Source organism: Scyliorhinus torazame, chromosome 16 (assembly GCF_047496885.1).
Source record: "Scyliorhinus torazame isolate Kashiwa2021f chromosome 16, sScyTor2.1, whole genome shotgun sequence".
In the NCBI taxonomy this organism is placed as follows: domain Eukaryota; kingdom Metazoa; phylum Chordata; class Chondrichthyes; order Carcharhiniformes; family Scyliorhinidae; genus Scyliorhinus; species Scyliorhinus torazame.
Window position 1 is genome coordinate 130,250,652 of NC_092722.1, and position 144,179 is coordinate 130,394,830.

The 144,179-nt window shown below is 46.0% G+C and overlaps 3 protein-coding genes, 1 long non-coding RNA gene and 1 pseudogene across 7 annotated transcripts; 2 read left to right on the top strand and 3 right to left on the bottom strand.

Moving 5' to 3' along the window:
* Window positions 1-5,413: 5,413 nt before the first annotated feature.
* pde6c (phosphodiesterase 6C, cGMP-specific, cone, alpha prime) lies at window positions 5,414-81,871 on the bottom strand. The gene is made up of 22 exons (XM_072477694.1): window positions 81,395-81,871; window positions 72,987-73,139; window positions 72,805-72,894; window positions 64,717-64,857; window positions 64,526-64,600; window positions 64,354-64,418; window positions 64,194-64,260; window positions 58,960-59,007; window positions 57,627-57,776; window positions 56,138-56,281; window positions 55,982-56,047; window positions 55,728-55,874; window positions 55,026-55,133; window positions 54,792-54,901; window positions 51,456-51,543; window positions 51,225-51,325; window positions 49,597-49,704; window positions 49,438-49,501; window positions 16,610-16,684; window positions 16,235-16,318; window positions 9,865-10,018; window positions 5,414-6,214 (listed from the first exon to the last, which is right to left on the bottom strand). Exons 1-22 carry the CDS (start codon window positions 81,869-81,871, stop codon window positions 6,132-6,134), a joined length of 2,598 nt encoding a protein of 865 aa, XP_072333795.1. The 3' UTR covers window positions 5,414-6,131.
* LOC140392421 (coiled-coil-helix-coiled-coil-helix domain-containing protein 2 pseudogene) lies at window positions 13,124-13,711 on the bottom strand (annotated as a pseudogene).
* Window positions 81,872-88,769: 6,898 nt separating the features above from the next.
* rbp4 (retinol binding protein 4, plasma) lies at window positions 88,770-112,962 on the top strand. 3 transcript variants are annotated; one of them, XM_072479060.1, is made up of 6 exons: window positions 88,770-88,925; window positions 89,120-89,260; window positions 89,339-89,472; window positions 89,585-89,691; window positions 99,071-99,283; window positions 112,776-112,962. In XM_072479060.1, the coding sequence occupies exons 2-6, from the start codon at window positions 89,138-89,140 to the stop codon at window positions 112,787-112,789; spliced, it is 591 nt and encodes a 196-aa protein (XP_072335161.1). In that variant the 5' UTR covers window positions 88,770-88,925; window positions 89,120-89,137; the 3' UTR covers window positions 112,790-112,962. The 3 variants fall into 3 exon arrangements, with proteins under 3 accessions (XP_072335161.1, XP_072335163.1, XP_072335162.1); XM_072479062.1 differs by having other exon boundaries at window positions 88,791-88,925; window positions 89,125-89,260; XM_072479061.1 differs by lacking the exon at window positions 88,770-88,925 and adding an exon at window positions 88,977-88,992.
* LOC140393071 (free fatty acid receptor 4-like) lies at window positions 110,273-126,225 on the bottom strand. Of its 2 annotated transcripts, XM_072479059.1 has the most exons (4): window positions 125,580-126,225; window positions 118,907-119,035; window positions 113,822-113,955; window positions 110,273-111,543 (listed from the first exon to the last, which is right to left on the bottom strand). In XM_072479059.1, exons 1-4 carry the CDS (start codon window positions 126,117-126,119, stop codon window positions 111,405-111,407), a joined length of 942 nt encoding a protein of 313 aa, XP_072335160.1. In that variant the 5' UTR covers window positions 126,120-126,225; the 3' UTR covers window positions 110,273-111,404. The 2 variants fall into 2 exon arrangements, with proteins under 2 accessions (XP_072335160.1, XP_072335159.1); XM_072479058.1 differs by lacking the exon at window positions 110,273-111,543 and having other exon boundaries at window positions 112,978-113,955.
* Window positions 124,567-127,480, top strand: LOC140393073 (uncharacterized). Its single transcript, XR_011935481.1, has 3 exons — window positions 124,567-124,967; window positions 125,064-125,289; window positions 125,560-127,480. It is a non-coding gene; the product is annotated as an uncharacterized lncRNA (long non-coding RNA).
* The last annotated feature ends 16,699 nt before the right edge of the window (window positions 127,481-144,179 follow it).

A 144,179-nucleotide genomic window follows, 5' to 3' on the forward strand; every position in this document is an offset into this window, starting at 1 on the left:
GGTGCAGATGTGGAAAGAAACATTATTGGTTGATAATGCTCTGATATGTTTAGATAGGTTAGACTGAAACCTAGTGTGCAACCAACTAAACAGACACCTTGCTATGATCAAGATCTGCATGCCTAGGTGCAACAAAGGAGACACCAAGTTAAAACAGATGTATTAATAAGACTGATGTTTTCATAATTATAATATTCATAGTCTTAAACCATCCGCATTTCACATAATGATATATATTTCTGGCACAAATTTGTGCTGTTTAAACTGTTGAGCTGTGGACACTTCTGCATGATGTGCACTTCATCTGTGAAGAAGTGGCGTGTGGTGTATACAATGGTCCTAATATTAGCTTGTGACCAGCTCCTACACCATTATTATATTGTGTAAAGTATTATTCTCTTGCTGCAATATTTTATCAATAATTGTATTCTTGCACCTTCAAAAAGCAGCATATCTGGTAATCAGCAGAATTTCCCTAGAATTCTTGGCATTCTACTTGCAAGTTTCAAGTAAGTACACCTATTGCCCACCTTAAAAGCACATTAATCTGCCCAATAGCATTCTGTGCACGGTTTTTAAAATTGCACATAATTTATGCTCAAGTTGAAACTCCATTTGTTATCTTTTGACGATGTTTTTACTAGCATCTGGTCATCTATGTAAATTAACTTTATTTTGGGAAATCATTTTTGCATTAACACAACACACAAGTCGGTCCCAAAGCTAGTGGTTAATAAAGGTCTTTACCTTGAGCAATTAGTGCATAATACAATTTTTGTAGATAGAAACCAAATCCTGTATAATTATTATAATTTACAGCACTATTTTATTTACATTCACATCCTAGAGTTGTACTTGTATTTCTACAGATGTACCTTCATTTCAGCTGATACAAACGTGCCTATAGTCACAAAATCAGCAGTGCATCTTTGACCATATTATCCTCAGCTGCCCTTCCCCATTGTTTGTAGTAAATAAAAGCACATTATTTACTCAAAAAGGTCAGCTTCTGAGTATGCGTGCAATAAATGCCAACTTGGGAAATTTTGGGTGCGATTCAGCAGCCTCGTTGCGCCTGACTTGGTGTTGGGACGGCGCTATTGAATTTTGCAAGAGGGCCTGCATCGAGATTTGCGACGCTCAAAACGTCACGCAAGGTTCAATGGAATCGCACGGTCCGTGGCGGATCGCTCTCTCTCTCTCTTGCTGGGCAAGATCCAGGCACGCCTATTTAAATGAGCCATTAGGCACATTTTAAATATGCGCTCGTCCAATTCACTCGGTCTAGGATTCACCAGCCTCGCCAGCAAGGCCTCAACAGGGTGCAGTTTGGTACTGGTTCACAAAGTTGTGAACCAGTCGTGATGGCACCTCGGCAGGGGGGTTCTGCTGATGTGTTCAGTCCCCTGGGTGTTTGGTACCCTGACAATCACCCTGGCACTGCCAGGCTTAAAGAGTGATCTCAACGGGGTGTTCCTTACCGTGGCCAAATAAAACATCAAAGTGCCGTTGAATAGTGGCGCCTTTCTTGGTACTGCAGGTGCCAAGAAACACCCTGCTAAACGTCCTGTTCAGCGGACTTTAACGTGTCCACTGAATTACGTCCTTTATCTTTAAAGAAAATGCATCTATTCTTTGGTAAAATGCACAGAATTATTTTGAATGGAGAGTTTACTGTTGATAGCAAATTGGTTCCAACAGCAGAAAACTGGCGTAGTTAAAGAGACAAGTGCCGGCAGAAATCTCCAGAACCAGTGCAGTTTTTTGAAAGACAGTGCCCAACAAATTTATCGGGATTATGTCTGAAGAGGATATTATATCTATACTGTTCAGAAAATGCTAACAAACAGTAAGGGTTCAAAATATTTGCTTTATGATTTTTAAATTTTGCTATGGATTGTTGTTTATGTCTGGAATTAAATGTCTAATGTTGACCATGAAACCATTGTTGATTGTCATTAAAAACTCATCTGGTTCAGGAAATCAGCCGTCCTTACCTGGTCTGGCCTACATGTAACTCCAGATCCACAGCAATATGGTTGACTCTCAATTGGCCTCTGCTATGGCAACTGCTCGGCCCAGGACCGCAAGAAACTTCAGAGAGTTGTGAACACCGCCCAGTCCATCACACGAACCTGCCTCCCATCCATTGACTCCATCTACACCTCCCGCTGCCTGGGGAAAGCGGGCAGTATAATCAAAGATCCCTCCCACCCGGCTTACTCACTCTTCCAACTTCTTTCATCGGGCAGGAGATACAGAAGTCTGAGAACACGCACGAACAGACTCAAAAACAGCTTCTTCCCCGCTGTCACCAGACTCCTAAATGACCCTCTTATGGACTGATTTCATTAACACTACACCCTGTATGCTTCATCCGATGCCAGTGCTTATGTAGTTACATTGTATATGTTGTGTTGCCCTATTATGTATTTTCTTTTATTCCCTTTTCTTCTCATGTACTTAATGATCTGTTGAGCTGCTCGCAGAAAAATACTTTTCACTGTACCTCGGTACACGTGACAATAAACAAATCCAATCCAATCCAATCTGTACTTCAACTCCATTTACCACCCCTTAGATTAGCTAACAAAAATTATGATATGTGAGAATTTAAATTCTCTTATTCTGCAGGTTTTCAGCCGAGAGTGTTCCATATTTTCACCTCCCTTGGTGTGAGAAGTGCTGCCTATTTTCACTCCTAATCGGCCAATCTCGAAATTAAAGGCTATGTCTTCTTGTTCTGGATTCCACTACCAAAGGAAATACAAATCAAGTTTATGGAACATGGCCTCATAATTTAATCCTTTAAGCTCCGGTGATATTCTGACAAATTTGCACTGTACCTACTGCAATTTGTAAAAGTAAATTTGCAGACGACACAAAGGTTGGTGGAATTGTGGATAGCGATGAGGACTGTCAGAGGATACAGCAGGATTTAGATTGTTTGGAGACTTGGGCGGAGAGATGGCAGATGGAGTTTAATCCGGACAAATGTGAGGTAATGCATTTTGGAAGGTCTAATGCAGGTAGGGAATATACAGTGAATGGTAGAACCCTCAAGAGTATTGAAAGTCAGAGAGATCTAGGAGTACAGGTCCACAGGTCACTGAAAGGGGCAACACAGGTGGAGAAGGTAGTCAAGAAGGCATACGGCATGCTTGCCTTCATTGGCCGGGGCATTGAGTATAAGAATTGGCAAGTCATGTTGCAGCTGTATAGAACCTTAGTTAGGCCACACTTGGAGTATAGTGTTTAATTCTGGTCGCCACACTACCAGAAGGATGTGGAGGCTTTAGAGAGGGTGCAGAAGAGATTTACCAGAATGTTGCCTGGTATGGAGGGCATTAGCTATGAGGAGCGGTCGAATAAACTCAGTTTGTTCTCACTGGAACAAAGGAGGTTGAGGGGCGACCTGATAGAGGTCTACAAAATTATGAGGGGCATAGACAGAGTGGATAGTCAGAGGCTTTTCCCCGGGGTAGAGGGGTCAATTACTAGGGGGCATAGGTTTAAGGTGACAGGGGCAAGGTTTAGAGTAGATGTACGAGGCAAGTTTTTTACACAGAGGGTAGTGGGTGCCTGGAACTCGCTACCAGAGGAGGTGGTGGAAGCAGGGACGATAGTGACATTTAAGGGGCATCTTGACAAATACATGAATAGGATGGGAATAGAGGGATACGGACCCAGGAAGTGTAGAAGATTGTAGTTTAGTCAGGCAGCATGATCGGCACGGGCTTGGAGGGCTGAAGGGCCTGTTCCTGTGCTGTACATTTCTTTGTTCTTTGTTCTTGTTCTAAATACTTTCTGTGGTGTGGTGCCCAGAACTGAAGAGTACTCCTGTCTGACCAAGTTTCTATACATCTGAAGCAAAACTTCATCCCCTTTATGTGGAGAAGGTTCGGAGCTGGGTAAGAGGGGTTGATTCCCAGTGGGTCAGAATGGAGGAGAGTTTGTGCAGGGGGTTGGGATTGAAAGCACTGGGCAACAGCGCCGCTCCCGATAGCCCCAGGGAAATACTCAGGTAGTCCAGTAATAATAGCTTCATTGAGAATTTGGAGGCAGTTTCGCCAACACTTCGGGTTGGGGGCAGGGTCAAGGGGAATGCCGATTCGGGGGAACCACAGATTTGAGCCAGGGAGGTGGGATGGAAATTTTCGGAAACGGGAGGAGAAGAGGATTAAGACACTGAAGGATTCGTTTCTTAGGGGTCGATTTGCAGGATTGAAGGAGCTGGAAGCGAAGTATGGGCTGGAGCAGGGGGAAATGTTTAGATACATGCAGGTTCGAGATTTTGCCAGAAAGGAGATACAGAACTTCCCAGAGGAGCCGGCCTTCGGATTGCTGGAGGAGGTGCTGACGACAGGGGGACTGGAGAAGTGGATAGTGTCAGCGGTCTACGGAGCTATTTTGGAGGAGGAGAAGGCACCGCAGGAAGGGACCAGAGCAAAGTGGGAGGAAGAGTTGGGAGAGGATATGGAGGAGGGGTTCTGGTGTGAGGTGCTCCGGAGAGTGAATACCTCTACCTCGTGCGCGAGGTTGGGACTGATACAGCTGAAGGTGGTATACAGAGCACACCTCACGAGGGTGAGGATGAGCTGATTCTTTGAATTAGTAGAAGATGTGTGTGAACGTTGAGGGGGGGGGGGGGGGGGGGGGGGGCGCTAATCACGTTCATATGTTTTGTCCAATGCTGGAGGATTACTGGAAGGAGGTTTTTAGGATAATTTCTAAAGTGGTGCACGTGAAATTGGACCCAGGCTCCCGGGAGGCCATATTCGGGGTGTCGGATCAGCCAGGGTTGGAAACGGGTGCGGAGGCAGATGTTGTAGCCTTTGCCTCGTTGATCGCCCGAAGGCGGATCCTGATGGGTTGGAGGGCAGCCTCTCCACCCTGTGCCCTGGCGTGGCCGGGGGATCTGTTGGAATTCTTGACTCTTGAGAAGGTTAAGTTTGAACTGAAGGGAAGGATGGAGGGGTTCTACAATTCATGGGCGTTATTCATTATGCACTTTCAAGAACTGGATAACATCGAACATCAGTTGGTTGGGGGCGGTGGGTGTTAATGGTGGCCATGGGTGATTCCTGATACCTTTTTGTGAACATGTGGGCGAATGTTTGGGGTTTGGTGGGAGGATGGGATCGTTGTTATCGATATGGGGATTGACATATTTGTTACTGATTATTGTTCATTACTGATTATTGTTTATTGTTGGTGGGTGTAAATTTGGGAGAAAATGCGAAAAGGAGGAGAATAAAGAAATACTAAAAAAAAACCTAAAAAAAACTTCATCTCCTTTATCTAACATAGAAACATAGAAAGTAGGAGCAGGAGTAGGCCATTTGGCCCTGCGAGACTGCTCTGCCATTTAACGTGACCATGGCTGATTCTATATCTCAAAGCCATACTCCAGTGCCCTCCCCATACCCCTTGATGTCTTTAGAGTCTCGTAACACCTTTAGATTTTACTGACCTCCTTGAGAGAAAGGCAATTATTTCATTAGACTAGTTGTACCTGGTTTTTAATAATTTCTGTGCATGGAATCAAGTAGGTTTGTTCTTCCACAGTTCCCAATCTCCCAGCATGAAGAAAACATATCAGTTCAATTTTCCTGGCTCCAAACCGTCACACTTCCCCACACTGAACTTCTTCTGACATTGTATTACAACTTCCTCAATTTATCTGAGTTCCTTTGCAATATTCTGCTTCCTTTCTGCACAATTTACTGCCCCTCTTAATTTAGTTCACAGGCACCGTGGATATACAGATCACAGTGGAACACCATTTATCATACCTCGCCAATCAGATCACCCTGCATTCCTAATCTTTGTCTTCTACCTGCAATTTCCAGATCAATGCACAAAGTCGCCTCTAATTGTGAAGTTCTATTTTTGCTGATAATCTGTATTTTGAACCTTATTATAAGACCTCTGGAAATACATATTGACAGTGTCGGTCGTAGACATAAGTGGTGGCCTTGCCAGCAATGCTCACATCCCAAGAACAAAATATATTACAACATATTGCTTAAACATTTGTTGAACATGTGCTCGCAATCAAATGTATCTTTCTGGGAGTCATTGTTAAGCAGTTTGCAATATGCCTTGAGAGGCATCCATTTAGAAAGTTGCTAAAATATTTCACACGTTCTGGATTTTCCTTCATGTTTCCCTTCATTTCGCTTGTATCCATCTCCTACTTCTTCATTTGCAGCTGCAGGAAGATAAAGCGAGTCAGATCTCAGTTTTCTTTATCTTGACTTGTTACACAAACTAGGTTTAAAAAGCTTAAAGTGAAAACATCCTGCTGCAATATGATTATGAAATATAAACTATGTAATTAAAAATATCTATAAATAATTCTACATTCATTCTGGGAATGTGAGAATCGCTGGAATAAACAATGTATTGCTCATATCTACTTACCCTTGAGAAGCTGGTAGTGAGTTGCTTTGTGAACTATTGAAATCCATGTGCTTTGGGTATACCCACTCCGCCTTCAGGGAGGATTTTCCAGGTTTTTGACACGGTGACAGTGAAGCAATGGGAATGTCATTGCAATTCAGGATAGTATGTGACTTGGAGAGGAGCTTAAAAGGAGTGGTATTCCCACACGTCTGCTAGATGTGAAGGTTGTGCATTTAGAAAATGCTGTCAAAGGATCCTTGGGCGAGTTTCTGGAATGCATCTTATAGAGATGGCGCACACTGCAGCCTTTCAGCATTGGTTATGGAGGGAGTGAGTGTTTAAGGTGGTGGATTAAGTGTCAATCAAGATTTTTTTAAATTCATTTACGGGATGTGGGCATCGCTGGCTGGCCAGCATTTATTGTCCATCCCTAGTTTCCCATCAGAAGGTGGTGGTGAGCTGCCGCTTTAAACGCTGCAGTCCCTGAGGTGTAGATGTACACAAACTGCTGTTAGGGAGGGAGTTCCAGGATTTTGCCCAACGACAGTGAAAGAACAGTAATATATTTCTGTTATATATATAAACTGGGGCTGTTTAGCACAAGGCTAAATCGCTGGCTTTGAAAGTAGATCAAGGCAGGCCAGCAGCACGGTTCAATTCCCGTACCAGCCTCCCCGAACAGGCACCGGAATGTGACGACTAGGGGCTTTTCACAGTAACTTCATTTGAAGCCTACTTGTGACAATAAGCGATTTTCATTTCATTTCATTATTTCCAAGTCAGGATGGTGAATGACTTGGAGGGGAACTTCCAGGTGGTGTTGTTCCCAGGGTACCTGATACTCTTGGCTCTCTAGATAGCAGTGGTCGTGGGTTTGGAAGGTGCTGCCTAAGGAACCTTGGTGGGTTCCTGCAGTGCATTTTGTAGATGGCACACACAGTTGCCACTGTTCGTCAGTGGTGGAGGGATTGAATGTTTGTGGAAGGGGTAGAAATCAAGCAGGCTGCTTTATCTTGGGTGGTCTTGAGTTTCGTGAGTGTTGTTGGAGCTGCACCATCCAGGCAAGTGGAGAGTATTCCATTACACTTCTTAATTGTGCCTTGTAGAGGGTGGACAGGCTTTGGGGGGGCCAGTAGATGAGTTACTTGCCCCAGGATCCTGAGGGTTTTACCTGCCCTGGTACCACAGTATTTATATGATTAGTCCAGTTCAGTTTCTGGTCAATGGTAACTCCCAGAATGTTGAAGGTGGGGGATTCCGCAATGGTAATGCCATTGAATTTCAAAGGGCGATGGTTAGATCCTGTCTTGTTGGAGATGGTAGATATCTGGCACTTGTGTGGCGCGAATGTTATTTGCCACTTGTTAGCTCAAACCTGGATATTGTCCAGGTGTTGCTGCATTTGGACATGGACTCCTTCAGTATCTGAGGATTTGCAAATGTACTGAACATTGTGCAGTCATCTGAGTACAGTTCCACTTTGACCTTATGTTGGAGGGAAGGTCATTGGTGAAGATGGTTGGGCTTAGGACACTACTCTGAGGAACTCCTGCAATGATGTCCTGGAGCTGAGATGATTGACTCCGACCACCACAACCATCCACCTTTGTGCCAGGTATGACTTCAACCAGCAAAGAGTTTCCCCCCTGATTCCCATTGATTCCAGTTTTGCTAGGGTTCCTTGATGCCATACTCGGTCACTTTCACCTCACCTCTGGAGTTCAGCTCTTTCGTACATGTTTGAACCAAGGCTGTAATGAGGTCAGGAGCTGGGTGACCCTGGTGGATCCCAAACTGAGCACAGTGATCAGGTTATTGCTGAGAAAGTGCCGCTTGATAGCACTGTTGGTGACCCCTTCTATCCCTTTGCTGATGATTGAGAGTAGACGGGTTGGTAATTAGCCGGGTTGGATTTGTCCTGTTCTTTTGTACAGGACATATTTGGGCAATTTTCTACATTGTTTTGTCTTGAGAGTTTCTGGAGCTGCACACATGTAGGGAAATTGAGCAAAGACCATGTTTCTGTGTGTTAAACAGTTTGAAAGGATAGAGAACTGAAGACAGGAAGAGCAAGAAATTGTAGATTGCTGCTGTTTCAGTTTTATCTGAGCCAACCATACCATTTAAAGGAGATTGGACAAGGGAGTCTTTAGGGATTCCGTGCCATCAGGACTGTGGTGAACCAAATGAGAGAGGATTCATAGACATGCATCTTGTCGGTGTGTAACGTTTCTGGGGACTTCAGATTGAATACAGCACCTGGAGAATGGAACTCAAGGGCAGGAACAATTGGATGGGTACTGAGTGATCCTATAAAATGAAGGCCAAATTGAAATGACTGTGAGATTTCCCATGGTATCACATTTGAGTGGTTAATAATGCAAGTGCTTGTAACTACATGAGGCTCCATTGTATTGGCTATGAAATTTACCTTTTGATTTGGAATACCAAATTAACATTGTTAATTAATATTAGAATAATATTGATTTCAGTTGGGTTGTTGGAGTAAAAGTTTCAAAACATGACTCTTGACAATCAGTTTTCTTTCCATTGGCATTGTGAGGATTCATTTCTTTTAAAGGATTCTCTGCAAGGATCCTAACATACATAATAAGAATTTTCTAAACAATAATCCAAGTGTTCACATAACACTTCTGACTTATCTGTTTTTGGGGTTATCAGCACTGAACCTGTTTGTGTTTCGTCCACAAAGGAGGAAATATATTTTGATCCTATCTATTTACTCTTAATATATTGGGATTCTCCAGTCTTGTCCGTGGCAGGGCCTGTTGCGAGCGGGAACAAAGTTCCAGCCAAAACTCCATTCACCCTCAGCAATACTGGAAAATCCCAGCTGCGAACAAGGATGGAAGATTTTGGGCCATTGTGCTTGTATTAGAGAAAGATTGTAGCCCATATCCATTGCTCTTTTATTTTCAAGCATCACATAATTAGTTGTACTCTTTCTCTATTTCTCTCTCTCCTACTTAACTCTGAGGTCAAGTGTGGTCAAGAAATTGTCCTTAATTTTTCTCAGTCTATTTAAGGTATTTACTTCCCCTCCTTACTTCACGTCTTCATGCAGCCAGGGAAGAAGGCATCAACTTTGCCATTTTCTGCTGCTCTTTCCCGCACATAAGCAATTGACACTAAAACTGTGCAGTGCACAAGTCTTCCAGGACAAGTCCCAGCAGAATGATAGTAGGAAGTTGTTTTAAAATATTGAGACTGTTGGCTTTGAGAAACAGTAGTTAGCTCAGTAAGTTGACCTTAATGTCAGTCTACTGTAAATAGAACAAAGTATGTCCTCAATTTGATCATTGCTAGCAATGGTTTCCGTTGTTCTGTTTTGAACAAAGTAAAAATGCCAATCTGGGTAAACAAATACAGGATGCACCTAACTAAAGTGAGTCTCACTGGAACTCAGAAAAATGACAAATTGAAGAGTCTCCTAACCCTTTTTGACAGCCTTTTCTTCTTGTTCCTTTCTTTGTTCTTCAATCAGCTTCACCTTTGCATCATACTCATCAGCTCGTAATTTCCATTCAGCTCTGTTGCTTTGGAGTCCCGCATACATTGGTGTTATTTCTTTATGGAATCTTGAAAATTCCTGCAAAAGGCAGCCAGGTATTAAATGTCAGTTTAGTGGTGAAGTAATGGTGTTAAAATGTTCATGGATAAGTATATATTATTGAGGTAAATAAAACAGGTTGAAAACAGAGACCTGGCTCAAAAAGGACAGGATCAGGTACTAAATATTCCTAGATATTAGGTGCTAAGGAATGATAGCAAAGAAAGAAAGGAGAAAAGGGGGCAGTGTTGATCAAGGAGAATATTATCATGTTGGGGAGAGAGGCTGTCCAACTAGTGGGAAAGATGTAGAGGAGCAAATATTCAGAACAATTACACAGAGAGGTGGATAGACTACAGAGTAGTGATGATGTGGGATTTTAATTATCCTAATCTAGACTGAGATGGTAGTAGCAGAAAGGCAACAAAGGGGAAGAAGTTCTGAAGTGTGTTCAGGAGAAGTCTTTTGATCAGTACATTTACAGTCCAATGAGGAAGGAGTCATTGTTGGATTTAATGCCAGAGAATGAGTTTGGTCAAGTGAGTCAAGTGTCATTAGGGAATATTTAGGGAACAGCGGACATTGTATCATAAAGATTTGGTTAGTTTTGGAAACTGACACGATCTTGATTGGAGATGGACAATTTCAGTGGGGTGGGAACAGATCTAAATGTTCGAATTGAAGACTGACAGACTAAATTGTAATGAAACAATGGACTGCCGTTACAGAGGATGTGGTTTGGTACAGTTGAAGTACATTCCCAAGAGAGGGAAAGTTTGGTCAACCAAAGCCAAAGCTCCCTGGATTTTGAAAGAGACAGAAAGAAAGGTGAAGCAGAAAAAGGGTGTGTTTGACAGATGTCACGTTGATCATACAAGTGAGAACCAGGCTCAGTATAGAATGTTCAAAGAAGTAAAAAGAGAAACAAAGAGAGAGTATGAGAAGAGACAGGCAGCTAACATAAAAGGAAATCCAAAGCCTTCTATAGGTATATTAATTGTAAAGGGGGAATAAGAGATGGATGGCAACAATTGGGATCAAAAAGGGTATCTGTGCCCTGAGGCACAGGCATGTTTGAAGTACTAAATTAATGCTTTGCATCCATCTTTACCAAGGGAGAAAATTCAGCCAATGTCACAGTGGAAGAGGAGGAAGTAGACACAGTGGATGGGTTAAAAATTGACCTGGAGGAGGTATTAGAAAGGTTGGCTGTAGTTAAAGATGATAAGTCAGGACTGGGTGGGATGCATCAATGGAGGTAGAGATAGAAGTTGTGGAGCAAATCTTACAAACCCCTTAGACACAGAGGACTGCGAAAACTGTTGCGCTCTTATTCAAAACAAAAAAAAGGGTAAGGATAAGCTTACTACAGACCAGCCAGTTTAAATCAGTGGTGGGAAGCTCTTAGAAATGATAATCTGGGACAAAATTAACAGTCATGAACAAGTGTGGATTAATTGAGAAAAGCCAGCATGGATTTATTAAATGCAAATCTTGTTTAGCTAACTATTTTGAGTTTTTGATGAGGTAACAGAGAAGATTGATGACGGTAATGGGATACCTGTGTTCATGGATTTCCAAAAGGCATTTGATAGAGTGCCACATAATCAGCTTGTCAGCAAAGTTAAAGCACATGGAATGAAGTGGGGAAGCTTGTATTCCGCGAGTCCCAGAGGAGATTGATTAGGGTATCCCTGTGGGCCTCATGAGGATTATTACAGTGACAAAAGGATTTATGAGAATAGTACCAGCGATGAGACGTCAGTTATTTGGATAGGCTGAAGATTTGGGGTTTGCTCTCCTTGGAGAAGAGAAGGTAGAAGAGAGATTTGATTGGGGTGTTTAAACTCATGAGGGTCTAGGCAGAGTAGATGGAGAGAAACTGTTGCATAAAATCATATAATACCTAGAGTGCGGAGGAAGGCCATTTGGCCCATCAGGTCTGGACCGACTCTCTGAAAGAGAACTCCACCCAAGCCAATTTCCCTGCCCTATCCCAATTGTCCCTTAGGCTAATCTATACATCCCTGGACACTAAGGGACAATTTAGCATGTCCAATCCACCTAACCTGCACATCTTTGCACTGTGGGAGGAAACCGGAGCACCCGGAGGAAACCCATGCAAACACGGTGTGAATGTGCAAACTCCACACTGACAGTCACCCAACGACAGAATTTGAACGGGGATCCATGGTGCTGTGAGGCAGCAGTGTTAACCACTGTGCTACCATGTGTTTCCCATTAGTGGAAGGTTGAGAACCAGAGGACTCCAATTGAAGGTGAATGGTTCTTTTGCCAGAGGTAGAATGAAGAAAAGCTTTTCAATGCTTAGTATCTAGATTGCACAGCCCTTGGCCATCCCTCCAATTAAGCTTTTGTCCTTTTCCAGAACTAACCAAAACCTTACGATACACTGGGGTAAATTTTACGATCCAGTCCACCATGGGATTTTCTGTTGGCGGAACGGAAAATTTCCATTGGCCTCGTGCACGGATTTCCAGCCATCTCTCTATCCACTCTGTCCACGTCACTCATAATCTTGTAGACCTCTATCAGGTCGCCTCTCAACCTCCATCATTCCAGTGAGAACAGACTGAGTTTATCTAACCTCTCCTCATAGCTAATGCCCTCCATACCAGGCAACATCCTAGTAAACCGCTTCTATACCCTATCCAAAGCATCCACATCCTTCTGGTAGTGTGGCAACCAGAATTGTACACAATACTCCAAATGAGGCCTAACTAAAGTCCTGTACAACTGCAACATGACTTGCCAATTTTTATATTCAATGCCCCGGCCAATGAAGGCCAGCATGCTATATGCCTTCTTGACCACCTTATCCACATGCGTTGCCACTTTCACTGATGCGTGGGCATGCACACCCAGGTCTCTCTGCCTGTCAATACTCGCAAGAGTTCTACCATTTACTGTGTAATTCCTAATGCATTGGACCTTCCAAAGTGCATTACCTCACACTTGTCTGGATTAAACTCCACCTGCCATTTCTCCGCCTTAGACTCCAACTAGTTTATATCCTGCTGTATCCTCTGACAATCCTCTTCACTATCCGCAACTCCACCAATTTTTGTGTCAGCTGCAAACTTACTAACCAGACCAACTACATTTTCTTCCAAATCATTTATTTATTTATTTTTTTTTTTTTTCCGATCGCAAGAATATTTTATTCACATCGAGTGACTGTGTACAACTGAGATCGCCACAATCTCATCATTATATCACAATGGGTTTTAGAGTCATTCAGTCCAGCTTTCCCTTCTCATATCCTCCAGACTCCCAACCAGCAGCTCCCACTTTAGGATAGATCATGTGGAAATTTACATTGTTTCAGCACTCATTGAAGCCACCACAAAGGGTCAAGTCATGCTGGTCCTGGGCACACTCCAGGAATTGCTTCATTTCAAACTGGCACGGCATATTCTGCTGGGTCTGTGGCTGTGCCGGAGCATCTGCTAGTGGAGGCTCCTGATAGGTAACGTCTGCCTTGGCTGGCTCTGAGCTGCTTCCTCCACTGAAGGCCCCAGTTAGCGCACACCCCATCACATGGCCAACCGCTGATCCCACCGCCACTCCAGCTGCTGTGGTAGCCATCTGTGCCATCAGGCCTGGCTGCCAGGGCTGCATTGGGGCAGCAGCAACTGCTGTTGGTAGAGGGCGAGTAGGGGCAGGGACACGAGCAGGGCAGCTCGCTCGGCCCCGGCTTCCTCGCGGCATGGAGAGTGTCAAACCGGCTTGAACGCTTGAGGAGATCGAGAGGCCTGCAGAGGCTGAGCGTCAGAGACACATGATCATCGCGTGCGTCCTTCCAAATCATTTATAGACACTACGAACAACAAAGGTCCCAGAACTGATCCCTGTGGAATGCCGCTTGTCACAGCCTTCTATTTAGAAAAGCACCCTTCTACTGCTACCCTCTGTCTTCTGTGCCCAAGTTAGTTCTGTATCCAACTTGCTAGCTCTCCTCTGATCCCATGTGGCATCACCTTTTGTACCAGTCTACCATGACATACCTTGTCAAAGGCTTTACTGAAGTCCATGTATACAACATCTACTGCCTTTCCCTCATCTACCATCTTTGTCACTTCCTCGAAAAACTCAATCAAATTAGTGAGGCACGACCTCCCCTTCACAAAACCATGCTGTCCGTCACTAATAAGTCCATTTGTTTCCAAATGTGAGTAAATCCTGTCTCTAAGAATCTTTTCCAATAATTTCCCTACCACTGACGCAAGGCTCACTGGCCTATAATTATCCCTCCTGCCCTTCTTAAACAATGGAACAACATTGGCTGCTCTCCAGTCTTCTGGAACTTCATCTGAGTCAATGAGGATACAAAGATTACTGTCAAGACACCAGCAATTTCCTCCCTTGCCTCCATTCTGGGGTAGATCCCATCAGGCCCTGGGGGCTTACCTACTTTAATGCTTTTTAAGATGCCCAACACCTCCTCTTTATTAATATCAACATGACTCAGAATCTCTACACACTGTTCCCTATACTCCTCATCCACCAAGTCCTTCTCTTTGGTGAATACTGAGGCAAAGTATTCATCTAGTATCCTACCCATTTCCTCTGGTTCCATACGTAGATTCCCTCCAATATCCTTGAATGGATCAACCCATTCTCTGGCTATCCTCTTGCTCTTTACATATGTATAAAACACCTTAGGATTTTCCTTAATCCTGTTTGCCAATGACATTTCATGACCCCTTTTAGCCTTCCTAACTCCTACCTTAAGTTCCTTCCTACTTTCTTTATATTCTTCAGGGCTTCATCTATCCTAAGCCTTTTAGACCTTACAAATGCTTCCTTTTTCTTTTTGACAAGGTTCATAATATCCCTCCTTATCCAGGGTTCCCTATACTTGCTACCCTTATCTTTCATCCTCACAGGTACATGCCAGTCCTGAATTCTAATCAACTGACATTTGAAAGCCTCCCACAGGCCGGATATTGATTTTCCCTCAAACAGCCTCGCCCAATGAACACTTTCCAGATCCTGCCTAATGTTGTTGTAATTAGCCTTCCCCCAGTCTAAAACCTTCACCTGAGGACCATTCTTGTCCTTATTCCATAAGCAGCTTAAAACTTACAGAATTATGATCACTGTTCCCGAAGTGATCTCCTACTGAAACTTCAATCACCTGGCCGGGCTCATTCCCCAGCACCAGATCTAATATGGCCCCTTCCCGAGTTGGGCTATTTACATATTGTTTCATGAAACCCTCCTGGGCACTCCTTATAAATTCTGCTCCATCCATGCCTCCAGCAGTAAGTGTGTCCCAGTCAATATAGGGAAAGTTAAAATCACCAAGATCTGTCTGCATATTTGTTCCTCTATCTCCCATTGGCTGTTAGGAGGTCTGTAGTAAACCCCCAACATTGCGACAGCACCCTTCCTATTCCTGAGCTCTACCCAGATTGTCTCGCTGCCTGCACCCTCCAAGGTGTCCTTCATCAGCACAGCTGTGATATTCTCCTTAACCAATAATGCAACTCCCCCACCCCTTTTGCATCCCTCTCTATCCTGCCTGAAGCATCTAAATCCTGGAAAGTTTAGTTGCCAATCCTGTCCCTCTTTCAACCAAGTTCCTGTAACAGCAACAACATCATAATTCCATGTACTAATCCAAGCTCTAATTTAATCTGAAATACTTCTCGTATTGAAACTAACACACTTCAGCCCACCAGCCCCGCTGCGTTGAACAACCATTCCCTGCCTGCTCTTCCTCTTAATCTTATTGGTTTTAGTCTGTAGCTCTCCCTCAGTTATTTCTCCCGCTGACCTACTGCTCTGGTTCCAACCCCCCTGCCATATTGGGCAGTTCAGTCTGTTCCTCTGCCTTCCACTTTTCTCCTTACTAGCTTTTGTTTCTATCCCCTCTTTACTATCCTCTGATTTCCAGCATCGGTTCCCACCCCCCGTGCCACATTAGTTTAAACGCTCCCCAACAGCGCTAGCAAACATTGGTTCCAGTCCTCCTTCATTGCGCCAGGCTTAATTAAGAAAAGCCAGCACCTAGATTTAATTGTGGCTTTCAAAGGGGAATTAGATAATCAACTGAAGAGAGTAAATTTTCAGAGCTCAAGGGAAAGGGCTGAGGAGTAGGATAAGAGTTGCATTGTTCTTGCAGAGAGCTGACAAAGGTATAATGGGCTGAATGGCCTCCTCCTGCTTGTAACAATTGCACGATTCTGATTCAGACCAGATAGGGAATAAAACAGCCATTATACTTACTTTATACACAAATGTACACACAAAGTCGATGAAACCAACTTGTAGTTTGGGGAGTTCACCCCCTTTGTTTCTGTCCATCATGGGCTGTTTAAAGAATAAGTAGCCAAGATTTTTAATTTGATAATGTATTTCATTAGTGAATCTTTATTGATTGATATGAAATCTAATTCTACATTATGCATCCTCAAAGTTATATATGCTGTGTTGCTATATTAGTGCAGTGTTCTAAAGGTTCAATTCAGAGATGTGTAAGTTGTGTTTTATTGTGCTTTCCTCAGCTAACTCTTTTTGTATAACATGTATCGCTAATTATCCAAGAAATCTAGCTGTCAATTTGAAACAATGTTAAGTTGGCATTAAATATTGAGATCTTACGATCGGCTGTTGCTGTAAAACTGTTCGTTCCAGATCACCCTGTTCCCAGAATTCATTAGCCACCATGAGGGCAACCTGGAATGAAAACACTGTATGAAAAACAAGCAAAAAAAATATTAAAATGTCAATTTGATGGTAGAATACGAATAGTGCTCGTGTAATATATGGTTTTAATAAGGTTTTAAAATATCACATAGCAAATAAAGGACACATTGACGACATCTATGCAGTAATGAGGCACAAATTAAATTCTAGGTCATTTAAATATACATAAAATTCTACATCTCCACACATCCAAACTTCAGTGGTAATGTTGAGAATAGCAGTAGACAAGAAGTCAGAGATGCATGTAATAAAGAAACATCTGTGATTATGGGTGACTTTAATCTGCATATAGATTGGGTAGTCAAATTAGTCACAACACAATAGAGGAGGAATGTCTGGAGTGTATATGGGATGGTCTTCTGGACCAATACATTGATGAACCCCAACAAGGGACAGGCCATCTTGAACTGAGTGTTGTGCAATGAGAAAGGATTAGTTGGCATTCTAGTTGTGAGAGAACCCTTGGGGATGAGTGACCATAATATAATGGAATTCTTTATCAAGGTAGATAGTGAGGTATTTGATTCTGAGACCAGGGTCCTGAATCTCAATAAAAGTAACAATGATGGTCTCAGCAAGAATTGGTTATGATGGACTGGGAAACGTTACTGAAAGGAAGGACAGGCAGTGGAAGGCATTTAAAGAACGAATAGATGAGCTCCAAAAGTTGTTTATTCCTATTTGGTGCAAGAGTAGAAAGGGAACTATGGTATAACCATGTCTTACAAGGGAAATTAGAGATAGTATTAGATTAAAAGAAGAGGCATACAAATTAGCAAGAAAAAGCAATAGACCTGAGGATTGGAAGCAGTTTATAATTCAGCAAAGACGGACCAAGGAATTGATCAAGAAGGTGCAAATACAATATGAAAGTAAGCTAGCAGGGAATATAAAAACTGACTGGAAAAGTTTCTTATAGGAATGTAAAGAGAAAAAGATTAATAAGAAGGAATGGTGGCCCCTCACAGTCAGAAACACGCAAATTCATAACAGGGAACAAAGAAATGGCTGAGGAACAAAATTCGTACTTTGCTTCTGTCTTCACAAAGGAAGACATGAATAATGTACCAGAAGTTCTGAGAAGTTTTAGTGAGGAGATGAAGAAAATTAATATTAGTAGAGCAATAGTTTTGGGGAAATTAATGGGATGGGATTGAAGGTGGATACATCTCCAGAGCCTATTGATCTTCATCCCAGAGTTCTTAAGGAAGTGGCTTTAGAAATCGTAGATCCATTGGTGGTCATTTTCAAAAATTCTTTGGACCCTGGAATGATTCCTGTAGCTCGAGGGTAGCTAATATAACCCCACTATTCAAAAAGGGAGGTAGAGGGGAAACAAGGAATTATAAACCAGTGAGCCTAACATCGGCAGTAGGGACGTTGCGAGAGTTCATTATCAAGGATTTCATAGCACAGCATTTGGAAAGCAGTGGTATAATCAGACAAAATCAGCATGGATTTACGAAAGGGAAATCGTGCTTGACAAATCCACTAGAATTCTTTGAAGATGTAACTCGTAGAGTTGACCAGGGAGAACCGGTGGGATGTGGTTTATTTAGACTTTCAGAAGGTTTTCGACAAGGTCTCACATAGCAGATTGCTGTGTAAAGTTAAAGTGCATGGGATTCATAGAATTTACAGTGCAGAAGGAGGCCATTCGGCCCATCGAGTCTGCACTGGCCGTTGGAAAGAGCACCCTACTTAAGGCTACGCCTCCACCTTATCCCCGTAACCCAGTAACCCCACCTAACCTTTTGGCCACTAAGGGGCAAATTAGCATGGCCAATCCACCTAACCCACACATCTTTGGACTGTGGGAGGAAACCAGAGCACCCGGAGGAAACCCACGCAGATACGGGGAGAAAGTGCAAATTCCACACAGTCACCCGAGGCCAGAATTGAACCCGGGAGCTGTGAGAAAGCAGTGCTAACCACTGTGCCACCGTGCCGATGTGGCTAGTGTCTTGAGATGGACAGAAATCTGGTTAGTAGGTAGGAAGCAAAAAGTTGGAACAAATGGGTCTTTTTCCGATTGGCAGGCAGTGACTAGTGGGGTACCGCAGGAATCTGTCCTGGGACAACTGTTAACATTATACATTAATGATTTAGATGGGGGAACTAAATAGATTATCTCCAAATCTGCAGATGATACAACGTTGGGTGAGAGGGTGAACTGTGAGGAGAATATGGATATGCTTCAGTGGGATTTGGACAGGTTGAGTGAGTGGGCACATGCATGGCAGATGCAGTATAATGTGGATAAATGTACGGTTATCCTCTTCGGTAGCAAAAATAGGAAGGCAGAATGGGTGTAAATTGAGAGAGGTGGATACTCAGCAAGACCTTGGTGTCCTCATGCATCAGTCTATGCGCATGCGCACCGATGATCGGGCACGCATGCGCAGTGCGGCTGCATTTTTTTAAACGGTCGCAGCTTTTTGTTTTACACGTTCGGGGGGTTTTATTCATTTTATTCATTTTTTTATTTTTTTTTTACAGGTTTGGGGGGGGGTTTATTTGATAAAATTTTACAGGAAAAACTGCAGAACTTTGGACAGATGGAGACTCCATACTTTCCGACACCAGAAGGCTTCACCTTCATCCAACAGGTTCCATTGGAGGAGCGTGTACGAGGGCCAAAGGGACCCAAAACCATTTCCTCCATTTATGTCAGCAGCAAACAAGGTAAGAGAAAATGGTGGGTCGCTCAGGTCGGCCGGAGTGGGTCGCGAAGGTCGGCCGGGTTGGGTCCCGAAGGTTGGCCGGTTGTAAAAATGGATCCTAAGAAAAAAAGTTTGAAGAACACTGCTCTAGCCACCACAGCACTGAGGCTGTACAAGCAGGAGCTGCTTCGGGAGAACCCTGCAGCAGCGGAGTCTTCCCCAGAGGAACTGGAGCACTGAGGATGGAGAGCTTGTTACCTAACAGACCGAGGAGGAGGTGGAAAAGAGGTGCCACATCAGGCCTCGTGTGTACCAGCAGCGCCAGTCATTCGAGGACGTGTCAGACTGGGCATGCCGGCGAAGACTCCGGCTGAGCAGGGGGACCATGCAACATATCTGCAGGATCTTGGTGCACCTGGCACCACAAGGTTATGGAGGAGGACACCTGCTCCCGGTGGCCGTCAAGGTAAAGGTCACCCTGAAGCTTTACGCCACTGGGTCGTTCCACGCACCGAGAGGGGACCTATTTGGGATCTCGCATACCTCGGTGCACAGGGACATCTGCACCATCTCAGAGGCACTTTATGCCCACTTGGTACAATAGATCAAATTTAATGTTGACTGAGCCCACCAAGGTGCCTGGGCAATGGGTTTCGCAGCCATCACCGGGATGCCCCAGGTCCAGGGGGTGATTGACGGATGCATGTCCCCCTACGAGCACCAGCCCATGATAAGCCGGTCTTCACAAAACAGAAAGGGTTCCACTTGATGAACGTGCAGCAGGTGTGTAACCATGAGCTGCACATCATGCACATCTGTGCACAATATCTAGGCAGAGTGCACAACGCCTTCACCTGACAACCTTGAGGTGCATCCCCAGGTGAGGGGTTGGCTTCTGGGCGATAGAGGTTATCCGCTGCAATCGTGGCTGATGACGCCTATCCGGAGGCCACAGACCGACGCTACAACAACGCCAATGCAGCGGGCTTTTCCATGGGCTGGACGTGGGACCGGAGCGAACTCCTGAGGCTTTCCCGCCACCTGGCGCTGCCAGTCCTGGAGGCCTGCTCTTGTCTCGACCAGAGTCTCAATGCTCACGGCCATAGAGCACAGGACTGGGCCACCTCCCTCTGGGACAGTGCCACATCACTCAGTGACTGTGGCACATTCCCCCGGGGATTGGCTCGGGTCAGCCAGCATCGTGCAATGGCGTCGATGCCCTCAGCCATAGCCCGTTGTGACTGCGCCAAGCTCTGGAACTCCTCTGCAATGCACAGTTGGCCCTAGTACATATCTGCCTGTGTCAGGACAGCCCTGTCCTGTGTCTCGGCCACTGCCTGCACAGAGTGCCCCAGGCCTTGGACATCCTGACCCATGGTCAATACCTTCACCCCCAAGGCCTCCACTGCAGATGCCACCCGTGCGGTGTTGGCCTGGGTAGCACAGATGGTCGGCACAGCCTCCTGTCCCTGCGGGTGGTTGGACTCCTTCAACTGCACATGCAGGCTCAAGATGGTTGCTGATAATCCCTCATGTAGTCCCTGGCTGTGTGTCTGCATCTTCATTATCGATGGGACCGCCCTATCGAGAAGCCCAAGACCTGGCTGGACGGCAGATAATCCCTGGGGTCGGGCTGCCCTCCTACTGTCCGCTCCCTCGGGGTTCCTACTTCCACCTGATGTACTGCTGCACGTGTGAGGTGTGTACAGTGCCCAGGAGCCTTTTGACTAGCATGCCTAACCAAGGGTGTCGAAGACAGTTGTGACTGGAAGTCGTTGTCATCCCCGGACTAGTGCTCCGGGTGTCTCGGGCTGGCCTTTGGGGGCGCCGTTCGCTATCCGTTGCCACCTTGTCGCTGGAATCTGCTTGGGGTTGGGGTCAAGGTGGGGGACACCAGAAGGGCCCGCCTTGTCGCCAGGTGATCCCGCAAGGCACAAGACATGACCCCTGATTGGAGCGCGGGTTGGGATGGTGGATGATGTGGGGTAGTGTGGGTGTGATGAGAGGGTGGTGAGGGGCTGGTGTGGATGTGGTAAGGGGGTGGTGTGTGGGTGGATTGGGGTTGGTATGGGGAGGTGAGGGGGGGGTGTGCCACCGTACCATAGGGACACCGGACCTCAATGGGGGGCTCACTTCATTGACCAATGCTGACCTCCGCCCAGTACCCGCTGCTCCACGACGGTGAGGGGCCCCAGATTCAGTTGTATCCCTCCTGTCTTCTGTCTCTCACTCTTCGGTTATGCGCTGCCTTCTCCTTCAGGGTGGGGAGGTGGAGACAGAAAGCACACTGTGTTAGGCAGTCGGACACGTGCAGCGCAGGAGGTGGTCAGCTGGTGGCATTTGTGAACAGGGCACCTGACCATGGTGGGCGGTCCGAGAGCTGGCATGTGGTGCTGGGTAGGGTGCGAACAGACTGCCGGCGGGTGGGGTTCGGTCACCCTCCAGGTGGGGGGGGGGGGGGGGGGGGGTGACAGGTGTGTGGGCCGGGTGTTTGTGCCAGGAGATGGTGCTGCCCACTCACCCTGGCCGCCCTGAGGAGGTCATGCAACCTCTTCCGGCACTGCTGTCTGGTCCTGGTGGCGGGGCCCATGGCGCTCACGGCTTCTGCCACCTGTGCCCAGGCCGGGGGTAAGGCGGTGGGTGGCAGCCTCATTCCCACCCTGGGAAACAAGGTGGACTGCGTTCTCATCCATGGCGTCCAACAGGGTCTCGAGCTCTGTGTCCGCAAACTGGGGTGCTGCTCTTCTTGCTGCCATCTTGTTGGCTGGGGTGAGTGTGTGTGGGGAGTGGCTATGCGGCTGCAGCTTGTCAGCCTCTCGAGTGCCAATCCCGACTCCGTTGAATGGGACTCCGTTTTTCATTGGAGTCGATCATGTTCCACCTGGCACCGGTGGCTAGCCCATTAACAGATCATGAATTGTTCCAAGACCGGCGCCGATTTTGTTGTCATAGAAGTCCACCGATTTAGTCCCGGCATCAATACTTTCGTTTCTGGAAAGGAGAATCCCACCCAATATTTTTGGAAATTTTCTTTTCCTGTGAATTTCTATTGAAAAAAACTGACATCCATCGAATCAAATATGGACATTTAACTATGTTAAATATTTGAAGGAAGAGTAAGGGCGGGATCCTCCACTCAGCCGACAGCGCACCCACGTGGCCACAATGGGAAATCCCATTGGACGACTGCTGGAATGGAGAATCCTGCTGCCGGCGAGGACGCGCCGTGTAGGAAAACGCTACTGGCGGACCGGAGAATCCCACAGTGAATCTTTAAGATGACTGGGGAATTTCAAAATAAAATAAATATAAATGCCCTCCAAGTACTTTTATTTTTCATGTTATCACGCTCACGCAATACTATTTTAAGAACTAGAAATATGAACTTATGAAGTCGTCGGGTGGTAGTACAGAACTTGAGTAGTGCTGAAAAAATAAATTTTGTTGAAGCTTTTTGGCTTGACCAATCAGGGTCAACTCATCAGGGCAATCGCTAGATTACTAATGTCAGGAGAAACAACAACTTTATACTGTATGAAACGAGAGTGCTAATTGGCTGACAAGTGGACTCTGATAGATAGATGCATTGCCATGGAGAATGCACTAGTTGATGAAGACTGACAGTTAACTGCCAAGCATTGTTTGAAATTTAAACCAGGCAGTTGACCCTGATTGGTCAAAGCATTGCCCTGTGTTGAAACCAGCAAAAGGCTGTATCTTATTTTGTTTAGCTGAAACAGGCGCAATGTGTGTTTATGTTCTTTCTGTCTGCAAAGTACATGGCCGAGTGTATTAATAGATGTGCCTTCCAGTACACACAAATGTGCCAAACTGAGCCCGACTGACAATCTTAAATCGGTTGTCAATGTAATTTTTTTTCTTCATACAAACATTTTATTGAGGTATTTATGAATAAACAGAAGAAACAATGTACATACAAATATAAACAGAGTGCAAAAACCGTCTTCCCACTTTTTCTAACACCCTGCTCTAAACTAAACTGTACCCCAGCACCCCCCCCCCCCCGCATCCCCCCCCCCCCCCCCCCCCCCCCGCCCTTCTGCTGACGGTTAATTTTCCCCACAGAAGTCGACGAACGGCTGCCACCTCCGGACGAACCCTAACATTGACCCTCTCAAGGCGAACTTGATTTTCTCCAGACAGAGAAAGCTAGCCATGTCAGTTAGCCAGGCCTCCGACTTCAGGGGCTTTGAATCCCTCCAAGCTAATAATATCCATCTCCGGGCTACCAGAGAGGCAAAGGCCAGAACATCTGCTTCTTTGTCCTCCTGGATTCCCGGGTCTTCTGACACTCCGAAAATCGTCACCTCTGGACTCAGTGCCACCCTTGTTTTCAACACCTTGGACATGACCTCCGCAAACCCCTTACCAGAATCCCCTGAGCTTCGGGCATGCCCAGAACATATGGACATGGTTCGCTGGTCCTCCCACACACCTTGCGCACCTGTCTTCTATCCCAAAGTACCAGCTCATCCGGGCCACTGTCATGTGAGCCCGGTGGACGACCTTGAACTGTATTAGGCTGAGCCTGGCACATGAAGCGGACGCGTTAACTATGCTCAATGCGTCCACCCAGAGACTGTCCTCTATCTCTCCTCCTAACTCCTCTTCCCATTTGTGTTTCAGCTCCTCGATCTGCGTTTCCTCTGACACCATCTGACCCCCCTTATAAATGTCCGAAACCCTCCCTTCTCCCACCCACATTCTGTAAACTTCCCTGTCCTGTATCCCCCTTGGTGGTAGGAGCGGGAAGGTTGAGACCTGCCTGCGTCAGAAGTCCTGCACCTACAGGTACCTAAACTCATTCCCTCCCGTCAATTCAAATTTCTCCTCCAACTCCCTCAGGCTAGGAAAGCTCCCCCCTATAAACATATCTCCCATCCTCTCGATCCCTGCTCTCTACCATCTCCAGAACCCTCCATCTAACCTCCCCGGGGCAAACCGGTGATTATTACAGACTGGAGACCAGACCGATGCTCCCTCTGCTCCCACATGTTTCCTCCATTGCCCCAGACTCTCAGGGCCGATACCACCACGGGGCTGGTGGAGTACCGTACCGGTGGGAATGCCCCCAAACTAGTGCCCTTGCATGATGCCGCCTCTACCCGCTCCCACACCGACCTCCCCCCACCCACTTCCTGATCATGGCTATATTTGCCACCCAATAATAATTGCTAAAGTTTGGCAGCGCCAGCCCGCCCTCCTGCGCTCCAGCATCCCCTTTTTTACTCACAGGGTCTTATCCGCCCATACAAAGCCAGAGATCACCTTATTGACCCGGTTAAAGAAGGACCGAGGAATACGGATGGGGAGGCACTGAAACACAAACAGGAATCTCGGGAGGACCGTCATTTTCACTGTCTGTACCCTCCCAGCCAGTGACAACGGGCGCACGTCCCACCTTCGGAAATCTTCCTTCATTTGGTCTACCAGTTGGGTTAGATTTAACTTGTGTAGCCGTTCCCATTCCTGCGCCACCTGGATGCCTAGATACCGAAAGCTTCCCGCTACCGTTCTAAACGGCACCTCTCCTGCCTCCTTGCCTGGGTCACAAATATCTCACTTTTCCCCATGTTCAGTTTATAACCTGAAAACCAGCCAAATTCCCCCAGATTCCACATAATTTCTTCCATCCCTTCTAGTGGGTCCGAAACATATAGGAGCAGGTCGTCTGCATATCCTGATACTCTGCATTCCACCCCCCCCCGTCCCGAACCAGCCCCTTCCAGCCCATTGAGGCTATCAACGCAATTGCCAGCGGTTCTATGGCCAACACAAACAGCAGTGGGGAGAGGGGGCATCCCAGCCTCGTCCCCTGGTGCAGCCTAAAATAGTCCAATGTCAACTTATTCGTCCGTACACTCACCACGGGTGCCTGATACAGCAGTCTAACCCAGTCGATGAAGCCCCGTGCAAACCCAAAGCGCCCCAGTACCTGCCACAGATAACATTTTATAAAACTCCACTGGGTACCCGTTCCGTCCCGGGGCTTTACCCGACTGCACGGCCTTCAGCCCTTCTGCTATTTCTTCCAACCCGATCGGGGCCCCCAGCCCTTCTACCAACCCTTCGTCCACCTTCGGGAACTTCAGCCCCCCTAAGAATTGCCTCATCCCCTCTGGCCCAGTTGGGGGTTCCGACTCATACAGCCTGCTGTAAAACTCCTTGAACCCCATATTAACCCCTGCTGAATCTCTGATCAGGTTCCCATCTCTGTCCCTTACTTTCCCAATCTCCCTGGCTGCATCCCTCTTTCGAAGTCACTATGTAAGCATTCTGCCGGCCTTCTCCCCATATTCATTAATCGCCCCCCTCGCCTTCCTCAGCTGCTCCACAGCCTTCCCCACAAGCCAAACTCCGCCTGTAGCCTCTGTTGTTCCCTTAGAAGCCCTGCCTCTGGGGCCTCCGCATAACTCCTGTCGACCTGAAGTATTTGTCTTATCAGTCGGTCCGTTTCTGCTCTGTCTACCTTCTCTCTGTGGGCCTGTATCGAGATCAGCTCCCCTCTAACATCCGCCTTCAGCGCCTCCCAGACCATTGCAACCGAGACTTCCCCGTGTCGTTGACTTCCAGTTAGTTTTGGATACATTTCCTCAGCCGCAGCACACACCTCCTCATCAGCTAAAAGTCCCACGTCCCACGGGCGCTGGCCACCCTCCTTGCTCACCTGCAGGTCAACCCAGTGCGGGGCATGATCCGAGATCATGATCGCTGAATACTCAGTGTCCACTACCCCGTCAGTAAAGCCCTGTTTCGGCCAAAAAAGTCAATCCGGGCGTACACTTTATGCACGTGCAAATAGAAGGAAAACTCTTTCACTCTCGGCCGCCCAAATCTCCATGGGTCCACCCCCCACCCCCCATCTGCTCCATAAACCCCTTTAGCTCCTTTGCCATTGCCGTCACCCTGCCTGTCCTTGAGCTAGACCGGTCTAGCCCTGGGTCAATGACTGTGTTGAAGTACCCCCCATGACCAACTTTTGCGAATCCAGGTCCGGGATCTTCCCTAACATCCTCCTTACCTCCCCGAACAGGCGCCGGAATGTGGCAACTAGGGGCTTTTCACTGTAACTTAATTTGAAGCCTACTTGTGACAATAAGCGATTTTAATTTCATTTCATTATAAACTCCACATCATCCCAGTTTGGCGCGTACACATTCACGAGGACCACCGGCAGTCCTTCCAGCTTCCCACTAACCATGATGTACCGAGCCCCCCACATCCACAACTATTCTTCCCGCCTCGAATGACACTCGCTTGTTGATGAGAAATACGACCCCTCTAGTCTGAGAGTCCAGCCCCGAGTGGAAAACCTGTCCGACCCATCCCTTCCTTAATCTGACCTGATCAGTTACTCTAAGGTGCGTCTCCTGCAACATTGCCACGTCCACCTTCAGTCCTCTCAAATGCGCGAACACGCGTGCCCTCTTAACCGGCCCATTTAGCCCTCTTACATTCCATGTGATGAGCCTGTTTGGAGGGCTTCATGCCCCCCCCCCCTTTCCACCGATCAGCCATCACCTTTCTTGGGCCAGTCCCCAGCTCCTGGCCCATGCATCCGCAGGCTCGCCCCCAGGCAGCCTCCGTCCCCGACCTCCCTGTTGTCCCACAGCGAAAGTCCCCCATCAGCAGAACATTTCCCCCCCACCCTCCCAGTAACAGCACTATGCAAACCACCCCCTTCACCAAGCATAACATCTGCTCACCCCCCACTGCGCTTCCGTGAGCTAGCCCGCCCAGCTAGCTTGGTGACCCGCCTCATGGCACCAGACATTTTCCCACCTATTATTCCCTCCTCCCCCCCATCCCCCGCTCAGACACACATATGCAAACAAAAGCAATCCCAACCCAATTGCCCAACAAAAACACAAAGAAAATCAAAAAGAAGATCCAACATCTAAAAATTCACACCTCCATCCCCATCAGTGCAAATGCAAACTTTAACTCACACAGCTCAGCCGCAGGCCCCAAATCAATACAGAAGGCATTACAGATAATGTCCAAACACAAAAACTTTTAAAACATGGATGCTGCAGCAAAGTTCAGTTCAAACACCACAGTCTGCTACCAGCCCTTTCCTTCCAGCGAAGTCCATCGCTTCCTCGGGCGACTCGAAGTAGAAATGTTGCTCCTCATGAGTGACCCAAAGACGGGCCGGATACAGCAGCCCAAACTTGACCTTCTTCTTGAAAAGGGTCGACTTTATTTGGTTGACCTGCTCTTCTCCTGGGCCACGTCCGCGCCCAAATCATGGTATATACGCAGGATGCTGTTCTCTCATTTACAACTCTGTGTCTGCCTGGCCCACCGTGAGATACACTCCTTGTCCAGGTACCTGTGGAATCTCACTGCCATCGCCCTCGGGGGGGTCCTCCACATGCGGCTTCCTCGCTCTGTGCACCCTGTCCACCTCCAAGCGTCGTTTGAACGTCCCCTCCCCTAGTAGCTTCTCGAACAAACCCGCTATGTATGCCCCTGCGTCCGTTCCTTCGGATCCCTCCGGGAGACCCACGATTCTCAAGTTCTGCCGGCAGGACCTGTTCTCTAGAACCTACACCTACACCTGGAGCCTTTTCTGTTGGTCTCTCAGCATCCCCACCTCCAACTCCACTGCAGCTTGATGTTCCTCCTGGTCAGCCAGCGCCTTCTCCACTTTCTGGATCGCCCGATCTTGAGCATCCAGTCTGAGTTCCAGCAGCGCAAACAATTCCTAATCGGGTCCAAGCATTCCTGTTTCTGCTTGGGGAAGCCCTCCTGTATGAACTGCATCAGCTGCTCCGTCGACCGCTGGGTCGTCGAGCCAGGACTCCGGTCGTCTGCCATGCTTTCTCCCTCTGCAGCTTCAGCCCAAGCCTTCTCTGTTGCCTATTTCTTCCTTTGCGAGCACTCCTGGTCCGCCTCTCCATGCACTGATGTAGGATTCCTCTTCACAATTGCATCCAACATCAATTTTCCGAATCAGATCCGACAAAAAATCAGGGAAAAAGGTCCAAAGGTCCGACCCGAGCGGGAGCCAACAAATGTGTAACCTACTCCTTCATAGCCGCGACCGGAAGTCCAGCGTCAATGTAATTTATAGCACACTGAGGATCATTTAGCAAATGTTGTCCAATCGCAGAATCTAACTAAGGTCGGACATTGTGTTTTGTAAGCACAGGATGGTTGGGTACGATCTGTACTTTGCCTGGTGTGTGGAAAGGACATGATGTTTGATATGATTCGCCAGTCTTTAGGACATATAGCCTACATCAGAGAAATACAGAATTGTTACAATGCAGAAGGAGGCCATTTGGCCCACAGGCTCTCCAAACGAGCATCATAACTTAATACCATTCCTCTGCCTTTCCCCCATACCCCTGCACATTGTTCCTATTCAAACAATCATCTAATACTCTCTTGAATGCCTCAATTGGACTTGCAACACACCATTAACAGTCACAATCAACTGGTGAATTCTCCATAGTAATGCCTCCACCAATCCACTTGCCCACCAATTAACACTCTCATCTCATACAGTATAAATTATTGTTTTCCCATTACACTGTATTCTTGCGTTTGTCCTGATGGGTGCAAGACAAAAAACTTTGACATGCCTCCTTTTTCAACAACACTCAAGTTCTGCACTACCAAACAACTTTCAGCAATTGAATAATAAATTAAAATGTAATATTTTGTTTTTATTGGGCCAAGTTTTCCAGTCGCCATATTTCTGGAAATCGGACATACAACTGAAGATGAGTGCCAGGACCTAGAAGAAGTCCTCATGTGTGGATCTATGTGCAAATTGTCCGGGAAGTGCCGGCCTCCCCATTGCTGGAGGAGGTGCTGACGACAGGGGGACTGGAGAAGGGGGTAGTGTCAGCGGTTTACGGAGCTATTTTGGAAGAGGAGAAGGCATCACTGGAAGGGATCAAAGCAAAGTGGGAGGAAGAGTTGGGAGAAGATATGGAGGAGGGGTTCTGGTGTGAGGTGCTCCGGAGAGTGAATGCCTCCACCTCGTCCGTGAGGTTGGGGCTGCTACAGCTGAAGGTGGTATACAGAGCACACCTCACGAGGGCAAGGATGAGCCGATTCTTTGAAGGAGTAGAAGATGTGTGTGAACGTTGCGGAGGGGGCCCCGCTAATCACGTTCATATGTTTTGTCCAATGCTGGAGGATTACTGGACAGAGGTTTTTAGGGTAATTTCTAAAGTGGTGCACGTGAAACTGGTCCCGGGCCCCCGGGAGCCCATATTCGGGGTGTCGGACCAGCCAGGGTTGGAAACGGGTGCGGAGGCAGATGCTGTCGCCTTCGCCTCGTTGATCGCCCGAAGGCGGATCCTGTTGGGATGGAGGGCAGCCTCTCCACCCTGTGCCCTGGCGTGGCCGGGGGATCTGTTGGAATTCCTGACTCTTGAGAAGGTTAAGTTTGAACTGAGGAGATGGATGGTTGGGGTTCTACAATTCATGGGCATTATTCATTATGCACTTTCAGGAACTGGATAACATCGAACATTAGTTGGGGCGTGTGGGTGGGAGGGTTGGGGGGAGGGGGGCTGTGTGTGTTAATGGCGACTATGAGTGATCCCTAATTCCTTTTTGTCATTTGTTTGTGTTAACATGCGGGCTAATGTTTGGGGTTTGGTTGGAGGATGGGATCGTTGTTATTGATATGGGGATTGACATATTTGTCTCTGATTATTGTTTATTGTGGGTGGGTGTAAATTTGGGAGAAAATGTGAAAAAGGAGAATAAAAATTTTTTTTTTTTTTTAACTGTCCGGGAAGTTTAAACTTCCAATCAGCAATTCTCCTGCCCCTTGGGACCACGAATGTCTCCAACTCTGAGCTAGAGTGGGAGATTTTAGACAGTAGTTGGATAGTTATCTCGGATATTTTAGACAAATTAAAAGCTGGTCTAACACACGGGTAACTACACAACTGCCCCCCCCATCATCGCCTTAATCACCAACCTCCACTACACTCCCAGCCAATCAGTTCCCCCCCTCGGCCATTTTTTTATTTAGAACACTATGTTCAGTTTTTTTCACGATCCCTCCCCACAGCAACAAACAATAGAATTAGCGTAGAAAGATGCAATGAGACTGATCCTAAGTTTGAGGGGATGAAATATGAGAAAAGAGGGGAAAAGCACGAATGAAGAAAAAAGATGTGAAGGTGGATTTCACAGAACATCCCCTCCTGGCCGGACCCAGCTACTCGCTGACCAATGGAGTAGTGACCTGACCCAACTGCCTACAGACCACCCACCTCATCCACTTACCCATCTACCAACTGTCATGTGAGAGTACCTTAAGATATGGGAGTTTATAAAATAGCTGTAGTGGATGTACCTTTAAGAAATGGGTGTTTATCAGTGATGTCAGAGTGTGGGTGGAGCTAGGCTGTCTGTCTGCTGTTACTTTCACATTGTGCTTGCAGCTACAGGGTGTGTTTAGTTTAGTTTTATATTTGGAGAAGCTGCGGTCACAGCAAGATCTGTATGGATCTCTGCAAGCTTATGAATGTTCATTTGGTGATATCAAAGTGGTAACTGTTCTCAGTAGTGAAGTTAAACCTGATGTCTTTCTGTAAAAAGGGTTATTTTTGTCTTATGGATGTTGCAAGGAAAGATTAAGAGTTACTTAGAGAGTACTGTATTCTTTTTGGGATTTATTGGTGTTGATAGTTGTTAAGATGTTTACTGTGGGTTTATAAAGTGTTAACTGGTTTCATAAATAAACATTGTTTTAATTCAAAAGTACTGTAGGTTTCTGTTGCATCACACCTATAAAGTAGGCCCAAGTGCTCCCCATAACCACAATCTATTAAAAGTTCTGGGTCAGGTGAACTGCATGATACGCTTTGGGATTCTCTAAACCCTGGCTCATAACAAATTGGGGGCTCGAGGGGAATAAATGTCTATCTATTGGATTGGCTTAGTGAACTTTAAGACAGTGAGGGGTGAGCATATTGTGTTTGCTTTTCAGGTGTAGTATTCCAGTTTAAGTAGGGAGTGTGTTGTGGACAATGGCTCTTTCAGAGGCTCTGAAGTTTTGGGGGGTGGAGACAGTCACACGCAGTACCTTATGGACAGAGACTAAAAACAGGCTTTTCGATTTGGCAAAAACATTGCAGTTAACTTTACCTGACAAAATGTGAAAAGATGAGATAATTATGGCGGTGGCTAAGCATTTAAAATTGACTGAGATACAGTCTTACTCATTGGAAATGGCAAAAAATTCAGTTACAAATTAAACAAATGGAACATGAGAAAGAATTAAAGCAGCTTGAATACGAAAGAGATAGAGAGGAAAAAGAAAAAGAGAGAGAAGAACGGAAAACAGAAAGAATTGCCCGAGCAGAACAAAAAGAAAGAGAAAGAGAGATACAGTTCAGGGAAAAAGAAAGAAAGAGGAAAAAGAAAGAGGGAGAGAAAGAGAGAGAGAAGAAAAAGAAAGAGCGAGAGAGTTTGAACTTTGGAAAATGGACATGAAACATGACAGTCAGTTAAAAATGGTGTAAAGGGAAACGTACAGTTTGAGGATAGTGATGAGGTTAAAGAGAAAGAGCGTCAAAGTCAAAGGCTTGGTGGGGATTTATTTAAATATGTCCAAGCATTGCCAAGGTTTGATGAGAAGGAGGTGGAAGCCTTTTTAATTTCATTTGAGAAGGTAGCTAAACAAATGAAATGGCCACAGGAGATGTGGGTATTACTGATTCAATCAAAGTTGGTAGGTAGAGCTAGTGAAGTGTTTGCATCACTATCAGAGGAGGTATCTGAGTCGTATGAGGAGGTGAAAAAATCCACCTTAGGTGCATATGAACTAGTGCCTGAAGCCTACAGACAAAAGTTTAGAAATTTAAGGAAAGAATTTGGTCAAACATACATGGAGTTTGAAAGGATCAAACAGAGTAATTTTGATAGGTGGGTAAGGGCTTTGAAAATAGACCAAATGTATGAAGCTCTCAGAGAAATTATACTTTTGGAGGAGTTTAAAAATTCAATTCCTGATGTACTGAGAACTCACGTGGCAGAGCAGAGGGTTAAAACTGCGAGATTTGCAGCAGAAATGGCAGATGATTATGAATTAGTTCATAAATCAAAGCTTGGTTTCCGACATCAGTTTCAGCCTGTGAGGGATTGAAACTGGGGAAAAGAGAAATACTCAAGTGGTAAATGTGATCTGATGGGAGATAATAAGGAGAGTGCACCTCAGCTTAAAAAAGAAATCTAGGAAGGTGGAAAAGAAATGAAAGTTTCAAATATTTTCACTGTAATAAATTAAGCCATGTAAAGTCACAGTGTTGGTGGTTGAAGAAAAGCACTGGGAAGGCTGATGTGGTGAAACAGGATAAGACAGTGGGGTGTGTTAAAGGGGTAAATGAAAACCCAAGTGAAGCGAAGGAGGTGCAAAAGATTGTGCAGCCTGATCAAGAGGTGATTGATAAGAAGGTGCCAGATCGCTTTAAAGAATTTACTTGTGTGGGTAAAGTTTACTCATGTGTACCAGAAGGGACTTCCGGTTGCGGAGATGTACTGCTAAGCCGCACGTTTCGGCAGCTCCCGTTCTAACGGACGTTTCGGCTCTTTTTGGGAGCCCCAACGGAAATTTTTTCGGACCAAACCCACTGTGGGGTGACGAAGTAAGGAGTCCCCCCAAGTGTGTATGGAAAAGATTGGTGGTAGTGGCCAGATTGCGAAGGATCCTTTGGAGCAGCGGCAGAGAAGAGAAGGAATAAGCAAGATGGCGACGGATGGAGCCCAGACGACATGGGGCCTGGCCCAGCAGGAATTCCTTCGACGGTGTGTGGAGGAATTAAAGAAGGAGGTGCTGGCGCCGATGTTGTTGGCAATCGAAGGGCTAAAAGAAACGCAAAAGGCCCAGGTGATAGAGCTCCGTGGGGTGAAGTCGAAGGCAGCTGAGAACGAGGATGAGATTCTGGACCTAGCGGTAAAAATGGAGATGCACGAGGCGCTACATAAGAGGTGTATCGAAAGGCTCGAAGCCCTGGAGAACAGCTCGAGGAGAAAGAACCTCCGGATTCTGGGTCTCCCTGAGGGAGTGGAGTGAGCTGACGTTGGGGCTTATGTGAACACGATGCTCCATTCGCTAATGGGAGCTGAGGCCCCCTCGGGCCCCCTGGAGGTGGAAGGGGCTCACCGGGTCCTTGCGAGGAGACCAAAGGCTGGAGAACCACCAAGGGCGATAGTGGTGGGATTTCACCGCTTCACCGACAGAGAGGCGGTTTTGAGCTGGGCCAAGAAGGTACGGAGTAGCAGGTGGGAGAATGCGGTGATACGAGTGCATCAGGACTGGAGCGCGGAGGTGGCGAGAAGGAGAGCGAGTTTCAACCGGGCCAAGGCGGCGCTACACAAGAAGAAAGTAAAGTTTGGGATGCTGCAGCCGGCGCGATTGTGGGTCACGTACCATGATAGGCACTATTACTTTGAAAAGTCGGACGAGGCATGGACCTTCATCCAAAAAGAGAAATTGCACCAGAACTGAGGGACTGATGCTGTGGGGGAGACGACGATGTTGATGTACAGAAATGTAAATTGGGGAATGGGAGGTTCAAAGTATCGGGACGATAGATGTGGGTTTTCTTTTTCTCTTCTTGACGGGGGGACACTGAGAAATGTGGGCGCCGGTGGAAAAAGGGACAGAGGTGGGGGATGGGGAATGGGGGAGCTGTGCCATTGGGGACGGGGCTGATCCAGGAAAGCACGGGTTTTTTCCCGCGCTAGGAAGATGATGGCGGGAAGATAGGCGCAAGGAGGACGAGAGTTCCACACACGGGGGTGGTCAAGGAGAGAGCGGGGGAAGCCGGAGTCAGCTGACTTTCGGAAGCATTATGGGGGGAGTAACCATGCTAGATGGGGATCTAGCGGGGGTGGGAGGGGGGGTCAACTGGGTTGCTGCTGCTGGGAGCGAGAGGGAGCTGGCAAGGGAAGAGGTGGTCAGGACGGGAGTGCGCCGCCTGGGGGACCGTCGGGTGCGCGGGACCTGGACGTGGGACTGGCCTAGAGTAGGGGATGGCTAGTTGGCGGGGGGGGAGGGGAGGAGGGGGGCGGGCAGCCCCCCAAATCCGGCTGATCACGTGGAATGTGAGAGGCCTAAATGGGCCGATTAAGAGGGCCTGAGTGTTCGCGCACTTAAAAGGACTGAAGGCAGACGTGGTCATGCTTCAGGAGACGCATCTGAAGGTGGCAGATCAGGTTAGGTTAAGGAAAGGATGGGTGGGACAGGTGTTCCACTCAGGGTTGGACGGGAAAAATAGAGGGGTGGCGATAATTGTGGGGAAACGGGTGTCGTTCGAGGCTAGGAACACAGTAGTGGACAACGGTGGTAGATATGTGATGGTGAGTGGTAGATTGCAGGGAAGGGAGGTCGTGCTGGTAAATGTATATGCCCCAAACTGGGATGACGCGGGATTTATGAAGCGGATGCTGGGACGTATCCCGGACCTGGAGGTAGGAAGCCTGGTAATGGAGGGGGATTTCAATACTGTGCTGGATCCAGGGTTAGATCGGTCTAGATCCAGGACCGGAAGAAGGCCAGCAGCAGCCAAGGTGCTCAGGGGGTTTATGGAGCAAATGGGGGGAGTGGATCCGTGGAGATTTGCTAGGCCGTTGGCCAAAGAGTTTTCCTTTTTCTCCCATGTTCATAAAGTATACTCCCAGATAGATTTCTTGTTTTGAGCAGGGCACTGATTTCGAGGGTGGCAGGAACGGAGTATTCGGCCATAGCCGTTTCAGACCACGCCCCGCACTGGGTGGATCTGGAACTAGGAGAGGAGAGGGAACAGCGCCCACTCTGGCGACTGGATGTGGGACTATTGGCGGATGAGGGGGTCTGTGGAAGGGTGCGGGGATGTATTGAGAGGTACCTGGATGCCAATGATGATGGTGAGGTCCAGGTGGAGGTAGTATGGGAAGCGCTGAAGGCAGTGGTTAGAGGAGAGCTGATCTCCATTAGGGCTTAAAAGGAGAAAAAAGAGGGCAAAGAAAGGGAGAGATTAGTGGGGGAGATTTTGAGTGTGGATAAAAGATATGCGCAGGCCCCGGACGAAGGACTATATAGAGAGAGGCGAAGACTTCAGATGGAGTTTGACCTGCACCACAGGGAAGGCAGAGGCACAGTGGAGGAAGGCACAGGGGATGAGATACGAATATGGGGAAAAGGCGAGCCGGCTGCTGGCCCACCAGCTTCGTAGGAGGATAGCGGTGAGGGAAATAGGGGGAGTTAGGGATGAAACGGGAACTACGGTGCGGAGTGCAGGGAAGGTAAATGAGGTGTTTAAGACCTTTTATGAGAGGTTATATAGGTCCCAACCCCCGGAGAGAAAAGAGGGGATGCAACAGTTCTTGGACCAACTAAGGTTCCCGAGGGTGGAGGAGCAGCAAGTGGCAGGTCTGGGGGCGCCAATTGGGGTGGACGAGGTGACTAAAGGGCTGGGGAACATGCAGGCAGGGAAGGCCCCGGGACCAGACGGGTTCCCGGTGGAATTTTATAGGAAATATGTGGACCTGCTGGCCACGCTGCTGGTAAGAACCTTTAACGAGGCCAGAGAAGGGGGGACTCTACCCCCGACAATTTTGGAGACGACGATATCATTAATTCTGAAGCGAGATAAAGACCCGCTGCAATGCGGGTCATATAGGCCTATCTCGCTCCTAAATGTAGACGCCAAGTTGCTGGCAAAAGTGCTAGCGACGAGGATCGAGGATTGTGTCCCGGGGGTGGTGCATGAAGACCAGACAGGGTTTGTAAAGGGGAGACAATTGAATGTCAACGTGCGACGGCTGTTGGGGGTGATAATGATGCCCCCAGCGGAGGGGGAGGCAGAGATAGTGGCAGCGATGGATGCAGAGAAGGCATTTGATAGGGTAGAGTGGGAGTATTATGGGAGGTGTTGAGGAGGTTTGGGTTCGGGGCGAGGTTTGTCAGTTGGGTCAAACTCCTCTATGGGGCCCCAGTGGCAAGTGTAGTCACAAATCGGCAGAGATCTGAGTATTTTCGGTTACATAGGGGAACAAGGCAGGGGTGCCCCCTGTCCCCATTACTGTTCGTGCTGGCAATTGAACCACTGGCCATAGCGTTGAGAGACTCTAGGAAATGGAGGGGGGTGGTTAGAGGGGGAGAGGAACACCGAGTGTCACTCTACGCAGATGACCTACTGCTGTATGTGGCGGATCCTGTGGAGGGGATGACAGAGGTTATGCAGATATTGAGGGAGTTTGGAGATTTTTCAGGATATAGGCTTAGTATGGGGAAGAGTGAGCTTTTTGTAGTACACCCCAGGGACCAGGGAAGAGGGATAGACGGCCTGCCGTTAAGGAGAGCGGAAAGGAGCTTCCGATATTTGGGGATTCAGGTAGCCAGGAGCTGGGGAACTTTACACAAACTCAATCTGACGCGGCTGGTGGAGCAGATGGTGGAGGATTTCAAGAGGTGGGATATGCTGCCGCGCTCACTGGCGGGCAGAGTGCAGGCGGTCAAGATGATGGTCCTCCCAAGGTTTCTTTTTGTGTTTCAATGTCTCCCCATTTTGATCACTAAGGCCTTTTTAAAGAAAATAGATAGGAGTGTTATGAGTTTCATGTGGGCAGGAAAGACCCCGAGGGTAAGGAGGGGGTTCCTGCAGCGCAGCAGGGACAGAGGGGGACTGGCGTTGCCGAATCTGGACGATTATTACTGGGCCGCCAATGTGGCGATGGTTCGCAAGTGGATGAGTGAGGGAGAGGGGGCGGCGTGGAAGAGGCTGGAGATGGTGTCCTGTAAAGGAACGAGCCTAAAGGCGCTGGTGACGGCGCCGCTACCGCTCTCCCCGAAAAGGTATACCACAAACCCAGTGGTGGTGGCAACCTTAAGGATCTGGGGGCAATGGAGGCGACATAGGGGTGTGACGGGTGCCTCGGTGTGGTCCCCTATCAGGAACAACCATAGGTTTGTCCCAGGAAGGATGGACGGAGGATTCCAGAGCTGGCATCGGGCAGGGATTAGGAGAGTGAGAGATTTGTTTATTGACGGGACGTTCGCGAGCCTGGGAGCGCTGGAGGAAAAGTATGGGTTGCTCCCGGGGAATATCTTTAGATACATGCAAGTGAGGGCGTTTACGAGGCAACAGGTGAGGGAATTTCCGCTGCTCCCAACACAGGGGATCCAGGATAGAGTGATTTCGGGGGTATGGGTCGGGGAGGACAAAGTGTCCGAAATATATCAGGAGATGAGAGACGAGGGGGAGGCGCTGGTAGAGGAGCTGAAGGGAAAATGGGAAGAAGAGCTGGGGGAGGAGATTGAGGAGGCTCTGTGGGCTGATGCCCTAAGTAGTGTAAATTCCTCTTCCTCGTGTGCCAGGCTTAGCCTGATACAATTCAAGGTTCTATACAGAGCACACGTGACGGGAGCAATGCTGAGCAGGTTCTTCGGAGTGGAGGACAGGTGTGGGAGATGCTTGGGAAGCCCAGCGAATCAGATACATATGTTTTGGTCGTGTCCGGCACTGGATGAGTACTGGAGGGGAGTGGCAAGAGTGATTTCAAAGGTGGTGAAGGTTCGGGTCAAGCCAGGCTGGGGGTTAACTATATTTGGGGTCGCAGAGGAGCCGGGAGTGCAGGAGGCGAAAGAGGCCGATATTCTGGCCTTTGCGTCCCTGGTAGCCCGGCGAAGGATCTTACTCATGTGGAAGGAAGCGAAACCCCCCGGCGTGGAGGCCTGGATAAACGATATGGCAGGGTTCATAAAACTGGAACGGATGAAGTTTGCGTTGAGAGGATCGGTTCAGCGGTTCTCCAGGCGGTGGCAACTGTTCCTTGACTATCTCGCGGAACGTTAAGGGAAAATAGAACGTCAGCAGCAGCAGCTCGGGGAGGGGTGGTGGGGGAGCACTATTTTTTGTGACTTTGTTAGTTCACTATTTTATTTAAATAATGTTACTTATTAGTTATCGTGTTATCTTTTATGGTGATTTGTAAGGTGGAAAAATTGTGTTTGAAAACTTTAATAAAAAAATTTTTTTTAAAATAAATTAATAAATTTTAAAAATGTGCACCAGAGGGAGCAGGTAAAGAAGTCACAATTTTAAGAGATACGGGAGCTAGTCAATCTTTAATGGTAAGAGATGAGGAGTTATGTAGTTTGGAAAAATGGTGCCAGATAGCTGGTAATATGTGGACTTCAAGGTGAGAAGAGTAGCGTTCCATTATATAAGGTAAGGTTGGAAAGTCCAGTGAAGAGTGGTGAAGTGGTAGTAGGAGAAATAGAGAAACTATCTTGTCCAGGAATACAGTTTATTTTGGGTAATGATATAGTAGGTGGGAGAGGTGTGGTTGATAAGCCAGTGAAAAATCAGACAACTGAAGTGTTGAAGGACGAATATCCTGGGATTTTTCCAGATTGTGTAGTAACAAGGTCGCAAAATCACAGGTTAAGGCAAGAGGAGAAATCAAAGAGTGAAGATAAAGTTGAAGTTCAATTATCAGAAACGATTTTTGATCAGATGGTTGGAAAAGAACAAGAACAGGTGGAGGATGAGGCGGATATTTTTAGTTCAGGAGAATTGGCAGAGTTACAACAGAAAGATATAGAAATAAAATGGATGTATCAGAAAGCATACACGGAAGAGGAATCTGAGTGTATACCAGAGTGTTAATACCGTAAAAATGATGTCTTGATGAGAAAATGGAGACCTTTACATATGCAGGATGAAAAGTGGGCAGGAGTTCATCAAGTGGTATTGCCGGTAGGGTATAGAAAGGAGGTGTTGCGATTTGCACATGAGGTACCAGTGGGAGGTCATTTGGAAGTCAGGAAAACTCAAGCTAAAATACAAAAACATTTTTATTGCCATAAAGATGTAGTTAAATTTTGTCGATCATGTCACACATGTCAAGTGATAGGGAAACCTCAAGCAGTGATAAAACCAGCGCCCTTAATACCCATTCCAGCATTTGAGGAACATTTTACAAGGGTCATAATTGATTGTGTAGGACCGCTTCCTAAAACAAAAAGTGGGAATCAATATCTTTTGACTATAATGGATGTGTCTACTAGGTTTCCAGAGGCCATTCCAATACACAATATTACAGCTAAAAAGATTGTGGAAGAGTTACTTAAATTCTTTACTAGATATGGACTACCCACAGAAATACAATCGGATCAAGGATCAAATTTTACCTCCAGGTTATACAAAGAAGTTATGGATAGCTTAGGAATAAAACAATTCAAACCAACTGTGCACCATTCGGAATCGCAGGGAGCATTAGAAAGGTGGCATCAGACATTAAAGACAGTGTTGAGGGCTTAGTGTCACAATTATCCAGAGGATTGGGATAAAAGAATTCCATTTGCACTGTTTGCAATTAGGGATGCACCTAATGAGTCAACCAAATTCAGTCTTTTTGAACTAATTTTTGATCATGAGGTAAGAGGACACTTGAATTGATTAAGGAAAAAGTGGTGAGTGAGATATCGAAACTTACATTATTGGATTATGTGTCAATTTTTAGGGAATGATTAAACAGAGCAGGTGAATTGGCTGGACAGCATTTAAAAGTTGCACAAAATGTGATGAAACGGGTAGCGGACAAGAAATCCAAAGTTTGTAGTTTTGCCAGTGGAGATAAAGTTTTAGTATTGTTACCAGTGGTAGGTGAACCTTGAAAAGCAAGGTTTTGTGGACCTTATCAGGTTGAAAGGAAATTAAGTGAGGTGAATTATATGCTAAGAACGCTAGATAGAAGGAAAACTCACCGAGTGTGTCATGTGAATATGCTTAAAAGGTACTTTGAAAGGGAAGGAGAGCAAAAGGAGGAGGTTTTAATGATTCTAACTCAAAGTGATGAACCAAATTCAGATGACTTTGAATTTGACATACCTCAAATTAAATTGGAAAATGAGGATGTTCTTAAATATTGGGATAATTACCTTCCAGAGGAAAAACGGACTGACCTGAAAGAGTTATTGATATCACATGGGCAAGTTTGTGGAGACAAGTTGGGAAGCACTAAAATGGCTATACATGATGTAGATGTGGGAAATGCTGTTCCAATTAAACAACATCCATATAGACTTAACCCTTTAAAATTGGCACAGGTTAACAAAGAAATTGAGAGTATGCTTATAACAGGCATAATTGAAGTGGGTTGCAGCCAATCGAGCTCACCCATAGTGATGGTACCAAATCCAGATGGTACCCAACGGTTGTGTGTGGACTATAGAAAGGCTAATGCAGTTACAAGAACGGACTCTTATCCTATCCCACATTTGGAAGATTGCATTGAGAAAGTGGGACAAATGACTTCCGGGTGCGGCGATGACCAGCTGAGTCGCACGTTTCGGCAGCTCCCTGTGAAACGGACTTTTGGGCTCTTGATAGGAGCCCCAACGGCAATTTTAACGGCTGAAAACACCATGCGGTAAACCAGAAGGGTGTTCCCCCTGGACACGGATGGAAAAAGGAGAGGAAAGTGGCCGGATTGCAGCGGATCCTTTGGAACAACGGCAAGGAAGGCAAGCAGAAACCAAGATGGCGTCGGAAGGTGGCAGTTTCATATGGGGCCCTGAACAACAAGAGTTTTTGAAACGCTGCGTGGAGGAGATAAAAAAGGAAATGAAGAAAGAGTTGTTGGCCCCGATATTACAGGCGATTGAAGGGCTGAAAGAGGAACAAAAGACCCAGGAGCAGGAGCTTCGGGTCATGAAGGCGAAAGCAGCAGAGAATGAAAACGATATACAGGGCCTGGTGGTGAAGTCGGAGATACAGGAGGCACACCAGAAACGATCTGTGGAGAGGTTGGAGGCACTGGAAAATAACGCAAGGAGGAACAACTTGAGGATTCTTGGCCTTCCTGAAGGTGTGGAGGGGGCGGACATCGGGGCATATGTGAGCACGATGCTGCACTCGTTAATGGGAGTGGAGGCCCCGACGGGTCCGTTGGAGGTGGAGGGAGCATACCGAGTTATGGTGCGAGGATCGAGAGCAGGAGAAGCTCCCAGAGCCATAGTGGTGAGATTTCTCCGTTTTAAGGATAGAGAAATGGTCCTTAGATGGGCGAAGAAAACTCGGTGTAGTAAATGGGAGAATGCGGTGATCCGCGTCCATCAAGATTGGAGTGCGGAGGTGGCGAGAAGGAGGGCGAGCTTTAATCGGGCCAAAGCGGTACTTCACAAAAAAAAGATAAAGTTTGGAATGCTGCAACCGGCAAGACTGTGGGTCACATATCAAGGGAGGCACCACTACTTTGAGACGGCGGATGAAGCGTGGACTTTTATTGTAGAAGAAAAATTGGAATGATTGGACTACGAAAATGAACGTTTGGACAAAGTGGTGGGACGAGTGGGGGGGGGGCGAAGAGGGATTGTATGATTAATCCTGCGGTATGGTAACTTTTCTTTCTCCCACAGGTGGTGATGGGGGGAGGTGGGGAGGGAGAGGAGATGGGGCGTTGGCCATGGGAGGCGGGGCCGAGGGAGAGGCGCGGGCTTGGTTCCCGCGCTATGATAATCATGGCGGGAATAGAGAAGCAGGAAGGAGGGGGCGCCGCACGGGGCGAGCCGTGATCACGGGGGGAAGCCGAGGTCAGCCAGAGTTTGCTGACTTCTGGGAGCAACATGGGGGGAGTAATTACGCTAGCGGGGGGTCTAGCGGGGGGGTGGGGGGGAGGGGGGAATTACTGGGTTGCTGCTGCTGGGGAAAGGGGGGAGTGGGTACGGGAAAGGATGGGCGGGGGGGCACCGTCTGGGAGAAATACAGCGGCGTGGGAACTGGGCGAGAAGCTGGAAAAAGATGATGGCTAACCGGCAAGGGGGGGGGGTGGGAAGCCCCCCAACTCGGCTGATCACGTGGAACGTGAGGGGGCTTAACGGGCCGATAAAGAGGGCACGAGTACTCGCACACCTTAAGAAACTTAAAGCAGATGTGGCCATGTTACAGGAAACGCACCTGAAACTGATAGATCAGGTTAGGTTGCGCAAAGGATGGGTAGGGCAGGTGTTCCATTCGGGGCTGGATGCGAAAAACAGGGGGGTGGCTATATTAGTGGGGAAGCGGGTAATGTTCGAGGCAAAGACTATAGTGGCGGATAACGGGGGCAGATACGTGATGGTGAGTGGCAAATTACAGGGAGAGATGGTGGTGTTGGTAAACGTGTATGCCCCGAATTGGGACGATGCCAATTTTATGAGGCGAATGCTAGGACGCATCCCAGACCTAGAGACCGGAAAGCTGATAATGGGGGGAGACTTTAACACGGTGTTGGAACCAAGGCTGGATAGGTCGAAGTCCAGGACTGGTAGGAGGCCGGCAGCAGCCAAGGTGCTTAAGGATTTTATGGAGCAGATGGGAGGGGTGGACCCGTGGAGATTCAGTAGACCTAGGAGTAAGGAGTTCTCGTTTTTCTCCTATGTCCATAAAGTCTATTCACGCATAGACTTTTTTGTGTTGGGTAGGGCATTGATCCCGAGGGTGAGGGGAACGGAATATACGGCTATAGCCATTTCGGATCATGCCCCACACTGGGTAGACTTGGAGATAGGGGAGGAAACAAGAGGGCGCCCACCCTGGAGAATGGACATGGGACTAATGGCGGATGAGGGGGTGTGCTTAAGGGTGAGGGGATGCATTGAAAAGTACTTGGAACTCAATGACAATAGGGAGGTTCAGGTGGGAGTGGTCTGGGAGGCGTTGAAGGCGGTGGTTAGGGGGGAGCTGATATCAATAAGGACACATAAAGGGAAGCAGGAGAGTAAGGAACGGGAGCGGTTGTTGCAAGAACTTTTGAGGGTGGACAGACAGTATGCGGAAGCACCGGAGGAGGGACTGTATAGGGAAAGGCAAAGGCTGCATGTGGAATTTGACTTGCTGACCACAGGCACTGCAGAGGCACAATGGAGGAAGGCGCAGGGTGTACAGTATGAATATGGAGAGAAGGCGAGCAGATTGCTGGCACACCAATTGAGGAAAAGGGGAGCAGCGAGGGAAATAGGGGGGGTGAGAGACGAAGATGGAGAGACGGAGCGGGGAGCGGAGAGAGTGAATGAAGTGTTTAAGACATTTTATAAAAAATTGTATGAAGCTCAACCCCGGATGGGAGGGAGAGAATGATGGAGTTTTTGGATCGGCTGGAAATTCCCAAGGTGGAAGAGCAGGAAAGGATGGGATTGGGAGCACAGATCACGATAGAAGAAGTGGTGAAAGGAATTAGGAACATGCAGACGGGAAAGGCCCCGGGACCGGACGGATTCCCAGTTGAATTTTACAGAAAATATTTGGACTTGCTCGCCCCGCTACTGACGAGGACCTTTAACGAGGCAAAGGAAAGGGGACAACTGCCCCCGACTATGTCAGAAGCAACGATATCGCTTCTTTTAAAGAAGGAAAAGGATCCGCTACAATGCGGGTCCTACAGACCAATCTCCCTCCTCAATGTAGATGCCAAGGTCTTGGCCAAGGTAATGGCAATGAGAATAGAGGAATGTGTCCCGGGGGTGGTTCATGAGGACCAAACTGGGTTTGTGAAGGGGAGACAGCTGAACACGAACATACGGAGGTTGTTAGGGGTAAGATGATGGCCCCACCAGAGGGTGAAACGGAGATAGTAATGGCGATGGATGCCGAGAAAGCATTTGATAGAGTGGAGTGGGATTATCTGTGGGAGGTGTTGAGGAGATTTGGGTTCGGAGAGGGGTATGTTAGATGGGTGCAGCTGTTGTATAGGGCCCCAGTGGCGAGTGTGGTCACGAATGGACGGGGATCGGCATATTTTCGGCTCCATAGAGGGACAAGGCAGGGATGTCCTCTGTCCCCATTACTGTTTGCACTGGCGATTGAGCCCCTGGCGATAGCGCTGAGAGGTTCCAAGGGATGGAGGGGAATACTTAGGGGAGGAGAAGAACACCGGGTATCTTTATATGCGGATGATCTGCTACTATATGTGGCGGATCCAGCGGAGGGGATGCCAGAAATAATGCGGATACTTGGGGAGTTTGGGGATTTTTCAGGGTATAAATTGAACATGGGGAAGAGTGAGCTGTTTGTGGTGCATCCAGGGGAGCAGAGTAGAGAAATAGAAGACCTACCGTTGAGGAAGGTAACAAGAGACTTTCGTTACCTGGGGATCCAGATAGCTAAGAATTGGGGCACATTGCACAGGCTAAATTTGACGCGGTTGGTGGAACAGATGGAGGAAGATTTCAAGAGATGGGATATGGTAGCATTGTCAATGGCAGGGAGGGTGCAGGCGGTTAAGATGGTGGTCCTCCCGAGATTCCTCTTTGTGTTTCAGTGTCTCCCGGTGGTGATCACGAAGGCTTTTTTCAAAAGGATAGAAAAGAGTATCATGGGTTTTGTTTGGGCCGGGAAGACTCCGAGAGTGAGGAAGGGATTCGTACAGCGTAGTAGGGATATAGGGGGGCTGGCACTACCGAGCCTAAGTGAGTATTATTGGGCCGCTAATATTTCAATGGTGAGTAAGTGGATGGGAGAGGAGGAAGGAGCGGCGTGGAAGAGATTAGAGAGGGCGTCCTGTAGGGGGACCAGCCTGCAGGCTATGGTGACAGCCCCATTGCCGTTCTCACCAAGGAACTATACCACGAGTCCGGTGGTGGTAGCTACACTGAAGATTTGGGGACAGTGGAGACAACATAGGGGAAAGACCGGAGCACTGGGGGGGTCCCCGATAAGAAACAACCATAGGTTTGCCCCGGGGGGAATGGATGGGGGATATGGAATGTGGCAAAGAGCAGGTAGAACGCAATTGAAAGATCTATTTGTGGATGGGAAGTTTGCGAGTCTGGGAGCGCTGACCGAGAAATATGGGTTGCCCCAAGGGAATGCATTCAGGTACATGCAATTGAGGGCTTTTGCGAGGCAACAGGTGAGGGAATTCCCGCAGCTCCCGACACAAGAGGTGCAGGACAGAGTCATCTCAAAGAAATGGGTGGGGGACGGTAAGGTGTCGGATATATATAGGGAAATGAGAGACGAAGGGGAGACTATGATGGACGAACTAAAAGGGAAATGGGAAGAAGAGCTAGGGGAGGAGATTGAGGAGGGGATGTGGGCAGATGCCCTAAACAGGGTAAACTCGTCGTCCTCGTGCGCCAGGCTAAGCCTGATTCAGTTTAAGGTATTACACAGGGCACATATGACTGGAACACGGCTCAGTAAATTTTTTGGGGTGGAGGATAGGTGTGCGAGGTGCTCGAGAAGCCCAGCGAATCATACCCATATGTTTTGGTCATGCCCGGCACTACAGGGGTTTTGGATGGGGGTGACAAAGGTGCTTTCGAAAGTAGTAGGAGTCCGGGTCGAACCAAGCTGGGGGTTGGCTATATTTGGGGTTGCACAAGAGCCGGGAGTGCAGGAGGCGAAAGAGGTCGATGTTTTGGCCTTTGCGTCCCGAGTAGCCCGGCGCAGAATATTGCTAATGTGGAAAGAAGCCAAGCCCCCGGGGGTGGAGACCTGGATAAATGATATGAACATAGAACATAGAACATAGAAAATACAGCACAGAACAGGCCCTTCGGCCCACGATGTTGTGCCGAACCTTTGTCCTAGATTAATCATAGATTATCATTGAATTTACAGTGCAGAAGGAGGCCAGTCGGCCCCCCGAGTCTGCACCAGCTCTTGGAAAGAGCACCCTACCCAAACTCAACACCTCCACCCAACACCAAGGGCAATTTGGACATTAAGGGCAATTTACCATTGGCCAATTCACCTAACCCGCACATCTTTGGACTGTGGGAGGAAACCGGAGCACCCGGAGGAAACCCACGCAGACACGGGGAGGACATGCAGACTCCGCACAGACAATGACCCAAGCCGGAATCGAACCTGGGACCATGGATCTGTGAAGCAATTGTGCTATCCACAATGCTACCGTGCTGCCCTTAAGAACAAATAAATCTACACTATATCATTTTCCCCTAATCCATGTACCTATCCAACAGCTGCTTGAAGGCCCCTAATGTTTCCGACTCAACTACTTCCACAGGCAGTGCATTCCATGCCCCCACTACTCTCTGGGTAAAGAACCTACCTCTGATATCCATCCTATATCTTCCACCTTTCACCTTAAATTTATGTCCCCTTGTAATGGTGTGTTCCACCTGGGGAAAAAGTCTCTGACTGTCTACTCTATCTATTCCCCTGATCATCTTATAAACCTCTATCAAGTCGCCCCTCATCCTTCTCCGCTCTAATGAGAAAAGGCCTAGCACCCTCAACCTTTCCTCGTAAGACCTACTCTCCATTCCAGGCAACATCCTGGTAAATCTTCTTTGCACCTTTTCCAGAGCTTCCACATCCTTCCTAAAATGAGGCGACCAGAACTATACACAGTACTCCAAATGTGGCCTTACCAAAGTTTTGTACAGCTGCATCATCACCTCACGGCTCTTAAATTCAATCCCTCTGTTAATGAACGCGAGCACACCATAGGCCTTCTTCACAGCTCTATCCACTTGAGTGGCAACTTTCAAAGATGTATGAACATAGACCCCAAGGTCTCTCTGCTCCTCCACAATGCCAAGAACTCTACCGTTAACCCTGTATTCCGCATTCATATTTGTCCTTCCAAAATGGACAACCTCACACTTTTCAGGGTTAAACTCCATCTGCCACTTCTCAGCCCAGCTCTGCATCCAGAGCTGGGCTGAGAATATGGCGGGGTTCATAAAGTTAGAGCGGATTAAGTTCGTCCTAAGGGGGTCGGCTCAAGGGTTTACTAGGCGGTGGCAACCGTTCGTCGAATATCTTGCGGAAAGATAGATAGGGGAGAACAAAGAAGGCAGCAGCAGCGGCCCAGGACTTTGGGGGGGGGGAGGGATGGGGGGGATGGGGGGGGGGGTGTGGCCTGAGACAAGGCAGTTGCTAATTAGGGCTAGTTTTTATTTTTTGTTATTTAATATTTATTTATTTGTTGTTGTTTTTGTTTAAATTTAAAAAGGTCATTATTATCTGTATTGTTACAATGTTGTGTAAAGGATGCACAATGTACTGTGTTGGTTGACCAAAAATTTTCAATAAAATATTATTTTTAAAAAAAAAGAGAAAGTGGGACAATCAGCTATTATTTCCAAACTGGATTTACTTAAAGGTTACTGGCAGGTTCCTTTATCCGAAAGAGCGAAGGAGATTTCAGCTTTTGTGATTCCAGATGGTATATACCAATTCAAAGTTATGCCATTTGGCATGAAAAACGCCCCAGCCACATTTCAATGGTTAACTAACAGATTTGTTTCAGGATTACCCAATTGTGCGGTATACATCGACGGTCTGGTAATTTTCAGCCAGACATGGAAAAAACATTTAAAACATCTGATGGAGTTATTCAATCGACTTCAGGAGGCGGGTTTGGTGGTAACCCTAGCCGAAGGTGAATTTGGAAAAGCCCAAGACACTTTCCTTGGCCATACAATCAGACAGGGTTGAATGGTCACACGGGATGTGAAAACAAAAGTTATTGAGGAGTTTCCAATACCCTCGACACACAGGGAAATAATGCGATTTTGTGGCATGAGTGGATTCTACCGGAGATTTGTGACAAACGTTAGCAGTGTGGTTGCTCCACTGATGGACTTGCTCAAGAAACGTCAAAAATTTCAATGGACAGCGGAGTTTCAACAGGCAGTTGACTGCCTGAAAGCTGTGATAATCAATGCTCCTGTGTTGGAGAATTACAAGGGACTCTGTGATCAGATTGAACTAAAGATCTGACTTTAAAGAGAAATGCCGAGGCGTAGAGAAATGGATGGATCATGCAGAGACCTTCTTGTCCAAAGAGACTGTCAATTGAGAAGGATTCCAGTTGGAGGAAGAAGAACAAAAATGGACTATGTTATTATTAAATGTTTGCGTGTTTTGTTTTGTTGTAAAATAAACGTATAATCATTGTCCATATTTCTTAAAGGAAAGTGAAAAGGTGAAAAATGAAACCATCTTGAAGTCAATGGTTTATTTTTTTTCTTGGGGAGAGGTGTCATGTGAGAGTACATTTAAGAAATGGGGGTTTATAAAATAGCTGTAGTGGATGTACCTTTAAGAAGTGGGTGTTTATCAATGATGTCAGAGTGTGGGTGGAGCTGGGTTGTCTGTCTGCTTTTACTTTCACTTTGGGCTTGCAGCTACAGGGTGTGTTTAGTTTCATTTTATATTTGGAGAAGCTGCAGTCACAGCAAGATATGTATGAATCTCTGCAAGCTTATGAATGTTCATTTGGTGATTTCAAAGTGGTAACTGTTCTCAGTGGTGAAGTTAAACGTGATGTCTTTCTGTAAAAAGGGTAGATTTTGTCTTATGGATGTTGCAAGGAAAGATTAAGAGTTACTTAGAGAGTACTGTATTCTTTGGGGGATTTATTGGTGTTGATAGTTGTTAAGATGTTTACTGTGGGTTTATAAAGTGTTAACTGGTTTCATAAATAAACATTGTTTTAATTTAAAAGTACTGTAGATTTCTGTTGCATCACACCTATAAAGTAGGCCCAAGTGCACCCCATACCACATTCTGTTAAAAGTTGTGGGTCAGGTAAACTCCATGATACACTTTGGGGTTCTCTAAACCCTGGTGCATAACACAAACCACCTCCCCACTTTACCTACGTCACTCACCTACCACACCACCCATTCACCCATCTACCTACCCACCTCACCCACCTACCTACTTACCCACCTACCTACTTAGCTCACCTACCTTCCACCTCACCCACCTACAATTCACCGACTCATCCATTCACTAACATTCAGATCTTTAAACTTACCATATGGCAGCCAAAACCATAAAAAGAAGACATGTTCTGTGTTCCCTGAACTCTACTCCCTTACAACGGAGTTACCAAAGGGATGCTGCGCTGCACATTTCTTTGATGGCTGGGATTAGAGGATCAGCATTGAGTTGGAAGAATTTGCGAGTGCAGCAGCAATCTGCCCATCATTGCCGCATCTCAGAAGATTCATGCAATTGTCTTTTCAGACTTGTCAATGTAGTTGTTTGGAAATTCAGATTTGTGCATTATACGAACTGCATTAATGTTAAGATTGGCATGTTAGCATACCTTGCTTTGCACTTCCCACGGCTTGGTAATGGCAGACAAGTCACATCCCGTCATCATCATTGCCCTGCAATGGTATGAGGAGATATTGGACCAATAAAGCCAGTTAAAAGAAATTCTTAGCAAAATTTTTTAAAAATGTACAAAGAGCAAAATACGTACATAACAATTTCTTTCTTGGTTGGGTCAGAAGAAATATACTTTATGGCCTCTTGTTCATTCTCTGTTTTTTCGACGTGGTCAACAATCTTTTGAAACATTGTCCTTTTCCTACAAAACATGTTTAAAAGTATATTGTTAAAGCAGTCTATTTTTCAATTTGACTCCATGTAATGTGTGTCCATTGAGAGAATGCCACAGTGTATAGACATCTGGAAGTCATAAATGATTCCATATTCCAGCCGTTTTTTGTCAATAAGGTGGTTTTCTTAGTATCTTCTAAATGTATTCCCACTTGTGTCCTATAGTCCTCTTTTGTTGGTTTATTTTGAAGGAATAATTAATTTATCCAAACTGTTTAATATTGTTTATACTTCTGTGAACTCCACCTTCACAACATTTTCTTTCAAGGTTTGTGCTTCTCTTCCCACAGTTCATTGCCTCAGACATCAGTCTTGTTGCTTTTTTCTACATACATTCTATTTCTAACCTTTTTTTTCTGTGGGGGGAATAGTGAATAAAACTGAACATAAGTTAAATATAAAAAAGTGAAGTTTTGGAAATAATAGCGGGTAAGTCAGTAAAGGTGTGGAGGTTTTGTGGCGCAATGGGTAGCATCCCTGCTCTGAGCTAGAAGCTCCGGGTTAGATCCCCACCCCAGGACTTGATGGCCAAGAAAGGTGCGTTCATAACGCGGTCAAATAGGTCGAGTGGCAACCTGCAAAATCCTTCCAAACACGCCAATGGCTGGTGATAAGAACAGGAGAGACTCCTGGTCAGCCACGTTTGGTGTGGAATGGGGCCCCTCAAGCTATAAGTCCCTGGTGACAGACTAGAGACCTGTTCTGGGAATTACCAGCTATGGAAACAGATGAAAGTCTGCCTTACTGACCACTTGGTATGGAAAGATAATTGGAATGGGGAAGTCAGTAAAGAAATGATGACCAATTATGACATTGGCATATGAAAACCAACATCAGAAAAGTGTAACTAGCTATTGCAATACAATACCCTAGTATAATGTTTGGAGAGGTTATTTTTATGTTCTAAAATACATATTCCTAGAATTCCATTTGTCCTTATAAAAATTGTTTCACTTCATTGTTTAAATATTGATCATGAGATGACTATTAATATTGGTTTGTTTTTCAATTTTTCTTGTTCTAATTCAAAGCCTTAAATAAATTTGCGTTGTCCATTTTTTTCATTTATCATCAAAATAAATTCTGTTTGCCAATTATTCAACCATTGAAAATTCTTTTGCGAATCCCTTCCCAGATTTGCGAGCTACGTTTTGAATTCTACATCCTATCCATCACGTAAAGCTCTTATTTGCAGCTCAGTAATATTGTACACTTTCACTCCACCTTGGCTTCTCCATCACCAAAACATTTCCAAATTGGACTCTTCAAATGTTTTGGGGTCAGGTCGTTATTTACCTGTCCGCCCATTCCGCTCTGCGCTTCTTCAGAAGGTTTTGTTTTCCTCATAGATGATTCATTAGAATATAATTATTTAGATGAAAGGAAATGTTTTATCCCCTATCCAATCATCTAAAATGTGGCTCTTGTAATACTCCAGCTATCTAATTGTTATTCAGTAAAGAAACGTTAATGAAAATGAACACTTACTTGAAGTACAAGGCCAAGTCAGTGGCAATTATAGCAACTTCCATTAAATGAATTACTGTTTCATGTTGACGTTGGTTCAAGTTCTGGAAAATGTTTAAGCTCTGCCCGTTGAGAAAATGAAGGGCAAACATTAAAATGAAGATGTAAATTCAGTGAAAATTTAAAGTGAAAGCTTCACCTTTTGTTGTAAAATGTCCCGCTAATATATTCAGAAATATTTGGTTTACTGACCTTATCCTGAAGCAGCGCTTTACTGTATTCAAGGTGATGTCTTTCCAAAATAGAAGACCCATGTAATCTTGCTAAAGGTGCTTGTGATCTGTGGTTGAGCATCATTTGAACATATGATTCAGAATTTATAATATGCTTCATATATCTCAGTATTGTTAATCAGTAATTGGTTCTGTATTTAAGATGTTAGGGGTTGTTTGGGGTTGGTAGGATAAAGTGGCTGTTGGTCGGGGGATTGTCATTGTATTTGTTATTGTTGGTTATTTGTTGTTGGGTGCATATTTGATGAAAACGTGAAAAAGGAAGAGAATAAAAATATTTTTTTTAAATCAGTAATTGGTTAGAATATCCATGGCAAACATTATTTGTTTGTGTTTTGGAGAAAATAAAAATAATTTAGAAGCTATTGGCCTGGATTTTATGATAAGAAAAATAGTGAGCTATCGGCATTATTGAGCAATAAGTCCTAAAGTCATTTTTTTCTACTCTTTCTTGCTGTCTCTTCTATATTTCTCCCTTATTCATATCTTTCTTTGCCCCTCTTTATTTTTCTTTCTACATATGATTTTACATTGAACTGAATTTTCTAACTTAGACTTCTTGGTTTAGACTCTACCTGCATCAGTACGGATTATTCAATGTGGTTAGTGAATAAATTTGATAAAGGATAGTTATTATTTCCTTCATCATTACTGTCATATTTATTTGTATTTACAATAAAGGCTCTGTGTAGATTTTGCGTAGACACTAAGGGGTGGATTCTCTGCTGTCCGGCAGAGAATTAAGCACTGGGCTAAACATTGTTGGAACTCTCCGGTCCCCCGCCAATGGCAGCAGTGAGTTACATGTCCTGCGCCAGTGGGAGGATGCAAATGGGTCATTTGAACCCATTTGTATCCAAGTAACGGGCTGGAACCCCTGTCCTCCATGGCCCCGTGATGCTCTGGCCCTCTCACCTGGGATTCACACAGGCGCGGAGTGGGTAAGTATTTTCAAGCATGGCCCTGATGCAGTGGCTGCCACGATGGGTCAAGGGGGTAATAATGTAACATAGGTGCCCCTCAGGTCCATCAGAGGGGTCCTCTCCTCCCACAATGCTAATCCTGCCCAGCCTACCCCCAGCACCACCAATAGACCCCCATAACAGAGACCCCCCATATCAAAGACCTCCCCCCCCACTCAGTCATCGGTCACCCCTGCCTGTAAGCTAAGAGCAGTTCAGGGAGAAACAGTGAAAAATCACTTTAAACCTGGCTGTAGCGAGGCATTCAAGCATGAAGGGAAATTAAAATAAAAAATCCGGAAACATGGCATTCTGGAAGCTATCACCCTATTAGTTACAGCTACAAGCTATTTCTCTTTGAAAGTGAATAGAAGCCTCACAGATCAAAGTGTATGAGGGGGTTTAAAGCCGTGTGATGTGTTTTGGCTTTCTATGAAGTAACAGCTGCTGCTTTCAACACTTCTGTCTGAGACAGCAGGTGTAAGGGACAGGTGAGTGCAAATGCGGTACTTTTTCACTGTTTCTGCCTAGACTTCTTTAGCTACCAGGAGGGGGTGACTGATGGGGGGTGTTCTGTTATAAGGATCTCCAATGGGGGGTCTCCGATGGCGATCTCTAATATTAGGGTTTCTGATATGGTGCATGCTGTGGGGGGGGGGGTGCTCATAATTTCATAATTCCCATTGTGGTGAGGGGAGGATACCCCTACTTGACAGCTTGTCATGGGGAAGGGGGGGGGGGGAGGTGGTGAGGGCAGGATTTCTTGCTCAAAATGGTGACCGGATCCCAGGATTTTAAACAAATCCTGCGAGCTCCCCTACCATACTTACATTTGCATGGTAAGGGAGAGGAAATCCCTTATGGATGACGGTCCTAGCACCAGCACAGACCAGGAGCAATTCTACTCTGGCGGGAGAACTTAGTCTCCAAAACAGAAAATCCAGCCCCTAATCAGCCATGTACACCCCAGTCCCAGGCTCAACTATCTTTAGCTGATTCATCATACCTTTCTTTCAGCATATTATTCAAAGTTTGCTGATGAATGCACTGTGTTCTGCTCCATTCGTAATTGACAGAAACTTTGAAACATAGAAAGCAGGAGTAGGCCATTCAACCCTTCGAGCCTGCTCTGCCATTCAATGTGATTTCCTATCTCAATGCCATACTCCCGTGCACTCCCCATGCCCCTTCACACCGTTAGAGTCTAGAAATCTAACTATTTCCCTTGTTAAGTATATTCAGTGATATGGCCACCACAGCCTTCTGTGGTAGAGAATTCCACAGGTTCACTGTCCTCTGGGTGAAGACGTTTTTCCTAATTTCAGTCCTAAATGGCAAACCCCATATCCTGAGACTGAGACCCCTTTGATCTAGACCCCTTCCAGCCAGAGGATACAACATCCCTGCATCCAGTCTGTCCAGCCCTGTCAGAACTTTATACATTTCAATTAGATCCCCCCTCATGTGTCTAAATGAACACAAGCCCAGTCGACCCAATCTTTCCTCAGACGATAATTCCTCAGATAATGAAGCAACAGCAGGTTTGGCTGATAAGTAACAAGAAATATTTATGCTACACAGGTAAGGACCGATTTTAACAAAAGAGAACATAATCACCTTCCTTTGATATTACCATCTTTGAATTGTCTGCCATCAACATCCTGGAGATCACCATTGACCAGAAACAACCGGACCAATTACATAAAAGTCCGTGGTTACAACAGCAGGTCAGAGGCTGGGGATTTTGTGGTTAGTAGCTCACCTCCTTCCCAAAACCTCCCCATCTCACTCTTGACATGCCTTATAAGTGGGAAAGTAATTTCTATTGTCTGGATGGGTTTGGTTCCAAGAGCACCCAAGAAGGACAAACAAAGCAATCCATTTGATTGACTCCCTATTCACTAGCCACTCCCTCCACTATTTGTGTACTGTGGCTGCAGTATTCATCAAGTTGACAAGGCTTATCTGGCCCATGTCTCAAACCCAAGGTTGAAGTTGACTTCAAAGTCAAAGCTGACTTCAAAGTCAAAGCTGACTTCAAAACTGAAGTCAAAACCCTAGAGGGGCAAAGGCTGAAGGTTTATGGGAATGTCACCACTTCCAAGTTCCCTTTCAATTTATATACCATCTTGACTTTGAAAGATCGGTGATATATTCATCTGTTGCCTGGATACAATCCTGAAACTGCCTACTTGAAGCACATTGCAACCACAGAAGTTCCCACCTCTCAATCTCATGGAATATTGCGGCTATGCAGTAGATACCAGTCTTATCAGTGACTCTCACACCCCAAACATTAAAAGCTACTAGAAATTAACCTCAGTTCCACTTACTTCAACTGGTACAAATTATTGGTGCCTCGGTGATCAATATCGTGGCAAAATGCTGCTGCAACCATAGCGAAAGCTTCTAGATCTGAGTAGTACTTCTTTATATTACCTGTCTGCAGAGCAGATTTGAAAGTTTTAAAAATACATAATGAACACAAAATAAAACTAACACCCTTTCTTCGGGATAATGTGTTGCAAATTGCCAACCCCAGATCTATTTGAAGCTTTTTATCTTACCATGAGAAGTGTAAACATAGTTTGTCCCACGTTGAATCCATGGCGCCAGTTATGGTAAGTGATGTCACGGTAACCTTTCTTAACGGTGTACATCCATCGAGTCAATACCTGATGCAAAACATAAAGCATTTCTAATGAAGGTGTCAAGTGATATGAAAGGACAGCATCTGGGAAATTCAGGTTCACCCATCTTTGGCCATGTAGGGAGACAAACAGATTAATCCCTATGCCCGAATGGTGAGGCCCAAAGCCAGTATTCAACTTCAGCCTCATTTGCATTGAGATGGGAGCTGGGGAGAGCAACAGGCTGTAATTACTGTCCTCTTGTTTCCTTTAAGGAATCTGCAGAAATGCAGAATCTAAGGATCAGTAGCAATCCTAATTGTCCTTTTCTCAATGGCATCTTAATGTACACATGAGAAAACCCAAATCCCCATTCATAATAGTCTCTTAATCCAGATTCCTAGAGTCTTATCTATTTGAGCCAATTCCTGGTGTTAAATCTGTATTCTGTAACAAACACAGTGACCCAGCTTTAGCTGAATCTAAGAGTCTGCCGCTGGGCTGCAACGCAGAATAGGGAACTCTGACCCCAGAGGCTGAGGCCTCAGGATCCAAATTAGAAGGCGAAAGTAAGAAGCAGATTAGATGTGGCTTTCCAGAGCAACTAGTTGCAACAAAAACTGAACTGAAAAGACTCACATCTGCCGGTATTTTGAACTTTACGACTGCATTTATTTCGAAGAAGCACTGAATTCCACACTTGATCAGGTCAAACTCTGAAACATCCAAGTCACTGAAGTGGAATTCATAGAGCTCAGCATTACTTGGATCAGGCAGTTCTTCCTTCTGTGAGTAAAATTCAAGGTGAGATGTTTGAAGAAGATTAATGTCCTGCTGTTCTTTTATGCTACTTGGCAGCTGGCTTTATACAAGAGATTACAAACAAAACTTACCAAGATCCTAATCATGTCCTTCTGTTCACAATCTACAGCATCCTTGTCCAACTTCTCTTCTGTTTTCTGAGGAAAGGTAGGACACAACGTTGCTGCAAAGATTTCAATTTGTTCCTTCAAGCTGATTAATGCAAAAAGGGCCATAGCTCCACTCACCAAAATGGTCTGAAGTTCTTTGTCGGTGCACTTTGAGTGATACGTTAGCATTTCCGAAGCAATATCTTTCCTGCTCTCCAATTTATTAATTTTATCGTAAGTGTCTGTGTTCAGGAGTGACCATCCCAGGAACTGTGTCAGGGTCTGAAGCAAGCAAACATTCTCAAAAAAATAACGCCCTAGAATTTCTTGTGGCGAGGTAATCAGCAAATTATGCCAAAATTTGAACGTAACATTCACACCCAATTTACCACCAGCAATTGACAGCAGAATTATCCCCATACTCCTAAATCGCATGCCTTCAACTATAAAACTGGCAGAAATCGGCATGATACAGCAGGTCCTGAGAACGTGGTCGTACAAATGTGTATATCTACTGTTTATTTCCTTTTAATGTTTGAAGCCATCAAAACATTTATTCACATTGGGCAAACATATTGAAGAAATATTCATTTTGACGGTGTTTTAGTTTTTAATGTGATACAGTCTGATGCCATTAAAAAGATTCAGAATGTAGGTTTGTGCGAGAAGGAAAAGAAAAATACATTTTTGAAGAAAAATCACTAATCATTAGAAATATGATTGTGCATCCTGATACATTTAAAATGTTGGTTGTAATTTTACATGCATTCTGACCCATGTTACATGCAGGAAATTCCCATATTTCACCAGTCAGAAGCCCTCAAGGTGCACTTTTAAGCAGAGGCCAAAGTTGTTTGCACTTTTACTCAAATTATTTCCTTATATTCAGCCTTGGATATCAATGAACAATGAGCCAAAATAAAAATGTAACAAAATCTGCTTTTCTTTTCAATAGTGCTACATTATTGTCCCGAGTATTTCCTCTGCAATTTAACAAAACAACTGAAAAACATTTTTGAAGTCCATAGCTTCTGAAAGGTGGAATGGCCCGGGGCATAGTGAAATTGATCACTGCCACTTTATTGTTGGCCCAGAACTTCTGAGGCTCTTTGGGATGGGCTGGTTTGATGCCCCTGCAAGTCTGGGAGCCCAGGCAAAGAGTGCTGAGAGGGTGAGGGCCTGTGTCCGGTGCCCAAGCCGCCACTGACCAAAGGACTGTGGGAGTCCCAGAGCGACAGATTGCAAGATGCGAGAATGATTTTTAAAGTTTCACACCCCCTACCTTGTTCAAATGCCAGAAACCACCCCCTCCAGGATCAGGATTACAAAACGCAACAGGCGGGGATTCTCTGGTCCCCCAGCCATGTGTTTTTTGTTGGCACGCTAGTTGCTGGGATTTCCTATTGAAGCCACTCCACACCATCAGGAAACCCACGGACGGGGGGTGCACTACCAACGGGAAATGTGAATCCCAGTAGCTGGAGAATTCCGGCCAACATTTGTAGACACAGACATGAGTTGACCTGGACATTTCTAACCAGAGCAAAATGGTCCTTCTGAACTCTGAAACAATAAAAATGCATCATGCTTTGAAAAACCATGTTAAAATGTATTCAGTGGTACCTACTTCAGTGATTTGTTCATCATACTCATCAAATGGTTTTCCATCTTTCCTGTTGTAAAATGTGGCTATTCCCACTATCTCTTCCTTCTTATTCACAATTGGCAATGATAAGACATTTTTTACAACCCAGCCTGTTTCATCTACTGGTTCTTTCTATCAAAGAAAGCCAGGAGAGAATTAGAAAGTGATTATAGAGCAATGAGTTCAATCGATGAAATTTGAGAAATAAGTACAGTGAAAGCCTATATAGTCAACCAAAACATTACTATAAGGACTTTAATATAATAAATCATGACCAAAATGATTATATGCACCATTATTTTCATCGGTTATGATCAACTGGCAGTCCGTGAAAGTTAGTAACTTGTGTGACAGTAAATAATTTTAATTTACACTTATTTCAAATTGGGAAAATGCTGTTACAATATAAGCAGAACAACAAATATTGAAATGTTTGCCACAATTTCAATTTCATTATTTTAATTATGCCAATGACAAGTTCAGCACTGGAATAGAATCGTAACCAAATACGCACAATACATCTGTTTAATGTACTGTTTAATTTGGATATATGTTGCCTTTTCCAAGTTAATGCATCATAAACCATATATGCCTGCCTCTAATTTTAAACCATACATTACTTCACAACTGGAATATTTTACAGTCCTTCATGACACATCAGAAATAAGTAGAACATGAGGTTTGAGAGTAACAGAAACATTTGCCCACTTCTTTCAACACACTGTGTATGGATCTGCACAAAATGGAATCAGATCTCAGGAATTGAGGACCCAGAGATCAAAATCTCTCTCTGGTCTGCAAAATATTATCAAACAAAAATGCTGCCTCTGGCTACAAGCTTCAATATTCAACCATAAGTGAATGTATTGGTTACATGATATTCCCAAGTCCTTAACAGGATTGCATCCATTGTCATAAAACAAATATTCATGCAACTCCTTGTTAAATGAACAATTGACATAGCACTAATCATTAATGAGAGGAAAATATTGTGTGTAGAAGGACATGTATTTAATATTTATTAAATTGGAACTTTTATGTTTTAATCAACAGGCTCGCTTATGTGCTGTGTTTTTTTCTGGAATTTTTGGCATAATGGCTATTTGAATTTCTCTGCATGACAAATCCCATTGCATCTCAAAAGTAATTTACCATATATGAAATTCCTTGGACTCATTACTGAGGCATAACAAGGTTTATGTCAACAGAAAAAAAATTCTGATTGGTTCAAATTTTTGAAATAAAACTGCACTAATTTTAATGACATACAGAAATCTGGTGGAAGTACATAAAGCAAATGTATTCCTGAACTTACTTGAAAAGTAAAGTACTCATCAGCTGGGGTATTCATCATGTTACAGATCTGCCAAAGTTCAGATTAATGACAATTAGATAGGAGCTCCATACAATGCTGTTGCATTTTTATTGCAAAATTAGTTTCTTGAATTAGCATTTGCAAAGGCACAGTAAATTTGATAAATTTATCAGTCTTTTTTGAGAAGTTCTATGGGGAAAGAAAGTTGTATCATAGAACGGATTGGGGAGGAGTGGGGGGGGGGGGGGTTGAATGTGACAATCCTTCCCTTTCTTGCCTCAAAAGTAAAAGGAGCCTTGGATAAATCAGGAAATTACAGTCAGATCGACCTCATTTAATTTGCTTAAACTACCAGAGTCATTAATACAGCATTTGGAAAAGCAAGACTAGGAGTTCAAGTTTCCAAAAGATGTTGGCCAAATGTGTGAACTAGCTGATGAAATAACAGAGAGGATAGAGAAAGGAAATACAGTAATGTGGTTTGTTTGGATTTTTAGCAAATATTTAAGTCACCTGATAAACCACTGACAAAGATAATGGTGCATGAATATAAAAAACAGCTGCTACGTGGCTGGAGAGAGTTGGAGGAAAGTAAACAAAGGGTAAGGATAATGAGAAGTTTCTTTGAACTGGACATATATAGTCAGGGAAGCTGCATGGTACAATGTGGAGATCAATCTTACACACAAACCAAATCTGGATGTAGGAATTGAGGGAACGTCTGTGCTATAATAATCTCTTCTCTTCTCCTTTGGATGAAGGTAAAAAATTGAACATTATGGGACCCCATTAATAGTATCAAGTACTCTTTTATATATAAAGCATTTGCCAGAAACTAGATGAGCTCCCTCTACTCTGAGTAGCAACATGCCTCAGAAAAGCACAACCTACTCCATCTGATTGTTACTTTTGTTCTCCCACCAGCTTTACGTACAGGCAGCTGGATTCTCCATTCTAAGTGTTGACACCAGGGCTGGATTCGTGGAGTTCTGCAACTGCAAAACTGCCACCGTACCTGGACCGATTCAGTGATCGTTAAGGGGCTAGCACCGGCGCCACGTAGAACACAATTGTTTCCAATGGGAAACGGTGCTGGATTTGCCGGGTCCAGATTGGCACTCAGGTTACAGCCACATAAACACACTTCACTCCCCCCACAAACCATCACAGCCAACAAGATGGCAGCAAGGTGCACGGCCCCGAGATTCACCGACGCGGAACTGGAGACCCTGCTGGATGCCATGGAGGAGAGGCGGACGACCTTGTACCCTGGGATGGGAAGGAGGCTGCCAGCCACCGCCATTTGCCGGGCCTGGGCCAGGTGGTAGAGGTGGTCAACGCCATGGGCAATACCGTCCGAACCACCCACAGTGCCGGAACAAAACTGCACAATCTCCTCAGGGCGGCCAGGGTGAGTAGGCAGCACTGTGTCCCTGTCACACACACACGTAACCCTACCCCCCCACCCGGAGGGCAGCCGAACCCCCACCCTGCACTGCATGCCGGCACCCATACCGGCCGTCATGGCTGGGTGTCCTGGCTACTGAGGCTATCACCTACCCACCTTCTGGGCTGCATGCGTCAGACTGTCTAATACGGTGCATTTTCTGTTTCCCGGCTACTCTCCCAGGAGAAGGCCGCACACAAACGCTGGGAACGGGAGAAGACTGGAGGGGACTGCCGGACCTGCAACCCCTCACTGTAGCAGAGCAGAGGGCACTGGACGAGGTCGGTGGGCCCGAAGAAAGTGCAATCACCAGAGTGGAGGTCAGCATTGGGCGAGGAAGTGAGACCCCACGGTGTTGTGGTTTCCATGGCGCATGTGTCACCTCCCACCCACATCACTCTCACACCCACCACCATCCCCACATCAACCCCACCCCCACATCACTCCCACACCAATCCTCCCCCCACACACCCCCACCACCTCCCACTCCCCCAGGCCGCGATGCAATCATGTGTCATGTCTTGGGTCATGCAGGAGCAGCTGGTGATGGGACGGGCCCTTCTGATCCCAGCCACAGTCAGAACCCCAGCTGTTGACCAGCGATGAGGACGGCACGTAAGGGAGCCATCGACCCACATCCTGGGACATGCCAGAGCTCGAGTCACGGACTTCCTGTCACAGCTGTCCCCAACACCCTCCACCATCCCAGAAACACTCACCTCGACTGGGCACTTCAGTGAAGAGACTTCGGAGGCACTATCTGGTGCACAACACACACACATGCTCTGGTACAGCAGGTGGAGATTGGAACTCCCGAGGGTGCGGACGATCGGAGGGCAGGCCGAGCCCAAGGACTATCTGTCACCCATACGAGTTCCGAGCTTCTGGAACGGACGGTCCCATTGATTGTGGAGATGCAGTCACAGTCCAAGGAACTACATGAGGGGATGCCGGCAAGGATCCAGCTGGAGGAGTCCAACCGTTTGGAGGAAGGAGTCCAACCATGTGCAACAGCAGGAGGTGGTACCGACCATGCATACCATGCAGGCCAACACTGCACATGTGGCATCTGCCGTGGAGAGCTTGGGGGCAAAGGTTTCGGACATGGGTCAACACGTCCAAGGCCTGGGGCAATCTGTTCAGGTGGAGGATGATGCCCAGAAAAAGGCTGCCCTCTCATAGGCAGCCATGTGCCCAGCCACCTGGACATCGCAGTGGCGCTCCTGAGCATGGCCCAGTCACAGTGGGCCATGACTGAGAGCATTGGCGGCATTGCCCTTGCTCTGGCCAATGTGGCATACATCCAAAATGTGGTGGCACAGTCACAGCGTGATGTGGCGCAGTCCCAGACGGAGGTGGTCCACTCTCTGTGCTCCATGTCCACAAGCATGCAAACCCTGGTCGAGATGACAGCGGGCCTCCAAGACTGGCAGCGCCAGGTGGCGGGAGCGCCTCCATTGTCAGCACCGCTTGCACCCCTGTCGCATAGAGTAGCCCGGGAGCCACCAGGCAACCCGAGGGAGGAGGAGGTGTCGGGGCCCGTGCCGGTGACTCCCGCACGGGAGGTGCCAGAACACCGCAGCATCTCGGCCACCAGGGACACCTGAGCAGCAGCCGGGCCCACCCAGGCCCCATCGCCCCAGAAGATGGATCCAGGTCACAGTGTGGGAGTCGCAGCAGGCTGCTTCCACTCCTAATGTACTGCCTGGGGATCCACTTAAATGTAACATTTGAGCCTGTGAAGCCAGAAAGCCACTGGTTGCTATTGACCATTAGGGGGAAGGAGGGAGGGTGCGGGGTGCTGGGTTTACCGTTTTATTGTTACGTTTTACCTGGAATGCACAAATGGATGTACTGGATTTAATATTGAGGGGGTTGTTGTTTCTGGGGGATTGTTATCGTGTTTGTTGTTCTTTTTCTTTTGTTGTTTATTTGATGAAGATGTTGAAAATGTGGAGTGTAAAAAGATTTTTTTTTTAAAAGCAGAGACTCAAGTTCATAGTTCAAAGGCACCAATTTATTTTTAAATCTGTGGCAATAGGCTAACAAGTGCAAAAATCAGCATGGATTCCTAATCTTAATTCGTATCCAATAATTCCTGCTATGGGCATGTGCTTTGTAGAATAGGCTATGGACATTCATTAAGCAGATACAAACATGAAAAGTGTTACTTGGATTTCATGGAATAGAATTTAGAGTGCAGAAGGAGACCATTCGGCCCATCGAGTCTGCACTGGCCCTTGGAAAGAGCATCCCATCCAAGCCACATCTCCACTCTATCCCCATAACCCAGTAACCCCACCTAACCTTTTTGGACACTAAGGGCAATTTAGCATGGCCAATCCACCTAACCTGCAGATCTTTGGACTGTGGGAGGAAGCCAGAGCACTTGGAGGAAACCTACGCAGACATGGGGAGAACGTGCAGACTCTGCACAGACAGTGACCCAAGTTGGGAATCAAACATGGGACCCGAAAGCTGTGAAGGAACTGTGCTTACCACTATGCTGCCAGTCCGCCCCATCAGGGGTTGGCTGGTGCTCTTAGAACTATAACTCAGCAACCAATAGGAAAAGCAAAGAGAGTGGAAAATTGACAATGAATAACATTTCAAAACTTTTGATTTAGAAAAAGAAGTGGCATATTTCCGTACCCAAGATAGGATTGGCTGGAAATAAAGAGTAATTTTAACCTACTTAGATCATGTCAAACAACAGTTTTAGACCCCACCTGATCTTGTTCTCCATTAACGTCAATCAAAAGTAAAATTGCACAGGACGAAAACCGGCTTTGAACCAAATCCATTCAGTTGGGGCCGATGAGGTTATGATTGTCCTCATTAGTCTCTGCTGTGGAATGGTAATGTTATAGGGCAAAGCCCTAGCAAAAGCGAAATAGAAATAATGAATGAGAAAACCTTTTTCAAACTTATGGGAAATGTACTTACTGACTCACTGACAGTTAATCTTTCTATAAGCAATTGGAGCTGTCAATCAAACTGTGAACTTACAGGACCCCCCACTGTGCTAGTGATAGGTTGTAGAGCAATCATGCAGCCCAAATCCTATAATGATTGATGTCAGGATTTTGTCAACAGACAACTAGTGAAACTTCAAACAGAGTCACAGAAAGTTTTTCCTCAAAATATTTAAAGGACATGGGGATTAAATGACTTGACAACTTAACTGTTCCACTGAGCTTATCCACTTGTTATGCACATTCATGTCTTATCTTAATAATGTCAAAAAGCACCTTATCTCCCCAAAAGGGTACCTTCATCTCCAAAAGGGTACCTTACCTCTCAAAGTAACTCTGGTAGCTTTAGACGTTTTCCTCTAAGGTCCATGAGTTGTGTTTTGGACATCCCAGTAACAGAAAATGCATCAGTTTGAAGGCAGCTGCAAACCATGAATCCCATTGATATGCAAACAAAAACCCAAACTGCAGCACTACCACCATCCCCCCCCCCCCCCCCCCCTCCAACCCCTGGAAGAAATGGTGGATGCCAAGTTCAAAGGAGGGACTTTTGGAATTGGGGCTCTGGCACCACTGTTACTATGGGGAAAGCCTTTCGACTTTGCAAACATTCAAGCCTTAGCTTTTTTTATCATACTACACTGATTAAAGTTATCTTAACGAACACTGGAAACCTCTTTCACATTATGAGCTGAATATTGATTGTGAATACCAATGACTACTATGCTTAGTATTAACCCATGGAGTAGTAATAGAAAAGGAAAACAATTAATATCAACCAAGTTAATTATTGCCATTAAAAATCGACTTACAAAGCCATTTTCTGCCACATAGGTTGGGAGCCCACTCACAAGGGACCAATGATCCGCAGGAGGTGACCTTCAAGTACAAAATGAATTAAAGTTATGATTTGTTGACGTCCTGCATAATAAAATATGCTTTACCAGATTGTAAAAAGCTGGGAGTACTTACGGGATTACTTTGATTTCCTCTTTCCCAACCAACAAATAGTCAATGATCTTATAAAAGTTGATTTCCTGCTCAGTTTGAAAGATAATTGTTTGTTAGTGGTTAAAAAAAAATGCACACAATGTGTTTTAGAGATTGAATGTGAACTGATGTTGAAATTTGTTTATAGACTTACTCTGTCGTCTGGGGTCTTTGGGCCTTTGTAAGCAGGGATTTCACCCATCTGGATTGGCCATTCGTCAAAGAACTCCTGTGGTAGCATTCCGTTAGATTTTATTCATGTAATCAAACATTTTAATTGTGGATGACAGTTTTCAAAACAAATTGAAAGAGAGAAGCGGCATTGTAACTGACAGGTTTATCTACCTTCTGCTTGGTCATGTCCAGGAGAGCAATTGAATATCTTTCGACGTTCAAATAAGTTCGAACTGTGTACAGAGCTTTGTGAAACTGCCGTTCGATGTCTGTAAGCTCTTCAAATACCTTGTTGGCAGACCACAACAGGATCTGTAAGCAAAGATAAATTTACAGAAACCAGGGAAAAGTGCATGTTTTAATGTTCTTTGAATTCTTTCATGGGCAAGACCAGCATTTGTTGCCCATCCCATATTGATGGTTGAGAAGGTGGTGGTGAGCTGCAGTGGGTACGTGCCCTCACAGTGATGCAAGGATGGGTTCAAGCCATATAAACAGACTGATGTATCAGTATACAAACCTGGACAACTCTTTACATTGAGATTGTCTTCTGGGAATAAAGTATAATCATATGGATATTGAAGGAAGCAAGATGTGGAAACATGGGGACAGGAGTGGACCATTCAGACCCACAACGCTCTTCTGTCATTCAATTGGTTGGCGGCTTATCTGCACTTCAACTCCATTTATCTGCCTTTGATCCATAACCTTTAAACCTTACCCAACAAAAGTCTATCAAACTTAGTTTTGTAAATGTCAATTGGTCCAATATAAAAGGAACAATCTTATCTTCTAGTGTAGCCACCTGGGTTGGCCACTTCCCGATTTAAAATGGAGAACCGCAAAGACTACAGGGAAATTCAGCCAACACAGGCAAAAACTAGCAAGTGCAGAAATCCTGTGTATTAGAACTTGCAAAAGCCCAGACAGCACTGAAACTCGCAGCCATCTGCATACGAATGAGCGATCCCCGGGAACAATTGAAACATTTAAGGTGAATCAGGCCAAGCCAGACTCCTCGGCGCCAGCAGGAGACAAGACAAAGGAAGGCCAACGGACACTTAGGGACCGCCCAGCGATCAGGGAACAACTCCAGTATTGGAGAAATCGATCCAAGTGATCGGAACGTAGTCCAATCACTTGGAACCAGATACGGGGTCCACCCCGAACGGTGGGAAGCCCCTGGGGACTATAAAGTAGAGTCCCCAGGTTCAAATCGTCCTTCTTGGCAGGGTCACTCAGCAACTCGAACCAACCCTTGACAGTGACCTGCCTAAGCTGCCGCATCAACCAAGTAAGTCTCCAGTCAACGCACGCTACGAGATAGGCACTCCTACTACCAGTCCATAGCAGCTTTTGAATCCTGCAGACTCAGATCAAACAAAAGGCCATTTGTTCCCCTGACCTGGTGGGCCAGTTCCGAAGCTACGTATAGGCCTTTTAGTGATAGAGAATAGTCTAGAAAGTAGAGTTTATGCATGAGTAGTGATTTACTGTGTATAATAAATGTGTTTTGATTTGAATCTTACTAATTGGTGTGTTGAGTTATTGATCAGTACTTGAACTTGAACCTCGTGGCGGTATCATAAAGATACCTGGCGACTCTAGAGCAAAGGTTATAGAAACAGAGCAAATTCAGTAAAGACCCAACGGGCAACAAATTAAGAGCCAACCAAAGTTAGCAACACTAGTGAACGATTCTGGTCTGGTTGTATATTCTCCATGAAATTTGGTGAGTTTTAGGATGGTTTATTTTTTTACCATATTCTCCATGTATCTAAGTAGTCAGCCTTTACATCACTCAGAGAGTATGCTGTGATAGAAAGAGTCTAATCCGATGAGCCTAGACAGGGAACTCACAATCACCTGATATTTCTCCATTTCTGGATGTAGCCTATTCATGATGATATGTATCAAAAATGTAATCTACATGATTATTCTGGAGATATCCTGTATTCTGTCATATCTCCAATTTTATGATGAACAATGGGCTAGCTTGTTGCATTTGGTATTTGGTGCAACAAGTGAGGTATTAACATTTTGCATGGTGCAAGAGGTGATCTTGAATCTATTCAGTTGAAGGTATAAGAAGCATCCATCCCAAATATTCATTCATAATGACAGCTGGATGCTACTGTGGATGCAAACTCTAGCCTGGATGCATTTCTTTGAGACTGCCCTAAGATGCAGGCCCTTCCCATCTTTCTTCAATGGTAAAGTCTAAATGCAGGCTAAGTTAAAATGTGTATAAGTGTGGCGATTGACCCTTTTCTACTGTGTTGCCATTAAAGGGACAATCACCACAATAAGCTAGGCGTTTGAATAGTTTTCCTGTATAGTTCATAACTTCATTAGATCAAGAGCAAAACTTCCTTCAGGCTATTTAAAAATAAGAAACCATGATGTCGAGTGGAAAGGTGAAAACATTCATTTAGAGAAAGGGTTTCATTCTACACTGACCTGTCACTGAACATCTGCAGGTTGAGTTAACGTCACGACAAGCAAGTCTCTTTCCGAAGCCTCTGAATGACCTGAATTAAGCAGATGTTTAAACCTAATGCAATGTGACTCTTGGATATTTGGATTATCAAAGTGACCAGTATCTCGAGCTGTCCTGTGTGATTCTTTCCAAGGTAGACTTGTCAACAGCCGATGAGGAAACTCTGAGATTTGAGGTAAAGACATTGGGCTGGATTCTCTGATTCTGAGACTAAGTGCTGACGCCGGCATGGGAATGGTGGCCTTTGACGACCGGAAAAATGGAGCAAAATGGCCACCGATCCCCCGTCTGGTGGGGGGCTAGCAGGCACACAGCGTAGAGCACCCAGCTCTAGCTGCCGATACGGCCAGAGAATTGGCAGGTGCATGGCTGCGCAAGCATGCCAGGGGGTCCGAGCCTGCCAAATAAGCCCCCCTTGGCCAGGCTCGGACCCCCTCGGACGACCATCCACCAGTGCCCCCTGCCAAAGCCCCCCCCCGCCTGTGGATCGCCTCCCCCCCTCTCTCCCCCCCCCCCCCCCCCCCCCCCCCCCCCCCCGCGACTGTGGCGATGCTGGACTCAGTCCGCAGCCGGCATGCCGAGTTCCCGACAAAGAAATATCATGAGAGACCCACGCATCAGGAACTCGGCCCATCAGGGGTGGAGAATTGGGTGGGGGGGGCGGGCCTCGGGTAATGTCCTGAGGCCGTCCATTCGGTGTGCGGCGTACTCCTAGAGTACGCCGTTTGGGAGGGAGCAGACAGTCGTCGTCCCCCATACACACACACACACACAATGGTGTGTATTTATGCTGTGGAGAGGTGAATGGTGACAAACAGTCATACATTTTTTGCTGAGCTGTGCTGTCCACCATGTCACTTACAAGGAGCTCTTGGTACCCACTAATCCCGCTCGGGCTTATTAATTGTGTAAAGAATGGTGACTAATTTCCTTGGGATGGATGAGTAGATGACATAGCTGCCAACATACGATCTAACCACATCCACCCACTTTGGCAGATATGGTAACCTGATGCCCAAACTGGGAATTCTGCAGGGGGGTGAAGCACTGTGAATGACTGACCGACCTGTTTGAGGAATAAACCCAACATTGAGAATTTGGCACTCCTGTCACTCAATGCCAAACAACCTTGCAAGATGGCACCCTTGGATAACGTGGTCTTAGTTGAACATCTTACCTGTGCTCTATGCTGAACTTGAATTTTAGCAGTCCCTTCATACAAATAATGGTCCCTAAAACTGGCTTTGCAAAGCTGCATTAAACTCTAGGCTTACTTAAAAGGGGTGTATCCCTGCAGTCTGCACTCCATATTAAATATAATTCTGTGCTGATTTCTTAGTTGCTAGATTTTTTTCATAGAATTTACAGTGCAGAGGGAGGCCATTCGGCCCATCGAGTCTGCACCGGCTCTTGGAAAGAGCACCCTACTCAAGGTCAACACCTCCACCCTATCCCCATAACCCAGTAACCCCACCCAACACTAAGGGCAATTTTGGACACTAAGGGCAATTTATCATGGCCAATCCACCTAACCTGCACATCTTTGGACTGTGGGAGGAAACCGGAGCACCCGGAGGAAACCCACGCACACACGGGGAGGATGTGCAGACTCCACACCGACAGTGACCCAAGCCAGAATCGAACCTGGGACCCTGGAACTGTGAAGCAATTGTGCTATCCACAATGCTACCGTGCTGCCCCATATTTGACACTTGCAAATACAGAAGATTTTCCTGTCTATCTAACAAGCTTCACCGAAATAAAAATTGCACCATAGGATTGCTTCCTATTCTTGCTATTAAGGCTAGTTGTGCTGACATCTACATACATTTGTGGAGGTGTCTAACCATTGGATTAAGCAGATGTGGCACTGGATCTGAGGGACTTTGAGGCCAGTGATAGTTTTATCGTTTCCAAGGCTGTGTTCACACGACAATGTTTTTTAAATTTAGAGTACCCAATTAATTTTTTCCAATTAAGGGGCAATTTAGCGTGGCCAATTCACCTACCCTGCACATCTTTTTAAGGTTGTGGGGATGAGACCCATGCAGACATGGAGAGAATGTGCAAACTCCACATGGACAGTGACCAAGGGCCGGGATTGAACCCGGGCCCTCGGCGCCGTGAGGCAGCAGAGCTAACCACTGCGCCACCGTGCCACCTGTGTTTACACTACAGTAACATTAACATGAAATGGAACGAGCACTCAGCCTAACTCTTCCTTTGTTCCCGAGTCAGGTCGGACTCATATTCTAGGTTTGTACTATAATTTTATCATCGCAGTGTAAATGTTGCTTTTGTCTGATGTCCAGAAAGCTAGATCCAAGCGCTGAGTCAGTAAATGTGGAATGATGTTCATGTCTGACTATAACACTCCAACACTTGTCTGTCAGTGAAAGGTGGAATTTATGCAGCTGATCTGGGATAGAGGATCTTTCATGTCTGATTCCGAGTTGGTTGCTCCCTGCACAGTAATAAGGGTAAGGCTCACACTGCATAGCACCAAACAACTCCAGTTCCAGTTGTGGCGGGAGCAGACTTGTTTGTGAAGAGTTTTACTTTTGACAAAAAAAACAAAATAGAGCATGTTCTACAACACGTAGCAAGCAAATGGTTTATGCCTGTACTCCTCCTGGCCCCACACAAACAAAAGATAAAAGGATTTGGGGAATTTTTTTCAAAGCGGACACCAGCAGTGCCTTTAAGGACCATTGTTTAGGCTGCTCACCACAGGGAACAAATGAGCAAAGAGGCCACTGAACATTGAAAGTGATCATGCTTATTAGTATGTTCAGTGATTTGATAGGGGACAGTTTTGTAAACTTGTATTGAAACTCAAGTGAGGAACCCTCATGTAATTCTTGACCAATATTTTTTTTTTTTTTAAATATTTTTATTCTCTTCCTTTTTCACATTTTCTCCCGCATTTACACCCATCAACAATAAACAATAATCAGCAAGATATGTCAATCCCCATAATAACAACGATCCCATCCGCCCACCAACCCCCAAACATCAGCCCACATGTTTCCATAAACAAATGACAAAAAGGAATCATGGATTACCCACAGTCACCCTTAATCTACACAGCACCCCACCCCCCCCCCACCCCCCCAACTAATGTTCGATGTTATCCAGTTCTTGAAAGTGCATAATAAATAGTGCCCATGACTTGTAGAACCCCTCCGAGCTTCCCCTCAGTTCGAACTTAACCTTCTCATGGGTCAAGTATTCCAACAGGTCCCCCCGCCACGCCAGGGCACTGGGTGGAGAAGCTGCTCTCCATCCCAGCAGCACCCGTTTCCAACCTTGTCTGGTCCGACACCCCGAATATGGCCTCCTGGGGACCCGGGTCCAGTTTCACACGCACCACCTTGGAAATTACCCTAAACACCTCCTTCCAGTACTCCCCTAGCTTTGGACAGGACCAAAACATATGAACGTGATTCGCAGCTCTTCCTCACACTTTGCTTTGATCCCTTCCAGTGGTGCCTTATCCTCTTCCAAAATAACTCCGTACACCGCTGACACTGCCCCCTTCTCCAGTTCCCTTGTTGTCAACACCTCCTCCAGCAATGTGGAGGCCGGTTACTCTGGGAAGCTCTGTATCTCCTTCCTGGCAAAATCCCAAACCTGCATGCACCTAAACACTTCTCCCTGCTCTAGCCCATACTTTGCTTCCAGCTCCCTCAATCCTGCAAACCGACCCCGAAGAAACAAATCTTTTAGCGTCTTAATCCCCTTCTCGTCCCATTTCCGAAAACTTCCATCCCACCACCCTGGCTCAAATCTGTGGTTCCCCCGAATCGGCATTTCCCTTGACCTTAAACCCAACCTGAAGTGTTGGCGAAACTGCCTCCAGATTTTCAATGAAGCTATTATTACCGGATTCCCTGAATATTTCCCCGGAGCTATCGGGAGCTGCGCTGTTGCTATTGCCTTCAGCCCCGACCCCCTGCACAAACTCTCCTCCATTCTGACCCACTGAGAATCCACCCCTCTGACCCAGCTCTGCACTTTCTCCACATTCGCCGCCCAGTAGTAGTACAACAGGTTCGGGAGACCTAAACCCCCTGCCCTGCCTTCCCCTCTGTAGCAGCACCTTTCTCACTCTGGCCACCTTCCCTCCCCATATGAATGAGATAATCCTTCCCTCAATCTCCCTGAAAAAAGACTTTGGCAGGAAAATCGGTAGGCATTGAAAAATAAACAGGAATCGCGGCAACACATTCATTTTAATCGCCTGTACCCGACCTGCCAGTGACAGAGGAAGACCGTCCCACCTTGCCAGATAGGCTTTCTCGCTCCCCACCAAACTAGTGATGTTGTACCTGCTTCCTCCCCCACTCCCGGGCAACCTGCACTCCCAGATACCTAAAATGAGTCCCTGCTCTACGGAATGGAACCCCACCCCCGGCTGAGACACCACAATGTACTCACTCTTGTCCAGGTTCAACTTGTACCCTGAGAAAGACCCAAATACCCACAGTAGCTCCAATATTCCTCTTATCGAAGCACTCGGTTCCGACACATACAGCAGCAAGTCGTCGGCATATAAGGACACCCTATGCTCTATCTCCCCCCACACTATTCCTTTCCATGCTCCCGAACTTCTCAATGCGATGGCCAACGGCTCAATCGCGAGTGCAAACAGCAGGGGGGACATGGGACATCCCTGCCTAGTCCCATGGTGGAGAGAAAAGTATCTCGAACTGATATTATTTGTGCGGACACTCGCCTTCGGCTCCTTATATAATAGCTTTACCCAGTTCACAAACCTTGGTCCAATCCCAAACCACTCCAGCACTGCCATCAGGTACCCCCATTCTACCCGATCAAACGCCTTCTCGGCGTCAAATGCCACAACCACCTCTGTTTTCTTCCCTTCCGCCGGTGCCATAACAACGTTCAAAACCCTCCTAATGTTCGAAAACAGCTGCCTCCCTTTCACGAACCCCGTCTGATCCTCCCCTATTACCTTCGGGAGGCACTCCTCCAGCTTACCCGCTAGTACCTTCGCCAACACTTTTGCGTCCACATTCAGAAGTGATATGGGCCGATACGACCCACACTCCGTCGGATCCTTATCTTTTTTTAGCAACAGGGAAATCGATGCCTGCCCTAAGGTTTGCGGCAACACCCCCTTCCCTATCGCCTCCTCAAACATCCCCACCATCAGGGGTGCCAACCTATCCTTGCATTTTTTATAATATTCCACCAGAAATCCATCTGGCCCTGCCACCTTCCCCGACTGCATCCGCCCAATCGCATCCTTTACCTCCTGCTCCACTATTGCTCCTTCTAATATAGCCCTGTCCCCCTCCCCTAGCCTCGGGTACTCCAACCCACCTAGAAATTCCTGTATCTCATGGTCTCCCCTGAATCTTGACCAATATTAATGGAGAACAGTTGATCCCTGAGAATGATTACATAATCAGTTTAAAATGAAAATGAAATGAAAATCACTTATTGTCACAAGTAGGCTTCAAATGAAGTTACTGTGAAAAGCCCCTAGTCGCCACATTCCGGCACCTGTTCGGGGAGGCCGGTACGGGAATTGAACCCGCGCTGCTGACCTGCCTTGGTCTGCTTTAAAAGCCAGCTATTTAGCCCACTGTGCTAAACCAGCCCCAGTTTACATTACCATCTGCAAGAGCAGTGTTTTGGTCTACTCTGACCTGGACCAATAACCCCACCACTGGGTGTAGAGAAAGAGTCAAGTCTTAAAATAATTTATTTGAACCCAACACCAATATTACCTGGGACCGTCGGAATTCCACATTGTAGAGGTAATTGATATGAGAGTATTTCAGGGATAAAGATCCAAAATTAAGATATTTTGTAAAAATCTAGAAATATAAAATAAATAAATAGATTATCACTCAATAGATTTGATTTTCTTTAAACTTCACAAAAATTTCAGACAGTTATCTTTAGTTACCTCTTGGTCTTCTTTTGTGAAGTTTGGTGCGCCAATTTTGTTAATCGCCATCAAGACTGCTAATACCTCCTTCCCCTGCAGCACTGGGGCAGTGAGCATGTTCAAAGTCGTGTAGCCAGTCTGTTTATCGACAAATTCAGAAAAATGGGCATCCTGGGACAGAACCACAGAGTCACATTTCTGTTTGTCTCCAACACAAGCTATAGGCCATTTTTATTTTTGAAAATCGTTTTATTGGCTTTTCTCATATTTATAAACAGTTTTTGCTGATATACATTACGGGGGTGATTCTCTGAGCCCCGAGTCGGGTCGGAGATTCGAAGCAACTGCGCCATGATGCCCCGATGCCGGCGCGCGATTCTCCGCGGTGCGGAGAATCGGTGCCATTTGCGCCAGCGCGTTTGGCCCGGCGCCAGCCACGGGCCACTGGAATTGGCAGGGCCGCCGATTCTCCGGCCCGTATGGGCCGAGCGGCCGCTCCGACACAACAGAGTCCAGCCAGCGCCGTTCACCCCTGGTCGCTGCCGGCGGGAACTCTGCGGGAACGCTTGGGGGGCAGCCTGTGGGGGGGCGGGAGAGGGGGGCTCCTTCACCGCGGGGGGCCCTGAAGGGTTCTGGCCCGCGATCGTGGCCGACCGATCGGCGGGCCGGCCTCTCTGTCGGCGGGCCTCCTTTCCTCCACCGGGGCGGCCTGGGGGAGGACGGCCACTGCGCATGCGCTAGTTGGAGCCTGCCCAATTGCGCATGCGCGGGACCCAAGTCGCCGCATCCTTTACGCACCGCCGGGTCGCCAACGCCGCGCCGAGACCCCGCCCCTGCAAATCGTGCCCCGCCCCTGCCAGCCCCACAGAGGCCCCAGAATAGGGGCCTGGGAACGGGTGCCGACGCCCGAGTAAAACACTCCGGTTTTTACTCCGGCGTGTCGGCACTTAGACTCCCGTTGGGAGAATCCCGCCATACATTTTTCTTGCCGACGCTAATTTGCTTTACTTTACAGAGAGGTTTGTTTTGTCCTTCATTTAACTAACTGTATGTACATTTTGGTGCCCTCTGGTTCCCCCCCTCCCCCCCCCCCCCCCCCCCCCCCCCCCCCCCGGATGGCGTACTTAATCTTCTCCAGGTGGAGAAATTCCGAGAGGTCAGCGAGCCAGTCTGCAGCTGTGGGTGGTGCTGCCGATCGCCAACCGAACAGGATTCTCCGGCGTGCGATGAGGGAAGCAAAGGCAAGGGCGTCCCCATGTGTAGCTCTGGCTGTTCCGATACCCCGAAGATTGCAACTATTGGGCATGGCTTCACCCTCACCCCCACAACCTTGGACATTGCCTCGGAGAAGACTGTCCAGAACTCAGCAAGTTTGGAACAAGCCCAGAACATGTGGGTGTGGTTGGCCAGGCCTCTCTGGCACTATTCACACTTGACCTCCACCTCCGGGAAGAACCTGCTCATTCGGGTTCTGGTCAGGTGCGCTCTGTGCACCACTTTGAGCTGCATTAGGCTTAGCCTTGCGCAGGAGGAGGTGGAGTTCACCCTGCTCAGTGCTTCGCTCCAGAGTCCCCATCCTACCTCTGTCCCCAGTTCGTCCTCCCATTTTTGTCTGGTCCCGTCCACTGGTGTTCTCTGTCCAGTAGCTGTCCGTATATTTTCTCAAATGGCGCCCCCTTCTCGCTGCTTGTGCCTATCAGGTCCTCTAGTAGTGTGCTTTCTGGGACCTCAGGGTACCACACTGTCCCTTTGCGGAGGAAGTGCTTTATTTGAAGATGTCTCAATTCCTGTCTTTTTGCTGGTTTCCACTTTCTTGTCAGTTCGTCCAGTGTTGCCAGTCTGTGCTCTACGTAGAAGTCCCCGACCGTCAGTGTGCCCCGTCCCGCTTCCACCTTTTGAAGGTGGTATCTAGCATGGCTGGGGGGAATCTGTGATTGCCACAGATGGGAGCCATGGGGAACATTTTGGTTATCCCGAAGTGCTGGCTCAACTGGGTCCATGTTCTCAGTGTGGCCGCTACCACTGGGCTCGTTGTGTACCTTGTTGAGGAGGATGGGAGTGCTGCTGTGGCCAGGGCCCGGAGGGTTGTTCCTTTACAGGATGCCTCCTCCATTTGTACCCAATCTGTGTCGGGTTCTTGTACCCATCCCCTCACTTTTTCTACCATTGCTGCCCAGTGGAGGTTCGGTAGAGCCAGGCCCCCTCTGACTTTTCCTCTTTGCAGTGTCGGTTTGGGAATTCTCGGGTTCTTACCCCCCCCCCCCCCCCCCCCCCCCCCACACACACACACACACAAACGCCATGATTAGACTGTCTACGTTTTGGAAAAAGGCCTTGGGGATGAAGATTGGGATGGATCTAAACAGGAAGAGGAACCTTGGCAGTAGGTTCATCCTGATCGTCTGCACTTCCTGCCAGGGAGAGTGGGAGTGAGCCCCACCGTTGAAGGTCTTTTCTTACTTCCTCCGCCAGGCTGGTCAGGTTCCACTTGTGGATCTGTGTCCAGTCTCTGGCCATTTTATCAATTGTGGTGTCCTCATAATTTGATGTCCAAATAAATGGATTTGTAGATGTTTACAGCACAGAATGAGGCCATTTGGACTATCATGTCCATGCCGGTCAACAAAGATCTGACTACGCTAATCCCATTTTCCAGCACTTGGCCCATAGCCCTGTTATGTCAGAACAAGGGAATATCTAAATATCTAAACAGTTCTTAAATGTTACGAGATTTTTTGACTCCACCATCCTTTCAGGCAGTGAGTTACTGACTCCCACCAACCCAGTCCCTCTTAACCTTTTACCTTAAATTTCTGCCCCCTGGTTGTTGACCCCTCTGTTAATGTAAAAGGTGCCTTCCCATCCATCTTATCTATGCCCTTCATAATCTTACACACCTCTATCAGGTTCTCTCTCAATCTTGCTGATCCAAGGAAAACAGCCCCAGCTTATCCAATCTTTTCTCATAGCTCAAACCTTCCAAATCAGGCAGCATCCTGGTAAACCTCCTCTGCACCTTCTTCAGTGTAATCATATCCCTCCTATAATGTGGAGACCAGAACTGTACACAATGTACATGTACTTAATTTAATTTTGATGCTAAATGTTGGGAAAAGATTACGTAAAAGATTTTTTGAAAATAAATTTAGAGTACCCAATTCATTTTTTTTTCCAATTAAGAGGCAATTTAGCGTGGCCAATCCACCTAATCTGCACATCCTTGGGTTGTGGAGGCAAAACCCACGCAAACAAGGGGAGAATGTGCAAACTCCACACCGACAGTGACCCAGGGCCGGGATCGAACCTGGGACCACTGTGCCACCGTGCTGCCCAGATGAGGTAAAAGATGAGGAACATATCAGCCATGATAGAATGGTGGTGCCGACTCAATGGGCCGAATGGCCCAATTCTGCCCATATCTTCTGAACTTATGAAAACCGAGATGTTCTCTCCATTCATGATGTTTGAATACACAGCCTTTATTTTTTCAAATTTTAGGAGGAAAATTGGGTATGTACTAAATATAACAGTAATTTGTTTTTTTTTAAACTGATACATTAATTGTTGAACCGCACACTGCAAAATCTCTATTAAAAGCTAGCAGTCATCCACTTGCCAGTTAAATATGGGACAGGTCAGTCTATCAAAACCCGGAAGCGACCTGCTTTCCTAATAGGAATGGGTCAGAGAATCTGACAAAGCTGCACCATCCTGCATCCTAGAACATAGAACATAAAACATTACAGCGCAGTACAGGCCCTTTGGCCCTCGATGTTGCGCCGACCTATGAAACCACTCTCAAGCCCATCTACATTATTCCCTTATCGTCCATATGTCTATCCAATGACCATTTGAATGCCCTTGGTGTTGGCGAGTCCACTACTGTTGCAGGCAGGGCATTCCACGGCCTTACTACTCTTTGAGTAAGGAACCTACCTCTGACATCTGTCTTATATCTATCTCCCCTCAATTTAAAGCTATGTCCCCTCGTGCTAGACATCACCATCTGAGGAAAAAGGCTCTCACTGTCCACCCTATCCAATCCTCTGATCATCTTGTATGCCTCAATTAAGTCACCTCTTAACCTTCTTCTCTCTAACGAAAACAGCCTCAAGTCCCTCAGCCTTTCCTCATAAAGAATTTCCTGGATGTGACACATAGAAATTTCATTAAAACAGTTGCTGTTGATTGAAAAAAACATCTGGATCATCTCAAATAGGATTTCAATGCCAAAATTTTATTTGATCCTCTTTATACGCATCAATAAAAATTCATCACATTTCCAGTCGGGGCAGCACAGTGGCACAGTGGTTAGAACTGCTACCTCACAGCTCCAGGGATCCGGGTTCAATTCCGGCCTCGGGTAAGTGTGTGGAGTTTGTACATTCTCCCCATGTCTGCGAGGGTTTCCTCCGAGTGCTCCAGTTTCCTCCCACAGTTCAAAGATGTGCAGGTGAGGTGGATTGGCCATGCTAGAATTGCCCCTTAGTGTCCAAAAGTTTAGTTGGTGTTACTGAGTTACAGGATATTGTATCTATGATTACAGAGCTCTGTAGCCGAAAGTCCAAAGATATTCAAGGCCACAGTAACAGATTTGGAATTTACTGGCCAGTTATTAGTGTGACGGCATTCAACAGCTAAACTTAAAGAAAAGCTTCTATTGTCTACTAAAGCTCAACTTGATACAAAGTAGTCATTTGCAGATAATTGAGAGTTTCCCATCGTAATTTTAACTTTTATCAATATTCTAAAGTGGATGATAGTCAATGGGCCATGCATTATACACCAAGATCAATTTTGCTTTCTACTGAAGTCAAATGAAAACACAATCAGGACATGGTATATTACTATTCAATACTGTTTGTTTCGCAACATTTCCAAGTGTTAAAATAACCACTTTTCTTCTAAGATATAACAATCCACGAAGCATAGGAATAAAGACAGGCGCAAAAGAATTAACAGAAGAAAGATTGTGGGGGGGGAAAGGAGTCCTCCACCCCGCCTGCCAGCCAATGGGGTTTCCCATTGTAGGCATCTCCACGTGGTCGGGATATCCGCGGGCGTGAGTGCGCTGCCGGCGAACGGGACAATCCCGCTGACATAGAATCCAGCCCTACGTTTGTGAAAGGCAGATTCCCGCAAAAATTCTGCTCGATGCCAGAAGGGTAGATAATTGGAAAATAGGTAATTCCCTTGCATTAGTAAACACCAAATTCAGTGATTGAATGCTTCAGGTACTAGTATGTTCTACTTGTGACAATTAGCGATTTTCATTCATTTTCATTCATTCCAATCTGAGATGTTACTTTGTATATTCTGACCATGTGAGAAATGATAAATTGCAAGGGCAAGGCAAGTCCTGAGAAATGCATAACTTTCTGATCCTTCTTGATCTTTCCCACATAACCTTATGAGTCGAGAAGGATTACTCATCATTGTCTTGATTTAGCAATAAGTGCAATTATATACCATGTTCTGATGGTGTTTTCATTTGACTTCAGTGGAAATCAGAATTGAGCTTGGTGTGTAATGCATGGCCCATTTAGACTCATGGTGAAAGCTAAAATTACTATGGGAATTATGTACAAGGTGGAACTATTGTTCCTGATGTAAAATTAAAAAGACCTGCATGGTCCATACGTATAACAAATACTCCAATTATATCCTGTTTGATTATTTATCTAGTCTTGCACATTTACACTAAAAATAAACCTACAATAAACATGCTTACATGATTATGTACATATACATAAAATCCTGAACATATGCTATTTATGTACATACACTACGCATGCAGGTACACAACCTATTTGTGCATTCACCTATGTACATATATTACCAATGCAAACATATTATCCACAAAAATATACTACCCATATACACAGCTGCTCATGCATATACCTACACACATACCCTACTTTGTTAAGGTGCAGCAGCTCTAATGCACTTTTTAAGCTGGGCTTGACATAGAATTGGAGTCAAATTCTACTATTGCAGACAAAATGTGCACCCAAAATGTACCACCTAAAAGAAATGCAGACAGCAGTATAATTCCATTAGATAAATGCATTCCAATAGAACTGAAAAATGTTTGTTTTGTTATATCCTGTAGGGATGATTCACTACCCTGTAGAGCTTGCAGAATACAAGTTCCTCCGATAAGGGGGCCGGGGACCCTTAACAAGGTTCATGTGTCTTCGTATAGATACAGTCGGCCAGTCAGACACCAACTAGAGAGACCCCGTAGGAGCTGTATATATTAGTTAATGTGTTAAATAAAGTAAGTTTTGATTTTCTCCACAACTCACTGTGGACTCTGTTGCCCCTCACAAAATCTCCCGAATGATATTTTGGTTTTAACAATATGGGACAAACATTGACTGAATCACAACACAAAAGGCTCTGGTGCTGTGCATATTTTCAAGAATAGTGAAGGCTCAAATCTGAATTGTTGATTTACTGAAGGAAGCCTAGGATTAACAATAACATCAGTATTAAATCACAGTAGAACGGTACACTGATGCATATTATCAGCACATCAAATGAAACAAAAAGTGTCCAGAATATTATTATTTCTATGACTGGTAATCCACCTTCCACTCTCCATGAACCTCAGCTGTATAAATTCCGCTGTCCGGATCCTAACTTGCATCAAGTCCTATTCACTCATCACCACCTTGCTCACTGACTTCTGTTGGCTCCCAGTCCAACAATACCTCAGATTTAAAATTCTGAACATTATGTTGAAATCCCTCCATTGTTTTGCCCCTCCCGATGTATATTACCGCCTCCAGCATGAGAGCCCACCTAGGTCATTGTATTGCTCTAATTCTGGTCTCCTGGCATCCCCAATTTTCAGAGAACCACCATTGACATCTATGGCTTCAGCTATCTCTACCTCTCTCTCTCCTCCTATAAGACGCTCCTTAAAACCTACTTCTTTGGCCAAGCTATTGCTTATCTGACTTATTATCTCTTTATGTGGCTCAGTGTCAAATTGTGTTTGATAATGCCCCTTTGAAGTGCTTTGTAGTTCTATTGCATGAACAGTGCTGTATTAATGCAAGTTGTTGTATTTTCAACTACAGGGTAAATCAACAGAACAGACAGAGAAGTATCATGTTACAGAAATGTTACAATATGTGAGCACTGACAGTGTCCTCCCGCCCGTTTTCTCACTGCTGCCACAACCTCTCTATCCTTGCTGGTGCAGAATTCTGCCCGCTTCCTGTTCAACAAGTCAACACCTTTAAGAACCACAAACAGCCAATTTTGCAACTCATTGCTAAGAAATTAGCAACCTGAAGATCTGGGGAGCGGGGTATTGCCGTTAGGGAGCAGACAATTCTGCAATAGATCAAAGTGACATTGGTATATGGATAGGAAGGGTGAATGGGAATGATAGGAGGGCAAGGTAGGGCCTTGCCTGAGGGGACAGGAAGCTTACGGATGATGCAAAGAGGCAATGGGGATGAAGAGAGGAAGCATGGAAGAGTTGAAGGGAGGAAGATTTGAAAAATGCAAGAGTTGGGAAGGAGAAAGGAATGAAAGAGAAGTGGAGAGCAAGACAGGAGATGGGAGGTGTGCAAATGGAGAAAGGGGAAAGAAATTGGGGAAAGGAGGGAATTGTGAAGAAGGCAGAGGAGGTTAAGAGCAACGGGATCAAAGAAGGGATGTGGTCAGAAGACATGGTCAGGTCATTGGGTATGATGACAGTGAGATGTTGCCAACCTAAGATGGACATATGAGACAAAAATGTTGAGAGAATGGGAACTGGGAATCTGATGTGAAATTAAGTGGTTATATACAAACTTTTTCACATTGCTTTCCACTCCCACTCTACACCTTAGACAAATCACCAACCCTCACCTAAACATTACCCCCAAGCCCTCTGCAACTCTAGCCAAATCCTTTCCCTCAACATCAACTCTAACCACCAAAAGAAAAGAGATTGAGAAGCCAAATGACTACAGACACAGACAAAGCACAAAGAAAGAAGAAACAGAAATCAGTGCAAGAAAACACCACACAAAAAGGCAGACACAAAAGTAAAAAGCACAAGGAAATAATTAAATAAGGAAAAAGGGACACAGTTAATTAAAACATGAGTGGGAGGCACACAATACCCAACATGATGAGACACAGATGGATGAGCAACACAGCAAACTACAAATTCTCGAGCAATGCCACAAGAGATGCATTAGATTGCTTTTTTATTTGTATTGTGCACTATCACACACTATGTGGCATTAGTGTGTGGATATAAATATAGGAAAGTTCAAACTTCCTCAACAATAATTCTTCGTTAATTGTTTCAAGAAAGCTATCATGTATAAATCATAATGATCAGACAACACTTTGAATTGCATTAAAATGTAGCTACTAAATATTATAGAATGCATGCCAATAGTTCAATAGCATTGTACCTTTTTAGCATTAGGAACATTCTGCATCTTTTTTGTACGCGCTGTCCATCCCACTACCCCCATATCCAATGGGAAAACTATCTCACCCTGTGGAGGCACAAGATTATTCTCGAAACTGGAGTCTCTGGTCACATTAAAAAGTCTTGTGGCCAGCTCTGCAGTGCCATTCCTCGACCTGAATGTGAACATGCTGCCTCTATCTGCATTGACCAGGGTGACAATCTTCTGCAGTACATTGTGCATCTGCTTCTCCACATTAGAGTCATCCTGCATCCCTTTGACCAGTTCAAACACAATGTCAGACTCCTCCAGCTTGCACAGGTCTTTGAATGAGATCCCATCCTTTAACTCTGCCTTGGAGCCACTGAAGAATGCGCCAATTGTCTCTGGCCTGAGCCTCCTGTCAAAATACTCCTTGGCAAATTGTGGATTGTTCTCCAAATATTGCTCAACAGCTTCTCTGCTGATGTCTCCCATATTTGCTGCTGTTTATCTTTTTAAATTTGCATCACGGAAGGTTGGGAAAGAAAGGGCGAAATCAGCAGTGCCCCTTTGGCTGCTGCAAGACAAGGTTAGCGCAAGGCTCCAGGCATCCCAGTTGTCATGGCAGTTCGGACCAGTTGCTTCCAAGGTTGGCAGCAGGCAATGATTAATGATTGCGAAAACTTCCAGACTGCTCGGAGCAATGACGTCAGGACTTTAAATCCTGATCAATGCATCAGGTGGTGAATCCTTATCTTCAATCCCGTTACTGAACCCGATTAATACTTCCAAGATCACTGCTCCACGTGAGACTAGCATAATAAATTTAGGCTTCTTTTCTCTTGGAAAGCGTATTATGTGTGCAGTGTGTAACTTGAGCTGTGCCGATGGGGAACCATGGCTGTTTACATGCACACAATATTGTGTTTTAAGGAGTTTCAATTTAAAATAAAACAATGTAAATATAAATGGTTACATTCTGTGTGGAATCCCTTGCTCCTATGGTGCAGAAGTGTGTCGTCGCAGTCTGCCCGGACAATGCAGCACTATACAAGCTCAATTTCATCAAAAGGTTCAGCTTTGCAATTTTAAATATCATTTTTGCAAATCCTTATCGACTGATCTGTTCACAGAATATTCAAAGTGCAGCTTTCAGGAATAAATACAACACAAAATAATCTGGTTGCATATTTCACATTAGGCCCGCGATTATTTGTGTGACCATCCGATAAATTTTACCGTAAAGGTTGCAGATGATTTTTTTTTTAGAAAATATTTTCTTGAGGCATTTATAATTTTAACACTTTTCAACAATAACATCCAACAGAACACACAACGAAATAACCATCATTCCCCCCAAACACAAATCCCAACCCACATGGCTTATAGAAACACACCGCCAAACCTTCCCGGCCCTTCCGCCATTAGTTTCCTACCTTTATTCATCACTTCCATGCCTCCCCTTTCCCCCCCATTCTCCCCTCCCCCTGCTGACAGTCTAATTTTTCTCGAAGGAGTTGATGAACGGCTTCCACCTCCGAGCGAACCCCTGTAACGAACCCCTCAAGGCGAATTTAATTTTCTCCAGCCTGAGAAAGCCCGCCATGTCGCTAACCCAAACCCCCGACATCGGGGGCTCCGAGTCACACCACCAAGGGGTACGAAGGAGCCGATGCTGGCACGTACATGGGGAAGATGCTCGAGAAGCTGCTTGGTTTAACCAGCCGTTGGAGGTGGACTGAGCGCACAGGGCGAACGGGCTGCCGAGGGCGATGGTGGTGCGGCTGCACCGGTTCCTTGAGGCGCTGCGCCTGGGAAGGCATGATATTAGTGTGTACCAGGACCTGAGTGCAGAGCTGGCCAAGAATAGGGCAAGTTTTAATAAGGTCAAGGCGGCCCTCTACAAGAAAGGGGCAAAGTTTGGACTACTGTAGTACTGCTGACAGGGTTGCGGCCTTTAAAATGGAGGAGGAGGAGGGTTGATGGCAGTGGCCGCCTGAGGGCGGGCCAAGGGTGATGTGTTGGGTAGGCTGGGTCGAGGTGAACTGCACTTGATGCAATGTAGCGAGAGACAGACCTCCAACACTTGATAAAATGCAACACCATTTTGTTCAACATCCAAACTATTATACATGTTCAACTGTGGATTGACACTATGCTGACTTGACTGGAGACCTGACACTAGCCTGACCAGACTAACCTAACTACCACATAGTGTAGGCACTGGCTAGCTCACGAGCTCTGACTGCCTTGGATGCTGGATCCTGAGAGCGAGCGTGAAAACTGGTGCCCTCTGGCTTTATAGTGGTCGTGTCCTGTCTGGTGATTGGCTGCTCTGTTCTGTGTGCTTACTGGTCTGCTTACTGTGCGTCAATCACTGCCTGTCTGCACTCCATTGTATACATTGATGTATATTATGACAAAGGGAGGTGCGGGACACGAGCCGGAGGCTGGCCCAAGAGGACCTATGGCTGATCGGCTGGTGGGGAGGGGGGGCGGGGAGGGGGGGTTGCTTCCGACCAGGCTGGTCATGTGGAACTTTCAGAGTTTGAATGTGCCTGTCAAGAGAGCCCGTGTGTTTGCACATTTGAGGCGACTGAAGGCGGATGTGACCATGCTGCAAGAGACACACCTGAAAGTGGGGGGCCAGATCAGGTTGAGGAAGGGATGGGTTGGGCAAGTATTCCATTCAGGGTTGGACTTTAAAATGAAGGGGGTGGCGATTTTGGTCAATAAGCAGGTGGCATTCGAGGTGGGGAATATAGAGGCTGATCTGGGAGGGAGATATGTCATGGTTAGTGGGAAACTGGAGGGGATGCCGGTAGTATTGGTGAATATTTATGCCCTGAACTGGGGCTGATTATGTGGGGAGACTCCAACATGGTCGAGCCCTAGGTTGGGGAAGGTATCTGCTATAGCAAAGGAACTCCAAGGATTCATAGAGCACATGGGGGAGGGGTCGATCCGTGGAGATTTGGGAGGCCGAGGTGGAAAGAATTTTTGTTCTACTCCCATGTGCACAAGGTGTATTCCCGAATAGATTTCTTTGTGCTGGATGAAACGCTGCTGGCAGAGGTGATAGATGCTAAATATTCAGCAATAACGGTGGCGGACCACCCCCCCGCACTGGCTGGACCTGCGAGTGAGCAAAGGAAGGGCCCAGCGCCCACAATTGAGGTTGGATGTGGGGCTGTTAGTGGAGGAGGAGGTGTGTGAGCGGGTGAGGGAAGCCATCCAAGAGTATATAAAGATCAACGATGTGGGGGAGGTGTCGGCGTGTACGGTCTGAGAGGCACTGAAGGCAGTTATCAGGCGGGAATTTATTTCTATTCTTACGCATAAGGAGAAGGTGGAGCGGGTGGAGATAGAGAGTCTGGTGGGAGAAGTCCTACAGGACCCCAGAGGAAAGACTTTTGAAGGAACGCCAGAGGCTACAATTGGAATTTCTTCTCCTATCCATGGGCAAGGCGATGGGACAGCTGAGGAGGGTGAGAGGGACGGTGTATGAGTACAGGGAAAAAGCGAGCAGGATGCTAGCGCACCAGTTGAGGAAGCAAGGTGCGGCGAGAGAGATCGGAAAAGTGAGAGATACTGGAGGGGAAGATGGTCTTGGATCCGTATGGGGTGAATGCAGTGTTTCGAGATTTCTATCGCAAGCTGTATAAATCGAAAACCCCAGCCGGAGAGGGGATGAGGCAATGTTTGGGAGGGCTGGAGTTTCCGAAAGTGGATGTGGAGCTGGTAGAGGGCCTGGGGGCCCCAATTGGGCTTGGCGAGGTAATAGAGGGGCTGGAGGCGTTGCAATCAGGTAAGGCCCCGGGACCGGACAGATATCCGGTGGAATTTTACAAGAAGTTTTCGGGGGTGCTGGGACCGCTGTTGGTAAGGGCCTCAATGAAGCAAAGGAGTTGGGAGTGCTCCCCCAATGTTGAAGCAGGACAAATACCTGGAAAACTGCGGGTTATATAGACCAATCTCTTTATTGATTGTGAATGCCAAACTGTTGGCAAAGATCCTGGCCACACGGATCGAAGATTGTGTCCCAGGGGTAATAGGGGAAGATCAGATGGAATATATTAAGGGGCGGCACCTGGCGACCAATATTAGGAGGCTCTTCAACGTTATCATGATGCCGACAAAGGGGTGCAAGGTTGAGGTGGTGGTGGCTATGGACGCAGAGAAGGCCTTCGATCGGGTGGAATGGGAGTACTTACGGATTCAGGTTTGGACATAGATTTGTAGACTGGGTCCAGTTGCTTTATCAGGCACCGCTGGCAAACGTGCACAGGAATTGGGTGAGGTCAGAGTATGTTAGGCTGTACCGGGGGACGAGGCAGGGATGTCCACTCTCACCAGTGCTGTTTGCCCTGGCCATAGAGCCTTTGGGAATGGCGCTGCGAGCTTCGAAGGTCTGGCAGGAGATAATACGAGGGGGGTGGAGCATAGGGTCTCGCTCTATGCTGACGATTTGCTCTTATATATATATATATATATCAGACCCGCTGTGGGGGGGATTGGAGGGATTATGGGGATACTAGAGGAATTTGGCCGGTTCTTGGGGTTTAAATTGAATAAGGGCAAAAGTGAGGTTTTTGTGGTCCAGGCAAGGGGTGCAGGAGAGGAAATTTGGGGAGATGCCATTCAAGGTGGTGGGAGGGAGCTTTAGGTTCTTAGGTATCCAGGTGGCACGGGAATGAGGACAGCTCCACAAATTGAATCTGGGTAGGCGAGTAGAGCAGATGGAGGGGATTTCCGGAGATGGGACGTGCTCCCGCTGTCTCTGGCGGGGAGGGTACAGACTTTGAAAATGACAGTCCTCCTGAGGTTGCTGTTTGTTTTTCAGTGTCTCCCAATTTTTATCCCCAAGGCGTTTTTTTAGGAAGGTAAATGCGGTAATCTCAGGATTTATTTGGGCCGGTAAAATCCCGCGGGTGAGGAAGATGCTGCTGGAGCGGGGACGTGGGGACGGGGGACTGGCTCTTCCGAACTTTATTAACTATTACTGGGCAGCGAATATATCGATGGTCAGGATGTGGGAAATGGGGGAGGGGTCAGTGCGCAAAAGGAGTGGAGGATGTTCCCCAAGCTACCGGAGTACACGCTGTTGGAACAACTGCTGCTTCCTGACGAGATTGGGGGAGGGCAGGATTGGAGATATATATGGGTGGTTGTGGGGAGTAGGGTGGGGCACAGGTGGTGAGTATAAATAGTAAATGGGAGGAAGAGCTGAGGAGGGAATTGATTGAGGGCTGTGGTATGAGGCGTAAGCCAGAAAACATATCATTGTGCTCCAGATAAAGAAACAAGAATAAAGTTATATTTCTCGAGAGCCTTTCAAATCTCAGGACAAATACCCTGCAAATGTATGCAGCTGCTGTTAAAATGGTCCTAGCTGTATGGACTATTTGATTAAATTCCTGCAGGAACGGTGTGCATATATTGAGATGCGCAATAAAATTAACATCACTAGAGTAGCTTGTATTTAAATGCAGCATTCCTAGGGACCATAATCATTCTTACTTGGCTCTAGTTAACCCTCAAGCCAATGCTCCAACAGGTAAGGGTGGCACTAGGTGCAAAAGCAACAGCATTATGGAAATAATGCACAGCATTTCCTGCTTCGCTTCTAAATAGAGAAATGGATTCCCCAATTGTCAGGAACCCTTAATGGGTTATGTTTAAAATGCATTATACTTTACTGATTTGTTTTTATTCTTGCAACTGTAACACACAGTCATCCTTCCATCATTTGTAGTTTGCAGTGTGATGCATGCTACTCTTTGTTTCATCTTTTGCACAGTCTCCAGCCAATGGATCCCATACTACTCCAACATCCACACATTAAATTCATCTGGTTAATTAAGACTGGCAACTTGACCCCAACCTCTTTTGAGTCAGCCTTTCCACTAAACAAGAGCAGCCTGTGTTTATGTAGAGCCTTTAACAAGAAAATTACCAAAGGACTTCACAGACAAAACCCACCACAAATTGACACTAGGCCAGGACAGTTGATAATAGTGCAGATGACCCAAAGGCTGGTCAAAGTGGTCGGTTCCAAAGGGGGTCTTAATGGAGGAATGAGATTTGGAGAGGTGGAGATGTTTCGGGAGGAGATTCCAGAGCTTAGTGTCTGCTCAGCTGGAACTACTGCCACCAAAGGTGGGGCAAAGAGAGTGGGGGACAGGCAAGAGGTCAGAGTTGGAGGAAGGCAAAGTTATCAGAGGGTTGTAGGGCTGGAGGAGGTAACAGAGATAAGGAGGAACAAGTCCATGCAAGGTTAGTGCTGAGAGACAGCACGATCCTTGACAAGGCATCACAACATCAGTTTAGATTATATACTGGGATCCATATGGAGGCCAGACATCGTGTTAGAATGTAGGTCATGGCACCTTTCGGCCTTACATGAATTTGCATAATATCTACATATTACTGATTGGAAAATCTGTGCTTCACCATCCAAACTAGGAAGTGAAGAACAGCGACCTGGCCAAGGTTCTGGAGGACTGCTGGAACTTGTAATCAAAGTTACCTCCTTCTTAACAGGAAGGAAGAGAAAGTACAGCTGGAGGAAAGTATGATCCATGCTGGGAATCATTGTTTGCTCAGGTACAAAGCAAAAACAAATTCTTCAGAATGCTCTTGTGAGCTCTGGATCCCAGCATGTTAAGGGATTATTGATATTTATTCCAGAGAAGCCGCCTCTGCCTACTGAAATATAACAAAGGCCCAGTTCTCCAAATGCGCAACCTGTAAGTCTGATGTGATATAATGTTGTGTTGGGGCTCCAATTTAATTAACCAACTAAAAAAAAATGTTTACAAATAAACTCGGCGACACATTGAACTTGATAAACCTTTTGTTCCAGAGTACGGTTTGTTTGCACAAATTAAAGTCAGCATACAGATAACATCACTTTAACAAATATATCCCTGGTACAAAGTGCAATAACATTTCAGTATATGGCACTGACCCAGTTTCCATCAAGTCTCACAAACATTTGTGACCGTTGCACGGCCAAGAGGTGTCAGCGGTTGGTGCCAATTATTTGTGGAATAGGGGGATTGTGCAAGGGAAAGGCAAGGAAAATAGTTATGAAAGCAACTCTTAAAACCGTCCCAAACATTTTGGAGAGCGATCTGCGCTCTGTCAAGAAAACAGACGCCCTCCTCATTCCTTTGTTAATGGCTGCCAGATGTGAACTGGACAAAGCTGTGCTGCTTCAGCACAATCTGGAGAAGCAGAACTTCACTAAGCAGCTTCTCTCTGACAATCTCTCATCCAGGGAAATGGATGTGGAAACGAAAATCATCATGCAGTGTGTGTGGAGGATGGGCTGCTTCTGGGTGGACTATCGCCATGCGGTTATGTAACTGGAGAATAGGGTCTCTGTCAATGATTCACATTCCAAAGCTGTTCGAGGGTAGATTACGAAAGACACAGGGTGGTGGGGGGTGGGAGTGACTGGTGTATATATATAAAGGTGTGGGGAAGCTAACCAACTGTTCGGAAGAGCTGCGTTTACAGCGTTTTATTCACAATTGCATTAAAGGTAAACCCCTACTTTGATTGATTGCTGAATCCAAGTGAATTGAGATTTGTGCCACACGCTGTTTACGGTAAGCACAAAGAGGTCAGTGGCAGCAGTTGAACCGGGCTGCCTAAAGTCCAGGAGAGGAGGTAGTGGGTGGGGAGGGGTGGGGAGAGTGTCTTCTTGTATTTAATTGTGTGTCTGTTTTATGGCAGGGAAGCTGAAGGAGGAGGATGGCACAGTGCAAGATGTTTGGGCTCCTGCTGCTGTTCCTCTTTTCCATTTCCCCTTGCTTCGCAAAGTCCGACTGTGTGGTGAGCAATTTCCAAGTGAAAGAAAACTTCAACAAGACCAGGGTAAGTTGTTGGTATTAATAGGGGAAGTCAGGAGGAGGAGATGAGCTCCCCGACAGCTGACCCCTTTTTCTCTTCCAGTATGCGGGGAAATGGCACGCCTTCGCAAAGAAGGACCCAGTGGGCATTTTTCTGGAGAGTAACATTCACGCCGAGTTCAAGATTGAAAACGAGACGATGACCGCCAAAGCGACTGGACTGGTTACCTTACTGCCGTAAGCACTTAGTCCCTGTGCAGGCCAGCCTTCACTGAGAGCCTTGTCTCCATTATTAACCCACCACACACACTCTCTCTCTATTCTAACTGTATTTATTTTATTAATGCAGCGAGTGGATCGTGTGCGCCGAAATGATGGGGACTTTCAACAACACAGAAGACCCCGCCAAGTTCAAACTGAAATATTGGGGAGCAGCCGAGCACCTCCAGAAAGGCAGTGAGTAATCTGGCCCTGGTGCAGGAGCCCAGCAGGCAGATCTATTTCCCAGCATTTCATCTGCTACACATTGGCATCTCAGGGTCACGCCCACCTTTAAACCTTCCAATCCGGTTACTGATCTTAAAGGAACTTGGGCGTTCCGAGAGACAGCACAAAATAATCCCGACAATGCAGAAGGAGGCCATTCGGCCCATCGAGTCAGCACCGCCCCTCCAAAAGAGCGCCCCCCCTACCCCCATAACCCCATCTCACCTGCACATCTTTGGACACTAAAGGTAAATTGAGCATGGCCAATCCAATTAACCTGCACATCTTTGGACTGTGGGAGGAAACTGGAGCACCCGGAGGAAACCCACGCAGACACGGGGAGAACGTGCAGACTCCTCACAGACACCCACGGCTGGCACCGTGAGGCAGCAGTGCTAACCACCTTTTTAAAAAATTGTTCACATTTATCCCATTTTGTTTTAATTAGAATCGCTACCATTAAATCCAAAAGGACAGCCCTTTCCAAAAACTACACCTGCCCCTCAAGCAGGGCAAAGCTGGTGAAGAGGATTATAGGATGGCTCCTGCTCAAAGAGAAGACATTCTGTCTGTCCTTTCTTTGCTGCCCCTCTGTAGGAGCAACTCACCCCGTGCCCCTCCCCCTTTGCCCTTTCCCCATAGCTCTACAATTTTCACCTTTCCAAACAATTATCTAATTCTCTTTCCAAAGTCTCGGTTGCCCCTGTTTCCATTACACTCACAGGCAGTGCATTCCAGACCCTATCCACTCGCTATGTGAAAGAGACTTTCCTCATGTTACCACCGCTTCTCTGGCCAATCACCTTATTCTGGTTCTCGATCCTTTCACCAATGGGAACTGTTTCTCCCTGTCCACGTCATCCAGACTCCTCATGATTTTGGACGCCTCTATAAAATCTCTTCTCAATCTTCTCTACCCAAGGAGGACAGTCCCAACTTCCCCAATCTATCTACCTAACCAGACTTCTTCATCCCTGGAACTACTCGCACAACATTTTCTGCATCTTTCTAAAGTCTTCACATCCTTCCAAAAGTGTGGCGCCCAGAACTGTACGCAATACTTCAGTTGAGGCCAAATTAGTGTTTTATACCGATGTAACATAATGTCCTTGGTTTTGTACTCCATGTCTCTGTTGGTAAACATGATGTGGAGATGCCGGCGTTGGACTGGGGTGGGCACAGTAAGAAGTTTTACAACACCAGGTTAAAGTCCAACAGGTTTGTTTCGAATCAGTAGCTAGTGATTCGAAACAAACCTGTTGGACTTTAACCTGGAGTTGTAAGACTTCTTACTGTCCTATTGGTAAAGCCCAGGATGTTGTTTACTTAACTAACTCTTCTCTCAACCTTTCCCGCTATCTTCAGTGATTTATGCATTTGAAATCTGGTCCCTCTGCTCCTAAGAATTGTACACTTTATTTTTAAAGTATAATTAGCCAGGGGAAAGCCAACTTCAATGGGGTAAGAATGGATCTGACCCAGATAAATTGGAATCAAAGGTTAACAGGCAAAAATGTAACTGATGAACGGGCTATCTTGAAAGAAGAGATAGTTCAGGTGCAGCTAAAGTATGTTCCCATGGTATTTATAAAATATCCAGAGCTCTCAGGATGATGAAAGGGATATAAATTAAGGTGAAGCAAAAAAAATGTACTTTTTTTAATAGAATCTCTACAGTGCAGAATGAGGCCATTTGGCGATTGCATCTGCACCAACCCTCTGAAAGAGTACTCTACCCAGGCCAACTCCCCCACTCTATCCCCTGCAATGCCGTAACCCCATCCCTGGACACTAAGGGGCAATTTAGAACATAGAGAAGTACAGCACAGTACAGGCCCTTTGGCCCACGATATTGTGCTAACCACTTATCCTAATCTAAGATCAACCTAACCTACACCCTTTCAATTTACTGTTGTCCATGTGCGTGTCCAAGATTCGCTTAAATGTCCCTCATGACTCTGACTCCACCACCTCCATGCACCCACCACTCTCTGTGTAAAGAACCTACCTCTGACATCTCCCCTATATCTTCCTCCAATCACCTTAAAATGATGTCCCCTCGTGACAGCCATTTCCGCCCTGGGGAAAAATCTCTGGCTATCCACTCTATCCATGCCTCTCATCACCTCGTACACCTCTATCAAGTCACTACTCTTCCTTCTTCGCTCCAGTGAGAAAAGTCCTAGCTCCCTCAGCCTTTCTTCATAAGACATGCCCTCCAGTCCAGGCAGCATCCTGGCAAATCTCCTCTGCATCCTCTCCAATTCATCCACATCCTTCCTATAATGAGGCGACCAGAACTGGACATAATATTCCAAGTGTGGTCTAACCATGGTTTTATAAAGCTGCAGCAAAACCTCGCGGCTCTTAAACTCAATCCCCCAGTTAATGAAAGCCAACACACCATACGCCTTCTTAACAACCCTATCAACCTGGGTGGCAACTTGGAGGGGTCTATGTAAGTGAACCCCAAGTTCTCTCTGTTCTTCCGCACTTCCAAGAATCCTGCCTTTTACCCTGTATTCAGCATTCAAATTCGACCTTCCAAAATGAATCACTTCACATTTATCTAGGTTGAACTCCATCTGCCACTTCTCAGCCCAGCTGTGCATTCTGTCAATGTTCTGTTGTAACCTGTAACAGCCCTTGACACTATCTACAACTCCACCAATCTTCGTGTCATCGGCAAACTTATTAACCCACCCTTCCACTTTCTCATCCAAGTCATTTATAAAAACCACAAAGAGCAGAGGTCCCAGAGCAATCCCTGCGGGACACCACTGATCACCGACCTCCAGGCGGAATACTTTCCATCCACTACCACTCGCTGTCTTTTGGCCAGCCAATTCTGTATCCAGACAGCTGAATTTCCCTGTACACCATGCCCCGACTTTCTGAATGAGCCTACCATGGGGAACCTTATCAATTGCCTTACTGAAATCTATATAGACCGCATCCACTGCCCCACCTTCATCAATGTGTCTCGTCACATCCTCAAAGAATTCAATGAGGCTTGTGAGGCATGACCTGCCCCTCACAAAGCCATGCTGACTATCTTTAATCAATTATGTTATTCTAAATAATCATCAATCCTATCTCTTAGAATCCTTTCCAGTATTTTGTTCACCACAGACGTAAGACTGACTGGTCTGTAATTCCCAGGGATTTCCCTATTCCCTTTCTTGAACAGGGGAACAACATTCACCTCACTCCAATCATCCGTAACTACTCAGGTGGAGAGTCAGGATGCAAAGATCATCGCCAACGGTGCAGCAATCTCCTCCCTCACTTCCCATAGTAACCTTGGGGATATCCCACCTGGCCCAGGGGACTTATCTATCCTGATGCTTTTCAATTTTCAGCACATCCTCCTTCTTAATATCAACCTGTTCAAGCCTATTAACCTGGTTCACACTGTTCTCACGAGCAACAAGGTCTCTCTCTCTCTGGTGAATACTGAAGCAAAATATTCATTTAGGGCCTCCCCTATGACTTCAGACTCCCACCCGTGGATCGGTGGGCCTCGATCGCGGGCCAGGCCACCATGGGGGCACCCCCCGGGGCCAGATCGCCCCGCGCCCCCCCCCCCCCAGGACCTCGGAGCCCGCCCGCGCCGCCTTGTCCCGCCGGTAAGGTAGGTGGTTTAATCTACGCCGGCGGGACAGGCATTTTAGCAGCGGGACTTCGGCCCATCCGGGCCGGAGAATCGCACGGGAAGGCCCGCCAATCGGCGCGGCGCGATTCCCGCCCCCGCCGAATATCCGATGGTGGAGAATTCGGCAACAGGCGGGGGCGGGATTCACGCCAGCCCCCCGCGATTCTCCGACCCGGCAGGGGGGCGGAGAATCTTGCCCCAGGAGTAGGCTACTCAGCCCCTCGAGCCTGCTCCGCCATTCAATAAGATCATGGTTGATCTGCTTGTAACTTCAACCCCACATTCCTGCCTAACCCTTGTAATCTTTCAACTCTTATTAATCAAAAATCTATGTAGCTTTGCCTTAAAAATATTCAAAGATTCTGCCTCTACTGCCTTTTGAAGAGTTTCAGAGACTCATAACCCTCTAAGATAAAAAATTCTCCTCATCTACGTCTATAGTGAGCCCTATTTCTAGATTCTCTCACAAGAGGAAACACCTTCTCCACATCCACACTATCAATACCCCTCAGGATCTTAAAGGTTTCGACTAAATCATCTCTTGTTCTTCTAAACTCTAGTGGTTACAAACCTAACCTCTCCAACCTTTCCTCATAAGACAACTCACCCATTCCTGGTATTAGTATAGTAAACCTGTGAACTGCTTCTAATGCATTTACATCGTTGCTTAAATAAGGAGCCAAATACTGAACACAATACTCCAGATGTGGTCTCACTAGTGCTCTGTACAACTGAAGCATAACCTCCCAATTTGTAATCAATTCCTCTCACAATAAACAATAACATTCTATTACCTTTCCTAACTACCCACTCTACCTGCATACTAACCTTTTGTGATTCATGTACTAGGGCACCAAGATCCCTCTGCACCTCAGAGCTCTGCAATCTCTCACCATTTAGGTAATATGCTTTTTTATTCTACCTGCCAAAATAGACAATTTCACATTTTCCCACATTATACGCCATTTGGTAGTTTTTTGCCCACTCACTTAACCTTCTCTGTGTCCCTTTGCGGTCTTCTTATGCCCTCTTTGCAATTTACTTTCCGGCCTATCTTTGTGTCATCAGCAAATTTTGCAACCATACCTTCAGTTCCTTCATCCAAGTCATTTATAAGAATTGTAAAAGGTTGGGGCCCCAGCACTATATCCTGTGGCACACCACTCATCACATCCTGCCAACCAGAGAAACACCCATTTACCAACTCTCTGTTTCCTGTTAGCTAGCCAATCTTCAGTCCATGCCAATATGTTACCTCCTGCACCATTAACTTTTATTTTCCATAATAACCTAATAATCTTTTTCAAATGCTTTCTGGAAATCTAAGTACAGTACATGCACTGGTTGCCCTTTATCCACAATGTATGTGACTCCTTCAAAGAGCTCCAAAAAATTGGTTAAACATGATTTCGCTTTCACAAAACCATGTTGACTCTGCCTGATGGTATCGATTTTCTCTAAGTACCCTGCTGTAACATTTTTAATAATGGCTTCCAACATTTTCCCTATGACAGATGTTAGGCTTTCTGGTCTGTAGTACCCTGCTTTCTGTTGCCCTCCCGTTTTGCATAAAGGAATTACATTTGCTATTTTACAATCTAATAGAATCTTCCCCGAATCAAGGGAATTTTGATTAAAACCAATGCTTCAGCTTTCTTATTAGCTTCTTCTTTCATGGCATTAGGGTGAGGTCCATTCGGACCCAGGCTCTTGTCAGCTCGTAGACCCAACAATTTGCTCAATACTATTTCCCTGATGATTGTAATTTTCCTGAGTTCCTCTTTCCCTTCCATTTCCTGATTTACAACTATTTCTGGGATGTTACTTGTGTCCTCTATAATGAAGACGCAAACTAACTGTTTACTTCAAGCACCATAGCCCTGCTTTCCATTATCAATTCCCCAGATGCATTTTCTTAAGGACCAACACTCACTTTGTTAACTCCTTTCATATTTAAGTATTTATACATAGTATCAATCCTTATATAAATAGCTTTCTCTCATACTCGAGGTTTTCCTCCTTCAGTCAATCGTTTTGCTATTCTTTGATGTTCTTCATATTCTTTCCAATCTTGTGACCTGCCACTTGTCTTTATGCAAATATATGTTTTTTCTTTAAGTTTAAAACTGTTTTTTAGTTAACCACAAATGATGGGCCCTCCCCTTGGAATTTTTCTTTCTCATTGGAATGTGTCTATTCTGTGTAGTCAGAAATATCCCTTTAAATATCTGCCACTGAACCTCAATCGATCTATCCCTTAAGTACATTTGCCAGTTCACTATATTTACTAAGCTAGCTCCACTTTCATGCCCTCATAATTGCCCTTATTTAAATTTGATATATTAGTCTGAAATGCACACTTCTCTCCCTCAAAGTGAATGTAAAATTCATTCATATTATGATCCCTGCTACTGCGGGGTCTTCACTATGAGTTTATCAATTAATCCTGTCTCATTGCACAATACCAAGTCTAGTATAACCTTCCCTCTGGTTGGCTCCAGAACGTGCTGTCCTTAAAAACTATCCAGAAAACATGCTATGAACTCCTACACTACCTTTGACCACCTGATTTTTCAAATCTATATGTAGACTACGATTCCCCATGATAACAACCGTACCTTTCTGACAAACTCCCATTATCTCTTTTCTACTCTGTCCTGTGTAGTTACAATTAGGGGTTTTGTACACCACTCCCACACGTTTTTGTCATTTCTCATCTCTACCCAAACTACTTTTACATCTTGGTTTCTTGAACTTACGTTATCCCTCTCCAACATGCTAATACCATCATTAATTAGCAGAACCATCCCTCCACCTTTTCGTACTTCCTGTCCTTTCTAAATGTTACTTGCCCATCAATATTCAGGTCCCAATCTACCTTGCTCTGTAGTCATGCCTCTGTAATAGCTATCAGATCATCCTTATTAATTTCAATTCACGCTATCAGTTCATCTGTTTTGTTTTGAATACTACGTGTATTTAGATACAGATCCTCTAGTCATGTCCTTTAAGTATTTTTGCAAATTTGTACTTCTGTCCCTTTGTATCACGGGCTGTTTACCATTTCCCATAATAGTATCTTTCACTCTTGCCTTGGATCTACTCTTTGGTATTTCACAACTTCTAAAATTTGACCCCTTTCCCCACTATTCAGTTTAAAACGTCCTCTATTTCCTTAGGGGTGTCTGCTTCCTGAAACAAAGGGCGAGATACTCCGATTGCCAAAATCGCATTCGGCGATTGGCTGGAGAATCCCTTTTGACGCCACAATCCAGGGCGGCGCATGCTTTTGGATGCTCCGCTCCCTCCAAAACGGCATCATCACTGAGTATGCCACACATCATTGGGATGGCCTGAAGACCCTCCCCCGATGCTCTGATCTGGATGGGCCGACTTCCCGACGGCGTGGATCACTTGTGGTCTGAGGTTTCGTCAACATCATCGGATGTGGGGGGGAGCTCCTCCGCTGGCCAGGGAGGCTTCCGCGGGGGCTAGGGACTGGCGGGGGGGGGGGGGGGGGGGGGGGTGTCCAGGGGTGGCGAGGGGGATTACAGGAGGCACTATCTGGCAGGCCTGGTCTGCAAGGGGCCGGTGCCATGTTGTACGGCGCCACCGCTGTTGGTCGCCGCCATGCGCATGCGAGGCCACGGACCCGGAAATTCTCCGTCGGTATCTGCAGGGGAAGCTGGGGGTTGTATGTGGCATGGCTGCTAGCCCCCCACCGGGCAGAGCATTGCTGCGGGGGTGCTGCCGACTCTTTGGTCGTAATACTAGACACATGCACCGGACATAGCCTCAGAATCGGAGAATCCAGCCCAAAGGGTCCCAGTAATTCTCACCCTCCTTGATGTGTCACAATGTCTGCAGCTCAGCCTCCAACTCAGTGACTCTGAGCCGATGTTCCTCAAGCTGCAGACACTTACTGCAGACTTGCTTACCCTGGATAACATTGGTATCCATGTGCTCCCACATGCTGCAGCTGTGATACATCACCTGTCCTGCCATACTTATAAGCTTTAATTGAATACTTAATTATTTATTTTCTTTTAGATATTTATGAATATTATCACAAATTCCAGTATTATTTTAAACATGAGGAAAATACGGGCGGCACGGTGGTGCAGTGGTTAGCACTGTTGCCTAACGGCGGCCAGGGACCCAGGATCGATCGTGGCCCCGGGTCACGGTCCGTGTGGAGTTTGCACATTCTCCCTGTGTTTGCGTGGGTTTCACCCCACAACCCAAAGATGTGCAGGGTAGGTGGATTGGCCATGCTAAATTGCCCTTAATTGGAAAACAAAGAATTGGGTCCTCTAAATTTAAATTTAAAACCTTAGGGACATAGACCTTGACCAATTAATCACCCGATACTCACCAACAGTTCTCTTCTTCCCTTGGGGTGGAGCAGAAATCAATTCCTTCAGGGTGAAAAAGATAGAAAAAGAAAAGGAGTAACTCCCTCCCCTTCTAACCAAACCTCCTGAGTTCCCCAAACTTCCACACTCTGTTTGAAATCACTTTTAGTGCTGGTCGCACAGAGTATGCCTGAATTTATATATACAGAACAAAGGGACTTGCTGAGCCCAGGTGCAGCAAGACAAGTTCAAGCCAGCTTCCTGAATCAACTACTTCAGCTGCCGGCAATGCATAGCTTCTATCTCCCTGCTTAGGCCTCTGGATGAAACTTAAAAGTTAAACAATACTTGCGGTTAAACACTAAAACAAACAATAATAGATTTTTGGAAAGATATTCATATTTCCCTCAGCTCATCAAATTTCCACACTCCATTTGAAGTTGCACATTACTATACAATAAATTAAAATTCTGTGCACTTTCTTTGTTTCCTTTGCATAGTACTTTTCTCATTTTGTTTGTCTCTGCTATTTTGCTTTTTATCAGGACAAAATAAAAAATCTACTGTGGTAAATTAATGATGAAATAGGGATAACAGACAGATGCTGAGCAATGTTGAATTTTCATCTTTCTTGACTTCCTGCTCTGCAGTAGGTGGGATGGGCCTTTGTAAAGTATCTCAGGAATGAGCACTAGTGAGTGGACCTCTGAGAATCCTGTGCTCCTGCTGATAGAATCACTGGTCTGACCTTACAGCTCCACCTATGTTAACTTGCACGAGACAAACAATGTGGAACCAGTATCAATCACTTACATATAAATAATATCTTCTAATAAAATGAAATGTGCCAAGTTGCTTCAGTGAATGTTATCAAAAAAATGGAAACACCTGAGGAAATATTAGGATGGATGAACCAACAGCTTAGTTAAGCAAGTTTTAAGGGGTATCTTCAAGTAGGAGAGATCAGCGGAGTGTTAAATGAGGTCATCCTAAAGCCTAGGCTTTTGAAGGCTACCAATGGTGGAGCAATTAAAATCGAGATTCATAGTAGGCCTGAATTGGAGTAGCACAGTGACACTGGAGGGTCGGAGGGCTGCAGGGGAATACAGAAGGGAGGGGGTGAAGCCACTTGAAAACAAGGATGAGAAGTTTATAATTGAGTCATTGCCAGACCACTAGCTGGTGTAGGCCAGCAAACACAGGGGTGTGAAGGCTGAATGGGGACTTGGCAGCGAGAGAGCAGGAATAATCAATCACTTTTGTAAATATAGCAGCCTGAGTTACATTGTTACTCATTAGGATTGAAAAAAAAGCTTTGCACCGTGTTCTTTTCTTTCAGATGATGATCACTGGATTATTGACACAGATTACGATAACTATGCCATCACGTATACATGTCGAAAGCTGAATGATAATGGAACTTGTGCAGATAGTTACTCATTTGTATTCTCGCGGGACCCTAAAGGACTGACCTCTGAATCACAGCGCGTTGTCCGAAAATGGCAGGATCACCTCTGTCTGGCATACAGATACAGGCGTGTGGCTCAAACAGGTAAATGTAACAGAATTCTAGAATTATCTTTGAAAGAAATGGGGTGCCTACATCCCTGTCATTTGTCTGTAACACTGTCAGTTCTTCATTGTCAAGTATCTGTCCAACTCTTTTTAAAAAATATTTACAAAATTGGCTTCCACCACCTACTCAGGGAGAACATTCCAGATCTCAACAATTCTCTGAGTGAAGAGGTTTCTCCTCATATCTCCTCTAGATTTTTTTCAGTGATTTTGAATGCACGGTCCCTAGTTTTTGATCTTTTCCAAAGGGAATGGTTAGTTTTCCCTTATTTACTTTACCGAAACATCAATAGGTTACCTCTTAACTCTGCTGTTCCAAGGAGAAGAGTACTTTTTCTAACCTCTCCTCATAACTATAGTTCCTATTCCTGGTACCAACCCAGCAAACCTTCTCTAGATCCTTTCTACGTTTACATCTTGAGTATTTCTGAAAAAAGAGACATGCTATCAAAGCTTTTCATCTTGCACTCATCAGGACAGATTCACAAGAATCTCAAATCTCAAAGGGAACAACAATTTGTACTGCATGAGGAGACTGCTGATTGGTTGGCAAGTGGACTCTGATTGGTGGAGATGTTGCCATGGAGAATACACCAGGGAACAGTTAACTGCCAATCTTTTTTTTACATCAAACCAGGCAGATCAACTCTGATTGGTTGAGACATTTCCTTGGGAAATGAACCAGCGAATGGCTACCCCGCCAAACCTTTGCTTAGTTAAAAAAGGCGGGTACATGTTATTTTCGTTTCCATAAGAACAGGCTCTGTGTGGGATTATATATAGCTGCTAGCACATGTAAATGAACCACACTATAAACCCAACTGATCATATTAAATTTGTTGTCAGTGTAATTCATCGTGACATGTTGGAAACTGTGTTGGAAACTGCGAGTATGGGCTGGTTGATTATGGTCAGGACTTTGCCTGTTTTAAACAGCTGAAGGTCCGTGCTGTTCTTTCCTGAAGTGTAGTGACCGGAATTCTCCCAGTGATTTATAAAGTTCTTGCATGACATTTGCTTTTATGTTTTATTCTTCTATTTATAAACCCAAGTAAACCATAAGCTTTTTTAAATCTACCTATCAACTTGCCTTGTCACCTTCAAGAATTTGTGTATATGGTCACAAAAGTTTATCTGCTCGTCTGTACTTTTTTCGAATTGGATCCATTCACAGTTTACTGCCTTTCTAGATTAGTCTTCCTAAAGCGTATTACTTCACACTTTTCCATACTGACCTCTATCTGCCATTCTTCTGCTTATTTCACCATTCTGTCTTAAAGCCTACAATCATCCTCATCATTATTCACTATTTCACAAAATGTTATATCAACTGCAAATTTTATAGTTTTGCTCCCTGCCAAAGTTGTTTACAAAAGTTAAGAGTATGGATCAAGCCACTGTCGTGTCTAAAAAAGCATCCATCCACACCCTCTGCTTCCTGTCACCAGGCCAATTTTGTATCCATATTTTCCCCTTAATTCTATAGGTTTCCATCTTCCAAACAAGCTACACAAATAGCACTTTTTTTAATGCTTTCCGAAAGTTAATATACAATATTGTATATTGGGTGGCACGGTGGTTAGCACTGCTACCTCATAGTGCCAGGGAAAGCCAGGTTCAATTCCGGCCTTGGTTGACTATGTGAAGTTTGCACGTTATCCTCATGTCTGTGTGGGTTTCCTTCGGGTGCTCCAGTTTCCTCCCACAGTCCAAAGATGTGCAGATTAGGTGGATTGACCATGATAAGTTGGGTCTGTACTCTTTGGAATTCAAAAGAAGTGAGAAGTGATCTTAGCAAAACATAAGGGGCGGGATTCTCCAGTCCGCCAGCTGCGTTTTCCTGCGTGGTAAGTCGTCGCCGGTAGCGGGGTCGTCTGTTCCGGCAGCTGGCATTTCCCATTGTGGCCACCTCACGCCATTGGGAAACCTGTGGGTGGAGGATTCCGCAGAAGATTTGTGACAGGATAGATGCTGAGAGGATGTTTCCTCCTTTAGTGGCACCTAAAATTAGGGGCACAATTTCAAAATAAGGTATCTCCCATTTAAGGTGGAGATGAGTAGGAATTTCTTCTCTCAGAGGGTTATTAATCCTTGGAATTCTCTTCCCCAGGGTGTAGTAGAAGCTGAATCTTTGAAAATGTTCGAGGCTGAGTTAGTTAGATATTTGATCTACAAGGAAGCCAAGGATAATGGGAGGACAGGAAGAAAAATGATGTTACGGCCACAATTAGATCAGCTATGGGGGGCGAGGGGGAGAGCAAGAATGGCCTTCTCCTGTTCCGGTGTCTTATTTCTAATGTAACATTATAATTAATAATTGCTTGCCCATCCCCTCCTGTATTTCCTTCTTTATCATTTTTGAATACTTAACAACCAGGAATGTTAAGAACTCATTCCTCATTTTGTTTGAGCCATGGCTCTGTTAATGTAACCACGTACTGAAGCTGTTGAGTGCAGATTACCAGTTAAACTATGAAGATTGCCATACACACAATTTAAAACCCCATTTGTCGCTTCTTCCACATTTAGGTCTTTGCCATTTTGGGTTGCAACCAATTTTACTGCTGTCTATATTTTTCAGTCTCTAATCTAATTTCTGCTTTTCCCTGCTATTTTCTGGTTCACCTGCCATTGACAAGTTAGTTTAACTTGTCACACATTTCAGTTTCTTTGACTTTTAGATGTTAGTATCAACTGTTTTAGTAGTCAAAGTCTCAGCGATTTGGAGGTCAGTGGTTTCTAAGGGAGGCCAGCTGGACCCATTTCATGTGCATCCTGTTACATGTGGGAACTCCAGGACTCTTCATCTGTCCGAGGTAACGATGTGTGCAGGAAGTGCTGCCGTTAATTGTGTTTCAGCAGCTGGAGTTAATACAGGAGTCTGACTGGTGCTCTTTCCAAGGACCGGTGCAGACTCAATGGGCTGAATGGCCTCTTTCTGCACTGTAGATTCTATGATTGCTGCAAAATCCAAAAAAAACAAAAGTCGTTATAGTCCCCCTGAGGACCATATGCTGCTCTTTCCCTTTTGTTTTATTCCTGCCTGGTACAATATAATTAATCGGACGAGATCGGGCGTTTTCAGACTAGTAGGGCCATAAGCTGGGAAAGGTGGCAAAACCATGGCTTACAAGGGAAATTAGAGATAATATTCGATCTAAGGAAGAAGCATTCAAATTGGCCCAGAAAAACAACAGGTTTGAGGATTGGGAGCAGTTTAGAATTCAGCAAAGGAGGACCAAGGGATTGATTAAGAAGCAGAAAATAGAGTATGAGAGTAAGCGTGCGGGGAACTTAAAGACTAACTGTAATAATACTATAGGTACGTGATACATTCCCACGGCCTGATAATCTACATCCCAGAGTACATACTGAAGTGGCCCGAGAAATAGTGGATATGTTAGTTGTCATCTTCCAAACTTCTATAGACTCCGAAACAGTTCCTACAGATTGGAGGGTAAAAAGGGAGGTAGACAGGAAACAGGGAATTATAGACTAGTCAGCCTGACGACGGTAGTGGGGGAAATTCTAGAATCCATTATGAAAGATTTTCTAGCAGAGCACTTAGAAAACAGTGTCAGGATCAGATAGAGGAGCATCGATTTATGAAGGTGAAATTATGCTTGACAAATCTACTGGAATTCTTGGAGTATGTGACTTGAAGTAGAGTTGCTGAGGGAGAGCCGTGGATATGGTTTATTTGGACTTTCAGAAGACTTTTGACAAAGTCCCACATGAGAGATCAGCTTGTAAAATTAAAGGGATTAGGGGTAATATATTGAGATGAATAGAAAACTGGTTGGCAGACAGGAAACAAAGAGTAGGAATAAACTGGTCTTTTTCCAAATGGCAGGCAGGGACTAGTGGGGTATCGCAGGGATCGGTACTGGGACCTCAGCTATTCACAATATATATTAATAATTTGGATGAGGAAACAAAATGTAATATCTCCAAATTTACAGATGCAAAGTTGGGTGGAAAGGTGAGATGTGAGGAGGTTGCAGAGGTCCTTCAGTGTAATTTGGACAAGTTGAGTGAGTGGGCAAATGAACGGCAGATGCAGTATAATTTGGATAAATACAAGGTAGCAAAAATGGGAAGGCAGACTATTATCTGAATGGCCATAGATTAGGAGAGGGAATGTGCAATGAGAACTGGGTGTCCTCGTACACCAGTCACTGAAGGTACAGCAGGTGGTAAAGGAGTCAAATGGTATGTTGGCCTTCATGGCGAGAGGATTTGAGTACAGGAGCAGGGATGTCCTGCAATAATTAAGTGCGGGTTCTGTTGGGGAACTTTTTCATACTCTTGGTACCCGATTGATGGGTTAAAAAGGTCTAACGGGAAGAGAGCCATCAGTAGAGAGCCACCTTTCATGCGATCTCTCAGCTCATGGCTGCCACTGGAAATTTTGTCTTGCTGCAATTATACAGGGCCTTGGGAGGGCACAACTGGAATATTGTGTGTAGTTTTGGTCTCCTTATCTGAGGAAGAATGTTCTTGCTATAGAGGGAGTGCAACGATGGTTTACCAGACTGAGATGACAGGGTGGACGTATGAGGAGAGATTGAGTCGGATAGGATTGTATTCGCTGGAGTTTAGAAGAATGGGGGGGTGGAGAATCTCATAGAAACTTATAAAATTCTAAGAGGACTAGACAGGGTAAATGCAGGGAGAATGTTCCTGATGATGGGTGTGTCCAGAACATGGGTCACAGACTGAGGATACGGGGTAGACCATTTAAGACAGAGATGAGGAGAAATTTCTTCACCCAGAGAGAGGTGAGCCTGTGGAATCCATTACCACAGAAAGTAGTTGAGGCCGAAACAGTGTATGTTTACAGGAAGCAGTTCGATTTAGCACATGGGGCGAAGCAGATCAAAGGATTTGGGGAGAAGGTGGGATTAGGCTATTAAAAAAAATTTTTTTTTTTTAGAATTTACAGTGCAGAAGGAGGCCATTCGAGTCTGCACTGGCTCTTGGAAAGGGCACCCTACCCAAGGTCAACACCTCCACCCTATCCCCATAACCCAGTAACCCCACCCAACACTAAGGGGAACTTTGGACACTAAGGGCAATTTATCATGGCCAATCCACCTAACCCGCACATCTTTGGACTGTGGGAGGAAACCGGAGCACCTGGAGGAAATCCACGCACACACGGGGAGGAAGTGCAGACTCTGCACAGACAGTGACCCAAGCCGGAATCGATCTGAGACCCTGGAGCTGTGAAGCAATTGTGCCCTCCACAATGCTACCGTATTGAGTTGGATGATCAGCCATGATCACAATGAATGGTGGAGCAGGCTTGAAGGGCCAAATGGTCTCCCCCCACTCCTATTTTCTATGTTTCTATGGTGGTGATTTAACCTGAAGGTCACCACATCTCAGGCAAGGAGCAAGGTTGAGAAGGCGGGGCCTTCATGGAATACCTCAGCCGGTACAGGAATTGGCTGTTGGCATCACAAACTAATCATCCAGCCAACTGAGCTAAACTAACCCCTATCTACATCTGTACAGGTAGTTGTGATGTTTCCCTCTCTTGCTAGCAGGCACCCTAATAGGTTTACCAATGTTAATCTGATCACTGAGCTGTAATGGCTGCCTTGAACAACACACTTTAATCAAATACCTTCCAGACTTTAACTTGGAGTTCCAGACCTTCCACCATTGGTGGCGCTGAAAATACTCTATCCAGGCTACCATCCATCAGAGAGCTGCTATTATAAAGATACATTTCTCAATATTCAATCTTCTATGGACAGAGATAAGTAGGGTTTTCTTTTCGAATTGCATTTTTTAAATAGTCTTTTGGTATTTTACGACAGAACCAATATGCAGCCGAGGATTTGTCTGCCTCAGCTGGAATCTCTTGGAGTGCAAACCAACAATTTAAAATTGATAATCAGGGAATAGTTTTCATTAAAAGAATTATAGCCAATCAGGTAATTCAAAGCCTTTTTTTGAAAATAATTTTGGTTACCATTTTGTTTTCCTGGGGAAACTGCACCAAATAACATTTTCAATACAACAAATGCACAAAAATCTATAATTCAGAACAAACGTTCTTAAATACATTCATATATCTTTCATGCCATTGGAGAATTCTGCACGATATGCCACCTCCTCTCCTCACACGGCCTGTTTTCTTTCTGTGTAACCAAACTGTTAGGGCCACTCACTCCCCAGCACTCTTGAGTGTCTGAATTTCACCCCACAAGGCTTCTAGATCATGGGTCACTCCCCACCCAGGTTCTTCCAGTCCCGCGGCTCCCTCACTGCTACTGGGTTCCCTGCCTTTCACCTTGTTTCCAGATGCTGAATCAATTCATCAAGATTCCCAGAGTCTTGAACCCCTTCCCCAGCCCTTCCAGATTCAGGAACTCTCCTGGCTAGTATTCACAGAGGGAATTCCTCCCAGCCACCCATTCCCTCCTCCTCTCATCTGTTGGACCCCCACCCTATCCTTTGTGCAATTAGATACTAAGATCAACTAGTGCAGCCAAGAAAGAAATCTACCAAAGGAAACGTCTGTGAGGGCCACAAAGAGCCCAACACGAGTTTGTGAGTCAAACAAAACTTAACTTTATTTACTCTAATATTTACACAGCACCAGTAGTACTGGTCTTCTCTCTAGCCAGTATCTAACTGGCCGGCTCTATTTATACAACAGAAAAGGTTACGTTTGCCCTGCCCTCTTATTGGGGGAGCTCATTTTCCCCAAGATCCATGGGGTAACCAATTGTCCCTACCCAATAGGATCTGTGCAGGTTACAACAGAAACCAAATAGGAACCCATCATATAACTCAGTGTTTTTTTAAAAAACTTTTCTTTTGCCATTTTTATCACCTTAAAAATCCAGAGCTCAAAAAAACATCTTAATAGCCACAAAATATCACATTTTTCACCATGCAATCTTTGAGTTTTTGGATGTTTCTATCAGTGTTTCTATTCAGGGGCCTCAGGCCTCCCTCAGAATCCTAAACTCGGGATTGATATTGTTCATCAGTTAATGGGAGTTACTAACTGTCCATTTGCCGGCAGTTCCTAGGACATCACTGTTCGCATGGAACGCTGTGTGAAATATTTTTCAGCAGGCATCAGTGTCATTCCCTCAGGATGTCTGGAACTGAATCTGTTCAGATGCCATAGAAAGGTTCTCCCAAATGATTTGAAACCAACTTAAAGAATTTGAATAGCTGAAAGCAGGTAGATTGTGCAGAATTCTCCAATGGCATGAAACATATGTGAGCGTATTAGTGTGTTTAATGATTTTCTTTGCTCTGAATTGTACATTTTTATACGTTTGTTGTCATGAAAATGTTATTTGGTGCATTATTGATCAGGCAAACAAACCAAATTGTGGGCAGCATGGTGGCGCAGTCGTTAGCATTGCTGCCTCATTGCGCTGAGGACCAGTTTCGATCCCGGCCCTGGGACACTGTCCGTGTGGAGTTTGCACATTCTCCCCGTGTCTGCGTGGGTCTCGCCCCCACAACCCAAAGTTGTGCAGAGTAGGTGAATTGGCCACACTAAATTGTCCCTTAATTGGAAAAAAAGAGAATTGGGCACTTTAAATTAAAAACAAAAATGTTTTTAAAAATTGTAACCAAAACTATTTTCACAAATATGCTCGGAATTTCCTGACTGATTTAGCATCTTTAATTGGAAGCTATTTCCTGAGGACCAGTTTTTAATTGTTAGTGTATTAGTTGTGGATTGCTGTGTGCTAAACCTCTTTAATTTTGATTTGCTGGCATTTTATGAAAACAATACTTAAATGGAGCGGTTACAAAGGTGCTTCAAACTTTACACGCGAATACTTTGAATTATGGCATGAGATATGTGCAAGTGTGACACATGCTAAACGGTCATGTCTGTGACATTATTCATGTCTACCCTAGTGATGATTGTACGGTTCAGCTGTAAACCTTGCTTATGCCACAAAAGTCACGATTTAACTATTCCCTATGAACAAAATAGGTCCATTTGGGAAAGCCTAGCTAATTGTAACAGCTCGAAGATTTGAGGTCACTCAGAGTGCAATTGTCACAACTTGTAAATTTCAGTTTCCACGTTATTAACTGCTTCATTTTCGATGATTGTTTTGCTTCTTTAGTAAATTGTGAGACCTGGAGTGTGATATCTGTGTGCTGGTGTGCCATTTAAATAGATTGGATTGGATTGGATTTGACTTATTGTCACGTGTACTGAGTACTATTCTGTGTACAGTTCAGGCAGATAGTTCCATACATGAAGAAACATAAGACATACATGAATACACAATGTAATTACATATAAACAGGGATTGGATGAGCGTATTCAGTACTCAGTAGAGAAGATGTGTGAAGAGATCAGATCAGTCCACAAGAGGGTCATTCACGAGTCTGGTAACAGCGAGGAAGAAGCTGTTTTTGAACCTGTTAGTGCGTGTTCTCAGACTTTTGCTCTCCTGTTCGATGGAAGAGAGAATAACCCAGGTGGGAGAGGTCATTGATTATGTTGCCCGCCTTCCCAAGGCAGCGGGAAGTGTAGACAGAGCCAATGGATGGGAGGTGGGTTCACGTGATGGACTGGGTTGTGTTCATGACTCTCTGTAGTTTCTTATGGTCTTGGGCAGGGCAGTTGCCTTACCAGTCTGTGATGCAGCCTGATCGGATGCATTTTATGGTGCATTTGTAAAAATTGGTAAGAGTCAATGTGGACATGCCATGTTTCCTGAGGAAGTATAGGCGCTGTTGTGCTTTCTTGGTCGTAGCATTGACTTGGACAGATTGTTGGTGATGTGCACACGTAGGAATTTGAAGCTGTCAACCATTTCCACTTCGGCACCATTGATGCAGACAGGGATGTGTACGATACTTTGTTTCCTGAAGTCAATGAGCAGCTGCTTAGTTTTGTTGACGTTGAGGGAGAGATTGTTGTTGTTGCACAATGCCACGACGTTCCCTATCTCACTCCTGTACTCTGACTCATCGTCGTTCACGATCCAAACTACTTTGGTCGTGGCATCAGCGAGGGCGAGGCTTCTGCCCCCCCCCCTCCCCCCCCCCCCCACAATCTGGGGATGAAACCCCCACCTCAGAGAATGTGTGGCCAATCAGATTGTGTCGCGAGTCTGTTTGGAGAAAGTCCCTTTTCCTCATTTACAGAGTGAATAAATAAATGTCATTGCATCAGTTATTCACTGATGGAGTGCTCTTTCGGAGAGTTGGTGCGGACTCGATGGGCTGAGTGGCCTCCTTCAGCACTACAGGGATTCTATGATCTAAAAGAAGGCCACACTGAAGGCAGGTCCAGACTATCGGCAAACGTTACTGGGAGGCTCCAGCAAGGGGAATTGGGACCCGGGTTTGAGAGACTAAGAGGGAGGGTTAAAGGGGGAGTATGAATTTAGGGTGCCTCCAATAAGTCCAGGGGCTCCCCGCAAGGAAAATGGTCACTCCCCTCACTTTGCGTGACACCAGCTCGCCCAATAAAAGCTGTCTAACTACCCGCTTTATATGGGCCTCCCCCTGGGGCAGGTAAAATTATGGCAGGGGCAGGAAGGAGTACTTAAGTGGTTACAACATGGCCACTTAAGGGCCTCAATAGAACATACAGTGCAGAAGGAGGCCATTCAGCCCATCGAGTCTGCACTGACCCACTTAAGCCCTCACCTCCACCCTATCCCCATAGCCCAATAACCCCTCCTAACCTTTTTGTACACCAAGGGCAATTTAGCTTGGCCAATCCACCTAGCCTTGCACAAAACCATAAAGCAGAGGATAGACAGGATATTGCCAATGACAGCTACAGAAAAGACAAAAGGCTCTGAATGCATAAGCATAGGTAGATAGAAACAGGAGTGGGTCATTTAGCCTCTCTATTCTGTCCCACCAGCCAATGATCAGCAATCTGCTCCTAATTCATTTATTTTACAGGGAATCTCAAAACACGGTCAGGACAGGTTGGCATCTTTGTTACCTGGACAATAAATCTCCTATATAAAAGGAGACAAATGCGGGCTGATTAATATATGGGCCTATGGAGTTCATGGCCAACGATTCTAGCTCAATATGGACACCATTTAAACCTGATCTATGGCGATAGGAATTTGCTTTGTTATTGATACAAACATGGAATAATTGATGTAAATATTCTAAGGTTCTATTTCTTCATGCACTTTACGGCGCTCAATCTTCACCCTGTGTCCAGGACTAAACAAACAGAGATGGCAGGACAGGAGGAGGCCATTCGGGCTATGGTGCCTGCTCCTCTGCTCAACCCCATCATGCCGGATTCAAATTCATCCATCTGTCCTTGGACCCTTGTCGAGAAAAATCCATCAATCCCGGATCGAAAGTTGTTCATTGAGCTTTCTGCAGGGGGGGCGGGGGGAGCTTTCAGAGGGTCAGTACAGACTGGATGGGCAGAGTGGCCTCCTCCTGCACTGCAGGGATTCTCTGATCCCCTGTTCTTGTTTCAGGTCTAGCTGGTTTCTGGAGTTTCCTCCCCGGGGCTGGGTCAGACTGACAGCCCAGCAGCGGCCGGGGATGAGGCCCGACTCCCGGGTTACCCCCGCCGCTCAGGCCTCGGGTTGTGAAATGGCGGCCGTCCCCCTCCCCCGCAGTAGAGAGGAGGCGGTGGCTCCCTCCCACCTTCTCTCTCACCGAGAAGCCTCTCGAAGGGACCGCTGCCTTTGCCCATCCTCTCCGGCTCCCTCTGCTCCTTCCTCCGGCGACGGCGGCATGATGCTTGCACCACCCTGATGCTAAAAGGGGAGACCGGTTGAGGGCGAGCAATGAGCAGGACACATGCCGCATTTTATGAGACCCCCACCTTCGAACACCAACGGAGGACCATAAGATCCAGCCCAACGTCGGATAGGGAATAGGGAACATATGTTGCAACATTGGCTAGTACACCATTTGCCAGTGGACTACAATGAGGAGAATCAAAATGTATTGATGTAATCAGCTTCAGTTTTATTGAATTCAAGGATTTTAAAACACAGTAATTAAACAATAAACTACCATCTCTTGGGAAGTTCCTCAGGGTCGAGCGTGACTTGCTTCCACTGCAGGAAGGTGGGTTCTGCAGCGGTTGAATAGTCCAATCCTGGATGCGCAGACTCTGCCACATGTCTGGCAGGTGGTGCTTGATGAGATGGGTGGGTCAGACACTCTGGATGTTGCGCTCTCTTTCCGCTGTTTACGCTTGACCTCCACGTGCTTCCACCTTTTGACGCTCGAGGTGCTTGCCTCCTTCGCGGATGTTTCTTCTCCAGTTTGTGTGTTCTAAGGCAAATGATTCCCACATGCCGATGGGAATGTTGCATTTATTTAGCAAGGTTTTCAGAGTGTCCTTGTCGCGTTTCCTCTGCCCTACTAGTGATGGCTTGCCACTGCGGAGCCCCGAGTAGAGCACTTATTTCAGGAATGCAGCAGTGAGTCCTGCCCATCGCAGCTGGTTGAGCATGACCAGTGCCCCGATACTGGGGATATTGGCCTGGGAGAGGACGCTCATGTTGGTACGCCTATCCTGCCAGTGGATTTGCAGGATTTTGCAGAGGCAATGTTGGTGAATCTCTCCAGGGATTTGAGGTGTCTGCTGTACATTGTCCCTGTTTCTGATGCATACAGGAAGGTGGGGACCACGGCTGCTCTTTAGACCATGAGCTTGGTGCTGGATTTGAGGTCTCGGTCTTCAAACACTCTGTTACTCATGTGTCCGAAGGCTGCACTGGTTTCAATGCTGGATTTCATCGTCGATGTCTGCTCGCGTCGAGAGGAGGCTTCCGAGGTTTGGGAAATTATCCACATTATCCAGGGGCTCACCTTGGATCATGATGGTTGGGCGCACTCTTGTGTGGCAGGAGAGGGCTGGTAGAGAACTTTTGTTTTACAGATGTTTAGTCTGAGGCCCATTCTCTCATATGGTGAATGCATCTACGATGGTTGTAGCTCGGCCTCTAAAGGTGTGCACACACTGGCGTTATCTGTGTATTGCAGCTCAATTACAGAAGTTGGGGTGGTCTTGGTTCTGGCCTGGTGGCATCGGAGGTTGAACAGTTTCCCGCTTGTCCGTTAGGCTAGATCCACTGCAGCGGGGAGCTTCAGCGTGACAGGGTGGAGTGTTGCTGTGAGGAAGATGGAGAAGTTGATGCGATGATGCAGTTTGACTCCAGTTTGCACACATAGTGCGTCTGTGGTGGGTCTGGTTGGTGGATGACTGATTCAGTTGATTTATTCAGTCTGTAAGTAAGAAAAAGGAACTTTCTCCAAAACAGACTGATGACTTGACATGAAAAAAAACACCAGCAGCGAGTCCAACAATAAGAATCACCAAATCTAATAACAGCTTCAACTCACAGTTCCCCTCACTAGTTGCTCTGGACTATTCCGGTCACTGCTTTCCTAGCTCTCTTTCCCTCTCTGCCGTTCTCCCTGCTCCTTCCAGCCCTGTCTCAGCTGCCTTCTCCCTGTCTGGAATACTCAGTCTCTTTCCCAATTATCCTTTTTCCATGTGGCTTTATCCTAACATCCTGCCCCTGAATTCTGTTCAGCAGCCTCGTGTTTCATGATTCTATCCTCAATGTCAATTTGATCAATGGTGCAACCTCTATGATGAGTTTAATTTTATATTTTTTCACATTTAGAAACTTATTTCACATTAAAAGTTATTTCATTTGGGAATTTACCAAACATATAAAGTATTTCAACTAATAGTTTTGTTTTCTGATGAGAAATACCCAAAGGAACCTAAATCTAGTTTCTACATTTGCTCTTATGAGAAATCCGATTCATTTCACACTTGAGGTCCCAGAAGCACGACTAGGACGTTAAGTGAGGAATTAGTGTACAATATATAATTTCAATGCATGTAGTTCCTGTCTATAATAGCCTATATGTATATATTTATCATATATATTTATATTCTGTTATCACCTTTTCGTAATCTGAATTCCTATGTCCAGAATGTTAGTGGAAATCGCCAATCACTTGTAATGCTGCAACTACACCCAGTGGGGGCAGTGTGACTCAGCCTGTGCTGCAGAGAATAGCAAAATACTGCAGATGCTGAAAATCTGAAATGGAAGCAGAAAGTGTTGGGAAATACCCAGCAGATCTGGCAGCATCTGCGCAGAGAAACAAAGATAACATTTCAAGTTGATGAATGGACCTGAATCGTCAATTCTGTTTCTGCCTCCACTGCCAGACCTGCTGAGTATTTTCCCGCTTTCCGATTGTCTTTGTGTTGAACCGTTGTATTTGGCTTCACGCCTGCCAGAGTGAGTGGAGATGGTCGCACGGTGCTCTGTTAAATGCTTTTTGGATTTCCCTGTTTTGGTTTTGCACTTTCTTTTCATGCAGTGCTTAAATGCTTAATTTAAATGAATATTCACTGTTAACTGGAGCAATCCCTGCTTGTGGTAGCTGACTTTATGGCTACAGTGTCTGACTGCACCCTTTTCCTTCATGTGCAGGTGCGTGCCCTTAGATCCACTGGATTATGGTAACTTTGGCAAAGGAGGTGGCTGGGAATGTCCATCTGCAACACCGCACCAGGACCAGCTGTCATCACCTTGTGAATATATTTTTCTAAAGCTCGCATTTTAAATACAAGTGGATTTCCAGTCATGTATTACTCTTCCAATAAAGTTATGACAAACATTTGGGTATATACGTTCCTACAGTTTTAGTTGTTCGAGTCAATTTTATGGGTCTGGCCAATGATAGAAGTGAGAAAAAAAATGTTTAGCAAAAGAGCTTTATCATTTCTTTTTAAGTTGTCACATAATGAACGGGATTTTCTGGCGCTGTGGTTAAAGGGGGGGGGGGGCTGGAAGATGCGGCAAGCCATTCAAAAGTCCATTGACTTCGACGGGAGCGGAAAATTCCACCTCCTGTAATTATCAGGGTGGCAGAAGGTGAACCCCAATCCTTTTCATCCAGCAATCCTAGCTTCTCGTTCTTTAAGGAATTGTCAGATCTGGCGTTAATTAATCTGCATTACTCCTGCAGCAAGTGTGACACAAAGAACAACCTCCCTCTTTAGGTGTCAGATTTAACAAGAGCAAAGAGAGACCTAAAACCCCAAACATAATGCGTGCAACAGTTTGTGACTTTGGGATCCACGTGTCTATTATAATCCACCTGCTTCTCCCAACTCAATACATAATCAGAGTTCCTTGATCCAGTCAGGCAATTTACTCCATAATGATTCTTTTATATATTTTGCTGGTTGAAAATTTAGTCACAAATAACAGAAGGTGCAGGTTGTGACTCCCGAATTCTGACGTCGGTGTGTGCATGTTCTGTAGCTGTCTTGTCTCTGCTTTTAAAATGAAAGCAGCAAAGCAGATGTTGCCATTCGCCCCTAAATTGAGTGGCACCATATAAAATGGGATTCAGAGCCGAGTTGGTGAGTGTAAATGCACAGACCCAGAAAAATAAGGTGGAGGTGAGGAACAAGTCCCTTTTAAAGTTCTGTACTAGAAGCAGGAAGATAATCAGAGAAATGGGTGTCCACATGATAAAGAATGACGTCATGAGCATCAGGAGAGTCCGGAAGAGCCAATAATCCTGTTTGGAAACTCGAATTTGTCCTTGGTTTTCTGAGCTTGGCCGCCTGGCTTGCAATTTTTTCCGGGCAGCTTTGGTTATCTGTGTGTGGAAGAGATCATATCATTACACCGTCAAAAAAGGAAAGTGAAAACTTACACCCAATGTGTGATTCCAAACAGTGGACTGGATTCTCTGGGAGACTGAGGGTGGGTTTATCCGTCCCGCACGCCGTCGGGATTCTCCATTTTGCTGGCCGGTTGATGGGGTTTCCCATTCCATCGGGAAACCCCCATGCTGCCGGTAAAACAGAGAATCCCGACGGCGGAGAATTCAGCCCATTGTTCTCCTGCCGGAGCTGATTGGCTACTATTTCGAGCTGGCGCTGGGTGTGGTGCCCAGAATTTATGCATGGCGGGGATAGCAAGCCATTCTGTTGCGAATCATGCTAACGGGCCCCCATTTTGAGCAGCTGGCCCAATAATGAGATCTGACGGCTGGACCACTCCCCCCGCAACGCAGATCTGGTCCCTGCGCCCCTACCCCGACAAGTAGAAACATCCTCCCCGCGCCCCCCCCCATGGAAATTGCTGGGTCACTGCCCCCCCTAGAGACCCCCATTGGACACACCCACAACAGAGACCCCCCACGGTAGCATTGTAGAGAGCACAATTGCTTCACAGCACCAGGGTCCCAGGTTCGATTCCGGCTTGGGTCACTGTCTGTGCGGAGTCTGCACATCCTCCCCGTGTGTGCGTGGGTTTCCTCCGGGTGCTCCGGTTTCCTCCCACAGTCCAAAGATGTGCAGGTTAGGTGGATAGGCCATGCTAAATTGCCCATAGTGTCCAAAATTGCCCTTAGTGTTGAGTGGGGTTACTGGGTTATGGGGATAGGGTGGAGGTGTTGACCTTGGGTAGGGTGCTCTTTCCAAGAGCCGGTGCAGACTCGATGGGCCAATGGCCTCCTTCTGCACTGTAAATTCTATGATAATCTGTGATAGCAGAGATGAGCATTGTGGGAGGAGGGGGCAATCCGATGGACTTTTGGGTCCATTTTGTCCCATTTGCAGTCCCTCACTGGCAAGGGGAACGAACCTTGATACTGCTGCCAGCGGGGGACCGGAGCATCGGAAACTACACCGCTCCCGTTTTTTCCCTGCGGCTGTATTCTCTGCTACCGACAGTGGATAGCGGAGACGCCAGCCCACTATCTGTGTCTTCTCATTTAAATGGTATTATTAGCCCAAATACTGTTAATGCTAATGTCACATCACCAGGCCTTACAAATATGCCGCCACCTCACTGGGCATGTTTCATCCAGTTTTCCTCAAAGCACAGTCAATATTCTCAAAATCGGAGGAAACCAAAGTGTAGAATACATACGTGATCCTCACTTTTATCAGATTGCAGGAAGAGAATTGGATTGGACTTATTTCAGACCACACTTACGTTCCAGTAAGAACTTGTTGGCCAGGAGTAAAGTGACTGCAAATCCTTTTGCTTATGCTGATTCAAGCTGTTATAATGGAGCCGGTTCTGTAGAAATGCAAGGCCGGGGCTTCACTTGGCATAGGTTTTACCAATGTTCTCTACCTTTCACCTGTGCTGATTGCTCACTCAACAATAAGACATCAACTTCAACCCTGTCTTCTTCCAGCGTATACACGGGCACACAATTAGCAAAAGTTTTTTGAGCACAGCGATGGCACTGCCTGAGCTCACATTTATAACAATCAGCAGAGGAAGAACAGAAAGGTGATGATTTATTTTGGGCCGCTGACAATCTACTAATGACCTTCAAACCTCTTGTTCCGTTCCAAGCAGAAGGGGACTTTCAGCAAAACACACAGCGCTGCAGCGCCATTCGGAAAGGTGGCCGCTGTGGTGGGAATCACACCCTTGGTAGCTCTAAATTTGCTGATAGGCTCACAAAGTTTGAATGGGCCTATCAGCAGGCAATACAGAACAACATCTGGCTCTGATTAGTGGACTCCCCTTTGGAGCGGGAAACAGTTTGCCAGGCGTTGAGAGGTGGTGGAGATTTAAGTTAGTTCGGACACAGATCTCCTGAATGGGTATGAAGGTTCTGAACTTTCATTGAGTAAAGGTGCAAAGCAGCAGCCAGGTTTCTGGATTCGGTCTGGAGGGCAGCCTGAGGCAAAATGAGGTCACCAGCCAAACATCGGGATGTGAGCCTGCAAAGTCTTCAGCGAGACGAGGAGGAGGCATTGCCCAACGACCATCGAGGGGAGTAGCAGGGCGACTCGACCTCCAAGCCAGGGAAGAGGAGGAGGATGGCCTACCAACCAACCAAAAAGAACAGAGGCCACCAAGCCAGATAGCCAGCAGCATAAGCCAGGCAGCTAGGAACACACACGGCGGTCGGGGCTCGAGACACAGCCACCTGAATGAGAGGCGAGGGGTGAGCAGAGCGGCAGTCAGGAGGTGCGAAGAACAGACAAGCACTGGAGTTGTGTCTCGGGGAATCAGGGAGCAGCGACAAGCGGGGGCAGGGTGACTCAATTAGAACCAGAGGGACAGCAGGGCTGAGAGTCAAAGGGCTGGGCTGGGCTGGGCAGAAACCGGACCGGGTGGCAAGGGTGAGAGAGAGGGGAGGCCAGGCCAGATAGTCAGCAGCAGCAGCCAGCCAGGAGCACACACTTGTCGCGACTTTAGGCACAGCCACCAGAACCGAAAGGTGAGCAGAGCAGCATTCGGGAGGTGCGAAGAAGTTCGGGAAAGCACCAGCATCATGTCTTGGGGACTCTAGGAGCAGCGGCCAGTGGGAGTGGGATGACCAGAGCCAGAGGGCTGAGACTGAGAGGGCTGGGCAACAGCCAACATCTTTCTACTTGTTGTTTTTGCATGTTGAATTTGGTGTCAGTCATTTCTCTGTGATGTCTTTTATGGTACCCGGCTTGCCTTGACCATCACAGCTTTCCCAAAAAATTATTGCCAGCAGCCAGTTAATCTGATAAAATTTTGGTAGTGAACTCTGGCACAGCCTCACATCGATTGTTTTCACAATTTCTGAAAAAGTAATTGTGGGTGGGGTTCAACAGCATTGGGGCGGGGTTCACAGCATTGGGGCAGGACTCAATGTCATTGGGGCAGGGCTCACAGCATTGGGGCAGGACTCAATGTCATTGGGGCAGGGCTCAACGTCATTGGGGCAGGGCTCAACGTCATTGGGGCGAGGCTTAATGTCATTGGAGCGGGGCTCAACGTCATTGGGGCAGGGCTCAATGTCATTGGAGCGGGGCTCAACGTCATTGGGGCAGGACTCAACGACATTGGGGCGAGGCTTAATGTCATTGGAGCGGGGCTCAACGTCATTGGGGCAGGGCTCAATGTCATTGGAGCGGGGCTCAACGTCATTGGGGCAGGACTCAACGACATTGGGGTGGGGCTCAACGTCATTGGGGCTGGGCTCAATGTCATTGGGTTGGGGCTCAATGTCATTGGGGCAGGGCTCAACATCATTGGAGTGAGGCTCAATGTCATTGGGACAGGGCTCAAGATCATTGGAGCGGGGCTCAACGTCATTGGGACAGGGCTCAAGATCATTGGAGCGGGGCTAAACGTCATTGGGGCAGGGCGCAACAGCATTGTGGGTGGGGCTCAAGATCATTGGGGCAGGGCTCAAAATCATTGACCTGGAGCTCAACATCATTGGGGTGGGGCTCAATGTCATTGGGGTGGGGCTCAACGTCATTGAGGTGGGGCTCAACGTTATTGGGGTGGGGCTCAACGTCATTGGGGTGGGGCTCAACATCATTGGGGTGGGGCTCAACGTCATTGGGGCGGGACTCAATGTCATTGGGGTGGGGCTCAACATTATTGGGACAGGGCTCAACGTCATTGGGGCAGGACTCAACGTCATTGGGGTGAGGCTCAACGTCATTGGGGTGGGGCTCAACGTCATTGGGGTGGGGCTCAACATCATTGGGGCAGGGCTCAATGTCATTGGGACAGGGCTCAATGTCATTGGGGGTGGGGCTCAACTTCATTGGGGCAGGGCTCAACATCATTGGGGCAGGACTCAATGTCATTAGGGGTGGGGCTCAACGTCATTGGGGGTGGAGCTCAATGTCATTGGAACAGGCTAAATGTCATTGGGGCGGGGCTCAATGTCATTGGGGCGGGGCTCAATGTCAGTGGGGTAGGACACAATGTCATTGGGACAGGGCTCAATGTCATTGGGGCGGGGCTCAATGTCAGTGGGGTAGTACACAATGTAATTGGGACAGGGCTCAATGTCATTGGGGCAGGGCTAAATGTCATTGGGGCAGGGCTAAATGTCATTGGGGTAGGACTCAATGTCATTGGGGCAGGGCTCAACGTCATTGGGGCAGGGCTCAACGTCATTGGGGCAGGGCTCAACGTCATTGGGGCAGGGCTCAACGTCATTGGGGCAGGGCTCAACGTCATTGGGGCAGGGCTCAACGTCATTGGGGCAGGGCTCAACGTCATTGGGGTAGGGCTCAATGTCATTGGGGCAGGGCTAAATGTCATTGGGAGTAGGACTCAATGTCATTGGGGCAGGGCTCAACGTCATTGGGGTCGGACTCAATGTCATTGGGGCAGGGCTCAACGTCATTGGGGTCGGACTCAATGTCATTGGGGCAAGGCTCAATGTCATTGGGATAGGGCTCAACGTCATTGGGGTCGGACTTAATGTCATTGGGGCAAGGCTCAATGTCATCGGGGCAGGGCTCAACGTCATTGGGGTCGGACTCAACATCATTGAGGTGAGGCTCAATGTCATTGGGGCGGGGCTCAACATCATTGAGGTGGGGCTCAATGTTATTGGGACAGGGCTCAACATCATTGGGGGTGGAGCTCAGCTCCATTGGGGCGGGCCATGTCCGGGGGGGGGGGGGGGTGCAGCATGTGGAGCCCCCGCAAAGAGGGAAAACGCAGGGCCCCCAAAAGTGTAAGTCCGTCTCTGGATTCTACTTCACAGCTAAATTCTAAAATATCATATATTTCTATTTCTTGACTTCTAAGCTCATAAAGAAATTGACTAAGTCACTTGAATGAATAGCAGACACCTTTAATATCTTTGTGTAACTGATGACAATGATTAATCCTGGAATGGTGAAGTTGAACAGGCCGTAGGACAAATCCCAGATGATCTCTTGTGCAGTATTTGGCCACACCAGTGTGCAAATCTGATGTTCCTGTTTAAACATCAAAAACAATACATTACTTGCAAAGTGGATTTATTCCACTAACATTGATGAACCTTAAGATAGACAATGATGAAAAATATTAATATCAAGACTTTTGCTGGTGCTCTGCGTCTATGAGAAGACAAACACCTCAGCCTGCGTAAAACAATAATGACTCTATTGTGTGCAGGGAAGTATATTCAATACTTGTAGATCACTCGTAGTGTTACTAATGGATAATCCCAATACGCACAATTTCTGCTACTTCTTACAGCGTGAGCTTGACAATGATCTGCTCTCATTGTAATGCAGTCAATTTACTGAAATAATTCACTAATGAATAAATATGAAAGATTACCAATACCAAAATATATAGACCGTACTGATATGACACCTATAGCACTATCTCATACTTTATAAAATGTATTTTAAAAAACTAGCTACACTTCAGCTCCTCGTTCACCAATCTTATTTTATTTACATTGTAAGATTTATATATCTGCCGCATCTCGTACATGGGATTTGAAGTATTTGTTTAAAAATTAAATACCTTGATTTAAGTCCTCATTATTTCCTCCTTATTCGCCATTAGTATTTTTCTCAATTATTTACATGATAAGTCATTTCTCCCCCTTCATTGGGAGGATTTGCAATTCTTTTTGAAACTCACTGCTGGGGGTTTCTTCAAGGCGTCTTTACCAATAGCCAGTACCATAATCTGGCTGACTAACTGAATGCAGCCTGAACTCAGCATCGAGCAGCAATGAATGTGTCGCCACAACAAATCTCAGTCCTTTCAGTGACATGAGGCGCCTTGACCAACAGCAAACAAGACGGACACTTAAAGGCCACCAAGAAAATGGTTTGAACAATTTGGTTGGTAGGTTTTGTGGTACTTACCCGTTGTGAGTGGCAACATTTGAAAATAAAACAATTTGCTGGTTTGCTTTATGCTGCTGGCTTTTAGTGTTTCTTCTTTGTCCAATTAATCAAAGTGATTTTTAAAAAATCTCTTCACATTCAGCCAATGAGAGATTTGAGCCAATGAATATAGGTAACAAAATTGACAATGACTATTGGAGCCTATTTATATCCTTCGGATATTTTGAGGTTTAACACTTTTAAACACGTGTGATGCTACATGCAGGTATTAATGTAACATTTAAAATTATATAGCTATTCCATATAAAGCACAAAGAAATATATATGAATAGCATATGTAAACTAAAGAGTTTACATTTAAGCTAACGTTCATCAAACCCCTGTTACTAATAACGGGGGAAAAAGTGACATTTTGTTGAAGCTTCTCAGCTTGCACTCCTCAGGACAATTGACAGGGTGATGTTTATTTCTAATTGAAAGCAGTAAGAAGTCTCCAGGTTAAAGTCCAACAGGATTGTTTCAAATCACTAGCTTTCGGAGCACTTCTCCTTCCTCAGGTGAATGAAGAGGTAGGTTCCAGAAACATTTATATAGACAAAGTCAAAGATGCAAGACGATACTTTGAATGCGAGCATTAGCAGGTAATTAAGTCTTTACAGAGCCAGACAGAGGGGTAACCCCAGGTTAATGAGGTGTGAGTTGTCTCAAGCCAGGACAGTTGGTAGGATTTTGCAAGCACAAGCCAGATGATGGGGGGTGAATGTAATGCGACATGAATCCAAGGTCCCGGTTGAGGCCGTACTCATGTGAGCGGAACTTGGCTGTAAGTTTCTGCAAGGCGATTCTGCGTTGTCGCAGAAAATATCTGAAAAATAAATGTGCTACTATTTTGCTATAGCCAACATAAGACCATAACATAAGACCACAAGATATAGGAGCAGAATTAGGCCATTCAGCCCATCAAGTCTGCTCTGCCATTTGATCATGGCTGATATGTTTCTCATCCCCATTCTCCTGCCTTCTCCCCATAATTCCTGATCCCCTTATTATTCAATAAATCCCCAAATTAATCAAGATAAGACCAGAAGAACATAAATGGGGGACAACCAATTGCTCCTCAATTAATTCTCAATGGCCTCCTTCACATCATAAGCTTCAACTTAAGACTTGGTTCTGAAAAAGGTTGGGTAGGTGCTCAGGAACAATGTTTTATATTTTATGTAGCGAGGGTGAGACTGCCGTGGTCCCACAGAAATGTAATATCTGGCATATTGCATCATGTCAGTCTGTAATAACATGATAGGCATGCAGGCTCTGAAATCAGCAGCCCACCCATCATTTTGAAATTGATCGTTGAGAGTTGTTTAAACCAGTTAACAGTCCAATTGACAGCAACAATGCATTCCCGAAGCGGTAATAAGGTGGGTGCATATAAAACACACCTGGTGGGAAGCTTGGTGTTTCAGGTTCTCCTGAAAGGGCAGATGTAAAGGCTGGAGGTGAGTCAATGCCAACTTTTAAAAATGTATTCTCTGGTGGGATGTGGTGTCACTGGCATGGGCAGCATTTGTTAACCATCCCTAACTGCCCTTGAACTGAGAGGCTTGCTGTGGCCGTTTCAGAGGACAGTGATGTCTGGAGTTATATGTAGGCCAGACTAGGTAAGGGCGGCAGTTTTCTTCCCAAACAGACAGGAGATGCTGCTGACAATTATTTATTTAGGAAATCCTCATAAACCTGTAAGTAAAGTAAAGGGCTATCATTCAGTGGAATGTCCATAAATGTGTTGATCCTGTCATTTTTCATCACTGCACCATTTGTGCTGAGAAATGATGTTCTCTATGGGTGTTGTATAATCTTTGAGAGATATATCTTCCAGTAAGAAGGCAGGAGCAATGTGATTTGGATGAAAGTGGCCGAGCTGCTGAGAACGAGGAGCTGTGGATGGGAGGCAGCGGGCACTGTGACATCGGTGAAGGCTGTACCCCTCCAATTGCGTTTAGAGGGTGCAAATGTCATTGTTTCAACTTACATTCTCAACCCTGACTTCACCTTTCACAAGTCACTGTCACATATTTACATGACATGCTTGTTCCTGAGATGGCCTCCAATTGTGTGGGTGGCCTGTGGCATTCAAAGTCACGGTGTTGCTGAAACCTCTCACCTCTGGGGTCATTTCAGGCTTCTTGCGATCACCCAAGTCGGATCAGCCAGCCTGCAGCTCATTGCCACATAAAGGTTTTCACAGATGTCATGGCTCTCCAAACTCATCAATCCATTTCCTTCACTATAAGCAATAGTCAATGGGAAGAGACAGAGGTTTTGCAGCCATGGCTGGATTCCCAAGGCTGCAAGGGATCATTGATTGTACCAGGTAGCAATCAAGGCATTACCAGGGCAGCCAGAGCATTTATAAACCCCAAGGGGTACCACTCCATCAATGTATAAATAGTGCACAGCCACCAACAATGAATCATGCAGCTTTGTGCAAGGTTCCTGGGGAACAGCCAAGACGTGTATATCCTCAGGCACTCCCAGGTGCCAGGGATGTTCACAGGTCTGAACGTCTCGGTTGGGTGGCTGCTTGGTGTTAAAGGTTATTCCCTGCAGGATGTGGCTAATGACTCCTGTTCAAAGTGGTCTACTGGTCTGCTCAAGCTGAGATTCAGATGCCTCCACAGGTCAGGTGGATCTCTGCAAAATGCACCAGCCAGAGTATTTGTGTCAGTCTGCTGTGCACTGCACGACCTGAGAATTCAGAGAAGGGAGGCAGCCGGTCCTCAATGAGGAGTCATGAGGAAGAGGAGGGTGAGACACAGCAGGCACATGTTCAAATATCTCCCAGGGAGGGGATTGATGGCTGTGAGACATGGATAGCTCTCATCATGAGGCCATTCCATTAGATTGCTTTGGGACTCCAGGACTTCAGGATCATGCCCAGTGGTTACTTCTTCGTGCTCCTCCATTACATAAAAAGCAATCCCTCATCTGAACAATGTCAAGCAGCCAAACAATGCCCAATATCAGGGCAGACATAATCGCATAATCAAGCAAAACCATCAATTCATTCCTTCTCTATTCATACAAACACAGATTTAATAAATAGATGCAGCCAGGTAAAATGTGAATAACACCGACCATTTGTAAAGACAAAAAAGCAGGAAAATGTGAAAATCTCACAAATGATGCAGACACCCGTGCATCCCATTTGTGACTAATGTGGGGTGTTCTTGAATCTTTGCCCGGTACTACAGCATGGTGTTTCCCCTCACTGCCAGATGTGCTGAGAGACGAAAGTGTTGGACTGCGGGTCAGAACATATGTTCACTATCATTTAAGTGGCTCAGGCTTTAGCCCTCCATGACAGTTACAAGTCTGTCCATGGAGGAAGTCATGTGGCCTGCAGAGTGGGTGATCGCAGTACTCATGGCCTGCAAGGACTCCTCGAAAGTCCATGCCAGTGCACACAACGCCTCTAGTATCTCTGACACATCTCCATGAACCTCACAGTCAACATCCTAACAGATGACTCCGGAGGCTCATCATCAGACTGGGACTCAGCATCTTGGTCACCTCCAACACTCCTCTGACTGCCAGAGGCTTTCTCCATCTTTGTCTCCAGTAGCGGCACACAGGAATGTGATGTTCTTCCACAGGTTTGTGTACCCATTACAGCCAAGGCTTGCATACCTCCAGCGGCATCTGTATCTGTGCTGGCGGCATGGTAGCCAGTGGGTTAGCACAGTTATATCACAGCTCCAGGGTCCCACATTCGATTCCTGGTTTGGGTCACTGTCTGTGCAGAATCTGCACGTTCTCCCCGTGTCTCTGTGGGTTTCCTCCCAAAGTTTAAAGATGTGCAGGTAGGTAGATTGGCCATGCTAAATTGCCCTTAATGTCCAAACAGAAAAGTTAGGTGGGGTTACTGGGTTAGGGTGGAGGTGTGGGCTTGGGTAGGGTGCTCTTTCCGGTGCCGGTGCAGACTTGATGGGCCGAATGGTCTCCTTCTGCACTGTAAATTCTATGAAGCAACTTGATCAATGGGTATAGGACAAATGGATAGTTTGGACAGAAAGGCTGGTCAAGCAGAGATGGCAGAGGCTGGGAGCTTTGGGTGAAGCTCTGTTCCTAAGTCTCACCTCTTGAAACTGTTTTCAGTCGTCACCACTACTTTCTTTAAAAAGACCCAACCCTTCGTATGCCCAATGGCCTCGATTGAGCTTCGGCAATTCCAGAATTATTAATGGTGCGGATTCCGCAGTGACCCATAGTAACCGGGCTTTTATTTATGTCCATGCATGTAAATTCTTTGACAAAGGGTCATCTGGACTCGAAACGTTAGCTCTTTTCTCTCCCTACAGATGCTGCCAGATCTGCTGAGATTTTCCAGCATTTTCTCTTTGGTTTCATGTAAATATTTCACCTCTTTCAACATGAGAAAACACTTCAAAATAATCTGTATTCAAGATTCAATAAAATGTGGGATATTGTGAATTTTTAGTATGGCCCTGATCTTTGAACAATATTATAAAACCATGGATGACTAAAAAAAAACTTTTGGATTTTGCATGTGTCAAACCAAGTGACCGTCTCAGGACCAATCGCACAGGAGCATGCTGCCCCGCCCAATAGGGAGAAAGTGCTCGGCCCTGGGAACTGTGGCAGTGTGGACCCTGGAGCTGGAGAGTCAAGCTCTAACCAGCATTGCTGTTTCCCCATATATAGTTTGCCTACTGTTAATAAACCCTCTTTGTTGTTACTGGAAGTCTCCAGTGTATTGTCTGGAGCCACCACATGAGTAATTTAATTCAAATATGCCAAACAATTCACAGATTGAGTGGTTACATAATAGATCACTGAGGTGAAAAAGACTATGGTCCCTCCGTTTCCCCGCTTCCCGCTCTATGTGGGATAGTGAAGTGATTGTTTCTACAGAAGGGACAGGAGGCGTGTGAAACGTGACTCAGTCATGTCCGTCTTTCCCATCCGGAGGCTGATGGCTAGAAATTCAAACAGGCGTTGGAAGTAAACATCAATTCACTGAATGAAGAGAAAACAGGTTCATGGAATTTTCACACCAGTGTGATCTTTCCCTCTTTTTTAAAAATGTGGATAGGCCTTAACGTATTTCTGAAATTTTCTGTTTCTATTACAGATGTGCAGAATTTGGAATATTGGAGCTTTCTATAATCAATGGTTTTCTGTTTCCACGGAAAAATAGACAGAATTCAAAACACCAGTAACAATTCTGGGATCCAATACAATAAAAACGCAGTTGCCCTGGTAACAGCCACTGGTTTGGATCCCCGTTCCAGACACAGATAAGCTCATGGAGCATTTCTGCTCGAAAGGTCAGCAGTTCCCGTCACGCACAATTACAGGTAATAAAATGTTTGGGATTGCGGAATTCAACGATTTACACAGTTTAAAAAAAAATGTAGAGACTTAATCAAAATTTAGAGTTTACTTCAGGAAATGAAAGAGCTTCAAAGTGACCAAGTAATGGACAGGTCAGGATTGGTCCACTTGACACTTTCAGGCAGCAGAAGTAAATATTTCTGTGTCTATGTAGAGGTTTTCTAAAAGTCTGGAGAGGGGGGTAAGAAAATACGTTTAAATCCACTGGTTAAATGTTGCTTCATGTTTGACAGATTCATTGGGGCGGTCTTACCTGGTCTTTAAAATGAATGGTCATCACCTGAAAGTGGATGCACAGAGGTAGAGACGTCAGGGCGGAGAACATCCAAATGGTCAGCACGACTGCTGTCACCGACTTGCAATGTAGCGGAGCTTTTAAGCGCATTTGGAGAATGGAGATGGACCGCTCGATGCTAATGGCAGCTAGAGTGATAATGGTCACACCGCCACTCATGGCCATAACATAGAAAAGAGCGTGGCACACAATGGCTCCTAGGGTCCACGATTCAGTCCAGCGGACGGTGAGGATGACCGGAATGACCCCCACAAACACAATGTCAGCGAGGAAGAGATTCAGCACCAAACACTGGAAATTGACGAGTTTCTTGCCCTTTATAACGAACCCAGTCATGCAGGCATTGGTCATCAAGGAGACCAGGAAAACCAGCACAAGTATCGCTGTCTCCACGCTGACTGCCAGCAGATGGTCGGGGGAGCGGAATTCGGAAAAATAGGTGAAAAAGGACTCGTTCGCCTCAAAGCCTCTAGGTGCAGGAAACAACTCCAGTCCCATCCTGGGCCTGAAATATGCACTGCGCTGTGCCTGTGAACTATTCTAGAAGTGAAACCAGCAAATATTGCCTCGAAAATGACAAAGTTCTTCAGGCGCTTCCTGAAGTCAGATCAGAAGAGCTGCTCCTTCGATTGAAATCAGGACATTTTCAACTGAAAATCTACTGGCTGTTCCGTCGCTCATAAAACATTATCAGCCAAATTCCCAAGCTGGGTTTTTAACGGGTAATATTTAATATGCCAGTGCTTAGGATGTTGCTTTAATGCTAATACCCAATTAGGAAGTAAAGTTGAAATAATCATAAATTGACTTGACAAACATTGAGTAATCTATTAGTCATATTAATTAAGGATTCTGATCCCTGATTGATAAAGAAAATGCCTTTTTCAGGCTCTTATCCATTTAACGAGAGCTGCCCAGTAAAAATTGAAGAATGATAAAACCCCTACAGAACCTACTTTTACTATAGTCAAAACCTAAAAACAGTTCATAAACCATGAATAAATGTCACAGCATTAACATTTAGAATACATTCCAATATATAAAGACATCCTTCAAGTCCTTCCTGGCTTGTTATATCTGTATTAGTCCTCTTATTACATTTATTAACTCCCTCTGTTGGAGATTAGCCCTTATATGGTAGACTTGTTTTTTTTGTGTGTGTTCTTTATAATGTTCCACTGGGGTAATAAATAGTCATTATTGAGATGCTGAATCAATAGTCAGTCTGTCAATCATAAACATTTCTAGAAGTTCTAGGCATGGGAGGTGCAGCCTCAAGATTGACCTTCTTCAGCTAATTATGTTTGCTTATGGGCCCAGTTCTAACAGGGTTACAGGCCTCACCCGGAAAACATTGGTCGAATCATTCAAACATAGAAAGTGCTATTGTACAGGTTAGGTTACTTTTTGATGTCATTGTTCTGTTATGCTATTTCAACCAATAATAACTACTCATCATTGTGAGGAATTAAGGATGTCAGCCCTAGTGATTTGATTCATTCCGTTTCTCCTTCCTTTTCATAGAATCCCTACAGTGTGGAAGAAGGCCATTTGGCTCATCGAGTCTGCCCCAACCCTCTGAAAGAGCATCCTTAGGCCCACTCGCCCGCCCTATCCCCGTAACCCCACTTAACATGCACATCTTGGGATTATGGGAGGAAACCAGAGCACCCAGAGGAAACCCATGCCGACATGGGGAGAATGTGCAGACAGGCATCCAAGGCTGGAATTAAACCCAGGTTCCTGGTTCTGTGAGGCAGCAGTGCTAACCATTGTGTAACAGCGCCACCCTTTTATTAGCAGGTTTTGCACAGTGTATGTTTAGTTTGTAGTTTTAATAAACTCTGAGTAGTTATTTATTCCTCTCATTTTATTTCTAATGCCCCATTTCCAAACGTTGCTTTATGAATGACTCTAAAACCATATATTGGCTCAGTGATCCATATACAACACCTTCATTTTGAGCCAAGTTAACAACTGATATTTGATTTTAAATCCCAACAACTGGATTTTGGGAAAGTAAACAAATAGTTCCGTGTGAGGGGAGGGATGAAAATAAACCTAGTAATGAAATTCATTGGTTTGTCTTTCTCATGCAAATTTAATGGAATGTTATCCCAAAATATTGACATCAAATCTCTGAACCTCTTGCTCTTCTATGGCAAGAGAAAATGATATGTACTCAGCTCTCTTGGAATACAGAGCTTCTGTAACCTCCCTTTTGAAACAGACAGCAAACTGGGAGGTGCTATCAGTATTGTTAACTCTAGAAGGTACCGATGCACAGAACTTCATTAACACAGTCACCTGTACAGCCACTATAATGCTGTGCCGGCCCTGTTCTGAAATTGAAATTGTTCCTGCAGATTTTGCTGAAAGTCTGTCTGTCCTCCTGAAGCACCAGCACACTATTCCTCACTGAGATTACAGTGGGAGGATTGCTCTCTGAACACCCACGCCAGGTATGGCCTCCTGCTGAAAGCCCTTCTCCCCAGCAGCTTGTCGGTGCTGCCTCTACTCATTCTAGTCACAGGGAAATGCATACCAGATATTGTTGTGCAGATCCTTGAAGTCAGGGCAAAGTCCTTGAGCAAGTGCTTAGGACAGCACGGTAGCACAGTGGCTAGCACAATTGCTTCACAGCTCCAGGGTCCCAGGTTCGATTTCCGGCTTGGGTCATTGTGTGCGGAGTCTGCACATTCTCCCCGTGTGTGCGTGGGTTTCCACCGGGTGCTCCGGTTTCCTCCCAGTCCAAAGATGTGCAGGTTAGGTGGATTGGCCGTGCTAAATTGCCCTTAGTGTCCAAAATTGCCCTTAGTGTTGGGTGGGGTTGCTGGGTTATGGGGATAGGGGTGGAGGTGTGGGCTTAGGTAGGGTGCTCTTTCCAAGAGCCGGTGCAGACTCGATGGGCCAAATGGCCTCCTTCTGCACTGTAAATTCTATGATTCTATGAACTCTCCATAGACTTCAGCAACTTTGAACAACTCTAGAAACCACTAAACACCTCGAAGATCGCAGTAACAGCCGGTAGAAATTAATCCTCGATTAACCGTTTTAATTAATGGTTGATGATCATTTTAAATAGCACTGTTAATGATAGTGGGGTGGTGGTTCCTTCCTGCTGCTAAACGTGTGCTCAGCTATGTGTGCTTAAGCAACTATATTAAGCTGGAGAATTGTGCTTTAAAAATGAGAGTGCTGGTGGCGTCAAACCAGGGCAACAGGCTATTTGATATCACAATCTGCCTACTTTGTATACTGCCAACAGACATCTCTTGCACTGCGCACCAACACCCACACCCCAAGGGCAACAGGCATGGCATGAATCAAAAATGAGAGTGAATAGCTGATGCCATTTTGTGGCTAAATTGGCACTCAAAACACCCAAAAAACTTGCGCTAAGAAGTTAAATTTTGCAGATAAAGGTTTTTCTATCAAAGTCTGTGATATACGTAGGAAGCAGTGATCAGTAACAACAATGTTTATTATCAGGAGGCCAGCATGTTGGGTTTATTAAAGAGGGCATATGAAAAGGTTATATGGTATTTTGAGAGTTATCAGGCAGGATTTGTTTGGATTATTAGTTTGGTCACTAGATGGCTAACAGTGTCAATATATTATTAGCTGACGTTAGGTACTTCAGTACTCTCAGGGTCTGTGGGAAGTTGATTAAGTTGTGAAATTTATATTTGCAGAGAAGAAGAAAACACTGAACTATGAACCATATTCATCTTGTAGTGTGAAGCTAGGCTTTATTTCGAAGATTACTTCTGTATTTACTGGCTGAAAACTACTGATTTGAGAGAGGCTGAGGCAACATTCCAGCAGTCACTTGAAACTGCAGATTCAAGACGACTGAACATTTGCATCACTGTACATGACAAACTACAAAGCCAGTAAGTGAAGCTAACTAGTCGAGAAAACCCCAGCAGAGACAATTACCTTGAAGGAGTGTGAATGGGAACATCTCCTAACCCATTCACAGGACATCAAGACAATCACCTGAATGGGGACTATGTATCAGGCAATGAACCCTGGCTGAGAAAGGAATTCGCCCAGCCAGAATCTAATCAAGTCTAAACCAGCCTCCTGGAATACACTAGATGTAAGCATATTTGGGTAACTGGGCAGTTAATGGGAGCGTGGATTATGTGACAAGTTAGCTAACTGTTTTGGGTTATAGTCCTCCAGGCTAGAGGCAAAAGTAGAAAAGACACCAAAGGGCGTTGAGTCGGCCTTCCTCTCCCTCCATCCATCTCGTAAATTTGAACCCTATCTGTTCTTTGACTATCTGCTTCAGGCAGAGACTTTTTAAAGAACTCAACGCAGTAGATGCTGTCTCCAGAAGAACAAATAAATTGCCCATCTATATCTTTCAACCACCTTGATGTTGAAACTAGAAGATCCACCAGACCAACTAGGAACCATCCAATTCATCAATCTACAAGAGCCATACATCTTTAACTTTTATCGGATTCTAAAAAAACCACTTAATCTATCCTTCCATTCTGTAATTCTTTGGTGCGTGTGTGTGAACTTCGAGTTTGCTTGTGTGTAAATGTTGGAGCGTTTTTATTATTTTTCTTAGACTGGGTTAGATACAATAAATGGACCTCAAGTAAACGTGTCTGTTTGGGTCTTACAGTCAAAACATGCAAACAGTTAAACATTCACTGAATTGGCAAGCATACCCTTTTAAAAACCTGCTGCAATCAAACAAGTGGGAAAAGAGGAGTGCCATCCTATCCCTCCCTATCTGATCCTAACAATGGTAACAATAACAAATGAATAGCCCATTACTGAAGTTGCTTTTTTAGAATGAATTTATACATTTTGTCTAGGCAGGAACTTTCAAAAGTTGATTGGGGAGTCTGTTGGCAGGCAAAGGGATGGGTGGTAAGTGGGAAGCTTTCAGAAGTGTGTTAACCAGAGTTCAGGGTAAGCACATTCCTTGGCTGGTAGAAACAGGGAACACTGGATAACTCGAGATATTGAAGCCCTGGTCAATAAGAAGGAAGCATATGACATGCATAGGCAACTGGGATCAAGTGGATCCCTTGAAGAGAAATCAGGAGGGCAAAAAGGGGACATTAGATTGTTTTGGCAGATAAGGGAAAGGAGAATCCAAAGATCTTCTACAAATACATAAAAGGCACAAGAGTAACTAGGGAAAGAGTAGGGCCCCTTAAGGATCTACAAGGTCATCTATGTGGGGTTCCACAAGAGATGGGCAAGATCCTAAATGAATATTTCTCATCAGTATTTACTGTTGAGAAAGGCATGGATGTTAGGGAACTTGGGGACATAAATGGTGTCTTGAGGAGTGTACATATACAGATAAGGAGATGCTGGAAGTCTTAAAGCACATCAAGATAGATAAATTCTCGGGACCTGATTAAATGTATCCCAGGACATTGTGGGAGGCTAGGGAGGAAATTAAGGGTCCCCTAGCAGAGATATTTGAATCATCGACAGCCGTAGGTGGGATGCCTGAAGAATGGAGAGTAGCAAACATTGTGCCTTTGTTTAAGAAGGGCTGCAGGGAAAAGCCTGGGAACTAGAGACCAGTGAACCTAACGTCTGTGATGGGTAAGTTGTTAGAAGGTATTCTGAGAGACAGGATGTACAGGTATTTAGAGAGGCATGGACTGATTAGGGACAGTCAGCAGGGCTTTGTGAGTAGAAAATCATGTCTCACGAATTTGGTAACCAAGAAGATAGATGAGGGCAGTGCAGTCGACGTTGTCCACGTGGACTTTAGCAAGTGCTTTGACAAGGTACCGCATGGTAGGTTATTGCATAAGGTTAAATTTCACGGGATCCAGGGTGAGGTAGCTAATTGGATACAAACTTGGCTTGATGACAGAAGACAAAGGCTGTAGAGGGTTGTTTTTCAAACTGGAGGCCTGTGACCAGCGGTGTGCCTCAGGAATCCGTGCTGGGTCTACTGTTATTTGTTATTTATGTTAATGATTTTGATGAGAATTTGGGAGGCATGATTAGGAAGATTGCAGATGACACTAAGATTGGTGGCATAGTGGACAGTGAAGAAGGTTATCTAGGATTGCAACGGGATCTTGATCAATTGGGCCAGTGGGCCGATGAATGGCAGAAGGAGTTTAACTTTAGTAAATGTGAGGTGATGCATTTTGGAGCAGGACCTACTCAGTTAATGGTAAGGTGTTGGGGAGAGTTGCAGAACAAAGAGATCTAGGAGTACCCAGGTTCATAGCTCCTTGAAAGTTGAGTCACAAGTGGACAGGGTGGTGAAGAAGGCATTCGGCATGCTTGGTTTCATTGGTTAGAACACTGAAAACAGGAATTGGGATGTCTCGTTGAAGTTGTACAAGATATTACTAACGCCACACTTAGAATACTGTGTACAGTTCTGGTCACCCTATCATAGAAAGGATATCATTAAACTAGAAAGAGTGCAGAAAAGATTTACCAGGATGCTACTGGGACTTGATGGTTTGAGTTATAAGGAGACGGTGGATAGACTGGGACTCTTTTCCCTGGAGTGTAGGAGGCATAGGGGTGAACTTATAGAGGTCTATAAAATAATGAGGGGTATAGATAAGGTAGATGGTCAACATCTTTTCCCAAAGGTAGGGGAGTCTAAAACTAGAGAGCATAGGTTTAAGGGGAGAGATACAAAAGGGTCCAGAGGGCCAATTTTTTCTCAGAGGGTGAGTGTCAGTCAGAGACAGTAGTAGAGTCGAGTACAATTTTGTCTTTTAAAAAGCATTTAGACAGTTTTATGGGTAGAGAGGGATATGGGCCAAATGCAGGCAATTGGGACTAGCTTAGTGGTAAAAACTGGGTGGCAAGGACAAGTTGGGCCGAAGGGCCTGTTTCCATGCTGCAAACCTCAATGACTCTTTGAGTTTCTATAAATATTTGAAAAAGAAAAGAGTTAACAAAGTGAGCATTCATCCTACAGAGAGAGTCTGGAGAATTCATAACGGTAAATAAGGAGATAACAGATGAATTGAACAGGCATTATGCATCAGTCTTCACTATAGAGATACATGTGAAGTTTGCACATTCTCCCCGTGTCTGCATGGGTTTCGCTCCCACAACACAAAGATGTGCAGGGTAGGTAGATAGGCCACGCTAAATTGCCCCTTAATTGGAAAAAATGAATTGGGCACTCTAAATTTATTTTAAAAAGCTATAGAGATACAAGTAACATCCCAGAAGTAGCTATAAACCAGGAAATGGAAGGAATGGAGGAATTTGGGAAAATTACAGTCACCAGAGAAGTGGTACTGAGTAAATTGTCAGAGCTGCGGGCTGACAAGAGCCCAAGACTTGATGGACGTCATCTTATGGTCTTAAAAGGGGCAGCACGGTAGCCTTGTGGATAGCACAATTGCTTCACAGCTCCAGGGTCCCAGGTTCGATTTCAGCTTGGGTCACTGTCTGTGCGGAGTCTGCACATCCTCCCCGTGTGTGCGTGGGTTTCCTCCGGGTGCTCCGGTTTCCTCCCACAGTCCAAAGATGTGCGGGTTAGGTGGATTGGTCATGATAAAAATTGCCCTTAGTGTCCAAAATTGCCCTTAGTGTTGGGTGGGGTTACTGGGTTACGAGGATAGGGTGGCGGTGTTGACCTTGGGTAGGGTGCTCTTTCCAAGAGCCGGTGCAGACTCGATGGGCCGAATGGCCTCCTTCTGCACTGTAAATTCTATGATAATCTATGAAAAGAAGTATCTAGTGAAATAGGTGACGCATTGGTTTTAATTTTCCAAAACTCCCTCGATACAAGTAGGTCCCATTAGATTGGAAGATATCAAATGTAACTCTACTATTCAGAAAGGAGACAGACAGAAAGTGGGAAACTACAGGCCAGTTAGTTTAACATCTGTGGTAGGAAAAATGTTCAAATCTATTACTAACAAAGATTATAGCAAGAATCTTGGAGGCAGAGTCAACGTGGTTTTGTGAAAGGGAAATCGTGTTTAACCAATTTATTAGAGTTCTTGTGCTGTGGATAAAGGAACCGGTGAATAATTGGCATATCAAAGGTTATTGCAGAATATAAAAACTCATGTTATAGGGGCTAATGTAGCGGCATGAATAGAAGATTGGCTAGCTAACAGAAAGCAGTGAGTCGGCATAAATGTAATGAGTGGTGTGCTCCAGGGATCAGTGCTGGGACCTCACTGTTTACAATTTATACAAATGACTTGAATGAAGGGATTGAAGGAATGGTTGCTAAATTTGCTGATGACACAAGGATAGGTGGGGAAGTAAGTCGAGAAGAGGCTACAAAAAGATATAGATAGGTTAAGTGGGCGGCCAAAGATCTGGCAAGTGGAATATAATGTGGGAGAATAAGAAATTGTCCATTTTGACAGGAAGAATGAACGAGACGCATATTATCTAAATGGTGACAGGTCGCAGAACTCTGAGGTGCAGAGGGATCTGGGGTTCCAAGTGCATGAATCAAAAGGCTAGTGTACAGGTACAGCAAGTAATTAATAATAATAATAGCTTATTGTCACAAGTAGGCTTCAATAAAGTTACTGTGAAAAGCCCCTAGTCACCACATTCCGGCATCTGTTCGGGGAGGCTGGAATGGGAATTGAACCCGCGCTGCTGGTCTTGTGCTGCATTACAAGCCAATGTCTTAGCCCACTGTGTTAAACCAGCCCCTGTATTAGGAAAGCTAATAGAATGTTATAATTTGCTGTGAGAGGACTTGATTACAAAAGTAGTGAGGTTATGTTTCATTTGTACAGAGCATTGGTGAGACTACATTTGGAGTATTATGTCCACTATTGGTCACCTTATTTAAGTAAGGACGTAAATGCATTGGAATCAGTTCAGAGGTTCACTAGACTAACATCTGGAATGGGTGGGTTGTCTTATCAGGAAAGGTTAGACAGACTGGGCTTTTATACACGGCAGGCAACCCGGGCCCGATCACGCGTGCATAAAATGCAGTGCCAACCTGACAGTGCCCCTGCCAGCTGGCAGTGCCACCTGGGCACATTGGCAGTGCCAGGATGGCATCACCAAGGTGCCATGCTGGCAGTGCCAGGGTGCCCAGGTGGCACTAGCAGTGCCAGGGCATCACCTTGCCCAAAGGACAATGTAATGAGTGGTGTGCTCCAAGGATCATGAGTGCCATTCTGTCCGGTCCCTGTTCATGGGGGCCAGTATCAAACGGCGCTCGCCCGAAGTCCCCGGGGCGAAGGGATTGAATCCCAAAGCCTCAGGTATCTTGGGAATCTGCACGTTAGAGTAAGGCTTACTATCTCGCTCTAATATGCTGATTTGTAAAAAGTGATCCTGCCCATTGTGGGCAGGATTCACCTTGCAACGTCTTGTGAGATTGCGTTGAATCTCGCGAGGCGTTGCAAGCCAGGTAGATCCCGGGAGCGGGGTCTCTCAGCCTTCGCCGGCCATGCTGCGTCACGGCGAGCTGCGTTTCCGGTGCAGTGTGGCCGGAAGATTGTGCCCAATGTCTTTCAACTGAATGTGATTAATCCCAGCTCCTGCTGATAGGTTTGCCTTCACGTGCCACAATTCTCATGTTGATGAATCCATAATAACAAATCTGGGCATCAAATTACAAAATCTGCCCCTTAAAATTAACTGAGTTCTAATTTATTTTTCCCAGCCAAACAGAATTTTCAAAAGCTGCTCAGTGTTTGATGAATTTGCCATAATAGGAGTGAACAATCGTGCAAAGGTGCAACTTAAACCTATTGACATTGTGTGGCTAATGGATAACCAGGGTAATAATCTGCCCTCCTTCAAAAGGTGATTTGGACTGATTGGCCCTTGTATGTTATTTTAATGAGTTTGTGGTTGTAATAAAATGATCTGACCTTGCAATTGCATCTTCATGTCACCCTCCCATATATGTTAAATAAGGAATTATGAGGGCAGCCCACCTCAGAGAAAACAGTGCTGGATTTGAATGGTTTTATTACGTCCAATTGAAGAGGTTATCCACCAGAATAAACATCACAAGTGCAGACTGCAGATGATGGTGCCCCAGGCTAATCTGCTGACTGCAAGTTTACAGATAAGGGTTTATGGATATTGTGCTGTTTATGTAAATACACTTGGGGGTAGAAGAGGTGGAGAAGCACACATCTGTCCCAAAACCTTATTGAGGACCTGACCTGAACTTTGCAGAGTTTTATAATCTTTTCACAAGTTCCTGCCAGATTTTTAAGAAGAAACACATGAAGCTGATTCTGTGCCAAACGTCCCATCTCTGCAGCTGGATTTTGAAATTCCAGCCCACTTTTGGCTGCATTCCTGATGCTTGTTCATTCCTCAGGGTCAGCAGCATATCCATGTGGGTTGTGCGGAGGATAAAAGGGGTGGTTAATGGGCAGAGGCCATTTCTGGTGCTACTTTCATGCCTCACAGATAATTGCTGCCATGATCTGTCAGAATTCCAAGGGGACACATGGTCCCATGGGAGCAGGAACAATCTTTTTTTCTCATGTTGTTGATTTCCCACAAAAGCCAGTTACCACAATTCAATTGTCTGCTCTGCCTCCTCAAAATTAAGCCTGGTGGAGCAATTCAAATGAGGGATGCTCATTCCTCATACAGTTAATCCTCATAAGTCTCCTCTGTTCATCTCTAATATGATCACATCCTGCAGTCCAGTGACCAGAACTGCATGCAGTACTCTGGTTATGGCCTAACTAGTGTTTTATACTGCTTAGTATAACTTCCCTGTTTTATACCGCTTAGTATAACTTCCCTGCTCCTATGTTCTATGGCTTGGCTGATAAGGTAGATAATGAACTGGTTTGTATTGTATATGGAAAGGGGTCAAAAATTAGCACTCATGAATTGAATTTAGGGTCAGATTACTGACAGGGGACTTGCAATCCATCAATCCAGCCTCAGTTCAAATCCAGGTCCCAGGATCAACGCACCACAATTTAACCAACTTTCTTTGACATTTATAATACAGTTCAGCCAGCTGGTCAAAACTGATTTTTTTTCCCCCATTGCCTCTAAATTAAACATGTCTTGTGTTACCATATGATGCATTTAGAGCTGATAAAGAGATCACTAGCATAAATATACAGTTACAATAAAGAAACAAGTTATGATTCATTACTTACAATAGACAGCTGATACATATTGGCATATATAGCAGCTGTTGTCACTATGTAGAAATACTGCTGGCTCAAAACGTAAAAAATGAGTACAAATAAAGATTAATGCTTATATCTGTTCTTCGGAGATAAATACAGCAGTTCCTTTGCTTCTTTTCATTTTATCTGGTCCTTTTTAAGCTGAATTTATACTAAATGGTCACATGACTAGACTTTCCTTCAAATGGTTCTGTTGCTTTTAATCATGGAGCTGGAGCCTGAAAAACAAGGATATGGACTGCAGTTACACAGCAAAGATGGCATGTGATGCCACAAATCCTATCACTGGTAACCTCTATAGATGGATTCCGCAAACTACCAGTTGATTAAATAAATCAGCAATGTTTACACAAATGATCATAAAGAGAACAGTACGTGTCATGTACAATGAGAGAAAAGGGGTCAGTCAACAGGGTTAATGCTCCATATTGTCTCTCAGAAATAGCACTTACAACTAACGGAATAGGAGCATACACAATTCCATCTTTTCATACCATGATTAAACTTGCTTGTGGAATTGTTTTGTGTTTTGAGCAGCTTCAATAATGCTTCCACCAGAAGAGCTTAACCTTGAACTTTGACTGAATGATGCTTTGAAAAGTAAAATATCAAAGTATCATTCTGTCAAAGTATCATTCTGTCATTTGAAGGGAAAGCCCACGGACTACAAACACTGGGCACAAATTGAGGATTTACTATGAGGACTTTCTCGGGGCAAGTGGAAATTAGATGCTCTAATGGTGGAATACATCAGAGTATTTCCTCAATGACTTAAAAAAGCTTCCAATATGAATATTGAAGTTTCCTATTTGTTTTCAATAGTTTAATTTTGAAGTGACTAAAGAAAGCATAAGCCACAAACAACTGATCATCGACAGGAAGAGGAAAAAGTAAGAAACTTTGCGACCTCCTGTGCTTTAACTTGTTAGAAATTGGCAAATTTTTTGAATTTGAAAACAATAGCTAAGATTTTGTGATCTATGGCAGAGGGTTAGTATTTGCTACTCACTATACTCTAGAGCAGTGTTTTTTCAAACTTTTTTTCCTGGGATTTCCTTTTTACCAATTGGCTGGCCTTTGGGAACCATGCCAGCCGACCGTCGCAACCCAAGACGGCCGACCTTTGCGATCCATCATTTTTGTTTACCTTTTTTTTTAATAAACATTTTATTGAGGTATTTATGGTTTTACAACAACAACAAAATAAACAATGTACATGAAAATATAAACATAGTGCAAAAGCAGTCTTCCTCCCTTACAGGTCCCACCTGTACTATCCCCCTACTCTAAACTGCTAACCCCTAATCACCCCCCCCCCGCCCCCTTCTGCTGACGATTAATTTTCCCCAAAGAAGTCGACGAACGGCTGCCACATCCCGGCGAACCCTAACATTGACCCTCTCAAGGCGAACTTCCAAACAGAGAAAGCTAGCCACGTCAGTTAGCCAGGTCTCCATCTTCGGGGGCTTTGGGTCCCTCCAAGCTAATAGTATTTGTCTCCGGGCTACCAGGGAAGCAAAGGCTAGAACGTCTGCCTCTTTCTCCTCCTGGATTCCCGAGTCTTCCGACATCCGAAAATCGCCACCTCTGGACTCGGTGCCATCCTTGTTTTTAACACCTTGGACATGACATCCGCAAGCCCGTACCAGAATCCCCTAAGCTTCGGGCATGCCCAGAACATATGGACATGGTTCGCTGACCCTCCCGCACACCTTGCGCTCCTATCTTCTACCCCAAAGAACCTACTCATCCGGGCCACTGTCATGTGGGCCCAATGAACGACCTTAATTTGTATCAGGCTGAGCCTGGCACATGTTGTGGACGTGCTCAATCTACTCAACGCGTCTGTCCAGAGACCATCCTCTTCCCATTTGTTTCAGCTCCTCGGTCTGCATCTCCTCTGACCCCATAAGCTCCTTATAAATGTCTGAAACCCTCCCTTCTCCCACTCACATCCTGGAAACTACCCTGTCCTAAATCCCCCTTGGCAGCAGGAGCGGGAAGGTTGAGACCTGCCTGCGTAGGAAGTCCCACGCCTGCAGGTACCTAAACTCATTTCCCAAACATATCTCCCATCCTCTCAATCCCTGCTCTCTGCCATCTCTGGAACCCTCCATCCAGCCTTCCCGGTGCAAACCGGTGATTATTACAGATTGGAGACCATACCGATGCTCCCTCCGCTGCCACATGCCTCCTCCATTGGCCCCAGCCACAAACAGCCCAGACCTTCAGGGCTGCCTCCACCACGGGGCTGATGGAGTACCTTGACAGCGGGAACGGCAGAGGCACTGTTACCAATGCCCCCAAACTGGTGCCCTGGCATGATGCCGCCTCCACACGCTCCCATACCAACTCCCCCCCCCCAACCACCCACTTCCTGATCATGGCTATATTCGTCGCCCAATAATAATTACTAAAGTTCGGCAGCGCCAGCCCGCCCCCCCCCCGGCTCCGCTCAAGCAACCCCTTTATTACTCGCGGGGTCTTACCCACCCATACAAAGCCAGTGATCACCTTATTGACCCGTTTGAAGAAGGACCGTGGAATAAAATGGGGAGACATTGAAACACAAACAGGAATCTCGGGAGGACCGTAATTTTCACTGTCTGCTCCCTCCCAGCCAGTGACAATGGAAGCGCGTCCCACCTTTGAAAATCGTCCTTCATTTGGTCTACTAATCGGGCCACATGTAACTTGTGTAGCCGTTCCCATTCCCGCGCCACCTGGATGCCGAGGTATCGAAAGTTTCCCCCTACCACTCTAAACGGCAGCTCCCCCAATCGCCTCTCCTGCCCCCTTGCCTGGACTGCAAACATCTCACTTTTCCACATATTTAGTTTATACCCTGAAAACTGGCCAAATTCCCCCATAATCCTCATAATTCCTTCCATCCCCTCTAGTGGATCCGAAACATACAGGAGCAGGTCGTCTGCGTAAAGCGAGACTCGGTGATCTACACCCCCCCCCGGACCAGCCCCTTGAGGCTCTCAGCGCAATTGCCAGCGACTCTATGGCTAACGCGAACAGCAGTGGGGAGAGGGGGCATCCCTGTCTCATCCCCCGATGCAGCCTGAAATAGTCCGATGTTGACCTGTTCATCTGTACGCTCGCAACAGGAGCCTGGTACAACAGCCTGGTACAGTCAATGAAGCCCTGCCCAAATCCAAACCGCCCCAGTACCTCCCACAGATATTCCCATTCCACCCGATCAAACGCCTTCTCTGCGTCCATTGCAACCACTACCTCCACATCCCTACCTTCTGGGGGCATCATAATCACATATAAAAACCTTCTTCTGTTGGCCGCCAACTGCCTACCCTTAACGAATCCCGTCTGGTCCTCCCCAATCACGTCCGGAACACAGTCTTCAATCTTAGAGGACAAGATTTTGGCCAGCAGTTTGGCGTCCACATTTAGTAGGGATATCGGCCTGTAGGACCCGCATAGCTCCGGGTCCTTGTCCCGCTTCAGGATCAATGAGATAGTGGCCTGTGACATCGTCGGGGAAGCACCCCACGTTCTCTTGCCTCATTGAATGTCCTCATCAACAGCGACCCCAATATCCCAGAGAACTTTTTATAGAACTCCACTGGGTACCCATCCGGCCCCGGGGCTTTACCCGACTGCATGGCCTTCAGTCCCTCTGCTATTTCCTCAAACCCGAAAGGGGCCCCCAGCCCTTCTACCAACCCCCCCGTCCACCTTCGCGAAATTCAGCCCCCCTAAAAAGTGTCTCATCCCCTCCAGCCCAGCTGGGGGTTCCGACTCATACAACCTACTGTTAAACTCCTTGAACGCCTTATTTACCCCTGCTGAATCTCTGACCCGGTTCCCGTCCCCGTCCTTTACTTTCCCTATCTCCCTGGCTGCCTCCCTCTTTCTAAGCTGCTGCGCAAGCATTCTGCTGGCCCTCTCCCTATGTTCATTGATCTCCCCCCTCGCCTTCCTCAGCTGCTCCACCGCCCTCCCTGTAGTTAACAAGCCAAACTCCGCCTGTAACCTCCGTCGCTCCCTTAGAACTTGCCTCTGGGGTCTTCGCATTCCTCCTGTCGACCTGTAATATCTCCTTTATCAGTCGGTCCGTCTCTGCTCTGCCTGCCTTCTCCTGTATCGAGATCAGCTCCCCTCTAACCACTGCCTGCCAATGCTTCCCAGACCACCGCCGCCGAAACTTCACCCGTGTCGTTGATTTCCAGGTAGTTCTGAATACATTTCCTCAGCCGCCTGCACACCTCTTCCTCAGCTAAAAGTTCCACGTCCAGCCTCCAGTGCGGGTGATGGCTACTCTCCTCGGTCAACCCAGTGCGGGGCATGATCTGAGATTGTGATCGCCGAGTACCCGTGTCCACTACCCCTGTCAGTAGAGCCCTGTTCAAAATAAAAAAATCAATCCGGCAGTACACTTTATGCACATGTGAGTAGAAGAAGAATTCCTTCACTCTCGGCTAACCAAATCTCCATGGGTCCACCCCACCCCCCCATTTGCTCCATAAACCTCTTTAGCTCCTTCGCCATTGCTGGCACCCTGCCCGTCCTTGAGCTTGACTGGTCTAACCCAGGGTCGATAACTGTATAAAAGTCTCCTCCCATGACCAATTTATGCAAATCCAGGTCCGGAATCTTCCCAACATCCTCTTTATAAACTCCACATCATCCCAATTTTGGCGCGTACACATTCACTAGTACCTCCGGCAACCCCCCCAGCTTCCCACTGACCATAATGTACCAGCCTCCCACATCCGCAACTATTCTTCCCGCCTCAAATAACACTCGCTTGTAAATCAGGATCGCGGCCCCTCTAGTTTTCGAGTTCAGCCCTGAGTGAAAAACCTGTCCGACCCATCCCTTCCTTAATCTAATCTGATCAGTTACTCTAAGGTGCGTCTCCTGTAACATTACCACGTCCACATTCATCCCCCTCAAATGCGTGAACACGCGTGCCCACTTAACCAGCCCATTTAGCCCTCTCACATTCCATGTAATCAGCCTAGTTGGGGGGGGGGGGGGGGCTCACCCCCCCCCCCCCCCCCCCCCGATCAGCCATCACCTTTCTTGGGCCAGTCTCCAGCCGCATCCGCCGGCCCGCCCTCAGGCAGCCTCTGCCCCCGACCTCCATTCTGTCTCACAGCAAACGTCCCTCCCCCATCAGCAGAACATTTCCCCCCTCCCCCCGTAATAACAGCACTATGTAAACCAACCCCTTCAACAATCATAACATCTGCTCACCCCCCACTGCACTTCCCTAGGCTAGCCCGCCCAGCTAGCTTGGTGACCCACGCCCATGGTGTCAGACATTCTCCCACCTATTGTTCCCCCCCCCACCCCCGCTCGGGCACACATATTCAAAAGAAAAGCAATCCCAATACAATTGCCCGAAAAAACACGAAAAACAAAGAAAAGATCAAATGAAGTTCCAACATCTAACAAACACACCTCCATCCCGCATCAATGCAAATGTAAACTATAACTCACTTAGCTCTGCAACAGGCCCCAAATCAATACAGAAGGCATTACAGTTCATGTTCAAAAAACAAGAAACTTTTTTAACATGAGCGCTGCAGCAAAGTTCAAAGACCTCAGTCCGCCACCAGCCCTTTCCTTCTAGCGAAGTCCATCGCTTCCTCGGGCGACTCAAAATAAAAATGTTGCTCCTCATACGTGACCCAAAGACGGGCCGGATACAGCAGTCCAAACTTCACCTTTTTCTTAAAAAGGGTCGGGTTTATCTGATTGAATCCCGCTCTTCTCCTGGCTACATCCGCACTCAGATCCTGAGAGATCAGTAGGATACTGTTCTCCCATTTACAACTCCGTGTCTGCCTGGCCCACCGTAAAATACGCTCCTTGTCCAAGTGCCTGTGGAATCTCACCACCATTGCCCTCGGGGGTCCCCACTCGCGGCTTCCTCGCGAGCGCTCTGTGAGCCCTGTCCACCTCCAAGGGTTGGGAGAACGTCCCATCCTCTCGAACATGCCCGCTATATATGCCCCAGCGTCCGCTTCTTCGGACCCCTTCGACAGACGGACGATTCTCAAGTTCTGCCGGCGGGACCTATTCTCTAGGTCCTCCACCTTCTCCAGGAGCCTTTTCTGCTGGTCTCTCAGCATCCCCACCTCCAACTCCATCGCAGTTTGATGTTCCTCCTGCTCAGCCAGCGCCTTCTCTACTTTCTGGGTCGCCCGGTCTTGGGCATCCAGTCTAAGTTCCAGCCGGGTTCAAGCATTCCTGTTTCTGCTTGGTGAAGCCCTCCTGAAAAACTGCATCAGCTGCTTCGTCAACTGCCAGGACTCCGGTCGTCCGCCATGCTTTCTCCCGCTGCAGCTTCAGCCCAAGCCTTCTCTGTTCGTCTATTTCTTCCTTTGCGAGCACTTTTAGTCCGCCTCTCCATGCACTGATGTAGGAATCAACTCCACCATCAGTTTACCGAATCAAGTCCGACAAAAAATCGGGGCGAAAGGTCCAAAGGTCCGATGTAGCCATCTGGGATGGCCACTTACAATAAGGAACATGGACGGTCGCAAAGCATAACGGGAAAAATGGACAATGCAAGGTTCAGGCAGGCTCAGAGCTTGAATGCATATTTGTGAGCGAAGAATCCAGAAGGAAACCCCCAACCGATTAGCAGTTTGATGGCCCATCTCCGCCAGACAAAGGACTGATACTTGAGCAACCAATACAATCCCAGAAATTTCGACGCCACTCCCTGTACTCAGGAAGCGTAAACAACAGGGTCAATGACCGCTTAGGACATGTCCAGCCATCAAGGCACCCGCCCCTTTATTGGCAAGTCTAGGAAAGAGGACCTGTTTAGAGATTATAAAGAGCTAGGATTCAAATTAAAAAACAGGTCCTCAAGGGTCATAATCTCTGGATTACTGCCCGAGCCACGTGCAAATTGGCATAGGGAGGCAAGAATCAGGGAAGTTAACACGTGGCTGAAAGAGTGGTGTGGGAAAGAGGGGTTCCTTTTCATGGGACACTGGCATCAGTTTTGGGACGGGGGGACCTATACCGTTGGGATGGTCTCCACCTGAACTGAGCTGGGACCAGTATTCTGGCGAAAAGAATAAATAGGGTGGTCAATAGGACTTTAAACTAAAGATTGGGGGGGAAGGGAAAGTCAGGGAACCAAGAGGTGAAGTAATCAGTGGGAAGCGTAGCTGCTTAGGTATACAAAAAAGCACGAAAAGACAAAACTCAGGAGAGGTTACGATAGTCCCCATCCCACAAAATATGACACAGTGTATGGAAAGGCTCAGTAAACCAAGGTCCACCACACTAAGAAAACAAAAAGGGACGGTCAATAGAGAATTAAAGGTGCTATATTTAAATGCGCGCAGTGTACGGAACAAGGTAGATGAGCTTGTGGCCCAGATTGTAACCGGCAGGTATGATGTGGTAGGCATCACAGAGACGTGGT

Bases quoted from the DNA above. Each gene is read 5' to 3' on its own strand.
- pde6c (XM_072477694.1), bottom strand. From the start codon at position 81,871: ATGGGAGACATCAGCAGAGAAGCTGTTGAGCAATATTTGGAGAACAAT. The intron at 59,008-64,193 runs GTAAGTCGATTT...GAACTTTGGCAG, and splicing joins ATGTGGCAGAAAATGGCTTT to ATCTGTAACATGATGAATAC. The intron at 56,282-57,626 runs GTAGGTACCACT...TGCTTGCTTCAG, and splicing joins ATGATGAACAAATCACTGAA to ACCCTGACACAGTTCCTGGG.
- rbp4 (XM_072479060.1), top strand. From the start codon at position 89,138: ATGGCACAGTGCAAGATGTTTGGGCTCCTGCTGCTGTTCCTCTTTTCC. The intron at 89,261-89,338 runs GTAAGTTGTTGG...TTTCTCTTCCAG, and splicing joins AAAACTTCAACAAGACCAGG to TATGCGGGGAAATGGCACGC. The intron at 89,473-89,584 runs GTAAGCACTTAG...TTATTAATGCAG, and splicing joins GGACTGGTTACCTTACTGCC to CGAGTGGATCGTGTGCGCCG.
- LOC140393071 (XM_072479058.1), bottom strand. From the start codon at position 126,119: ATGGGACTGGAGTTGTTTCCTGCACCTAGAGGCTTTGAGGCGAACGAG. The intron at 119,036-125,579 runs GTAAGACCGCCC...ATGTTTAAACAG, and splicing joins CCATTCATTTTAAAGACCAG to GAACATCAGATTTGCACACT. The intron at 113,956-118,906 runs GTGTCTGCTATT...TTCCACACACAG, and splicing joins GTTACACAAAGATATTAAAG to ATAACCAAAGCTGCCCGGAA.